Raw genomic sequence first — 127,767 nt, 5'->3', positions numbered from 1 at the left:
ATTTCACAGCACGAGTCCCATTATCACGCTGATCAAAATGTTGTAACACTACCACTAACGCAGTACGTAGTTAAAGTGGGGAGTCTGAGATGACGCAGGTGACGACGCCCTTAGCTTTAATTTAACACAGTATCTAATACTCCTTATAAAACATACGCCTCTGTATTCGTCGAACTGATTTGTTGTCGAATAATCGAAACTGTCATGATGTATAAGACATATACAACTATTACACATCTTCATTGCAACCAACACGACTATCATCCTTAAGACAATCAGCGACTATAATGTAGATGTACACACCCGCCCTCCTGTTATAGGGTACACTAGTCGTGAAGTTACATTTACACTGAGCCTGATTTATCCAAACACACGTCAATTTTATTGACTCAGAAACAAATACAGAATGTACACTATATTATGTGGTAACAGTCATGTTTCGGACCAGTTTAAAACATGAATATTGGTTAAGACTTCAGTACATAAGCGATGTACAACGTCTAATAGGCGTTTATGTGCTCTGGAGATGGAAAATTGGCTTCCAGATTGGTGCTTAATTTTGCCAGCCAAGATTTGTTTGTTTTGTTATCTCACCACTACACCATGGCATATTCTAACATATATTTAAGTGCGCCCTCTTTGGCAATACCAGATGTATTTTCTTCAATGCATTGGCCAAACAAATCGCTCGTAACAGCTGTATCAAGCACCAAATAGATACTTCTAGAGCTTATTTATTCAATAACATTCACGTACACCCGCTGAGAAGAAGGAAAAAAGACAAGTAACATGCAAAATGAAGATAAAAACACAAAACAGAGACGCAATGACACTAACAAAACCGTGTGATTCAGACAATGGCTGGTGCGTCCATAAAGCTTAAAAGTCCACGACGCGTCTCAGATCAGATGCGATCGGCAGACGCAGTGCGATGAAGAGCGCCACCATAGTCGAACAATGATGTAGCAAAGCCTAGCGGACACGTATATACCCCACTGCAAATATCTAAGAACAGGCGTGTTCAACAATCGGAGCCAAGTATACCAAATATGTAAAATAATCTATAATCTGCATGAACATTTTTATTTCTCATATTCGTGGACACGATATACACATCTTGTCATTATTACTGTGTTTTATTGGGTACAATGCAGTATTTTGCGATAATCACACAACGTCATATGTTTCTGTTCTGACAACTACAAGATACAGATCAGTAATACGAATATGATCTTAGAGACGTCCCACTTACATAAGGTATGTCTTTCAATGCTTGACAAAATGCGCCGATCGTATATGGACGTTTTCAATAAAATGTCACGACGTCAGATTTAATGAGTGAAACGTGCTGAATGTAATAAGTAGATTCAATAGTAGATTACAAAAAAGCTGCGTTAACTACATAACAACTTTTTTATTCCTCAAAACAAAATGTAGATAATCAATGATAATTTCGAACTGAATAAATTCATAGAGGATAACTCGGGATTTTTTAGTATGAGTGACTCCTACACTATTTATTAAACGAATAATTTTAGAAGCTGATTTAAATTACTGCATTGTTTAATAAATCTACTGTAGCGTCACGACTTGCTGTTTATAGATGTTCATCATCTTTTAAATTCAAACAAATAACACAGGAATCGTAATTTGTAAAGCGCATATGCAAGACATCGTAAAACGTCACTCATAAATAGATGAATGATCACCATTCATGGAATACCCGGCGAATGTGTTTATTTTGAAGCAATTAATATACTGAAGGTTACAGGGATGTATGAGCAATTATTAATTTTGCAGTGAATTCAATCCATAGCCGTTACACTGTCCACGACACAGCAAGTAATAAATGGATACTAGATACTTGCAATAAACGTTGCCTCGTGTATGTGCGAATTTATAAGAAACACATAGTTTAGTTGCTAAGTGAAGCTGCCAGCCAATAATTCCTAACAATCAATCTATGGTGTGCTCTGAGATGGCGAGCTTGCCAGTAGTCAACTTGTATGAACCAAACAGACTACTAGTATTTTGATTGTTACACTGCTTTATTACACGAAACTTTCATGGTGTATATGACATATACGACTATTACATAGCTTTATTTCACGGGTACTGTCATGGTGTATAGGACATATACAACTATTACGCAGCTTTATTGCACGAAACTGTCATGGTGTATATGACATATACAATTATTACACAGCTTTATTGCACGGGCACTGTCATGGTGTATAGGACATATACAACTATTACACAGCTTTATTACACGAAACTATCATGGTGTATATGACATATACAACTATTACACAGCTTTATTACACGGGAACTGACATGATGTATAAGGACATATACAACTATTACACATCTTCATTGCACGGGTACTGTCACGGTGTATAGGACATATACAACTATTACGCAGCTTCATTGCACGGGAAATGTCATGATGTATAGGACATACGTATATAACTATTACACAGCTTTATTACACGGGAACTGACATGATGTATAAGACATATAAAACTATTACACATCTTCATTGCACGGGTACTGTCATGATGTATAGGACATATACAACTATTACACAGCTTTATTACACGGGAACTGACATGATGTATAAGACATATAAAACTATTACACATCTTCATTGCACGGGTACTGTCATGATGTATAGGACATATACAACTATTACATAACTTTTTTGCACGGAAACTGACATGATGTATAAGACACATACAACTATTACACAGCTTCATTGCACGGGTACTGTCATGATATATAGTACATATACAACTATTACACATCTTCATTGCACGGAAAATGTCATGATGTATAGGACATACGTATAAAACTATTAAACAGCTTTATTACACGGGAACTGACATGATATATAGGACATATACAACTATTACGCAGCTTCATTGCACGGGTACTGTCATGGTGTATAGGACATATACAACTATTACATAACTTTTTTGCACGGAAACTGACATGATGTAAAGACATATACAACTATTACACAGCTTCATTGCACGAGAAATGTCATGATGTATAGGACATACGTATATATCTATTACACAGCTTTATTACACGGGAACTGACATGATGTATAAGACATACGTATATAACTATTACACAGTTTTATTACACGGGAACTGACATGATGTATAGGACATGTACAACTATTACACATCTTCATTGCACGGGAACTGACATGATGTATAGGACATCTACAACTATTATACAGCTTCATTGCACGGGAACTGACATGATGTATAGGACATATACAACTATTACACATATTCATTGCACGGGAAATGTCATGATGTATAGGACATACGTATATAACTATTACACAGCTTTCTTACACGGAAACTGACATGATATATAGGACATATACAACTATTACGCAGCTTCATTGCACGGGTACTGTCATGGTGTATAGGACATATACAACTGATACATAACTTTTTTGCACGGAAACTGACATGATGTATAAGATATATACAACTATTACACAGCTTCATTGCACGGGTACTGTCATAATGTATAGGACATATACAACTATTACACAGCTTTATTACACGGGAACTGACATGATGTATAGGACATATACAACTATTACACAGCTTTATTACACGGAAACTTTCATGATGTATAGAACATATATAACTATTACACAGCTTTATTACACGGGAACTGACATTATGTATAGGACATACACGACTATTACACAGCTTTATTACACGGGAATTGTAGTGATGTAAAGGACATATACAACTATTACACAGCTTTATTACACGGAAACTGTCATGATGTATAGAACATATATAACTATTACACAGCTTTATTACACGGGAACTGACATTATGTATAGGACATATACAACTATTACGCAGCTTTATTACACGGAAACTGTTATGATGTATAGGACATATATAACTATTACACAGCTTTATTACACGAGAACTGACATTATGTATAGGACATACACAGCTATTACACAGCTTTATTACACGGGTACTGTCATGATGTATATGATATATACAACTATTACACAACTTTATTACACATGATGTATGGTGTATATGACATATACAACTATTACACTACTTTATTGCACGAGAAATGTCATGATATATTTGATAAATACAATTATTACACTCTCTTCGTGGTATGTGAGATAAATCCATATTTTAATATAGTAGAATAAAGCGATGACATCAAAAGCAAAATGTTGATCACACCCGGACGATACGAACATGAGAATAAATTTAAACACACAGCAGAACTAATTTATATATTCTAATACGTACTGCAAAAACATTTAAGTAAAACTGTTTCAGGAAAGGTTATACTTACTAAAAAAAAGTTTTATAGGAATTAAAAATGGTTAGAAACTCTCTTCAGGAGGAATAATATAAACACTACAAAAATATATTCCCTTATTAATCTGCAATCCAGTTATTTCTCTGCCGACTTGTGGCAACTCGTTATCGGATTAGTTATGAAGTACCATAGGAACTAACTTGCAGGGGTATTTATAAACGGCTGTGGACTCTGCAATAATTCATGTGCATCTGTGAATGTCTGTAAAACTCGTAGTTGCAAGGCAAATCATAGTGAATTATTTAGTAAATCAACGAGTGCACAATCATATTTGTCGATTTCTTCGGGATTATGAACACCTCGAATGGTTTATTCCCACTGCCCTGAAAAACTAAGCGTGCTTGATTTTAAGTTGCGTGATTGAATAATGGATAATCTACAGGTTAGCTTGAATTAAATAGTGGCTGACAAATCCTTGCTGTATTTTATATTAAGCGGTGACTCGTTTGTTCATTATCGGGGTCATGGTGATCCAGCACAACCACTAAGCCAATTTTTACTGTGTTGGTGAAACTAAGGCAAGACTTTTTTTATTCCTTGTTTCTCGAGTTTTTATAAGGCAATTTTTGTAAGGAGGGCGGAAAAAAATAAAATTAATACTTTTTTCAAAGAATTGTAAGTGAGATCATTGATCGGAGAGAAGAAATGAAATAAAATTGTATTCCATGTATCACCTTGTTTCTCATCTGCGCGAGACTTCGGTACTTTGATCATGATACTCCCTCGAAAATGCAACTTGGATTTCGTATGAGGCGGGAGGTAAAAATATTAAGATAAAAATAATATTTTTTAGCAATTGTTTGCGCTTACAAGTCGGCGGGTGCGAGAAATTACGCTGAAATAAAATTTTGTTTTTATTTCATTTTCTGCTCCTGTTCATTCGGCGGGTTCGCGAAACAAGTGATAATAACAGTATGGCCTAAGTTTCTTTAAGCTCTTTCTATTCAGTTCGCGAAATTAATTCCTTAATATATATATATATATATATATATATATATATATATATATATATATATATATATATATAATTACTGTACTTCATTAATGTTCCTACTAACGATTAGATTTGCCTCCATATAACACTAGCCTTAGAATGATGTCAGCAACAAGGAAGAAACGTGTACCTGTGAATCACTACAAGTATGTGTGGGTTTACTGATAGATAAAGTACGTCTACGTGGACGCCAATGGTAGTTTGGGGCCGAGGTTCTAGTAAACGTCCAAGGCCCGAGAACATTCGTGCCTGACCTGCAATTTGAACGACTCATTCTTACCCACATTTGCACAAAACGACTGGAAATTTCCGGGAGTTAACGTTACTAAGTCGTATGATTGCCAGCAAACACTTCGTGTTAAATCAAATGGATATTTTATGAACTATTTATTAACGACAACATGGCGGTCAATTATGACGTATTCCGAAAATATACATCACGTGGTACAGAAACCCGCAGATAGTAGATTGTAGGTCAAAATAATTATTTTATTTAACCACTCTATTACTAGTAACGGAAGCTCTGATTTGGTACCTATTTGGAAAGCTGCCACTTCTTCAGATGTTAATGGGACAAGGTCAATGTTATTCAATTCGTTATGATAATGCAAGAAACATCCTATTCAACGATCATGTGCCAGCAGCAATTACGTTACAATTGTTATTAAGTACATTTCCGGGGAACATGGGGATTGAATACTAAACCATTATTTCATTTAAAAAATACAATAATTACAATTATCTACTTACTACTATAATATTGGTACGAGATGTCATGGTAACCACAATGTTATAGAACAGTAACAGTATACACATGGACGCCGTGTTTTGTATGCTGTTCACGTTGGCTTTGACAGACTCCACGAGACAATTGATGATGTGTGACGTATGTTAAATTTATCGGTTAACAAATTGATACTATTTTATTTAATATTACCACGCACGTAAGGTCATATTATTTTTCATATACGACAAAATTACATCGTTAAAAAAATGATATCGCGACGCTATGTAGAGTCAGTGGCTGTTTTAACAATTTGAAAAAGATGATATAGGGAAGGTTACTAATTAAGTTAACACAACCTTTAATAGTCTCATTTTTAGTAATTATTATCCAAATACGGAATTTATTTATAAGTCAAATTATATCTTGCATCCATTCCAGATTTTCGTCTTACGTGTATGTTCAATAACGTGTTCCTGTGTTCTTGAGTACATTTGAAATATGTTATTAAAAACAATTAAAATATTAACAAACTGTAGCCAGTCTATGTTTGTTGTTACGCAGGTACTCGGGAACCGAAACGGTTTCGTCTTATCTTGTATCTGCCTCGTGGATAAAGCTCGCACACGTCAGTAACTACGACAACACGTTAGATCCATTTAAATGTCTTGATTGATTGTAACAGTAAAAGCATAGAACTCACATCAATGGCTTCAATAGTTAAACTCCTGACTGAAAATGGATTTCCTTCAAACGTACTGCCAACACGTGGCTTCAAAATCATAAAAAAAGCTGCCTATACGTGAAATGTAATATTTTCCCCTTTCCCGATGTTACCCACTGTCGATTTCAATAACCTCGATAGTTACACGCTCACTCGACGCAACATGGCATTTTCACAGAAAAAGTGTATAAACATGAATAATTAAACAAAATGATCGATGGAGTAAGAGTGGTGATTACAATAATCAAGATGCACTGAGAGCATATTTCGTACAGATGTTTGTTAAATTGTATTATTATGATGCCTAACATTACATCAGACGACACACAATTATCATTATTATTGGACAAAACCATATTACAGAAAGAGGAATATTTTAAATCTCAAAGGCGAATTACCTATGAATGGAAACCTCAATCTCAAAGAGAGTAGATAACGAACAGGACCTTGTATTCAGAAGGAAAAAATGTCACTGCTTGGCTGTTGTCATTCACCGAGCATCATTAATTCTGTCTGTACTAACCTTTTGTCATGCGCTGCATGGACTGGAGGAAATATGACGTATTATAACCCCTCACGCAGAGTGAACTTAACTACCTAACTATATTATATTGCAAAACACAATACTCCATACTCACAGAGAGCGATTTGGGCACAAATTAGAAGTACGACTACTACCTATGAGAGCGGGTATGGTAAGAATTGTTATGTATATAAACTTATACGACGTGGTTTGATTTTATTGGTGGGAATACCACGCGTACGTCAAACTCAACTTTGTTAACTTTGACAAAATAAACTGAACGTGTTGTTTTCAAGATTTGTTTCACACAATTGGAGCAAGGAAATTATAGATAATGTCTACTAATTAGCAGAATATGTGATGAGGAGAATGTGTTATGTGACCAAGGATGAACAGGAACTTGAATGCATATAAGAGCAATTTCCTTACTTATAAACTCGATCGTTGATAATTGTTCAATTTCTATTAATTGGTAAAATCTTTTTAACAATATATATAGTCAACTAGCATACAATCACGCAATTCATCTTCTAAATTTTGATACTTGGTGCTATCCGCATACATTAAGCCTAATTTGTATGACGTCCATGATCACGCGTACTAGAAAGGTACAAGAAATAAGCAATGACTTCCAAAGATTAATATTCTCAGTGTTGTCTGCCCACGCTATTTCATGCGGTGTGCCTTGTCATTTTCCGTGTAATCAAATAACAGTTATTATAAATGAATGAATGATGTTTTCATCACCATAACACTAATTACATCCGGTATGATTTAACAAGGGTGTCCTGTCAATTTCGCAGTGTCAACAACGCGCTCATTTATTAGCTGAAAGTAACACATTTCGACATGTACTTCTATGGGTATTGTTGTAAACTATGACGTCGGATCAGAAATCAGTTCGTACAAACACAGCTTAGAAATCTGTTCTGACATTCTGATCACAAGAAGTTATAAATATCGAGTGTTAATTGTAATGTAATCCCCTTACGTTATATATTAATCACCTGTTATTGTATAACGTGGTTTGCCTCAACGTGAATCTATATCATATTTCTTTGATGATGTTTTCTATTGTGTCCGTCGAGGCACAGGTACCATATTGAAGTATCTATATGTATTGCGTTCTAAAATATAATCGGCGTTTCTTGTTCACATTCACGGGGGAATGTTATTTATTACAACGCACATATCTTGGGGTAAAAGAAATTCTACAATGCTAGGTGCATGATCAATAAGGGAATAGTGGTCTTCTCATTGATAATGTTACAACATGAGAAATGTATATACTCTCGTATTATGACAGAAATTTGTTATTACGTAATCTTATTATATTCGTATTGCTATTCCAGGAGATTGAATAATATCTGCAATCATGTGTTGTTAGAGTTGAATAATCAACAGTGATTAAGATTACAAGTTTTCCAAAATTGATAACACTCATAGGATCAGTGATTGTCGGTGTAACATGAAGCACGTGGCCAAATGGTTATCACTACTACTTTGCATAGCGTAAAAGTGATATCGTGCCACGCTGGCATTTTCCAGTTGCTGTCATGCTTGCTGATTGATGTTGGTTACTGATATGTAAGACATCCTCACAGACAACCAGCATAATACTAGTATATATTCATACCAGTATAATATACTAGTAGTATATATTAAATGTGCGACAAATGTCAATATCATAATCAGCTTGACTTAAATCAACTACCACGCCCCACGTAGGCATTAATTATTAAAGCTACCACATCAGGCTTAAAATAAAAACTTATAAATCGACTACCCATGGGAAAGATCAAGTTTTCCTATGACTATTACGATGAATAAAATAACACGAAACTAATAAGTAACATTTCATAATCCCTATATTAATTCTAGTTCAATACAACGTCAGAGAGACTTATCGCTATGTTCATAGAATAACCCATAATCCTTCGTTTCAGATAAATACATCGACAGAGATATTAGACGTTAAGGGAGAGACCACCTATGGTCATATCCATTCCGGATAAATGCATTGACAGAACGTCTACTCGCTATTATTTACCAAATTGGCGAGGTTGCTCTGACAAATCTGTAAACCGACAATGGTAAATCTGTGTTTCAATAGAACGCATGGAACGTCTCCGCCATGATTCGTTGTGGGAAGTTCCCTCCCTGCTGGAGACTAAATAATAGACGGGTCTACACAGACTGTACAAAAACAATCATATTCATTATATGCATCGTGATGATATGTCATGAACATTCTAGCGTTAAACTTTATTAGTCATGTAGAATATGATTTCAAAACCAAATATATGTTTAAATGTGTAAACTACACGCATGTAAAACATATCACAACTGCAATATAAGAAGGAGGTAAATCTTCAGCTGTTTTACCACTACAGCATCCCAACTTTGCAATATTCTTACTACCACATTTTAATTTTATGTATACATTAGTTCACAGACGGCCAATATTGAAATTGAACAGCGTCCAATCACGTATTGTTAACCATCTCCGATCTCAGACTGTAAGGTGCCTGGGTGTATTTAAATAATTCTTAAGACAGTGACTAAAACTTGACAATTGGGCAATTTCTTGAATTTATGATAAATAAATAATTCTTTATTGACAGACGCCCAGGGTCGTTTGTATTTGGCTGAGATTATTAGTTTGATAGCATGGTTGCCTTCAGCTTGTATCCTATCTGATCATTAAATCTGCACTTCATTATCGAATCTGTCACTATAGAAAAATGTTTTGTGATTTATATATGTATATATATATATATATATATATATATATATATATATATATATATATATATATATATATATATATATATACACACATTATGGCTAAGGGATATTACACAGTACGCGTGCAGCGTAACCCGAGTGAAAGTACGATATGGACAATCTCATATGGACATATGGACGATATGGACAATGTTTCGCCACTGTATGTTATTGTATTACACTGAATAATCTTGATGTTCGGGTTCATCTGGTGATTAAATGGCATTCGATACAACTGGTATATAGTTTTACCATATGCATGAAGTATGATTTATTTATTTATTTATTTATTTATTTATTTATTTATTTATTTATTTATTTATTTATTTATTTATTTATTTATTTATTTATTTATTTATTTATTTATTTATTTATTTATTTATTTATTTATTTATTTATTTATTTATTTATTTATTTATTTATTTATTTATTTATTTATTTATTTATTTATTTATTTATTTATTTATTTATTTATTTATTTATTTGTTGTCTGCAGTATCTGCATCGAAAATCAATTTAATAACAATGTTACAAATGCTAACTATTTCTCGAACAAAAAAGAATAAAGGCACAAATCTCGAAAATCTTGACAATATAACAAAAATTTAAGTTGGTATATGAGCTATTAGTTGCTATTAGTTGCTAAAAGTGTCATCCTATGGTAAAACACCATAATTTCTATAGACCTAATTAACCGCTTTCAAAATAACACAGTTGTAAAGATTTAAATGAAAAATAATCTTCCAGCGTTCAGGCGAGATTCTACATCCGTCGTAGTTTATCTAGACCAAAGAACTGAATGCATCTTCGTCCTCGACTTGTAAACTATCCTCCGTATCATGCGCGCTCGTTATCGTTCGGGCTTGGTATCACGTTTTAGTCAAACATGATTTTGATTGGATTTTGAAATGGTTGACCAAAATCATTAAGACATCAGCTGTGCTGCCTGCCTGTGTGTATAGTGGTTTCTTTGGTTGATTCAAAATGTTAAAGGGTAAATAATTCGACTATTAAAATGCTGACATTTTCGTAGTTTAAGCCAACGTTCGTCTATGTACTGTCTTTATGAAGGGGATAACGTGAGTTTTCTCTGTCAATAAGCTGGTATTATTCGGCATATATCAACAAATCCACTTATAGAGTAATTCTGAGCACGCTTAATTACAACCCCATTAGTAGAGTGCTTGAGTCAATCAATCATCCCTTGCCTCCTAAAATATACATAATCCTAATTATTTGCTATAATTGTGATATTCTATGAAACTCTTATCGATGAGAAATCTTCAATTGAAAAAATAAGATTTAATATTCACGCCATGACGTCCTTCATTTAGTATTAATGACACTTATAAAGAGTCTTTTAATATTTCAATAATTAAAAGTGAAACAATAAAATATATGAGTGCATTAATATTTAATCATACATTGTACGTTGTTTCATTTTGCATCGCCCCATCGCTCTCACATACACGAATAGACACGTATAGACGCAACGATTCATAAATGTATAGTTAGCCTTCACAGCGCACGTTTCTGTATTTGGAACAGCAGACGCAGTGACGTAAAGAATGAAACCCTCTTCAGGTGGCAAAATCAGGTCGCGTTGCTCACTCGCTCACAACGAGATTTCGGTGGCCATTTGTAAATAAAGTCCATTGAATGTTTTGCACCTTGAAGCGATGATTCGTGAGCAATAACAGTCTTTATGTTGGGTTGTTTTGACCTACAAGATTTCACAAACGCTACTAACGCCACTATTCAGTGTACTGCATAGCGTAAACACTGACAACATGATGGCTTGGTTTATATCTACACCATTTTCTTCCAACATGCTATTGTTTATATTAAATTCTATCGTCGAAACACAGCAAATAGGCACAGACCCGTACATAGCTGTCAGAACAACGGAAGAGTTACATAGTGCGACAAAATACACTGTTCCCTGACATTGCACCGAGGCGAATAGACTACTTGCGGTTTAGTACCATTACCAGTACCAAGTGCGCGTGATAGGTTGTTCGATTAGTCAGTGATCCTGTAGGCTCGTTCGAGGTTCGAGCAGGACGCACACCGAATGGTATTAAATCGATGCTTGGAATTTTTCTTAGTAGTTTTATTTTGGTAGTTTTATAACACCCAACTATGAACAAGGGAGTTTAGTCAGAAAATGTCGGGGGTGACGTGTTCACATACGCTTGCAGACGACAAAAGCGTATGACGTCAGAGCCGGAATTTAATTATTAAATAGTTTTTTTTTTCACGCTTCAGTTGGAAGCTCGCACAAGAGGCGAGATTTAACGATAGAATATGCATCTACGGATATGTGTCTAATTGAGCAATTGCACATTTCGTCTAATTATCGCACCTAGTTCCGAAGAAAAGAATGACTGCTGCGAAATCATCTCTGTTTGCTTCAGAAGATATCTAGAGCGATGAAGCGACAGTTTTGTGTGATATGGTATATCCAAATGTCAGTTTGCATCCAATTTGAAATTACGAGGCGATATTACGTCAAAGAATAGTACCCAGCAGCGAGGCCCGCTCCCGTTCTTGTCTTCTCAAAATGACCAATCTACACGAATGCCGGTGATTGTTACCCAAATTGAACCTTAATTACTTTTCGAGTAGAATACTCTCATTTTAAACTTCAGTGCAAAAGAAGTGGCGATGTTAAGCATTTCACTAACGCAGCGTTCATAGCACCAGTACTATTACTGATTCAGTGTTCATAGTACCAGTACCAATACTCACGTAGTGTTCATAGCATCAGTACCATTACTCATGTAGTGTACATAGCACCAGTACTATTACCTACATAGTGTTCATAGCATCAGTACCATTACTCACGCAGTGTTCATAGTACCAGTACCAATACTCACGCAGTGTTCATAGCACCAGTACTATTACTCATTCAGTGTACGTAGCACCAGTACCACTACTCACTCAGTGTTCGTAGCATCAGTACCATTTCTCATGCAGTGTTCATAGCACCCCAGTACCAATACTCACGCAGTGTTCATAGCACCAGTACTATTACTCATGCAGTGTTCATGCACCAGTACCACTACTCATGCAGTGTACATAGCACCAGTACCATTACTCACTCAGTGTTCATAGCACCAGTACCATTGCTCATGTAGTGTACATAGCACCAGTACCATTACTCACTCAGTGTTCATAGCACCAGTACCATTACTCACGTAGTGTTCATAGCACCAGTACCATTACTCACGTAGTGTTCATAGCACCAGTACTATTACTCATTCAGTGTTCATAGCACCAGTACCACCACTACTCATGCAGTATTTATAGCACCAGTACCATTACTCATGCAGTGTTTATAGCACCAGTACCATTACTCATGCAGTGTACATAGCACCAGTACAATTACTCATGCAGTGTTCATAGCACCGGTAATATTACTCATTCAGTGTTCATAGCACCAGTACCACTACTCATGCAGTATTTATAGCACCAGTACCATTACTCATGCAGTGTACATAGCACCTGTACCACTACTCATGCAGTGTCGATAGCACCAGTAATATTACTCACGCAGTGTTCATAGCACCAGTACCATTACTCATGCAGTGTACATAGCACCAGTACCATTACTCACGTAGTGTTCATAGCACCAGTACCATTACTCACGTAGTGTTCATAGCATCAGTACCACTACTCATGTAGTGTACATAACACCACTAATATTACTCACGTAGTGTTCATAGCACCAGTACATTACTCACGTAGTGTTCATAGCACCAGTACCATTACTCACGTAGTGTTCATAGCATCAGTACCACTACTCATGTAGTGTACATAGCACCACTAATATTACTCACGTAGTGTTCATAGCACCAGTACCATTACTCACGTAGTGTTCATAGCACCAGTACCATTACTCACGTAGTGTTCATAGCACCAGTACCACTACTCATGTAGTGTACATAGCACCACTAATATTACTCACGTAGTGTTCATAGCACCAGTACCATTACTCACGTAGTGTTCATAGCACCAGTACCATTACTCACGTAGTGTTCATAGCACCAGTACCACTACTCATGTAGTGTACATAGCACCACTAATATTACTCACGTAGTGTTCATAGCATCAGTACCATAACTCATGTAGTGTACATAGCACCAGTACTATTACCTACATAGTGTTCATAGCATCAGTACCATTACTCACGCAGTGTTCATAGTACCAGTACCAATACTCACGCAGTGTTCATAGTACCAGTACCAATACTCACGCAGTGTTCATAGCACCAGTACTATTACTCATTCAGTGTACGTAGCACCAGTACCACTACTCACTCAGTGTTCGTAGCATCAGTACCATTTCTCATGCAGTGTTCATAGCACCCTAGTACCAATACTCACGCAATGTTCATAGCACCAGTACTATTACTCATGCAGTGTTCATAGCACCAGTACCACTACTCATGCAGTGTACATAGCACCAGTACCATTACTCACTCAGTGTTCATAGCACCAGTACCATTGCTCATGTAGTGTACATAGCACCAGTACCATTACTCACTCAGTGTTCATAGCACCAGTACCATTACTCACGTAGTGTTCATAGCACCAGTACCATTACTCACGTAGTGTTCATAGCACCAGTACTATTACTCACGTAGTGTTCATAGCACCAGTACCATTACTCATGCAGTGTACATAGCACCAGTACCATTACTCACTCAGTGTTCATAGCACCAGTACCATTGCTCATGTAGTGTACATAGCACCAGTACCATTACTCACTCAGTGTTCATAGCACCAGTACCATTACTCACGTAGTGTTCATAGCACCAGTACCATTACTCACGTAGTGTTCATAGCACCAGTACTATTACTCATTCATTGTTCATAGCACCAGTACCACCACTACTCATGCAGTATTTATAGCACCAGTACCATTACTCATGCAGTGTTTATAGCACCAGTACCATTACTCATGCAGTGTACATAGCACCAGTACAATTACTCATGCAGTGTTCATAACACCGGTAATATTACTCATTCAGTGTTCATAGCACCAGTACCACTACTCATGCAGTATTTATAGCACCAGTACCATTACTCATGCAGTGTACATAGCACCAGTACCACTACTCATGCAGTGTCGATAGCACCAGTAATATTACTCACGCAGTGTTCATAGCACCAGTACCATTACTCATGCAGTGTACATAGCACCAGTACCATTACTCACGTAGTGTTCATAGCACCAGTACCATTACTCACGTAGTGTTCATAGCATCAGTACCACTACTCATGTAGTGTACATAGCACCACTAATATTATTCACGTAGTGTTCATAGCACCAGTACATTACTCACGTAGTGTTCATAGCACCAGTACCATTACTCACGTAGTGTTCATAGCATCAGTACCACTACTCATGTAGTGTACATAGCACCACTAATATTACTCACGTAGTGTTCATAGCACCAGTACCATTACTCACGTAGTGTTCATAGCACCAGTACCATTACTCACGTAGTGTTCATAGCACCAGTACCACTACTCATGTAGTGTACATAGCACCACTAATATTACTCACGTAGTGTTCATAGCACCAGTACCACTACTCATGCAGTGTACATAGCACCAGTACCACTACTCATGCAGTGTTCATAGCACCAGTACCACTACTCATGCAGTGTACATAGCACCAGTAATATTACTCACGTAGTGTTCATAGCATCAGTACTATTACTCATGCAGTGTTCATAGCACCAGTACCACTACTCATGCAGTGTACATAGCACCAGAACCACTACTCATGCAGTGTACATAGCACCAGTACCACTACTCATGCAGTGTTCATAGCACCAGTACCAATACCCACGCAGTGTACATAGCACTAGTACCACTACTCATGCAGTGTACATAGCACCAGAACCACTACTCATGCAGTGTACATAGCACCAGTACCACTACTCATGCAGTGTCCATAGCACCAGTACCAATACCCACGCAGTGTACATAGCACTAGTACCACTAATCATGCAGTATTTATAGCACCAGTACCACTACTCATGCAGTGTACATAGCACCAGTACCACTACTCATGCAGTGTACATAGCACCAGTACCAATACCCACGCAGTGTACATAGCACTAGTACCACTACTCATGCAGTATTTATAGCACCAGTACCACTACTCATGCAGTGTCATAGCACCAGTACCACTACTCATGCAGTGTACATAGCACCAGTACCAATACCCACGCAGTGTACATAGCACTAGTACCACTACTCATGCAGTATTTATAGCACCAGTACCACTACTCATGCAGTGTACATAGCACCAGTACCACTACTCATGCAGTGTATATAGCACTAGTACCACTACTCATGCAGTGTCCATAGCACCAGTAATATTACTCACTCAGTGTTCATAGCACCAGTCCCACTACTCATGTAGTGTACATAGCACCAGTACCACTACTCATGCAGTGTACATAGCACCAGTACCACTACTCATGCAGTGTACATAGCACTAGTACCACTAATCATGCAGTATTTATAGCACCAGTACCACTACTCATGCAGTGTACATAGCACCAGTACCACTACTCATGCAGTGTTCATAGCACCAGTACCACTACTCATGCAGTGTACATAGCACCAGTAATATTACTCACGTAGTGTTCATAGCATCAGTACTATTACTCATGCAGTGTTCATAGCACCAGTACCACTACTCATGCAGTGTACATAGCACCAGAACCACTACTCATGCAGTGTACATAGCACCAGTACCACTACTCATGCAGTGTTCATAGCACCAGTACCAATACCCACGCAGTGTACATAGCACTAGTACCACTACTCATGCAGTGTACATAGCACCAGAACCACTACTCATGCAGTGTACATAGCACCAGTACCACTACTCATGCAGTGTCCATAGCACCAGTACCAATACCCACGCAGTGTACATAGCACTAGTACCACTAATCATGCAGTATTTATAGCACCAGTACCACTACTCATGCAGTGTACATAGCACCAGTACCACTACTCATGCAGTGTACATAGCACCAGTACCAATACCCACGCAGTGTACATAGCACTAGTACCACTACTCATGCAGTATTTATAGCACCAGTACCACTACTCATGCAGTGTCATAGCACCAGTACCACTACTCATGCAGTGTACATAGCACCAGTACCAATACCCACGCAGTGTACATAGCACTAGTACCACTACTCATGCAGTATTTATAGCACCAGTACCACTACTCATGCAGTGTACATAGCACCAGTACCACTACTCATGCAGTGTATATAGCACTAGTACCACTACTCATGCAGTGTCCATAGCACCAGTAATATTACTCACTCAGTGTTCATAGCACCAGTCCCACTACTCATGTAGTGTACATAGCACCAGTACCACTACTCATGCAGTGTACATAGCACCAGTACCACTACTCATGCAGTGTACATAGCACTAGTACCACTAATCATGCAGTATTTATAGCACCAGTACCACTACTCATGCAGTGTACATAGCACCAGTACCACTACTCATGCAGTGTACATAGCACCAGTACCAATACCCACGCAGTGTACATAGCACTAGTACCACTACTCATGCAGTATTTATAGCACCAGTACCACTACTCATGCAGTGTCATAGCACCAGTACCACTACTCATGCAGTGTACATAGCACCAGTACCAATACCCACGCAGTGTACATAGCACTAGTACCACTACTCATGCAGTATTTATAGCTCCAGCACCACTACTCATGCAGTGTACATAGCACCAGTACCACTACTCATGCAGTGTATATAGCAATAGTACCACTACTCATGCAGTGTCCATAGCACCAGTAATATTACTCACTCAGTGTTCATAGCACCAGTCCCACTACTCATGTAGTGTACATAGCACCAGTACCACTACTCATGCAGTGTACATAGCACCAGTACCACTACTCATGCAGTGTACATAGCACCAGTACCACTACTCATGCAGTGTACATAGTACTAGTACCACTACTCATGCAGTGTCCATAGCACCAGTAATATTACTCACTCAGTGTTCATAGCACCAGTCCCACTACTCATGTAGTGTACATAGCACCAGTACCACTACTCATGCAGTGTACATAGCACCAGTACCACTACTCATGCAGTGTTCATAGCACCAGTACCACTACTCATGCAGTGTACATAGCACCAGAACCACTACTCATGCAGTGTACATAGCACCAGTACCACTACTCATGCAGTGTTCATAGCACCAGTACCAATACCCACGCAGTGTACATAGCACTAGTACCACTACTCATGCAGTGTACATAGCACCAGAACCACTACTCATGCAGTGTACATAGCACCAGTACCACTACTCGTGCAGTGTACATAGCACCAGTACCAATACCCACGCAGTGTACATAGCACTAGTACCACTACTCATGCAGTGTACATAGCACCAGTACCACTACTCATGCAGTGTACATAGTACCAGTACCACTACTCATGCAGTGTACATAGCACCAGTACCAATACCCACGCAGTGTACATAGCACTAGTACCACTACTCATGCAGTGTACATAGCACCAGTACCACTACTCATGCAGTGTACATAGCACCAGTACCAATACCCACGCAGTGTACATAGCACTAGTACCACTACTCATGCAGTATTTATAGCACCAGTACCACTACTCATGCAGTGTACATAGCACTAGTACCACTACTCATGCAGTGTACATAGCACCAGTACCACTACTCATGCAGTGTACATAGCACTAGTACCACTACTCATGCAGTGTCCATAGCACCAGTAATATTACTCACTCAGTGTTCATAGCACCAGTCCCACTACTTATGTAGTGTACATAGCACCAGTACCACTACTCATGCAGTGTACATAGCACTAGTACCACTACTCATGCAGTGTACATAGCACCAGTAATATTACTCGTGCAGTGTTCATAGCACCAGTACCACTACTCATGCAGTGTACATAGCACCAGTACCATTACTCATGCAGTGTACATAGCACCAGTACCACTCCTCATGCAGTGTCCATAGCACCAGTAATATTACTCATGCAGTGTTCATAGCACCAGTACATTACTCACGTAGTGTTCATAGCACCAGTACCAATACTCACTCAGTGTTCATAGCACCAGTACCATTACTCACGTAGTGTTCATAGTACCAGTGCCACTACTCACGCAGTGTCCATAGCACCAGTACCACTACTCATGCAGTGTTCATAGCACCAGTACCATTACTCACACAGTGTTCATAGCACCAGTACCATTACTCACACAGTGTTCATAGCACCAGTACCATTACTCACTCAGTGTTCATAGCACCAGTACCATTACTCACGTAATGTTCATAGCACCAGTACCATTACTCACGTAGTGTTCATAGCACCAGTGCCATTACTCACGTAGTGTTCATAGCACCAGTACCATTACTCACCATTACTCATTACTGCTTGAATTGATTCTTCGCTCAAATTATGAATTCCTTAGTGATATTGCACATTTATTCATTATCTGCTAATTAGATCAAATGTTGAAATCGATATTACATCAACAATTATCGAAAGCTTTTGATCGATGATAGATCGATATTAGACAGGCTGGGACTTAGGCCATAGTTAAGATTTCTGAGATGGTGAACTATCCGATAATATTGGATAACTAGCGAGTTTTTTTATGGATATTAGAACTAGATTATATTCCTGATGTTGTGAATTCTCCGATAATTATTGGATATTTATCGGGTTTTTGGATCGTTATTAGACAAGCTGGGTTCTTGGAGGATTTTCAAATAATTATACCCGTCCACTGATCAACTTGGAGCTTGCATATATAATTTTGTATTTATCGTTATTAGTAAAATATACTTTTTTGTACACTTCATCTATTCAAATTAATTTAAATGCAGTATTGACGTTTGAGGTAGAATTGAACTATTCAAAAATCACAGACCGTACGCGTGGGGCACGAGGAGTTTAAGCTGTTGGTGAACTGTAGACGGGGATGTAATGTGGAAAAGCGATGGAAAGCAACATGGGAAACCTTGCTTATGCGCTTAGAAATGTCATACAAATGTCTTTAACAATTGAAGACGTCATTCATTACATAACGTGCGTAATGTATTTTGTGGCTATACCGGATGTGGCGAGTAATAAAAATATTAGTGCGACACTTGTATATCAACAAGTTATAATATAAATTTAAAAGTCAACAATACATCAAGTCCAACTTCTATGAGTATTAAAAGCACGTGAAACGAGGTGTCACAGTTAAATTTATAGAAGCGAACACAGTCTTCAGGGAACTGGTATCGCTGACAACACATCTAAGACTAATAGCATCGCAGTACGAACACTATGATTTGGTAACCTTGGTCACGAACAATATACTCATCATATCTCAAAATCATATTCCACGATCATTTATGTCCATCAAAAATGAGTGTTGAATAGAATCCTTTGACTTTAGGGACTTGGCTGACCCAGATGCATTATATAAAGATCCGATCATTTAAATCTCGTGTTTGGTCGTTCGCTTAACAACATAATAATAATAACGTACCTATGTCTGCCCTGAGTATTGAATAAATGAGTAATTCCCTTATTACGGCGGCTATCGTTATGTAAAGCTATATTTATTTCTTCTATTAGACCAAACCATTTCTTTACAAATTGTATTTGTAAAATTAATGAAGAAGCTTTCAGTAGACGTAAAAGCGAAAGTCTACGAGTGTGATTTACTGATGAATAACTGCAACGTGGCCTGGAAATATGAATTATGCAGAGTACCCAGAGAAATGTCCTAAAAACTAAATAAACACGATTTTTATAAGATGACGTTGATTTGAAATTGTGATACAGAACATTTCTTGAATGCACTATGCGTTTTCGTTTTGAGTCGCATCAGACCATGTTCCTATTACTGCGAGATCCCGCGTTATGCGTGAAATAGAACGTAAAAACAAGACAAACGAAGGTCATAGCGGCGCAGTGACGTCAGTCAAAACAACGCGTGGGATACAACAAACGAGATATTGTTCCGAGAGTCTTCCCACGCTTGATAATGATGATGATGGTCAATTTTGATGATACCCCCTCTCAAATATCAACATTTCAGCATCGAGCAATGAACAAAGAAATTGAAAATTGAATCGTTCGATTTGTGCAGCAAGCGTTCGGTCCGCGTCTTTTACGCTATACGCGAGATCTCGCAATCAGCTAAATTACACTAGCAATGTACGGGATTCGTTTTCTGTTGCCGCACCAGTGGCGCATCCAGCAAAATGTATTGGGGGGGGGGGGGGCAAGCTTCGCTTAAGATATACGGAGCGAAAATCGCAGAGAAGCTATGCGTAATCCAGATTATATGAATCGTCATGCGTTTGGGGGGCATGGCCCCCCTGCCCCTCCCTCCCAGAAGACCAATAATAGAACTAGAACACAATTTAGTTTAAATGTTGCTAATGTGTCTCTATAAATGTAAATAAATTGATGGTTCCAAAAACAACTATTTGTTTAATCGGAGTCACAACGCACGTTCAAGAAACAGCGTTGCTGTTTGCAATAAGTTGAACGCACTAAAGCGTTTAGGGCGCTCGCACACAAATACATGTTAGTTTCTGGTGGCGGAACAGTTAGTTGGAAATGCATACATGTGACAAATAGAATATCAACAATCGTAACAGCGTAATATCGTATTTATTAAACCCGTGTGGTATTTTTTAAATATTCCTCGCCATAGCTCGCAACATATGAATAATGCTGTACTCGTTTGCAAAAAAAATGGATAAAACACGATCCCTCATTGAATATCACTTATTATGTTGTTTGCTTTGTTTTGTTTTTATTTCATACCAGTAATTCAGAATCACGCTCTTCTAAAACAATAAATCGAATATTTATTAAACAATATCCGGACAACTGGGACGTTAGAGTAGACAGAAATATTAATTTGGATGAAAAAGTGCCATTATTAATTATATGACTAGTGGGACGGAGGGAGGTTCACCGGATATACACAGATGATGATGATGATGATGATGATCAAATACACTGTTTCGTTTTGAATTATTATCTTACATGAATAAAATTTTTCATATTTAAAGTTTATACAAGTATATATTTTCAGATTAACAATTTTATTTTGGTTTTTAGTTATCCGGATATATGCGATTGTTATAATGTGTTGTATTTATAACTGTAGGGCTAGATCGCCTGATAATTATGCTTTTATATTTCACTTCAAGGTTTTGAATATTGAATATAATTAGATTAACAAATTGTAAGATGCTTTCATTGCTATTGGTAATATCATTTGGTTTTATCGTTGCCCTGGATACAAATAAAAAGTTTCCATGCTACTTCACGGGGACAATTGTAGCAATCTGAGTCTATCTGCAGTTTTTGTGAATCTACGTCATTTCCGGTGCAATCCTCATTTGTTCGAACTCCCACCGTGTGTATTTCACTGTCATTTCACGTATCTAGTGGGAGGATTCTTCACCGCATCAAACCAGTCGGCAATATAAGAGAGGGTTACCAAATAACGTGACATTTCTACAGATACTCGCACCTTGAACAGGTGATAAGCATATTTCCTAATTCGGATCAGTATTTGACCTCTTTGGTGAGTAATTTTCAATTGTTACTATTCGTGTTAACATAAAAACACAGATTACTTGTAACATTATTGTTGACGTGCAAACATGAAACATTCACTTGCTCGTGCTTTTTTTTTGCTCACGTGATTGCTACCGGTGTTCTACTTCCATATAGGTATCTTTGCACCGAGTCCGTGTATTACGCTGTCAAGATGAGAACCCAGCTTCTCGTTGAGATCACAGTCATTATAACTGTTGCCAGTATTTGTAATTTGACTTCTTCTTTGTCATCGCAGGTAAGAACTTTCATACACTGATATATAAATGAGATAAATGATTTTCTGATGTCCAATGGATTGAGCTTTTGGAAGCAAACTGAAACAAAACAAAACGTCAGTCACCCGGTAGTTACGGCGCATGATCCGCGAGGGTAACATGTCCGGATGTCGCTATTTGGGAATATTGCATTTTTGTTGTTACCATGTGTATTTTCATATTTGTAGTTAATTTTTCACATATTCTGTGATCTAGTGTACCATCACGTAACAGCCAAGGTACAATGACCGGTATGTTAAATGTAGCATACGATTGAAACAAAGTAACTCAGAACGACATTCTTAATTTTCATTTGAAAACGAAACATTTGTATTTTCAGAAAAAAAATCTATAGAGCGTTAATAGTAATGTTGTAATCGACTATATTGAGCATTGTTTTCATTATTATATTGGCATGACAATAAAGCAAAAAATGAGTGAAATTAGTTATTTTTTCATTGATAATGATAATCTATTTTTGTATCACTTCTATCGATTTGTGACGATGTACTTTAGTGCAAGCCATGACGCATCTTAAAGTCTGTAAAAGACGAAATATGTCTTCTGTATAGTCCTATTCAGTGATCTAAGATTAAACGAATTACGTAAATTACACAGACAGAAGCAACAAGATTGCCAGGACAAGAACCACCAATAATAAACGGTTGATTTTTTTCTTTGAATAAAAACGTCTCCATAGAGACGAAATATTTTTCAATTGGGAAATGATGTTAGATTTATGTTTTTATTATTTACAAAGCTGCCTTCTGAATCCCGTTGTGGCTGCAGGTAGTTCACTTTTGTATACTTGCCAAAACTTTAAGTGTCATGCCCCGCATTTAACCCGTATTCAATCCATACTTTGTTCTAGAAGGCCTCAACTACTAAAGATTTAAATGTTTTTAGCATTGAATTAAAAGACGATGGTCGTCGCGCCACGCATGCGCGAGACATGGTTTCCATATTAACAAAGAAATCGACTTTCGTTGTTGCTCAAACGTACGCGTACGGATATTAGACACTATCAAGGTTTAGCTAGGTAATTTCTGTGATGATTAAAACGAGTCGGAGAACTTTGAAGAGTTGAAGTCGGTATTTAGTGTACGTCACACCCACGTTCAACTCACGCTCATGCTTGCCGCTGAGACAGTGCGCTGGGTGACGACAAATCACTGTTTATCGACTAAAATCTAGAACATGCGTGACAGGACGACCACCTTCATTCATTCTCGTCGCCACGCTTGACCGTATATTTTCTGTTTATTTATTGTAACGTTTGGCTTATTTATGAGAAAATAGCATAACTATCTATTTCCACAACAGGGCTTGGTCAATTTTGAAAATGAAACAAAAAATATTCAGGTTTATTTTGTGAATTCCGAAATTCGATAAAAATATGTCATTGTTTATAGTCATTTGTGCCAAACTATTCGCAAAATGGTTTTAAAAGTTTGGGTAAATAAAAAAGATCATCATGAAAATATGGATTTCGAGTTTGATATTTGAGAAACAGCACGTGTATGGGATTGTATTATTACACAAAATAATGTTCACTTTAAAATGGTTATCGCAGTGTTACATCACGAATGAATCATCAAAACGATCATCAACAAGCACGATTTATTGTCCATATGATTATATTTATCACATATCTCACAACAGGATAAACAGTATAATCTAACAACTCGTGTTACAGGCGCGTTCGAATGTTTTACGAACGTCATCCACATTTTGAATATGTGCGTGAAATATCATGGAACATTTCTTAGTTGAATGAGCAATGTAGCCAGTGGCGCATATTCTCGTCACTGAAAAAAAAAACAGTCGCGCCTGCATGAATATCGTAGCATGTTTTATAAGAAATTATAGTTTCGTGTATTCCACTAAAAGTAGCATTACCAAGAGAAACCCGCACATTCAGCACGGCAGAGCGTCGATCCTGCTCAGCCTGATAACACTCCACTCGTTTCGTGAGTCATTCGTTCCTCTTCACGAAATGGGAGGGAGGTAACCAGGGTAGCCCCGCTACTCTGTGACTATATTTCCTTCGTCCTTCCATGTAAAACGCAACAGTCGCCAAACTATGCGGCGTTGGAATTTCTCACCCGCTGCATGCGTCACAAGGGACACACATCAACCACGACGCCGCGCAAAGACTCCGTTGGTTCAACTAGTACCAATAGTTTTAACGTGATTTATATTGACCATTGCCGGGCGTCCCTATAGCAACGTTACAATTGTTCAAGGTAGCAACCAGGGAATCTTCGTAATCAATTTTGTTTTTATTGAAACTACCCATGTACATTACAAGATTAGTTTTAGGAGAGCACAGGTAAACGTGTTTTTAAAACATTGTTTGCTGAACGAATTATATTATGAAGAATGGAAACGGAACAGATTACAACGATATGATGAAAAACGGGTTGTGTGATGCGAAACGCGGGGCTGTGCGGTGGGAAACGGGTTGTATGTTGGGATATCACGTCAGTCCTGTGGTTAACACTCACTCCCAAATAACTATGTTCATATGTTCACATGCCTAATTATGCCTCAGACTGTTTTCCAGTATTTGTTTCAAATTCGGTGTTTTTCTTTTAACATTCATATTTTCATTTCTAAAACAAATTCAAACGTAATTTGGATTCCTTTTGTTATATAGCGAAAGCATTGTGCTGGAATACTGTGTGTTTCACCGCTGTGCAGGAGATTCCCCGTCGTGTAATCCGCTGCTTATACAATGTCTTTTATTTGTAGAAGGGGCATAACAAAGTAATGAATTGCCTCAAATCTAATCTTATAAGCAGTATAAGAGTATTACGAAATTATGTAGTCGCTAAATCTCATAGACACTGTATATATCTGTCTTATATCCGTGAATTCGGCTTGGGGACATGCTGTTATTAATTGCACTGAGATGTAATTCAAGATCCTGTGTATCGTCAATTTGTATGCATATTCTCACGTCTTTATTTACACAGATAATGTGAAGTTAATGATTTACAGAGATCACTGGATGGTGTGAAATTGTTGACTTATTGAGTTGCACAGTTTGAGACAACATTTCGAGTAATAATAGTTATCCGATTGCGGATAAATGTTCATATGTCACCGTGTCAAGTCTCTTTTATTAACAGCATGCTCACCAATTACCGCCATGCGTGGATTATCAGTTTATGTTACTGACTGGAAATACACTCTGACTGCATATTACATTTGAGGTGCCTCTCAGAACACATTGTGACATTTACAGTTAAGAAGGTCTTCAATAAATATTGTATGTCCTGTCTAGAAGCAAGTTTGGAAACATTGCATACGTTTCAATTATTGAGCATATTATAGTGATAGTCAAATAGGTGTAGCCTACAAGTCTGTGTCAGTAGATGCGGATAACGAATCCAGCTGACCAGCTGAGCTATGCATGGTCAAAGGTCATAGTTTGAGTAAAAGCAAACAACGTAGTGTTATGTAAAAAACGTTTATTTTACGTGTCATACTGAGGAGCTAGAAAAAGCTCCATGGTTGATCTGTGCTGGTACAGATATTTGATCTGCTCCACATTTTGTCACGCAGCGATGGCACGGATCATTGCTCTGTAACGTCTTATGTCACAATTTGGTGGTAGGGATTGATGATTTGTCTGCATTTCGTCACACTGTAGTAGTACAGTTTTTGGTTTGGTACAGATAGTTGATTTGTCACCTTTCTTTACACTCTGATGGTACGGATTGTTGGTCTGTTTCACCTTTCATTACACTCTGCAAGTACGGATTGTTGGTCTGTTTCACCTTTCATTACACTCTGGTGGTACGGATTGTTGGTCTGTTTCACTTTTCATTACACTCTGGTAGTACGGATTGTTGATTTGTCACCTTTCATTACACTCTGGTTGTACGGATCGTTGATCTGCCACCTTTCATTATACTCTGGTGGTACGGATTGTTGGTCAGTTTTACTTTTAATTACACTCTGGTGATACGGATTGTTGGTCTGCCACCTATCATTACACTCTGGTGGTACGGATCGTTGATCTGCCACCTTTAATTACACTCTGGTGGTACGAATTGTTGGTCTGCCACCTTTCATTACACTCTATTGGTACGGATTGTTGATCTGTTTCACCTTTCATTACACTCGGGTGATACGGATTGTTGGTCTGCCACCTTTCATTACACTCTGGTGATACGGATTGTTGGTCTGCCACCTTTCATTACACTTGGGTAGTACGGATTGTTGGTCTGTTTCACCTTACATTACACTCTGGTGATACGAATTGTTGGTCTGTTTCACCTTTCATTACACTCTGGTGATACGGATTGTTGGTCTACCACCTTTCATTACACTCTGGTGATACGGATTGTTGGTCAGTTTTACCTTTAATTACACTCTGGTGATACGGATTGCTGGTCTGCCACTTTTCATTACACTCTGGTGGTACGGATCGTTGATCTGCCACCTTTCATTACACTCTGGTGGTACGGATTGTTGATCTGTTTCACCTTTCATTACACTCGGGTGATACGGATTGTTGGTCTGTTTCACCTTTCATTACACTCTGGTGATACGGATTGTTGGTCTGTTTCACCTTTCATTACACTCTGGTGATACGGATTGTTGGTCTGCCACCTTTCATTACACGTGGGTGGTACGGATTGTTGGTCTGTCTCACCTTTCATTACACTTGGGTGGTACGGATTGTTGGTCTGCCACCTTTCACTACACTCTGGTGATACGGATTGTTGGTCTGTTTCACCTTTCATTACACTCTGGTGATACGGATTGTTGGTCAGCCACCTTTCATTACACTCTGGTGATACGGATTGTTGATCTGTTTCACCTTTCATTACACTCTGGTGATACGAATTGTTGATCTGTTTCACCTTTCATCACACTCTGGTGATACGGATTGTTGGTCAGCCACCTTTCATTACACTCTGGTGGTACGGATTGTTGGTCTGTTTCACCTTTCATTACACTCTGGTGATACGGATTGTTGATCTGTTTCACCTTTCATTACACTCTGGTGATACGGATTGTTGATCTGTTTCACCTTTCATTACACTCTGGTGATACGGATTGTTGATCTGTTTCACCTTTCATTACACTCTGGTGGTACGGATTGTTGGTCTGTTTCACCTCATATTACACTCTGGTGATACGGATTGTTGGTCTGCCACCTTTCATTACACTCTGGTGATACGGATTGTTGGTCTGTTTCACCTTTCATTACACTCTGGTGGTACGGATTGTTGGTCTGTTTCACCTTTCATTACACTCTGGTGATACGGATTGTTGATCTGTTTCACCTTTCATTACACTCGGGTGATACGGATTGTTGGTCTGTCTCACCTTTCATTACACTCGGGTGATACGGATTGTTGGTCTGTCTCACCTTTCATTACACTCGGGTGATACGGATTGTTGGTCAGTTTCACCTTTAATTACACTCTGGTGATACGGATTGTTGGTCTGCCACCTTTCATTACACTCTGGTGGTACGGATCGTTGATCTGCCACCTTTAATTACACTCTGGTGATACGGGTTGTTGGTCTGTTTCACCTTTCATTACACTCGGGTGATACGGATTGTTGGTCTGCCACCTTTCATTACACTCGGGTGATACGGATTGTTGGTCTGCCACCTTTCATTACACTCTGGTGATACGGATTGTTGGTCTGCCACCTTTCATTACACTTGGGTGGTACGGATTGTTGGTCTGTTTCACCTTACATTACACTCTGGTGATACGAATTGTTGGTCTGTTTCACCTTTCATTACACTCTGGTGATACGGATTGTTGGTCTACCACCTTTCATTACACTCTGGTGATACGGATTGTTGGTCAGTTTTACCTTTAATTACACTCTGGTGATACGGATTGTTGGTCTGCCACTTTTCATTACACTCTGGTGGTACGGATCGTTGATCTGCCACCTTTCATTACACTCTGGTGGTACGGATTGTTGATCTGTTTCACCTTTCATTACACTCGGGTGATACGGATTGTTGATCTGTTTCACTTTTCATTACACTCGGGTGATACGGATTGTTGGTCTGTTTCACCTTTCATTACACTCTGGTGATACGGATTGTTGGTCAGTTTCACCTTTAATTACACTCTGGTGATACGGATTGTTGGTCTGCCACCTTTCATTACACTCTGGTGGTACGGATCGTTGATCTGCCACCTTTAATTACACTCTGGTGATACGGGTTGTTGGTCTGTTTCACCTTTCATTACACTCTGGTGATACGGATTGTTGATCTGTTTCACCTTTCATTACACTCTGGTGGTACGGATTGTTTCACCTTTCATTACACTCTGGTGGTACGGATTGTTGGTCTGCCACCTTTCATTACACTCTGGTGATACGGATTGTTGGTCTGTTCCACCTTTCATTACACTCTGGTGGTACGGATTGTTGGTTTGTTTCACCTTTCATTACACTCTGGTGGTACGGATTGTTGGTCTGTTTCACCTTTCATTACACTCTGGTGGTACGGATTGTTGGTTTGTTTCATCTTTCATTACACTCTGGTGATACGGATTGTTGGTTTGTTTCACCTTTCATTACACTCTGGTGGTACGGATTGTTGGTCTGCCACCTTTCATTACACTCTGGTGGTACGGATTGTTGGTCTGTTTCACCTTTCATTACACTTTGGTGGTACGGATTGTTGGTCTGTTTCACCTTTCATTACACTTTGGTGGTACGGATTGTTGGTTTGTTTCACCTTTCATTACACTCTGGTGATACGGATTGTTGGTCTGCCACCTTTCATTACACTCTGGTGGTACGGATTGTTGTTCTGCCACCATTCATTACACTCTGGTGGTACGGATTGTTGGTCTGCCACCTTTCATTACACTCTGGTGATACGGATTGTTGGTCTATTTCACCTTTCATTACACTCGGGTGATACGGATTGTTGGTCTGTTTCACCTTTCATTACACTCTGGTGATACGGATTGTTGGTCTGTTCCACCTTTCATTACACTCTGCTGGTACGGATTGTTGGTCTGTTTCACCTTTCATTACACTCTGGTGATACGAATTGTTGGTCTGTTTCACCTTTCATTACACTCTGGTGATACGAATTGTTGGTCTGTTTCACCTTTCATTACACTCTGGTGATACGGATTGTTGGTCTGTTCCACCTTTCATTACACTCTGGTTGTACGGATTGTTGGTCTGTTTCACCTTTCATTACACTCTGGTGATACGGATTGTTGGTCTGCCACCTTTCATTACACTCTGGTGGTACGGATCTTTGGTCTGTTTCACCTTTCATTACACTCTGGTGGTACGGATTGTTGGTCTGTTTCACCTTTCATTACACTCTGGTGTTACGGATTGTTGGTCTGCCACCTTATATTACACTCTGGTGGTACGGATTGTTGGTCTGTTTCACCTTTCATCACACTCTGGTGATACGGATTGTTGGTCTGCCACCTTATATTACACTCTGGTGGTACGGATTGTTGGTCTGTTTCACCTTTCATTACACTCTGGTGGTACGGATTGATGGTCTGTTTCACCTTTCATTACACTCTGGTGGTACGGATTGTTGGTCTGTTTCACCTTTCATTACACTCTGGTGGTACGGATTGTTGGTCTGTTTCACCTTTCATTACACTCTTGTGGTACGGATTGTTGGTCTGTTTCACCTTTCATTACACTCTGGTGATACGGATTGTTGGTCTGCCACCTTTCATTACACTCTGGTGGTACGGATTGTTGGTCTGTTTCACCTTTCATTACACTCTGGTGATACGGATTGTTGGTCTGCCACCTTTCATTACACTCTGGTGATACGGATTGTTGGTCTGTTTCACCTTTCATTACACTCTGGTGGTACGGATTGTTGGTCTGTTTCACCTTTCATTACACTCTGGTGATACGGATTGTTGATCTGTTTCACCTTTCATTACACTCTGGTGGTACGGATTGTTGGTCTGTCTCACCTTTCATTACACTCGGGTGATACGGATTGTTGGTCTGTCTCACCTTTCATTATACTCGTGTGATACGGATTGTTGGTCTGTTTCACCTTTCATTACACTCTGGTGGTACGGATTGTTGGTCTGTTTCACCTTTCATTACACTCGGGTGATACGGATTGTTGGTCTGTTTCACCTTTCATTACACTCGGGTGATACGGATTGTTGGTCTGTCTCACCTTTCATTACACTCGGGTGATACGGATTGTTGGTCTGTTTCACCTTTCATTACACTCGGGTGATACGGATTGTTGGTCTGTTTCACCTTTCATTACACTCGGGTGATACGGATTGTTGGTGTGTTTCACCTTTCATTACACTCGGGTGATACGGATTGTTGGTCTGTCTCACCTTTCATTACACTCGGGTGATACGGATTGTTGGTCTGTTTCACCTTTCATTACACTCTGGTGGTACGGATTGTTGGTCTGTTTCACCTTTCATTACTCTCGGGTGATACGGATTGTTGGTCTGTTTCACCTTTCATTACACTCGGGTGATACGGATTGTTGGTCTGTCTCACCTTTCATTACACTCGGGTGATACGAATTGTTGGTCTGTTTCACCTTTCATTACACTCTGGTGGTACGGATTGTTGGTCTGTTTCACCTTTCATTACACTCTGGTGGTACGGATTGTTGATCTGTTTCACCTTTCATTACACTCTGGTGATACGGATTGTTGATCTGTTTCACCTTTCATTACACTCTGTTGATACGGATTGTTGGTCTGTTTCACCTTTCATTACACTCTGGTGGTACGGATTGTTGGTCTGTTTCACCTTTCATTACACTCTGGTGGTACGGATTGTTGGTCTATTTCACCTTTCATTACACTCTGGTGATACGGATCGTTGATCTGCCACCTTTCATTACACTCTGGTGGTTCGGATTGTTGGTCAGTTTCACCTTTAATTACACTCTGGTGATACGGATTGTTGGTCTGCCACCTTTCATTACACTCTGGTGGTACGGATCGTTGATCTGCCACCTTTAATTACACTCTGGTGGTACGAATTGTTGGTCTGCCACCTTTCATTACACTCTGGTGGTACGGATTGTTGATCTGTTTCACCTTTCATTACACTCGGGTGATACGGATTGTTGGTCTGCCACCTTTCATTACACTCTGGTGATACGGATTGTTGGTCTGCCACCTTTCATTACACTTGGGTGGTACGGATTGTTGGTCTGTTTCACCTTACATTACACACTGGTGATACGAATTGTTGGTCTGTTTCACCTTTCATTACACTCTGGTGATACGGTTTGTTGGTCTACCACCTTTCATTACACTCTGGTGATACGGATTGTTGGTCAGTTTTACCTTTAATTACACTCTGGTGATACGGATTGTTGGTCTGCCACTTTTCATTACACTGGTGGTACGGATCGTTGATCTGCCACCTTTCATAACACTCTGGTGGTACGGATCGTTGATCTGCCACCTTTCATTACATTCTGGTGGTACGGATTGTTGGTCTGTTCCATCTTTCATAACATTCTTGTGGTACGGATCGTTGATCTGCCACCTTTCATTACATTCTGTTGGTACGGATTGTTGGTCTGTTCCACCTTTCATAACACTCTGGTGGTACGGATCGTTGATCTGCCACCTTTCATTACATTCTGGTGGTACAAATTGTTGGTCTGTTCCACCTTTCATAATACTCTGGTGGTACGGATCGTTCATCTGCCACCTTTCATTACATTCTGGTGGTACGGATTGTTGGTCTGTTCCACCTTTCATAATACTCTGGTGGTACGGATCGTTCATCTGCCACCTTTCATTACATTCTGGTGGTATGGATTGTTGGTCTGTTCCACCTTTCATTACGCTCTGGTGGTACGGATCGTTCATCTGCCACCTTTCATTACACTCTGGTGGTACGGATCGTTGATCTGCCACCTTTCATTACACTCTGGTGGTATGGATTGTTGGTCTGTTTCACCTTTCATTACACTCTGGTGGTACGGATCGTTGATCTGCCACCTTTCATTACACTCTGGTGGTACGGATCGTTCATCTGCCACCTTTCATTACACTCTGGTGGTACGGATCGTTGATCTGCCACCATTCATTACACTCTGGTGGTACGGATTGTTGATCTGCCACCTTTCATTACACTCTGGTGGTACGGATCGTTGATCAGCCACCTTTCATTACACCCTGGTGGTACGAATCGTTGAACTGTTATGCGTTTCGCCACACTGTGATGGTAAGTATTGACATGCGTTTCGTCTCATTGTCGTAGTTCGCATTGTCGCTCTCACACGTTAATGCATTTCAAATGCAACTCATTCGCTGTTTTAAATTATATATTCTCACACCATATTATAAGTTTTTGAAAAATGTCCTAATAAGTGTCAAGATGTTCATTATTCGCACACCTTTCTTTTAAGCCAGTGACCACGAATATGCATTTCTGTATTTGCATAAATTCATGAGCAATATGAGAAGCGCTATGTTTCTTTCATTTCCAAGGTATGAAAGGCGTATAACAGAGAATTTGGGGCGGCGACATCTGATAATTTATAGTTGACATTTCTTGTATCGTGCAAGGGCGGTAAAGTTACAATATGGTAGTTTAAAAGTACAGATTATATGTCTTCCTAATGTTGTTGACAAATGCAATCCTGGCTCCAGGTTATTCAGTTGTTGGGTTTTGACATTTAAGTAAACGTTTCTCATATTGTGTTGCTTTGTACTAATGGGATCGAGAATAAATTAGAAAATCCACCCCCTGTACACAAATCAGCGTTTGAATTTGTTTGTATGAAACTAATAAAAGATAATGTGAAACATGCATACATGTTAGTATTGTTATAAATATGTTTTGGCAATAACTCAGTACCAGTTTTGTGCTTTTTGACCAATTTTCAATAATTCAAAATGGCCGCCAGTGTATGGTTGAAGAAATCATTAATTCATTGTTTCCATGGAAATCAGATATTAGCGATTATCATGAATGTAAAACCCTTTTAAATTTCACGCACTAATTACCTTTGTCCTACCATCCAATAACTGAAACCACTAACAAGTTACAACCTTGCAAAATTACCCCCACACTTGCATCGATTAAGACATTCCGAATATAGCGATTCACATTTATCATCTTATTGACTCAAAGATATGATTCGATATTTATATCTGCTATACACGTAGAAAAATGAAAAGTCCAATTATTCGTTAAATAGGATGAAAGGAAGAGCCAAATATCCATGGAAACTACGTGTTATATACCCATACTCGTCCTTTTTTGTATTCCAAGATATTTAGTTTGTGAACAATGTTTAATCCTTATTAACTGTGTTTTCAATTTTCATTTCAAATAGAATAAACTTAAAGATAAAACAATATTTATTATTTAACATAAGGTTTAATTGATTCTATTTATTTTTTCATGCATCTTTGAACACAGGAAACTACCATCGATGCTGACACATATCTAAGAAGAACTGAGCAGAATCTCAATATGTGTTTATCTTCCCGAAACCCTGTCCAGTCGCGTCTGTGTAAGAACTTACTCAACTTATTCCGCCAGCGTTCGTTATTACTGGATGATCAAAGTTCATTAGACGGTAGAAGGTTCAGTGAGAATGCGTACGAGGTGGATGATTGGGGAACGTTTCTTCGTAATCGACTAACAGCCAAGCTATTCAAACACCGACTAGTAAGTGGCAATCGAAGCGAATACGTATATATAGATGGTAGTGATTCGCGTGTTAAAGATGGCGATATGGATGAGGATGAGAATTCTGCTATTGACCATAAACCGTCTAATACATTAGAAGGTCAGCGCGCCTCGATCGTGAACATCTTACATGCACTGCAAATGAAGGGAGATGGTTTAGAAAAGCGCACTGGCACAATGCTCTTGAGACCCCGTGGTGAAGCTGGCACTAATCCAACATCAGCGGGTAGACGTATCTTCATCGGGTTCCCAATGTTTGATAATGTTCTGTATCGAAAAGGAAACTAATATATAAACTCAATTATAATCAATTATTGCCGGTATTGAATTTCTTATTCACGAGCGACAGTATAAGCGGAACAACTTCCAAGATCTACATACCACACGATGTGCGTTTCTATAATATATAATTTTAATGATAACATTTTACTATCTTTATTTGATAGACAACATTAATAAAACTAAAGTGTGCCTTTACACGCACTTATATTATTGACGTATTCAGCGTTGTAAGCTTGTTATTTGAGTAATATTTAGTAGTGTTTGTCTGTTCGATTTGGTGATTCTCTGACATATACGGAGTTTATCGGTGCCATTCAGCGATTCTCGGTCACGATTAAGAGAGTGTACGGTGGAATAAGGCGTATTCTTATCCGCATAAAACGTACTGATGACATCCTCGGTCTTGTTATATTTGTTATTTTCGACAAAAACATCATATATATATATTTCAGTATCAAAGAACTTTGATTAATGTATGTTTCAATAAATCAAAACCAATTTCGGTTCTATATGTATTGCTAATTGTATTGTACCGATGATTTGAGCGTTCATGGTAGTCCAACATTTCCACCAATCACCAACCATAGCCCTTTTGATGATTCGACAATTTAATTCATAAAGACACCCTTTCGTTTCAACGTAGTATTTACAGACTCCGCTGTTTTATAAATCTCCCAAACTTATACTTATACTTCAAAAAGTAGACATTTTATTTAATAATCAGAGACAAATTATTTGTAATTATTTGCATATACTATTGGATACGCGTTTTCAAATTGGTATACATTTTGTTAGTGTGAACTCTCAAAAAAACAATTAGACGTTCCGCATACATATAAGCAAAGCTCGGAATATTACTACACTCATTAATAAACAGTGCTAACTAATTTTAGATTTGATAAATATCTCAGATTAGTTATTATTCGACTATATCGAGGAATATCAACGTAGCATTATACCGTATCAGGGTAGGCTGTGGAATCAAATTACGTCCTATAAACGCACAACGCACCTGAAATGGCGCGGTTTCAAGTGGCACAATAATGAGTCCAATTTCTCAAGTTTCTAGTTTATTCCATTTGTATTGCATCTAGGAGAAGTGTGATATTACAGTTAAACACGGTCTCATACTCACATCAAACATGACACACCACGCAATGAATGACATTGTAAATCACGACGGCGTATCGAAAGGGAATTCGAAAGTAATTTATGCCTCATCCATGATAAAAACAACACTTGCTACGATCTTTCGCTCGGTTTTTTTTTTGTTGAATGGGAGGGGGTTATTAAGAAGTACTACTTGTTCATACGAAATGGTATTAATTCCTGCATACGCGTTCACTCTTTGTTTGTTTTGTTTTTCATTTCATTATCAGGGTAATAATTCGTGTTTTGATTTTAGGTCACAATGTGTCATCTTTATTATTCGGTCTCAAATAAAGTAATTATATGTTTATAGTCAACAATATTTCATTATATTCAGATAAATTAATAAACTCGGGATGTTGAAACCCCTGATATTCAGTCACCACTACCTCTCTGGAATTAAAAATTCATCGATAACACGTTCTTATGCACATGCTACACAGACGACATGTAATCAGTGAGCATATACAATACCAGTATATTTACAAATTTACTTTTTGTCCTGTATACAGGAAACAAAAAGGGACCAATTAGAAAACGACATCATCTAATTGTCAATGCATTTATTTGTCGTTGTTTGTTTTCAAATCTATGACGTAACTTGGATTTGTGGTACAACATCTTTGTCAAAGTTGATTGAGATTTCAGTTAGACTTTCACCTTGAACCGATGTTGTTAATATAAGTTTAAGAATGAGCATTTGTGATCTGAACTGCAAATACACATTTTCACTCTGATTAGCAAAAATGTCAGTTATAAAATCATATATATATAGATATATTGAATATATAGCAAAACGATAATTAACGTCGATGGCTTAGTGGGTTGACTGCTTGGTCTTGCGTTCACGATTTGTTTGCTTCGTTTTGCATGTGTTATATATATGTATGATTGGAGTGAATGATTTGCGTTTTCAATTGTCACAAAAACTCAAATATCAGTTTCTAAAAAAGTAGTATTTTAGTACAATCCAACAAATTACTGAGATAGTCAAAGCTAGACCACATGACAATACAGCCATCTAATTTCATTCATATTTAATTGTGGTATGAATTGAGGACTCACTGACAACTGATACGATATCTTAACAAAAGATTCACAACTAATTCATGTTTCGCGCTGTTAACGTGCCATGTCTCACACATTGACAAATTCTAGTATTTAGTTATGTTTTAGAGAGAGAGAGAGAGAGAGAGAGAGAGAGAGAGAGATGTCTTTGCCCCCCATACAGTGCTTTATTCCCTCCTTCCATCGCGTTCACTTTTGTAATAGTGAAAGTTATTGAATAGAAAAAAACAACTTTCATAGATCTTTCATTCCAAATGATATCTTGGTGTCTATTTGCATCTACGGTTTATTGGAGACGTACTTCGTCGTCGTTACATGACACGGCAACAAAGCGCAAGGTTTACTTCAAACACATTTAAAGGTCAATACGCAACATATTCAACATGTGCTGTTATTCATAAAATCAAGAATATATTTTCGAAATTACTTTTTTTTTTGTCGTTAATTGTTAAATTGGAATAGATAGCTGCAATGTGGTATGCTTGGAACAAATTGACTTTGAGTTGAATCAACAACACTGAGTGTGTAGTATAGGGAACTAAAATGATATTCAAACTGAACGAAGTATGCTCAATCAGAATAATACGAAATCGTAAATAACAATAAAACATTGTCCATCATCCCCTAATATATAGTGCAATTGTAATTTGAAATGCGCCCAAATGAATAGACAGAATAAGTGAGTGAATAATTGAATCAATCAATCAATCAATCAATCAGCGAAGGAATGAATAAATAGACGATGTCAAATTGGATAGTGTTTAACTGCCACACAATCATAAATTACCGAGCCACTTATGAAATATACACAGGGCCTACCAATAAATCATTGTTAGTTATTTATTAAATATTAACCACCACGTGTAATAAAACAAATTATTATTATGTTAGATATTCAATAAATCAGATACTCGAAAATAACACATTTAGATATTACACATGTATTTAAATCGATCTTGCCAATTTTCCATATTATTGCTTGTGGTTAATATCGTGTTAAACGTCCGATAATCTTATTCAGCTGCTTTATCTTACAATTTACATACGTCGATGTAATCACTCGTCTTCGTGACAAAAATGGTATGCGTTTTTCTTGCTCCCCCGTCCCTATGAAATCCGGTGTCACAACAAAGCAACGTCGTCACAATGCCCACCAGGGGAAGTGAATATTTTGTCTGTGATTATATTAGATCGACTAGAACTGTATTGATTAATTGTATATAATCAGCGAGCATGGCGCGTAATTGGATCTAGTTACGCACGGAAACATACTGATTTGACGAATAGTCCAAGGCTACGTTTAGTTTAAATATGCTGTATTGTTAGGTACCAGAATTAATAGCTTACATACGAAATGGATAACAACTTATAATCACGTGACTAGGTACCGTGGTTAATGGAACAAGTGTCTACAAGGGCTAGGTTTACAAACCACTTCCGAGCATCATTGTCCCACATCTGTATTCCTTGGGCGATGGGGGTGACTCTGTAATATTACTATTAACATTCTAACTACAAACATATGACATTTACTTCTTTTTTGCGGACAATATATTAAACGCCGGTGGTTGTCACGTGGTGTTCGATATGGTTATTATAGCAACATATACATATATGGAAATTGTGTAACTTTATTGCTATACTATTATCATTATATATCATTGTTCATATATGGGCCGTGCGTAACTACATCGCAATAATTTTCCATGTTACACATTTCAATATTATACGCTATTATATCTGGACAGTGCGTACTTTCATTGTTATAATATAGTATTGTGCACATTTGGAAATTGCGTGACTTCAATGCTATACATTTCAATATTGCTTGAATTCAGACAATGTATTATTCCATAATTGTTCTATTTGACATTATATAATACAACTAATCATACTCTCATATATTTTGATTATGTATAATATCTTCACAGGGGAATATATATTTTATGAGACTTTATGGCCATTGTGATCCCACACTTTATCATAATTTTAATAATTGATTGTAAAATAATTTAAACTGTATATATTGTTGGCAGAGAGGGACTATATATCTGAATCTGACTCGTATTATTTGTTGTTCGTCTTTGGTAAAATAACACAGTGTTCCCGTTATATCGAGATGAGTGCTGTCGATCAATGCCCTTATATTAAATGCATGAGTGGGCCATAGGTAACAGATAATTAACTGCTTTTGGCGAATCAATGGTTATGTGTGCGCAATGGACAGATATACTACTGTTCGTATATATATATACGAACACTATGCATAGTATTACCACACATGGTCAGTATGTACGACAACGTTGTTAGATCTATATTTGACAATAAGTCGGCACCGGACCTGATTTCAAGTCCACAGCCTGCTTCGTATAGAATGGTACAAGACCCGCAATCGTATTGGCGGGACAAACATTGGACTTGTAGAGTTACAGGGACACGGAAGATATATACTACATGTGTGGTATATTTCAAACCTTGATTAAGAAAAATCTAGTACAAATAATAGCTTATAAGACTAAGACATATAAAAAGAAAAACAATGTATAAAAATGGTATCAATGATACCACTTGTACAGTTGGTAATATATATATATTTACAAGCTAAAATTAAGTCTGATATTTATTCTGCTAACAAATCATACTAAACAATTTATCATGGTAGCATTTAATGGTGAATTGTGCCATTGGGGTTTCTTATGAATTTGCTCATTCAATTATGAGAGAATATTCAATCGGAAATGCATGCTACACTACTGTCAATGTAACATTAGTAGTACCATAGTCAATACGGAAAGTTACACTATCATCCTGTTGTTCAATATTCGTAAACATTCCACTCCTCGAGCCACTAAATTCAAGGATTACAAAATTGTCTCCTGAACGAGGCTGATAGCCACTTGTTGCCCAAAAAACGCGAAGTATGCCATTCAGGCTCAAATCCTCGTTCACTGTTATTTCACTAGCCACATCCTCACTCGCGATATCTATGCCTAGAACGCTGCCATCATAAAGGATTAAATCACGTGTTATTGTAACACTTTTCACAACGCGGAATAATCCATTAATAATGTTCACATGTCCAGTGACTGTACCGTCACAAACAAACTGGCCTGTATTGACATTCACCGTTGGCACTTGCAAGGTTGTATCCTTTCTTAATTCCAAAACGGCGTCTCCGTGTTCCTGCTCAAATGAGCTTAACACCAATAAACTATCCTCAACTAGGACCATCCTACCGATGTTATTCAATTGACACGATTGAAGGTCTGCATGAGTGTTGTTCACGATAACTAATCCCTGGTTAATAAGCGCGTAACTTGTATACCTATCCGATGCTACACTGTTTGAATTTGGTCCCAGAATATGTATTTCACCATTTGGTAAATTGATGATTGGTCCTTGAATTTTAATACTCCCTCCTAGCCAGTAAATACGTCCCTGGTTAACAAATTCGAGATATTGTCCCAAGTATCGAGTTCCAGTGACATCAGACATAATAAAGGTTCCTTTGTTCAGTAAATATTGTTCAGGACATGGTGGAATCATTATGGAGTTTGACGACGGATTGTAATAACGATTCTGACACTCGTCCTCGCCATATATGGAGCCAGCTAACCACGTGACCGTGGCATCTATAATCAAGGCATGCGTAATGATAAGATTGCAATTCATTTCAATTTCACCCTGGATCATGCCGTTTGTCTTTATTGTTCCCACGAGGGAGACAGCCTGTCCGAGCAAACGTGAATTGATGTTCATATGTTGAACGGCACCAGATGACTGTGAAAACTGCAGCTTTGATTGGTTACCATCAATTATCCATATATTCTGTAAGCTGCACGTGATTTCAGCAATACGCTCAGTGTGCATGTCACCAGCAGTTATTAATCCAGCATTAGTGAGAAGACCTTTCCCTGTTATAAGACCAGCGTTAGTTATAATCATCAGCCCAGTTTCTTCGTTTCTGATCTCACCTGATTCTAAGCTCCATGACGATGTGATTTGAATTGTTCCAAAGTTTTGAAAAGACGAAATTGACATGACTCTGGTACTTGACGATTGTCTATTCACAAACGATGCATTTGTAGTTATCTTTAATATTCCAGTTCCTTCTATACGCCCACTATTAAAATGAATGATGCCTGTCACGTCCAGAATGCCATTGACACGTAGTGTACCACCCTCAATGGTTATCATTCCACTTGTAGTAACATAAGAGTTGTTGCTGAGCAGAACAATTGAACCACTTTGTACAATCATTTGATGGGTCAAAACTCCATTACCGTAATCAAGGACGCCACCAGTTGATCGAATCATCCCAGGGCCTATGACGTCATCTGGCGATGTAACAAATATACCACCACTGATTTCCATAGTTGATAAAGGCGATAAAAAGGTTTGAGATGAAGAGCCCCCTTTACTCAGTTTGAGTATTCCACCTTCTACACTCATGGTTCCAAGGTTCTGCAAAGGGATATCGTATGGAATAATGACATTGTTTCTATATTTACCAAATGTAATATTTCCGTTGTTGATTATTTGTGAATTTGAAGTCCCATCGATTTCCCCCACATAATGAAGAAAATGACTATTTTCATCTACGCTGATCCTTGATAAACCTTGGATTTGAAGTGGCCTCCCAGCAGCCATTGATGCCTTTCTTCTGACTGTTAGAATGACATTATCATTCATGATTTTCTCGCTGTTGCCTAGAATCCACAAATTCCTCTCAACGTAAATGTTCAAGACGTTATTGAAACCTGCATTTATCTGGCCACTACTCCAAACCATGCTATCAGTTGTTATTTGTGGCTTCATACCTTCTCCAATTAAACTACCACTCCTAAGCATCAGCTTGTCGACCTTTATTTTTTTTTTTGTGCTGACCTCGGCACTTGAAGACACTTCCATGACGTTTACAGTAGCATCTTCATAAAACCTCAAATGACCAGCGGATATCGTCACTACACCAATTCGAGCGCTCATACAACCAATCTGAAGGCTTGTGGATCTGTACGTCATCTGCAAACTGTTAATATAGACAGGCGTGCTTGTTTTTCCAATACTAACAGTTGTAGAGTATCGCGATTGTGATAGAAGTGCTGACCCATCCACTGTCAGCATCGATGTATTTCTAAAGTAATGATCACCATAACCAAAAGAAAGTGTTGCTAGAAGGCCTACTGTAAGGTTGCCTAAGTAATATGATTGTAAATTGTTCCCTGGTGAGATGTAGAAATTTCCACTAATTACTGATATTTTCCCAGTGTTTATAAAAGGTATAGTCAGACTTAAACCCTGAGACAAAACACCAGAGTTGATTTGTACATTTCCCTTGTTGATGAGGAGACTATTTGTGTCACCAGTAACAGTGAAGTCACTAAACACATCAATAGAACCTTCTATTAATAAGAATGCTTCATTTTGCAGAGTGATGTGATTGTCTTGATTTTGTTTCACTCTTCCATTAATAATTACATATCCGTTGTCAATTATGCCATCTCCGCTCATTTCGAGTAGTTCCTCAACAGATAAGAAAGCCTGCTTTTGTTCAAACGGGAGGTTGACATAAGAGTTGTCATAATCTGGAGACTGGATACCATCGCTGTAATCACTATAATAATCCATGTCTGTTCCATACATAGGGTGTATTATGGATTTTACCCACTCAAATATTTGTGAATCAGTATAGGGTGTTCCGAGTTGAATTGTTCCACCGATCCAGTGTAGAACATCAACCTTCAGTGAACCTCCACCTTCAATCCTACCAGAACGTAAATATATTTCAGCAATGTTGAAGTCATCGCTAACTGTCAAAGTTCCGCCATCAACAGTCAGAGTGTCTATTTTCAAGTTTGATGAATTTGATAAAATCATAGTCCCAGAGCCAAGGTACAGGTGATGTATATCTGCAATGACACCATCAATATTGACGTTGCTAGAAGACATTACAGTCACTGTAGAGTTTGGGAACGCTAACATGACTGACTCATCTAGAGTTATATCCACACCAAACAAGGACATAGTAGTGGCAGAAAGCCCATTAATGTTCCCCAGGAAACCGATGGAGTAGATTTTTAATGTTCCATGTTGAATTGTAAATGTACCATAATTGTACAACCTGACACCATTTTTTATGGACAACGCATGCAAGGAACCACGTATCTGCACGTGAATACTCCCATAATTGAGCAGAACACCTTCTGTTGTACCATATTGTTGAAATTCAAAATTGTTTAGGAAGTACCAGTAACCAGTCACATTTACCGTGGAGCCATGTAGAGATAACACAACACTATCTAATGCTGTGGCTTTTCCAGCGATTGCAAGAACTGAATTTTCAAGACGTTTGAAATTATTGGTCATAAAATACAAATCTGCAGTCGGTGAAATAACTATGTTCCCTTGAATCCTTCCACTATTCCATGTCATTTTTATTCCAACATTCATCACTCCAGAAATGTTCAGGAAGGTATTCGATCGATCGCGGTAAGATCTGATATCAAAATTTCCCACTTTGGTTTCCTCTTTTGAGCTGATATGTAATTTTGTTTCATAGCTGTATTCTGGTATGAATGAAATCGCTCCTATTTCTATTTGATTTTCGCTTTGCAAAACCAGTGAACCAGCATTTGTTACAATGACATTGTCAATTAGTTTGTGATTACTCCCATATAACACATTACAATTTCCTCCAGTTATTCGAAGGGTTATTTTTGCACCATTGCTAGGCGTATTATCTATTTTTTGCCCAGTAATACGCAGCACGCCACCGGCTATATATATATTACCTCTTCCTGAAAAGCTCACATTGGTCAAATTAAAAGAGCCTGATTTTAATTCAAACCAGCTATCTGGTTGTACGAAATACATTTGAGCATCGGAAATCTGACCACTCTCCCATACCCGAAATCCTCCTTGAATAATAATATCAGACACACTCTCGTAACGTGGGTACATATTGATGGTATTTCCGTCGGGGATGATATATTTCCTTGCATTACGTACCATGCCGGATCCCTGTATCGTGAGGGAATTTGAGTACCAGGTCATAGGTTCACCTTTCTCAATAATTAGCTCGCCGTTGATGACTATATATCTTGTAGAGCTCCCTGGCTGGCCAATGAATTCGTGTATGGACAAACTCCCTTTGAGAGTGACAGATCCACTCTGGAGAACAGATTTATAACTCGAACTTCCCCAAAATGTTTCTACAAATCCAACATTCATTCGTTCGCCATTCAAGTCGATAGTTCCTACAATAAACAAGAAATTAGGTAAATATTTATCAAAGATAATCAAAGAAAACTTCTTATTTATATTGAATTGGTCATGTGACTAATGATTCACTGCGATAGTTCATATTTTACCGATCATAGTACATAAAATTAAAGTACAGTTGCATGGCTGAAACATGGATACGTTCATACATTCCAATATGGTAGAGACAATGTGCATATATTGAGTCACATTTCCCGCCAATCGTTTACTAATATCAGTAAAATGGGACTGAGAAAAATTTATGTAATGATATTTTGAAAATATTTTGTCAAAATTGAATTATAAATTGCACAAAGGCTCAGGTGTGTATTATTATTGGCATAACAGTTAATAGATGTAATATTTATATTACTGTGCACTATATCAATCCCACGACCTTTTGTAGAATAATAAATTTAATTCCATGGCCCCATGAATGTATATGAATACATCATATCAAGGCAAAAGTTTGTCGGAAAAAATATGCAAACGAGGATTGCGGGGATACTTTATACTACATAGCAAAAACTGGTTTTCAAAATCAGCACTGCAAATGTCATATTTTTTGTTTCAGCCCAACAGTAACAACAACAACTAGGAACAGGACGAATATTTCAAAAATAAAAGATAAAATTAAAATGACTTATTATTTACATTTCCAGTATAGGTTTCTTTTTACTTGACTTGAACTTACAAGTTAAGCTTTGTTAATCATATGAATGTCATTGCATTTATTACATTCTACAATCACAAAAATCCTAAGCTGATAGGACACATTTTATAAATATCGGCCAGCCTTACCAAATCTGTCACAAGAAAGTGTTATCATCGATGGCATTGTAACCCATATATCGCCATTGTGTCACGTGATATCTTTACACTCACCTTCATTCCAATACAGTCTCCCAAGTTCAACCAAGTTTCTTACATGAAAATTAACAGTGGCTCGACTGCCTACACGAAGATAGTCTAACTTCATTACATCACTAGTCGAATACATGTCAATGTTACCATACGTGGCATCAATAGTGGTAGTTTCATATTCATATTGTGTCATATTCAGGCGTGTATTAGCATCTCTTACGTAGACAATACCGCCGTCTTTCACTAGAAAACGACATGATTCCTGAATCAGGTGGTAGAAACCATTCCTGAAATTCAAAAATCCCTTAGATGCTATCTCGACTTGTCCTGTCAACAGTGATGACACATTATCAAATGCTAATCCGACATCTTCATTGAGTTGCATATAGCCATAATTAATAAAAGGTACAGCAAACGTATTAGATTTAAACACAACAATTGTTCCGTAGTTTGTCGCCTGTGTCCTTCCAGCGCCATTGTTTCTCCAATATGCACCATGTAAACTCACAGATGCCAATTTGTTGAAAGTTACTGTACTATTTCCATCGAGTGTCATATCACCAGTTCCAGCGAGCATAAAAGTATTAAATATGTCTATGTTTACAGATCGAATAACTGTGGCATAATTTCCATTTCTATGTACAACTCCTGTTATCGTTAGTGTTGGCGTGTCAGTAATAGAAGACGCGATGATTTCACCACGACCATAGCTCCATACTACCCATTGCTCAATTAGGTAGGTATTTTCATGGGAACCAAGATATAAATATCCAGTGTAATAACGCTCACTAAACAACAGTCGATTGATTTTGGTTGAGGTTAGTAGATACAAGCGACCATTTTTCCGTAATGTAATAGAATCGATGCTCAGATCATCGGCAAAGGAGGATCGTAAAAACAATTCTGAAGTATACAAGTTTATTGACGTGATTGACTGAAGGTTTGTATCAACACTGACGTATATCTGTCCTGCAGTGGCGCTGATCACACCTATGTGGTTACATACAGTTGCATTTATCACTACATTGTTTGCCTGCGTTGATATTTGTCCATCAAGAAACAATCTGACGTTTTCAAGAAACAAATGGTTGGTCCCTCGTAGTTCAATCACACCTTGGTGCAACGAAGCCACGTTACCACCAAAAAAGGAACTTTCATCGGACAGTATTAATCTACCAAGTTGAATTGAAATATTTCCATAATTTTGAAAACCGACTGCAAGTGTCAGAGTCCCATCCACAACAATGTCACCGTAATTAGTCACTCGAGATAATGACTGATCCGACTGTATAGTGTACGGTTTAGAGTGACTCACATATATCAAAGCTGTATTGGCAAATTCAACACTCGCGTTGCTTGACAACTCTAGTACAATGTCGTTTTCGTTAACAAGCACCTCTCCATACATTATCAAATGTGCAGATTGTAAGGATTTTGTTCGTCTGGAGCTATATCTTTCCGGGTAAATGAACCTTGTGTCACCACTTACAGTAATGGTCTTCTGTCCCTCAACACTTCCGCCTTTCCACTCTAGAAGATTGTCAATAATGATGTCTCCGGTTCCACTTAATACCACGCGATCAAAATATGCCCGTCCCACGCGTAATGTCTGGTTTGTGTTAAATACGGTATTTCCCGTCATTGATATCGCGCCTATAGTGTACGATAATGGATTAAAATCCACAGTAGAAGCTGAAATGGATACTTTGCCATATTCAGCATCCACGCTGCATGAATTTGACACTTCATATATGCCGTTACTTAGTATCAGCTCACTCCTTTCTTTTATATCAAATCTACCATTGCAGTTCATGTCGTTATTAAGGTTGAATCGACCAGAATTAACTTCGACATCACCATTTTGATAGAGTCGAATTCCGAACAGTAAAATTCCATTGATGGAAACAATAATAGTTCCAGAGTTAAACAAACTACCGCCAGTCATAGTCAATGTGCTTTCTATCAGGAATTCTCCATTTTCGGTGTTTGTGATGCTATTATCGTCATTGATCTGTAATTCATTTCGAGTATTCCGATAATAAATATTCCCATTATTTATAACACTGAGTGCCAATATGTTGTGCTTGGTATACCTCCAGTGGTAATAGTCATTAAAGATGTCTAATATTCCGTTAATAACAATAGATCCTGTTCCAGACAGTGTTCCCCATCGCCATGCGAGTTCACCGTACACTGTCAGAGTACCTCCGATGGATAAAGTTTCTTTCAGTGTAATCCGACTATGTTTGTGAATTACAACGTTCTCTAATACGTTCAATGTGCTTTCAATTATAACCTCCTGTATATGGCCACACATCAGGACACGAGTGTCATCGCAAGATATTCCAATTACCAGTGATTTTACTGTGGTTTCAGAACTAACTATAGTTGTAAAATCACTTAATCTTTGCCCAATAAAAACATTACTGTCTTCCGTGGGTATAGTGCTATTGAGCCAATTTTCGTTTACTCCCCAGTCACCACCATTATCGTTTATCCAAAACGCGACATTCTCCGATTGGTTGCACGAGTTAACATCGACACAGTGATTCGACCAATCGCACCACACACATTCATTGTTCGCTTCACACATGGTACTCGAATTGTGAGCAAAACAATTAACTTCTGCAAGGAAGGACAAAGAGAAGTTTTATTGAAATTTTAATGAGATGAAATACATCGCATTCATGTTAATCTCGGTATTAAGGATGTCGTGTTAGAGCTGTAAAAGCTGCAAAGATCTGACCCACTTTCTTCTCATACTCAGTTACGTCAAGAAGTCGCTTCACCGCTTAAGACATACCAGTAGTTATTAAAGGAGTTAGAATAATGTAAGTGATATTTTGATAAAACGAATATAAACTTGTCACTCCCTAATTCTTATAATGGAGTGCCTTGCTGCAATGTAACTACATATCGTTATTAACAATTTATTTTAGGGATTACATCTATCGATTTTATGTAAATTTGAATCATCAATTATCAGATTTTTTTATTATAACTCAAAAGGTTATTGATAGACTCGCATAAAATTTACAGGCGTGGTGTCCTTGATACACTCCAACCGAATAGTTAATAATAATCAATAATCAACGAAGTTAATGAAAACATTTTGAATTCATCAGCTTTTAAGTTGGGGTGTCCTAGCATATACCAAGCGATAATGTTTTAGGAGAGAGTTGGATCCAGTTGCTTTTGAGATCATTTTTCAAAGGGATTTTATACCCTTGTCATATCTTTAATGATTTGGTACTCACCAGACCCACACGTATCTTGATAACACTGACGAGACCCAGACCGACTTTGTGGTACACACAAATTAGTGTTTGGATTCCACGCACAATCATTCACGCACGAATTACAATCTGCAATGTCCGTACAATCACTCGCTGTCAAAAAACACATAAGAATATTGATTAGCGTGCGCAAACATGGCATACTGATTGTTTGTTTGGGTCTGTCTGTCTGTCTGTCTGTCTGTCTGTCTGTCTGTCTGTCTGTTTGTTTGTTTGTTTGTTTGTTCGATCGATCGATCGATCGATTGATATATCGATTTAAACAGTTGCATCATGCGCTTACCATCAGGTGGCAGGATATCACCAACTGTTGTAACATCATCAGAAATGTATAAATATCCATTGGCGTATAGTGTACCAGTTACAAACACTTGTCCTGAGTGCAGTAATATGGGACCATTGACAGCGGCTAGTCCGGGACATTGTACCGTACCACTGTATAACTCCAGTGATGCTACAAGATAAAATAAACAATAGTCATTATCTCACATGTCATAAAGTGTGATATTTATATATAGATCACGTTACTATGGTATATATCATTATTATATCGGTCGATTATTTTATCTCAAGCTCATTATTATCTCAAGCTCATGATTATGTGATTACAGAACTCAGACGGGAATGTTTTATCAAATAAAAGACTAGACTCCGCCCATTATTGCAAATATCCCCGTTCTTGCCCTGTTATTAGAGTTACATACATTCTCTTGTTTGTTTTTGGTGATTAAATATCATGTTCCCGAAAAGCAAAAACTTGTGTTCCCTTGTAGACGCCCTCTCGCGACACCGGTGATGATTGTCACCAGTCTAGGGTTCAGTGCGTGATGCTCAATAATATTCCACCAATCACCACCAAGTTCAAATTTGGAGTTAATGGAGTGAAATTTTCAATAAAACACATTCATCTCGATAGTTTTGTGAAATTTCGCACGCTTGCATTTCACATTTCTTGTTTGTTTCGCGGTAATCAAGCTGTCGCTATTTATATACTCACATAATATTTTATTTTATTGAAGAAAAAACACAGTTAAAAAAACAAGAAATTGTATGCAAGTATATCTTGTTATTTAAACAATAATGAATCCCCATAGCGACACATTTGAAGAGGGGGACAGAGGTATGCCCCATCTACAATATGACGTTGTGGGGGATTCATTATAACAAAATAATTGTTGTTATAAATCATAAATATATCATTTTTTTGTTTTATGAAATTACTTGGTTTACGTTATCGTGTGATAATGTAAAGCTATAACGTCATACGAATCTCTAATTTTGATAGTGACGATTTATAATACGCATTAATGGGCAATACGTCATCTTTTATTCCCTAATTAACTGTTGTAATATTTCATGTCGTATGGTGTAGTAAACGTCACAATGTTCGAAATTATATGTAAATAGGTATATTTTACAAAACTCGGCAAAATCGAGATTATATACTGTTATTAATATAGGGTAAAAGATGTTCGAGTTCAGCTGGTCAACGAAAACCACCAGATCAATCGTGACTACAGGTCCATCAACACGGTCACGTGTATTTGCCATGAAATACACGATTCATAGGAGCATTAAGTCAGTTATATAAACCACATATACGAAATAATGTTATCTGGTTCGATAACTTCATAAATATCATTTTTCATGATGTTCGATAAGATAACATCTTATTTCGTCTGTCAGATCACGAAACAGAAGAAAGGGCGTTAATATATGCTACATTATATATCATTACTTACATATGCTAATAACTTCATTATCATGCAGTCCGCTTTTCAACTCTACTGAGCCATCGTATACCTTCAGTATGGATATGCATGAAGCCCCTACAGAAACAAACATGGAGAGAGTTACACAGAGATAAGACTCAATAATACTGTGTACACAAGTGTCTCTGAATATCACTGCTTACGATTTGCTGATAACATGTAATAGTCATTCCAATTAATTATTACTCGCGAAATCTAGCTATTTGAATTATTACAATATACAATAAACATTTAGTATTTACCATTCAAGAACACATGACCATGTGTAACCAACTTATCAACAGTGAAATTGGTGGTAGATGATGTAACAATCGCTCCAGTATCTATGTACATAAATCCATTTCCCACAAGAGCTGATGCCTCTGTCAAATCATGTCGACCATTCTCAAGATGTAATCTCGTCCTGGCACTTGATTTAACTGTACATGATATCGTCGTGTCTTTATTAAATTGAAGGGTGCCACTCTCGATCTCAATGTCTCCTGTACTATTGAAAGGAACGTTAAACACAACATGGTGCGTAGATCGTACGGCAATAAAGAGACTGCCAAAGTTTTCAAAGAGGGCGCCGTTAACTTCATTGGTTGTTACGGACCGACTCGGTCGGGAGTCTTCATTGTTGTCACTGGTATCAAAGGTCAAAGAGGAACGTATGGTGAAATTACAAGACTGAGCGTTTGTAATAACAGAGTTTCCTGTCAATGTAATTGTATTTTCTGCAACATTACGAAGCTGTTTATTAATGTCCAAGTTAGCATTTACTAGTATTTTATAACCACTTTCAGGGAGACTTAGTTTGTCCGCTTCAATGGCGCCATCTTGGATTACACCACTTATCCAGGTAAATTTCCGTATACTCCCATCTCCATTAATAGTACCGCTAAAGAAGTCAAGGTTGAATATTGTTGCCAAGGACTGGACTAAAATAACTTCTCCAGAAATGACTGACAATAAATTTATCTTGAGTGATTCGTTTGCCACACTATCCACGGACTCATTGAAGTATAAATGTCCTCCATCTACGGTAATTGATAAGCCACTGTTGATATTGCTATACATGTTTGACTGTGAAAACATATGAACTGTGCCACCATTAACTTTTAATTCTGAGCCATCATTAAAGTATGAATTTTCATCAATAACGGTAATTCCTGTGTCACCAGAAAAAAACAATGTTATTTTTTCTCCAGTCAGTTCGTACTTTGTCCTGATAAACACGCTTGAATCTGGTATGCGTACGTTCACTACTGCATTATCTTTTATGACTGAAACACTGCCACTACTGTAGAAGTCGGCCAGGCAAGAGAAACTGCGACTATTGACAACAATTGACCCGTCATTTATCAAGGCACAATTCTTATCACCGGTACAACTTTGTAACACTGTTCGACCATTCACTTGCATGACAGCACCCTCAGTGTTTACCAGTATGGCACCAAGACTGAAAATAACATTCAGGTATGTAGTAATAGTAGCCATTTCAGTAATTACAACATTACTAGATTCTATTGTCATGGACTGACCATACAAGATGACTTCTCTCATAGCTAGTCTGTCTATGTGTTTCAGGACAGGGGAACGCATCTCAGCTTTATCAATGGAAGCCCAAATGGTGTCTTCTGACAGAACATGTGCAGTTAAAGTCCCTCCGTACATATTTAAGTAACCAACTGTCAAGTTAGCTCGCAGATCAAGAGTTCCATCGGTTATTTCAATATCTCTTAAACTATAACTGGAGTGTTCTGAATCCTGGCGATTGCTGAGAATGACAGTTGCATCAGTGTTCACAATTGTCAACGATTGCAGTTCCAATGGTTGTACCAAAATGACTTTTGAGCTCTTCACAATTAAATTATTACAGCTGATATTCAGTCCATTCGAGCTTTGGTGATTATCAAATTCAAGAGATGTATTACTGTCCGACATGAAAGGCCCTTTCAGTGTTGCAGTAGTGTGAAAAGCGATTATGCCATCTGACCCTAAATATGTGGTACCAACACTGAGGTACTCGGCATATGTCTGTAAGTGTGATGCAAATTTTCTGGATACTAACTCAGGCACACGTACTTCCAATGTACCAAGATTTAATACCGTGCCTATACCACTATCGTGACAGCGATAGATATAGCGATCACCCGATATTGAAAGTGTTGCAGGCTGCAGTATGACAAGTTTCCCTCCCTTGTCAATACAGAGAGTGTCTCTTATCCTAGGTATTTCCTCCCAGAAGCCTTTGCCGGAAATTTGAACATTTGCATGGTCGATGATCTTTTCTACCTGCATATGATGATGAAAGTATAATTCACTAGCGTTTAGATCGTAAACTGCTGTAGAAGGTGACGATATTGTCCCACCATAAAAATTGAACAAGTTAGCATCAATGTTGTTTCTTAGATTTACTACCCCATTGGTCAATGTTAGGTTTGTGAGAGAACTTCTGAGGTATAATCTGAGAATACCACCTTTTATTTCAGCATTGTCAATTGCAACACTGATGTCATCAACAGCACGAATACTTAAACTTCCTGCAGTAATTCCGATATAATCAAATGACGTTGTTGCACCTTCACTGATGTGTATATCGATGCTACCATCATGCACAGAAATCCTCCTCATGTTGAGCTGTGCTGGTGATATTCTGGACACACCACTGATAATTGTTAGAGAACCGCCACCTGTTATGACTGATTCACTATCAGACACCAGTGATCCTGTTTTCAGTTCTGTTTCCTCGGATACTTCAATTATTCCTAAATTTATGATATTGTAGTCAAATTCCAAGATTCTTCCCTTTGCAACTATTGACCCTTCATTTGTCACTTTCACATTAAACTTGATTGATTTATGAAAAGTGATTTTGCCTCGATTTATGAACTCATTGACAGCGGGTGATGATGATCCAATTTCAGTTTCGTGAAATATCTCTAATACAACGCCCTCACTGACAATGATAGTTCCGCCATCGTTAATATTCAATGATTGTCTGAATTCAGACTCAAAAATCAAACTGTTTTTGAAGATAACAGTTGCTCTGTTGATGTTTAGAGACGACAGTTCACGTAAAGAGGATATTTCAGCTGAAAATGACCCTTTGCCAGTTATCAAACCACCTTTCCAATCAAGTACATCACACGCTACATGAACACCAATATCTACCACTCCATTATCAAAAACCAGATTATGAAATGTAGCATTTTTGGTGATGACCACGTTGCTCTCTATAACTTCCAGAATTTCTACTACGGCGTTTTCATCAATAAACTTTAGAACACCATCGTTGGTTATCTTAACATTCAAGAGGAATGTGTTAACAGCATTTATCACCATAGTAACCTGGTCCGTTATTTCAATGGCCCCTACATTAAGTTCTTTTGTATCTACAAACACTGTACTTGGAGATTTGGCCACTTTTAGTGTACCTGGACCACTTATTGAAGCTGACATATCGATAGCATGTTCACCATTCTGAAACTCCAAGTTACAGTCTTCAACGAGTTCTATATTACCACTAATCTCAGATGATAATGAAATCTCAATGTTAGCTCTGTTCAGGCAGGTGATATTCCCTTTATTCACAAATTTTCCTGCGAAGTGCACATCATCGTTGGGTCCATAGAACTTCAAATTAACAGCAACCGTGCCTTTGTTTTCTATTCTCCCTTTCTCTGAGTATAAATCAAGTGGCGACAAAATCTGTAAAATCGCTTGATCATCAATCACAAATGAGGAATCGCCATATAAAGAAAGCCTTCCAGGACCATAAACCTTGCCGTTCTGTTTCAAAACGAAGCGTTTTTGCTCCACAATCTTCTCGTTAGTTCCATAAACATCCAAGTGTTGTGTTTCAAACTCGCTATCCTTGTCACCAGCAATACGCCCACCTGACCATCTAAGAGCATCCACCCACGTTTTTCCTGCAACACTGATGTAACTCTCTGGGTCATCCATAATGACTTTATTAACTATCAATTGAGTGTTGATATTAATTTGTCCTGTTTTAAGGTTTATGGAATTTATATTATATGGTGACATGTTATTTAAATTAGTTAAAGTAATAGATGATCTGCCAGATACTCTCAAAGAATTGGTTGATGGGGTTATAAGATTACTGACAACGGACAGCATACCACCCTCTCTTGAAACTAGGTCACCGGATATATTATAGTTAAATATCTGTACTTCAGCAGAACTTGCATTCAGGGTTCCTGCAACTAAAGGAATTCGATTACATTAATCACTGTAACGGTTTATACTATGTGTCTGGGACTTTGTAATCGATTCGAATTATCCTGTTCAAAGCTGTACTGGGATATTTATTTGAGAATGTTACGAAGATAATAAATTTCAAACCTGTGCCCGTGTTTGTATTTCCATACCATCGATGTGTTCCACTACGAAACTGAACTTCACCATCCTGATAAACAGTAACCTGGCCACTAGACCTGCTATCATCTATCATATACAAAAAACACTTCGGTTGTAATATTATCGTACTTGATGTTCGGTATCAAAATGGATTATGATTATGAACTAAAATGTTGGCAGCACACTGAATAAAAGCACTTCCGATGACAAATTACATCAAATAGCATCAATAGGCAGGTGTGGAATCATTGTTATTGTATGTACCAGAATAATTAGCGCATATGTGGATCCATACAATAACAATCAGTCAGCGTACGTGCAGTTGAAGAAAATATTTATTTATACGCTAAAAGAACTATGTTTTAGTTGATGTTACATAATAACCCACCAACGTGCAGCATCAAACAGTTGTAATAACATTGCATGCTCTCATCAATATTGCATCTTTCGGGGGCAAAGTAAACATTTAAATATCATTCGTATGCATGTTGTTGTTTATCTTACCTGTGAGAGCAAGCACGGCGCTGTTTCTGACCAGAAGCACTCCTTCATTCTCAACTCTCACGTGGTTCGTTATAAATGCGCCACTTTCTACGATAAGTGTACCACGTATTCTGATAACATTGGTACCATCATTGTCGTGGAAAGACCCTAGAAAATAATATTCATAGTATGATGCATTGCTACTCAAGCGCGTTGCGCCACGATTATCCTTTGACTCGACCTGATGTATTAAAGCTGCATTTACAGGTAATTGATTGATATAAGTATAATCAGTTGGTAATGACAGTCATACGAGTTCTGAATATAATGTAGCGCGGGGTTGTGATCTCCCCATTGCCTATGATCGAAATTATTAAATCAAAACCTTATTACAGACGGCCGCCAGGTACTTATATCTTATATCTTTACAAACATATTCTATGGGGTACGTTTCATTATACTTTTTTTCATGAAAGCGGCACTCTAAGATTTGTGTACAGACCCAAACGTCTTTATTGAATGTATACATCTAGTTTATTGTGAAGTGCAGTATTTGTGCCAGTCATCCGTGAAATGGCGAAGCATATAGACTGACTTTGAATATACCTACTAAACAGAAATGTAACTTATCAAGATCTATGTCATGACATACACGCTTCATCAATCTTTTTGAAACGTTTCACAATTGGGAGATTTGTTTTCCCTTTTCGCAATTTCATTGCCGCCTCTGCATTTTGTAAAACTACTCTACTCAAGAAATAGATCCACAATGTTGTCGAAATTGTTAAATTGTTTGTCCCAAATTTTCACTATGATTAGTTCGCATCGCTTGTTAAGAATAATTATGCATACATTGTGCTGACAATCAATACAATTGTATGTGTATGACCTGTAACAATTGTTAAGTATACCTTCTAAGATAGAAATGACCCGAAATGTCGATGACCGCATGGTTGCAAATTAATGTACTCGCAGCCTGATTATTTCAAATATCAGTGACATTTATGCAAACGTAGAGAAATTATTTAAATATTTAACGTTTGGCCGTTATTGGAAGCTCCATGCCCAGCTCAACTTATCATATGCAAATTAATTAAATGTCAGTTAATTGGATTTATAGAACTTCCATGAATAATGTAACACAGAATGTGAAAAAATACGAAAATTATATATTGTTAAAATCAAAAACTTGTACACTCTTTCTAGAATACTCTGGGCTGTCATGTATCAGAATTGGATAGCAAAATAAATACGTCCACTAAATGAAATTTATTGCCATTCAAAATTCGAAAATAAACCCAAATATCGATTATAATGAATTTTATAAAAATGGTTTCTGAACTCGTTTGGCAGTCATTTACCACGGAATAACTATCATCTGCAAACACAATCGTCATTATTACCCTGCTCAGTATTAATTATTATTTCATTAAACCTGTTACTTTTAGTCATACTGATATAAAAATTAATTCATGTAATTGGACAAGAGGAATGGACATAAGATATATAATATTATAGATATTTGTACTTACCTTTGCCTTTCAAAGAAAACACACCACCCTGTATAACGGACAAAGTTGTAGATCGTTTCATGATGATATCTGCAGAACCAATCCATTCACATTCGTTACGCACTTCAAGCAACTGTTCTTCCAATGTTTTATCATCATCGCCTAGTACTGTCATCTTACCAAAAATACTCAACTTGGCCTGCAATGAGTAAATCACAAATACAGTTTAATTCATGCAAATAAATAAATAAAAATATAAATATATATATATAAATATACATATAAATAAATATTAATATAATTATAAATAAAAATTTTAATTACAAAATTAAAAAATTAAAAAAAAAAAAAAAAAATAAATAAATAAATAAATAAATAAATAAATAAATAAATTATCGTTATCATTGTCCACTTAATATATTTCAACTACTTTCCATGATTATGTCAGTTTTATATCAACCCATCTTTGCCGCAATAGGTAGTGATGACTGCGGACATGTGGCGTACAACTGATTGCACCTTGTTTCTTCAATGCACAGAAATAGGTGTTATATTTTCTCGTTCCCTCTACAAGTGGGTTACCCCACTAGAAGAATCTACCTGGAAATCTCTGTCGAGAACACTTCGCTAGGATATCAAAATTTAGTTACAGCTTTAGCGAACGTTTTAATTTTACCACTGAGGCGTCGGGGAATAAATGAACATGTTCAGGCTGGGCTAAACATACATTTGCCCACGTTTGATCAGTGGTTAGGGCTTCCCTACCGTCTTCTAAATATTAGTTTGAGTGACGTTTTGAAGATGCATGCACCGTGACTGAGATTAAACACAATTAGATTAAACACAAAGCACGCGATACCAACTTGCGGAAAGAATATCATAAATTAATAGTTTTCCCTAAGTAGATATACTTATGATTGATATTTACCTGACCAAACTGACTTCCAATTATGGTTCCTGCCATCCACGTGAGTTTTCCAATAACCTCAAGTTTATCTTGGTTCTCAATAATTCCACCTCTAATCACGATGTTTGTAACAATGACGTCACCATAAAATGTAACCTTTCCACCGTCGCTAATAATATCTTTCACTCTCAGGTTTCCCCCTGTGAGGGCGTTGATGGAAGCACTTCCACCAATTGAAATGACTTTCTCCATCACAGGTTGAATTATTGAGATAAAAGTGATATTGACTAAAGCGTCGTTGAGTATGGTCATTTCTGACCACATGCAATCCGTGACTTCCATGCCCCCATTCATTACCTGTAGACCAACAACACACAACGATAACTAAATGAATGGATGGATAAATGAACAGAAAGTTGGTGCTCCTTGTAGTGGTAGTATTGAGTTTACGCTACTAGTATATATACTTGGAAGCTTGTCCTTAATTGCATGGCACCGATGTGCAACAAAATTCCCATATTCCCCGTTACGACGAGAATACTGTGATTTTTTGTATTTGGTGGACTGAAGCAGACGGCGGGAACGTTTGATATGTTCCCTCTAAATTGGCGTCATTCTCCAAACTAGGGATGCCGTAAGTCTCAAAAGTGGGCAGCATTTACTATTTTCGCACTACTGAGAAGGCAGCTATAGAAATCGAACCCCGAATCTCACTGATACATGATGCAAGTGTGCATGCATGGATTAAATAAGTGACTTACCACAAGTCTTCCAAGACCACCATCGGAGATCGATTCTGGAGAAACTCTGTGTTCTCCACCATTGATTCTCAGTGAACTTGTCAGATCTGAAAATCTCACTGATCCCTCAATGGTAGATTGCTTTGACATTTCAATGTCCCCTGATATCAAATCTAAAATGCCGAAATTATTAAATTTAACAGCTACTAGAAATGTTCCATATGGGATTTCTATCTCTATTCGACCATAATTCTCCAGCAAACCTTGTTGTCCAGAACTTTCAGTGAGAAATCTGAAATTATCTCCAAGAATGTTAAGCGTTGCTGCTTCGGCGATGGTTAATTTCCCTTCTAGTTTGACTGTAATGTCGGTGGACACCCATGTTACATTATTTTCTAATGTTATATCGCGTTGAATAACTTTAACTATGTCTGTTGATACTTGCATATCTTGCTGAATGACGAGTGTCTCACCGGCTCTGCCTTCAATAGTACCGCCTTCATACATGAAAAGCTCAGTGACGACGATCTCCCCACTTCCTTTGAGAATTCCAGCAGACATAGTCAATCTTTTGATGTTTGTTGGTCTATTAGTTATTACCTCCGAACCACCGCGCGTACCTCTAACAGACAGGCTGTCTATATCTATGTGATCCGTGGAAGGTGGTAAGGTCAGCTTTCCACCATCCACCAAGACATTTGCAATAACCTGGTAATTACCAGGCAAAACACTTTGAATAGTTAAAGATCCACTAATCACATTGACATCTCTGATATCTAGAGATTTGAACTCGCAATTATCGCCCTGTATTTGCAGTGTGCCTGTGCCTTCGATAATACCCTCTGAAGTTGACCTGCACTCACCGGACAAATCTAGGATATTCTCATCGCCAATAAAGAAAGAACCAAAAGTTTCCAAAATTCCAGATATCACTAGATCAGAACCAGGTGGGGATACTACTTTCACTGAGCCATGGTTTATGAAGGATTGCAGGAAAACGTTAAAGGTGCTGGATTCATAATAATTCAGAATAAGTTCCCCGTGATTCTGAAACGATCCACCCCCTGTAACTGTACCACCAGGTGATGTTACTAAAAAAGTACTATTTATCGCATTGATGAATTCAGCGTCCTCTTTTACTGTGATTGTTGCTGAACTCCGCACGATTACACTGTTCATAAACACCATTCTGGCATGACGAGCTTCTTTTGTTCTGGCACCTTCGATTGAAACTGCACCCACTAGGAGAGCTTCCCCCGTACATTGAAATAATCCACCTAACCACGTCCATTGCTCAGTAATAGTCACGTGTCCGATGACGTCAAATACTGTTGAATCGCCATATCGATATCTATCGATCCTCAATCTGTTGAAATAATAGGATTACAGAATGATTAGGGTGACACTTATTTTAGTTGGGTGGCTAGACCGGAATAAAAAAAATGAGATAAATAAGCGTGGTCACGATTTTTACACCAGCCATAATAAAAGAACAATATATAAAATTATTATACCCCACAGCCCTATCATCAGATTCGCGCATTTGGCGGTCGATATATTTACATATTGACTTCTAGCGATCAAAAACGTAATATTAGGCTGCTGCGCTTGCGCAGACGGTATGATCAGTCCATGGAAGGTACTAAGTACTTTCTATAATCAATCGAAAAAAATGCTGATTCACCGTTTGTCGGTATTTTATCGAAGAATCACCTTTAATTTCTGAACAGGTCGAACAACTGTGACATTATCTGCTGAACAAGGTATCTTGCAATACTTAGAACAAGTTATATTCCGTGTATTACAGATAATAATCAAGCAATGCGACTATATGTACATAAAGGGGAACCTCCCAAGCCCATGGATCGCACCAAAGAATCATGGGACACTATTGTTTACAAAGTTAATCTATCTTTTGTTATCCATTGTAATTTTAATCCAGAAAGTAAATTTGTTGTGAGATTAGGCTTAACTAGAAGTGCCCCTTTAATTAGCGCTTTCTTGATCTTGAATGTAACAGTAATTATGGAAGGGGTTGTGGAATATACCATTGGAAGTGTGATGAAGCTACTTGTAAATGGTGAACATTTTGGATGCTGGCAGTAGAAACTTGCACAGGATCTTGCATTTCAACCGTTCACAAAATATTTGTTTGATTTGGTATAATGATACAAATATTGACCCCGGCCTCGGTCGATATATATATTTGTCGGCCCTCACAGAGTATTGTTTACCAATGCCCCCTTCAGGTCGACTAATCTGTATATCGACCTTGGACCGGGTTTAGTATCAACTACAAAGCAGTTGCCCACAAGTACGACCCATTATAATGATTGGTACAACCCTTTGATTTTGTAATATTTTGCTAAAGTCGTCGAATTTTGTGTATTTTACACGGGTTGTAAACTTCGCATGGAACCCGCTTTAAACACAATGTGAGACGACAACCGTGGCGTTTCAATAAGGATATGTAAATACTTATGCTTCCATTCGGAATGAGGCCATATATGCAAGTAAGACATCGTACACAATTGCAAACTATACAATATCAGAGTTTATAATTTACGAATCGTGGATAATTACAATTGCAGCTCAGATTCGCTTGAAATCCAATACACACTGAATTACCAGGATATAGATTGCTCTTGACCTTGACATTGTGTGCGTCAATAAACGAACTATGCGTCATGTAACGTTCTTCTGTAGAAGTTTGAATAAGAAAGTCTGCTATACCTTTTTACACTGACAATTCCAACCACGCGAACAGTAGAATGATCCGAGATGATGACGTCATCAATGGCCAGCATCCGTGCGTCACTGTCCGTCTGGAGGTAAACCTCAATATGACCGTTATTCCAAGTTACTATTTTTTTCATGTGCGTCAGTGTGGTAGGATGATTCAGTTGAATTGTCCCAGAGTCTGCTTCAAACTGACTGACTTCAACTTGCTCGCTTAAAATTGAAATGAACGCATTAGACGACGCTTTGAGAGTCTCCACGCCAATAATACTACTACTGCTTTGGAAGTTGTGATGCCCTCCGGAAAAGACAACCGTATTGTCATCTCGGTAGCTCATTTCCAGATTTCCGTCCCATGTAGTCTGTCCATGTAAGGTTAAACTGCCCGTTTCAACAGTGACAGTACCCATATTGTGGAGATTTGTATGTATTGTAGCTGATGTCTTTATGTTGAGTGTACCTCTGTTTAGAAGAGTGCCGCCATTTTGGTTGCCAATCACAGGTGAGTTAGTCATGTTAAAAGTAGCGCCCTCAGTAATCGTAAAGTATCCGCTGTTTGTAAAATACATGGTATAGCCATCCAATACTATCACGTGATTGACTATTAGCTGCAGTTTCACCAATTCCACGCGAGGGGAATTATAGTAATATCGACTAGGCGGTGTGATATGCAGTATGCCGTTCGTTGCGACATAGCCGTTGCCTTTCGTCTGGAGGTGGCCGTCACGCCAGTTGAAATCACCGTTAAATATGGCGGTGTTTTCTACATAAAGTCCGCTATTTTGATTGGCTGTTGCGTCCAATATGAATGCGCCATCAATGTTCATGTTACCGTGCACAGTAAGTGAATTTGTCACACGTAATGTAGGCCCGGTAACCAGCATTGATATCGAAGTCACAATAATCTCATCGGTCACATCAACCTGGTAAGATCCGTCTGAAAGCAGGAAAATAAATAAAATACGTGTAATAATTGTAGAATGACAAACACATGCACATAGCAATAAAGATGAAACGCCTGGCCTTTTTTTTCTAAACCTAGATTGTCGCATATGACTTGTTTACCACTTCCGTGTCACTGAGAATGTTCTAGAACCGTACTGTGTCTGGGTGGAATTTTTAGAAGTTGGTTGAATAGGTAATAGGACATTGTAGAAGGCAATAGAAGGTAATGGAACATTCTAGAAATTTGTAGTAAATTCCAGACTCATTATGTATGCTGATGTAATGGTCTATTTATAGACAGTATGGGTATATATAGGGGAGTTGTTCAGCACTGAGATCAGATCGGAGATCTCGTTGAATTGTATTGGAGTTTAAGTATCTAGTTATTGGAGTAGTGGAGTTTTACCGCGTTATTGTACTTGATGTTTGCAGAGTATAATAATACCAGTACCAGTTGAAACCTCATCTGTTGGCTCCGTGTTCGTATTTTATCATCGCCGCCAGGGAAGTCTTTTTGTTACTGTTGCCATTTTGGTATTTGAACCATCACACCTGTACTATACCAATTACGGTAATTTTACGTTGCGTGTGACATAGATCCAAATAATGATGTCGTTAAACACGGCCCTGATTCATGATTTAAGTTAAACATTATCAGAACATAGGCTATAATAAAAAAAATAAACGTGGACCCAAACTATAATAAATAAGTAATTATAAATGTCTTTTGATATTATATTATATTAACTTTCATAGTAGACGGTCTTGCCATCTTTAATCACATCTCAAAGAACTTAAAACGTGCACCTGTAACCCAATATGTGTTGCCAACATAATAATAAGTTTGATGAAATTGACTTCCGAGTAATCTCGCGAACACGTTCAGGTATTGGACTTATGCACGCAAAATGGCCGCGAAAAATGACAGTTCACTGTGTGATAATGGCATGTCCGAGGAATAAGTCTGGAAGCACTAACATAACTCGATAATTCTTCCGAACGAGGAACTAAAAATGTCCCTTAACAATTGTACGGTTAAATTTAGTTATAACAAAATTTCAAGTTTCTCTAAAAGTTCATGATTGAGTGCAGACCATCATCACAGTCGGAACCAGGATGTTGGCGCAAATCACACACCGCCCCCTGGCTTCATGTCTTATGTGACCATATTAAACAAATTGACTCACCGAACGTAAACCAATGTTATCTCGACAACCTAAGTAAAAGAAGGTATATATTGTGTATAGGTAGAAGAGTAATGGGAAAAAAACTACATAGCCTGAGATCTTGAAAAACGGTGCACTTCCGGTGAATGGGCGGCGCCATTTTGTTTGTTTAAGAAATTACAAGTATAAAAATCATCATTAGAATGCTGTTCACTGTTAATGCAATGGTGTTTGGACAACAGACCGAAAATAGTTCAACTTTGAATAGTGTTTTGCGACATTTTGGTCACGGGCACTCGAATCGTGCGTGGTGACATCTTGAATTCCGCGTAATAACTCAGTACTACAGGTACTGTGGTCAATTCTATTTAACATTAGTTTGTTCTATCTGAGAATATATGCGATATTCGGTATTTCACAGTCAGCTGGCATACACGTGGTAATACAATTTTATTTTATATACAGTAGTTTAGAAGGTCACGGGGTTCTCCGAAAAGGCATACTAGTTTATAGTATGGTTCTTAGTAATACTACAGGGCGTCACGGTCAATAAGGTGTATGTTAAAGTTTGTACAATAAACTCGCCTAGATCAAAAATAACGTCATCTTCCGGTGAGGGCAGTCTTCCTATACTCCATTTCGATAGATCGTTCCAGTTACCACCCACGGGTTCTTTCCATCTTACAACGTCGGCCGTAGAGGGCGACACATATATAAGGAAGAAGACTATCCACTGACACAATCTCCCAGTTTTGTCCACCTTCAAGAAATGAGATAATTTTCAATTGCGTTATATTCAAGGAAACAATACTCTGAAGCAAACTTTTTCAAATAATCACCAGAATATTTCATACATTTTTATTCTCGAAGCGGACATTCATGTTGGCCGCCTGGCAACCAACACAGTGAAAACAAAGACCGAAAACTTTCAGTTATTTCTTTGTTTGCTCTTTACACTACTGAATAAGATGCACGTGACTTTATGAACATAAATGACGATGGTTCGACTTGAATCCCATCTGCCCATAGCAACGCAAGTGGGTAAAATCACAGTCCCTCTGGTCAAATGCATTGTTTATTTATACAAACTTCGAACGCATGCGCTCACAGCCACAATGATTGGTCCATTCTTCAAGAATCGAATGAGTGCGCGCGGCCTGCTCGTATTTATCGCGAATACGCCATCAACGGCAAACTCGATACTTTGAGAATGGCACATTTTTTCGAATTTGTACACCATTTACCTTCAGCTCTGCCCGCACCTCATGCCACTACACCACATCCAATTCATTAAAAAATTTCACCTAATATAAATATATACAAACAGGACTGTGATACAAATAACGTAATTAAAGGGCGGTGGTCGTCGCGCTGCCCATGTGCGACATAGATTTTCCCACAATCCAAAGCGCTCTTCTGATGGAAATCACAAGTATGAAGTTTCACTCAGGTGCGACTTGCACTAATTACCGCCGGTGACTCATTCGATACCTTCGAATCACCTAAAAACGCCTAATTAAAGGTTGGTAACGTCTCAGTTTGTACTCGTTTATCTGCGCAACAGTCAAAGTCGCCATCTTTGTTTATATGAGACCCATATATCTTACGCATGCGTAGCGCGACCACTACCGCCCTTTAACCTACAGCCAATGCAGAGGATATTTGTTTTAGTTTAGTATGACAATTGCATACGGGATTTGGTTTCTGGTAATTGCGAACGTCCGCTTCATGCCAGTCAAAACTAATTTCGGGAAATATGTTATATTCAAAAGAAGTAATTAATATATAATTATAATAATTAAATTGGCCGTCGGGCAGCGTGTTCGTATGTTGTGTGAACAAACATTGTATTTCACATGCTAGACACGCCGCATCGGGCCCACGTCGCCAACTGAATTGATGCTATCCTAGTATGTACAGATGAGATGAAATAATCTTTACTCTTTTACGCGATATAGGTTTAAGGTAGCAACAACAAAAACTTGTTTTCTGTCTTTTTCTTAAGCCCGTGAAAAACGTTTCTTCAAACTTATATAAATCATTTTGACTAGGCTATAGCTAATTAACAATTCATTTAATTAGAATGCTACACAAATGAGTGTTTGAAACACTAAAATATTGTAATCAGTAAGTGCATTATTAGGAGTAACCCATTTGAAATTTGGGAGAGATGAATTTTTGGCAAAAAAATATGTGGGCTGAAATCGCTGAAAAAAATCAACAGGCTCAATAATAAGACAAGAAATTCCCTCTAAACAGAAGTTCGTTACTAGTCCTCTTGTTTTATAAAAATATGGTTCAGACATGCTCTTTGAAACAAATCTCTGCCACAGTAACCTAAGTGTGAAAACAAAATTGACTAATTTTCTCCAACTCCCTCTCAGATATTAAAAGGCGGTAGTCGTCGCGCCGCGTCCCGTTCGATATGAGACTCATAGCGACGTATACAACGCGTGTAAAATACATTGTTTATTTACATGAAATTCGAGCACGCGCTGCGCGACGACCACCGCGCTTTAAATGGGTCACCCCTTGACGAAAGACATGCGACATCATCGAACTACTTATCATTGAATAGAGAACCTTTTGTTTACACATTAAATTGTACTTGTAGAATAGTAGTTGTGATATACATGTTTTAGTCGCCACGGTGCGGATATGACTGATAGGTTGCCCTTTGCCTAGGGTCACCTCTAGACAAATCTTACTTAATGGGTTCGGCGATCAATCACGCCGTGCCCCTATAAAGATTACGTCCTGGTTGCAACACACCTTAATTCGTAGAATTCGGGTAAGTGAAAGGAATAGGTGACAGCATAAATGCAGCTTCTGCACTGAAATTACCTAGGATTTATTTGCGCCATTAGTCCTGCTGTTTCGAAAAAAAAAACTGCGGGAGCTCAGATTACGGTGTCCATTTCACTCACAAAAACACGAGGAAGTGTAGGTCATTGACACGGATATCTACAAGGCGGCCATTATCCGCAAACTAGTGAAAAACACGTGTTACTCTGTTAGCTCAATGTACACCTCAGCATATCACGTGACAATTACATAACGTTAGTCTTATACATACGTAGCTTATCACGATTCTACGTTACTGAAGGACTGACCATTGGACACTCTAGGAGGGGATTATATAGACAAACTGTGCAAATTATGTTTTTATTATTACTTACTTTTCCCGCTTTATCAAACGTGTGTGTATTATGGAGGCAGTTCTTGTTTAGTTTTTTTTTAAATATTTTCTGTGCAGACTGTTTTTCCTCTCTGAATCACCACCCCGAGTTTCTGATGGTCGATCCCTTACAACAAATATCCATAGACTACGCATCAGCTATATATTTATAATATTGTGTTGAGAAATAATATCGTAATTATTCTTTAGATTGTACTTTTAACGATATCTACTATATTCTATATTTCAACCACTGTGCGTGCAGGCGTAACCGTTCCCACGACTGTCCGGACATTAGTCACTATAAATCTCAGTGTACCCTGAATGTATTTACTGAGACAGTTATTTTACGGTACATCTATCATTCATAAAGTTCAAAGTGAAATGACCCGTATCTCACTGCCTCTTGTTAGAATGCGTTCAGTGAAACAGAAAACACTGTTGTTTTTGTAATGTAATGTAATGTAATGTAATGATTCTTTTGGAGAAAGCACAGCTATTCCGAGAATGGTTCCTGCTATAATTACCAGTCGTATTACCTGGAACACTGTATTGTGTGATGAGGTATGTCCATTGCAAATATGCAAACACAGGCCACTCAGTACTCTCCATATTTTTAAATGTTGATTTCGAATAGGGGGAACTTAAGGTAAATAAGATATTGTAAATCTAACTACAGATAACTAATCTAACTTTGATATTGGAAGTAAAATTGTGCAAGTCTGCAGAATTTTGCTCGGTAAATCATATAAGGAACCGTTGTGGTACAGGGTGAGCTAGACGTGCATACAATCTCTTGTTCATTTTCATTGATTTTTGATCTGGCTACATGTGGACGTTGAGAGATTTCCCCTCCGCTTCAAATGGTCAACCCTGCATTTGTTTATAAAAATTGTTTACCGTATCTGATTTGGTGAGCAAAATGTTGCTGACTTACAAAATGTGGTTCATTGAATGTTGCTCACCAATTACCCGCTGGTTAGGGGCCCATGGTAATTGATACAAGGCAAGAACAAGTATGTTTCCGGGTCCCTCGTCAAATTGAGGCCACGCGGTTATCGGCCATGCCACTTTTTGGTCAGACTTATGGTATTGATACTGCGATGGAACATATTTTTTCATCGCTGTGTCTTCGATGCAATGACATGAATTGTGTTGAAAATCTCACCTTTCTCGCCATTATCCGTAGCAAGGTTATCGTAGTGGAATCTTAAACAGTCAGTAAACTCTTGACTCAATCTTCGATGCGTATGGATAATGCATCCTTCGCTGGACATCAACAAAATGGAAGTTCAGCTAAACACAATAATAGTGACAGACTTGAATTAAAACTGGGTGTGTTAATTAAAGCACTGCATATTCATCAACATTCTGTCTACACGTACCCCCTAACGCAGTAAGCAAACACACAGAAAAACGTAATTGGATAAGATATGTGGTATCTACTGTCACTTCTTGGGGCATGGCATGGTTAGCTTAGGTGGACTGGAGCTCAGTCGATTTATGTTTAGAACGAACACAGTCCATCGGTCAGAGAAACTGTGAAACGAGGTATAGTTTTAGAACGACTGTGTCAGTGATTGAACGACACTACTGTACTGTGAGTGAAACAAAAAAAAGTCGTCTGTACTACCAGAAGATTGGAGGAGATTGGGCCGGCTGGTAAGTTAACAATAAATCGGACAGGTTTTATATCACCCGTGTCATATACATCATATATACGCTATCTTGGTGACCATTACTCGGTCATTGACTCTATTATTTGCAGACGATATGTAAGCATGATGACTTTCATCGGGCATTCCTTCCATGGGCCTGTTGAAACAAACATACGAGTCGTGGTGTAGTCACGAGATTTATTGCTGGGATAGTTGGTGGTTTCGTGTGCAAACCTTTGAATGGAGCACGCCACGAGGGGCGGGGGGGGGGCTGGAAATCGTGCTTGCAAATGTTACGTGATGGCTGAATTACCTAACAGAATAGCTGCGGGTCCAATACACTTGAGTCGATCTTTGTGACGGTAGTTTAGTCATCTCTGATTACTGTGACGTTTGATGTTAATTTTGGATATCGACACGTGACGGAAGGTCCGTTATTGTTGTCACTAACCACAGGGAGTTGGCATAACCATGGCATAACTTGAGTGAAAGCCCCTGTTCCTATGCAACCAATGATCAACAGTTTATTTGGCGTTTGTGTTACAACGCTTTACATTATGCAAAATTTAATCCGTGATTACACATCGAAAATGACCCCTCATAGCCAAAGAGGTCAAGTACGATGTGTCGAGAGCTGTAAATCTGTAGCGTAAACAATAAATAAACCGATAACGAGCATTGGTTACATAGAAACAGTAGACTTTGTATTACAATTTCACTTAGGTTGCGACGCTGAAGTGTATCAAAAATAAAAGTACACTATTTTATGACGCAATCGAAACTATGACTGATCGATACGATGTTTACTAAGCACCTACCAGAGCGAAAACTTGAACAAAATCGATTGTTTTGATGTTGTTTTTGTGCGTGTATGTTAATTACCTAATCCATGCATATTAATTACTTATTTTGCCGAATGATTAGTCAATTTTCGGCCTTTCCACTGATATATTAAGTACTAATACTCACATTTCAAAGAAACTTGGTACGCTTGGTATGCTCAGACCTGATTAGCATAATACTTGATAATTTTCCGAGTCGATATCTCAAGTTCAAATCTCATTTCAGTGATACATAGATGGTCTGTGACATTGCGCAAACCATATCAGTTTTACATTAAAATATGTGCATATTAATCACCTGATATGCATAAGCTATTATAATGCCATTATAATAGCTTTTCCATCAATAGCACTTATCGTCTTATTTCAATGAATCTTGGTACAAAAATGCGACGATCTAGTTAGTAAAAATGTATTTTCTGTAAGTATAATAAACTTCAATAATGTGAATCACATTATCAAATAGTAGATAAATATTTTGAATTAATTAATACTCTCGACACTCGGGAGTTCTTTCTTTGATTTGGGAGGTAGGGGGTAGGCACAAGTAATAATGGCTTAGCGCCTTCTTGCGAGGCATGACCATACATATAAAAACGAGGATATGTGTTTCTTTTTAGCACTTTTAATAAAATTTATCAACGCTGACATGGATTTACATGTGACCTGTAACTAGATTTACATATGACCTATAACTAGATTTACATATGACCTGAAACTAAATTTACATATGACCTGTAATTAGATTTACATATGAACTATAATTAGATTTACATATGACCTGTATCTAGATTTACATGTGACCTGTAACTAGATTTACATGTGACCTGTAACTAGATTCACATGTGGCCTGTAACTAGTTTTACGTACGACCTGTAACTAGATTTACGTACAACCCGTAACAAGATATACATACGACCTAATACTAGATTTACATATGACCTTAAACTATATTTACATATGACCTGAAACTATATTTACATATGGCCTGAAACTAGATTTACATATGACCTGAAACTAGATTTACATATGACCTGAAACTAGATTTTCATATGACTTGTAGCTAGATTTACATATGGTCTGTAACTAGATTTACATGTGATCTGTATCTAGATTTACATATGACCTGTAACTACATTTACATATGACCTGTTACTAGATTTACATACGACCTGAAACTAGATTTACATACGACCTGAAACTAGATTTACATATGACCTGTAACTACATTTACATATGACCTGTTACTAGATTTACATACGACCTGAAACTAGATTTACATACGACCTGAAACTAGATTTACATATGACCTGTAACTACATTTACATATGACCTGTTACTAGATTTACATACGACCTGAAACTAGATTTACATACGACCTGAAACTAGATTTACATATGGTCTGAAACTAGATTTACATATGACCTGAAACTAGATTTACATATGACCTGAAACTAGATTTTCATATGACCTGTAGCTAGATTTACATATGTTCTGTAACTAGATTTACATGTGATCTGTATCTAGATTTACATATGACCTGTAACTACATTTACATATGACCTGTTACTAGATTTACATACGACCTGAAACTAAATTTACATATGACCTGTAAATGGATAGCTAGATTTTATTATTTTGTTTTTTGACAGGTTTACCACTGATATATGACAAAATGGCCGATGAAGAGGAGATTTCAATGAAAGATATACCAGTTGTTGTCCCTGCAGGTAGGCCCACAATTAACAAATGTTATCCAGTGTCAGCATACTATGTTAGGGCCCTGTCACATGACATGCATCTCACCCCAGTGACACCATTGTGTTTCCACAAAAATACAACTTTTGAACATATTCAAACATTCTGTAATCAAAATGAATAATGAATTATCTTCGGGTAAAAAGATTTCGAGTTGTAGCCACGACCGTTACTGACACAGTCGTAAGTTTCCGGGTCTCCGACTTCTCCCGATGTGTTACTGCGCTACCAAACGTCAAATAAACGGAGGAAGCCGCGCAACTCGTAGCTGTAAAACTATTCTCTTTAAAGCGGGAGGGTCGTCACCTGCGCACGCGCGGGAATTGAGTCCCAAGCGATGGTAACAACACACGCTAAAAACGCAAAGGCTCATGGGTTTGTTGTTTGTAAACAATGGCACGCTATGGTCATCTGACGCATGCGCAGGTGACGACTCCCTCGCTTTAAAAAATGTGTGAATAACAAGTATCCTAAATAAAAATCGTGATTTTGCCACACATTTGTAGTTGCGTTTATGTCATGGGTAAATTTAAATTAACGTGTTGGTGGAATCCTTACGAGGCAAATTCAGGGTCTAAATACATGCATGTGTAGTGCCTCTACGGAGAAACCCTGCGATTATTGAGTGATAGTAACCAGACAATTAAAACTGTACAACATGTATCAAATATTTATTTGTGCGACTCGCTTTCTCTTCGCCCTGGATGATTTTCTCTGGTTGATTTAGACACAGAGCGAACTAATTATACCAGTGTAGGATAAAATGGTAGGTCGCTAAATTAATATACGAGAAATAGGTCCGGACTTGCGTAAATGTATACAGTTTTTATACGGTATATATTTGTCGTCCAAAATTAAAGGGGAACTAAATAGAGCCTAATTTGGTGTTTGTATTTATCACGTTATGTATATTGATTATAAATTTGGAAAAAAAATGAAAAAAAAATGATTATCTTCAGAGTTATGATGATTTAAATATGAGAAACCATAAACTTGTGAAGGACTTCCGTTTGCGCCATCTTGCCATAAAACGCCCTCATGAGGTATAAACAGGAAAGGTAACAAAGCATGATGACGAAATAGTATCTGATTAAATATAAACAACTTAGGGAGCCATAGTTGGCTGTACTAGTGAATTGACTTCTAGTCTAGGTTGTTACGACTTTTAGTACGTTAATGTTATTTACAAGCGTATCAACATACAAATATTATGGATGTGCGATTGATCGAGGCAGGCATTTTGTTTTGTCTAACTGTCTAATAAATGCTGTTTCCAGTTTTGCACTGTACGTGCAAATTATTTAAAAGTATGGATGCTGGAGTATGCAATCTTGGGTTCGTAGGATGGTGGTGGAAACATTTTCATCCATGTATTCACGGGGCTGCACTGGCAAATCATGGGACAAGTGTCACAGGAACACCAAGCAGATTGTTCACAGACTTCCGTGTAATTTGAAATAAAACTATCATCCGAACAAGGGGCATCGTCGACGATATACTCTCATCACTCACACTGGACTGATTGAATCTTCATAGTATACCGTACTTCCCTGATCATAAGCCCGGGGCATGAACAAGTAAGGGAAAAGTAAGGGATGAGCTTATACTCGAGGACCAACTCAGAAAAGATGATTTTGTTTTGGGGTTAAACACTGTAACCATTTTGTCAATACTTATTTTTGAAGAAAAAAAATGCATCATTGATTTCCACGACACTTACAATGAAGAACCAAACACGTTCATAAAACAAACACACATTTTATTACAATACGATTTACATACCGTCTGAATTCACGGTGAAATAATGGGTAGGGTCTGTGAGAAAACAGTGGACGAAGGCATTTATCATTATCTTCGTTTTGGTATGTTTTCGTACGCAAACTCTCGATGCAAAGCAATTTTTCACCATGAGGTTTTTCAGCACGATTTGACCTGTAACAACTTCCTTTGACCTAACAGGTCATGTCTTTCATTACCAATCAAAATGATGTGTCGTAATGATGAAATTTTCCGATTATTGACGATGATTTTTTAACGCAATGCGGAAGTGAATTATCGCAATGTTAAAATGCGATCTGTAGCACTGATTGCAACAACAAAAAACGATGATTTTTTCCCCTAAAGCCTGGCGATTCGCAATTTCCGAAAAGTAAACGACGGTTGATAGTAACCATGGGTAAACTGAGTGTGGAGAAAGAATTTAAACACCTTTCTCGGTCGCCAACATGTCACATCGTTCAAACCCTAGGTCTTTCATGATAGTCTCAAAGTAAGCCGTGCCCAATACCAGGTACACGACTTAACGATCACATTTTTGGCTTTTCGAAAGCTACTACTCAAAGAAATATGGATTACTCCAGTATTGCAACATCGGGGTTCATCCTGAGTAAATGACAGAATAGAAAAGATGCGAACCACGTTGTGTACTTTCGCCATGCACTCTGAAATTAATGCGAGTTTTCTCATAAACTACCAAACTACCATGCCAATCACGATTATTATGACTGTTATGAAATGAAACACACTTTTTACACGCATATATATAAGAATATCGTTGACGCCCAGTAAAAACACTCCGGGCTTATAATTGTGAACGCCCTCAATTCGATAAATACCTAGTAAAAATAGAGGGATGGGCTTCATACTCGGGAGGGGCTTACGATCGGGGTAGTACGGTATTTGTGCATATAAAAGTTGAGTTTATACTAGTAGTATACAATGCTTGGCAGCATGAACGGCGATGTACAATGGTGTATACGAATGCGATCAGATACTAAAACGTCATAGCTTTTAAAAGTACCCGGATGTTAAATATGTTCGTTCGTTATTTAGTCCCCTCCATGAATGGCCTCCATGGTGTTTAATTGCAAGCACTTCAAATGCCTATCCAAGCTACAGTTATAATTAAAACAAAATAAAATCACTGCAATATTATTTCGAATACAGTTTAGAATATACACAACTATAAATTAAGGCCGCATTTAGGTTCGCTTTAAGTGTAATTTACATTGTTTATGCAGTGTTTATAAACACAGTATAGCTTTGTGATACATTGTATAGTTCATGCTACTTTTACTGGAATATCATGTGTCAGGGTCATAGGTCAGATACAAGTAGTTCGACGACTTGCCATTCATAACGTCTGGTTGTATCATTTTATACTCCAATATTACAATTTAACGGTCAATAGACAATAAATTGCAACCAGAGAACAGTGCCACTGTCATGTCTACGCTGTGCAGCATTGCCCCCCCCCCCCCCCCAGTGACGTCTCAGGGAAGTACTTGTTCGAAATTGAGGACTATTAAAGAGCTACGTTATGAGATGTAATAAATAGCAGATAGTAGACAGCAACTCAGTATTCACATACAAATAAGTGATTTTAAAAACTTTTCTTTGCTAGAGAACATTCCAACCATTAACCCAATAACACATCCCATTTCCGGTGCATACATATATAAAGTATCACAGAATTCATTGCTACTTTATGAATCTGTTCACCTCTGCTGTTTTGGTCTTTAACGAATTCAGTTGGTCTTGCAGATACTAGGTTGCAGACTCCACTACGTTCCTATAAAAGAGAACCTGTTTCTCCTGATAAACAGGATAAATCCAAACGTGGAACTGTGATAGCATTGGCGGTGATGGGTGTAGTGATATTTATTCTGCTGGTAGCTCTCATTGTAGTAGTGGGTAAGATACTTTGTGAATTGTATTTGGATACATGTTCATTGTTCACATCCATCCATTGATTGAAGGTCCTTGATAATGGGAGATAAACTTAAAGGGCGGTGGTCGTCGCGCGGCGCATGTTCGACATTTGTGTTGATAAACATTAATTTCCCCACAATGCAATGCGTTCTTCTAATGAAAATCACAAATGCGAGTTTTGACCTGGGCGCGACTTCATTCACATAAAAAAAATATCTAATTAAAGCTTGATAACATTTCAGTTTGTACTCGTTGATCTGCGCAACAGTCAAAGTCGCCATCTTTGTTTATATGAGACCCATATATCTTGCGCATGCATGGCGCGACGACTACCACCCTTTAATCCTTCATCCAGGTACCCAGGCAATAAATCGTAAATCACTTGACTTTAAACATGGCCCCGTGATTGGATTCTCGTTTACGATTGGTCATTAATTGCTTATTGAATCATTATTATTATTCTTTTGTATTTTAATTAGCATTCTCTTTAGTACTGTATATGGACTCAAAACAAGCACCAGTTGAAGTTCCAACACCAACAACTGACTTTTTAACAACGCCAGGATCAGCAGGATATGCGACGAAACAAACAATATCAGAAACAGAAACAATATCCACAACACAACAATCAACAACTAGTCGATTAGTCCCAGGTAGTGTGTTCATCTAATAATGTTTGTCCGTACATTGTATATAATTTCAGACAACTAATAAACAGACTGGCAACAAGGCGTTTTCTATTAAAGTAATGCGTGCTACGTTTATTGGTTGTCTGCGATGTATTGGGCTTCATTCTAATGACCATATCGCATTGATTATATCATAATCATCACAGTGATTTTGTTACCATGAACCAATGATTATTTTGATAATCACCATGTCATAGTGATTCTGGCAGAATCAACATGTCACAATGATTATTTCACATTGATTTTGATAATCACCATGTCACAGCATAGACCCTCCAGTACTGGAAGGTCTATGGTCACAGTGATTATTGCGCAGTCCAAAGCGGCTTAAAATGGACAAATCAACGATTATGTTGAACAAATCCAAAAATGTAAACATGTGGGTGTTATAGGGAGTAACACTACATGACCTTGGTGCAAACGGTCACTAAGAATGAAAAGCGTAAGAACTACGACACTTGCCATTCAAATATAATTGTGAACAGTTGTAGTGTCTTCTATCATCACGCCCACTGTTCAATGTATCCCATGGTTGCATAGTTAAAGCGCGGTGGTCGTCGCGCAGCGCGTGTTCGAATTTCATGTAAATAAACAATGTATTTTACACGCGTTGTATACGTCGCTATGAGTCCTATATCAAAGAGGACGCGGCACGGCGACTGTCGCCCTTTAAGGGGATCAGTAGACGGCAGGGAATCGAACACTGTTTGAAAATCAAAACGAGTTTCGTGGTTCTCCCGCTCTACGCGTGATCTCTTCTACCCTCTGCGGTCTGCAAACTTTCATGTTGTGTACTTATCCAATGTTAGATATATCAATTGGAGAACCAGTTCCAATATTAGTACCAGCTGGAAGTTTTCAATATTTCACTGACAATCTAGACGAGACTTCAGATGTTACATTTTCACTAAGGGATACCGGAAGTGACGTCATTGTCGCGGTGTACGGTCGACGAGATTTGGCTCCCACGCATGTGCAGTACGACGTTGTGGAGACATTGATATCGAAAAGGTATTTACCCCTCCTAGTGAGAGTCGTCATTCCCCAAAATGGCGTTTTACTAATTTCACAGAAAGGCATATAACAACTATGTTAAAATTGTATTTTCTGCTCACGTGTTTTGAAAGTCTTTAATTAATAAAATAAGTCAAGTACAACAGTACTTACAGCGTTTGTGGGTTATGGTGTTATCTTATCAGCCTAAAATCCCGATATGCAACGCGGTTTTAAATTTTGCATGTGGTATATATTACATCATACATCAATGGCTACGCACAAAATATATCCGAAAATACAACTTTAAATGGGAAGTCAATGTCATAATGGTGGTAGCTCACGTGTGTAAGGTAAACACAGAAACACAAATTGGAGGAAACATTTAACAACTATTTGTAGATTTGTGGCTATTATGATATGATATTATTATTATATAATATTATATATTCATACATACGCATATTATTGATATGTGTCACGCAGAACGTGATTAGATTTTGTGTAAACAAATAATAAACAAGCTCCCGGGCGACTGAATTGGGTCTTTAACCAATTATGTCATATGAAATACACACCTCTCACTAATGTTCACCTGAGAAAAAGGAGTAATTCACTAATATTTTGTTTTCTTGTTTGAAGTAGACCAAGTACATGGAAACGCGAGACCAGTGACGCCACTACTCAAATCTCGTTCTATAATTTAACCCCCGGTAAATGGGTGTTTGGTATATTCAATGGCGCTGACGAGGATTTAGAATCGGTTATAGTAATGGAACAATCAGGTCAGTGAATTATCTGTTCCGGCGAAGAAATCGTATTTATATAGACGATTTAGTTCATTTATTTGTTTGTGATTATTGATTTATTTGTTATTATCGTTATATTAATGTTATTTACATCTATTAAAGCGATCTATTAAATTTTTAAAGAGATATTCGATCGCGCAGACGCAAAAAAGACGCCTGTTTCGGTGTAGGTTACATTTTACTAACAACTAGCTTTCATTGATATTCTTGTCACATGGTATTCAATTATGTGGTCATATTAACACTGTACACTTAGGCCAGGATAACTATTTTTACTATATCACACTTTTACCTCAAACAACATCAATTTAACATAATTTATGTTTGAGATTGATGTTTCACATATTTGCAATAGGTGGAAATGCAACTTGTATTTATTAAATCTCTGTAATTGTTTTCTATGCAACTACAGATAGTCAGTTACCGTGTCCAATGGATTGTCTAGGTCGTGGGGATTGTATTAGCGGTGTGTGTCGATGCGTAGATGGGTGGAGAGGAGACGATTGCTCAGAAGGTAGATACAATGATTTATTAACCATTCCTTATTATAAAGACTTGTTACACTGTCGCAACTAAGCAATGTGTATATGTACTCGTAAACATCGAGTGTAACACATTTACTAACAATCCTCAATCTATAATATGCACCAAGCATGCCCCCATCCAACGTGTTTCACAGTTACAACTCTTATACGACTAATCAATATATATATATATATTAAAAACTTATATTGCCAGTTCCTGAGGTTTCACACATCGTTTTATGACCGTAATGTGTGTTTGTTTTCAGCGGAGCCAATTATCTGTTCACCCGAAGACTGTAGTGGGCATGGTTATTTTAGAGATGGCGCATGTCAGTGTTATGATGGTTGGACAGGAGACAAATGTCAAATTGGTAAATAAATTCACTGTTTTGTTTTTTTAGCTCCGCTGTCGACTTTGTCGAGCGGAGCTTATCATATGAGTGATTGTCCGTCGTCGTCCGTCGTCCGTCGTCGTCGTCCGTCGTCGTCCGTCGTCCGTGTCAATGTTTTACTTTTTCGACTTCTTCTTGAAAACTACAAGCCTGAATGCTTTGATACTTGGTGTATATGTACCTTGGGTAGACCTCTCTCAGATTTGTTCATTTCATGATGATATCTTCAATTCTCTAATTTTGGTGAATATTTTTGTCATTTTTAGTAAAAAGTGATATTTTCGACTTCTTGTTGAAAACCGCAAGTGCAATTGCTTTGATATTACATATATAGGTACTACATGTGGACCTCTCTCAGATTTGTTTATTTTGTAATGATATCGTCAATTCTCTAATTTTGGTGAATATTTTTGTCATTTTTGGTAAAAAGTGATATTTTCGACTTCTTGTTGAAAACCGCAAGTCCAATTGCTTTGATATTTACATATATAGGTACTACATATCGACCTCTCTCAGATTTGTTCATTTTGTAATGATATCTTAAATTCTCTAATTTTGGTGAATATTTTTGTAATTTTTGGTAAAAAGTGATATTTTCGACTTCTTATTGAAAACTGCAAGTCCAATTGCTTTGATATTACATATATAGGTACTACATGTGGACCTCTCTCAGATTTGTTCATTTTGTAATGATATCTTTAATTCTCTAATTTCGGTGAATATTTTTGTAATTTTTGGTAAAAAGTGATATTTTCGACTTCTTGTTGAAAACCGCAAGTCCAATTGCTTTGATATTACATATATAGGTACTACATGTGGACCTCTCTCAGATTTGTTCATTTCATGATGATATCTTTAATTCTCTAATTTTGATGAATATTTTTGTAATTTTTGGTAAAAAGTGATATTTTCGACTTCTTGTTGAAAACCGCAAGTCCAATTGCTTTGATATATTATACATATAGGTACTACATGTGGACCTCTCTCAGATTTGTTCATTTTCTAATGATATTTTCTGTTCTTTAATTGCCATGTGCATTGCTAACAGCGGAGCTATCTCAGCCGACAGGCTGCTTGTTTATTTTTCTTATGCTGTTCTGCTTGAGTCATATAATACATGGAGGGTCATGTACCATCGGGTTTGTTCCAAACATACTGGCTGGAATACATTTGCTTCTATTACATGACACGTACATTGTACATAACTGTCGTGTAGGCTATAATGGATGAATTAATTAAACGTTTAATCATATAATTATCTTCCATTCACTACGTGGAAACAAAACAGTGGGAATTAGTAATTGCAAACAGATGGGAAATGTGGTCATTTATATACGCAGCGCCCTTTGCATGGGCGTACGTGACGTGCGTTCAACGCGTTCGCAGTCATCAGTGGGTCGTTTTCATGATTTTCATCCAAAACTACCTCTCCCAACACCGTTGAGACAACAACTGAGCATGCTCAGAATAAATAATTAGCTTAGATTGTAATGCTAGGGTTTTTAGTGATGTCATGACCTGGTCGTGACCTTGATTTGAATCAGTGACAGATGGGTCGTACCATTACTAATCTGAATGGAAACTGTAGAGAAGTGTCAGGGAATTATAGTGGCTGAAACAAACGCAGGTACTCTGAGATTTTGGACCCAGGTGAATGAAAGTTTTCAGGTATCAGATTATGAGAAATCATATTAATTCAATTGTTTGTAGATGTTCCATGTATTATTTTAAAATGAGTATTTTATAATTAAATAATGGGGACTGTGACATTCATGTCTTGTTTAACTTTCTTTCGATCTGTCGAGTGGAATATATGTGTATCAGAACAATCTAAAAGATTCTTTTAAACGTTATTATGTAATGCTCATAATATTCTACTAACGTTCCAGCTGACTGTATACCGAGTGATTGCAGTAACCATGGAGACTGTGTTGAAGCTGTATGTGAATGTTACCAGGGATGGACAGGGCCGGCATGCGGTAAACGTAAGTTGAATGATCGCATGGGCGTGTTCGTTTAGAAGATTAGTACAATTCTTAGGTATCTGCGGGGAGGCTATGGGTTTGATTCCATCGACTGTTCAAATATCATTGGTAGGCAGCTGTATGATAAGTCTTCTCAGGCCACTAACTTTTGGAGTTTGGGAAAGGCATTCGTCATTCTGCCCATTTGAAAAAAAGGTCCGGGGGATTGTGTGAAAACAAATATTGTTTTGAAAGATGCAGACAAGTCAAACAAATTTATGAGCTACCGTAGAATGAACAAAAAATGTTTTTGAAGAAAATGGAGAAAATAAAATTACTGGTATTTTGCCATGTTATTGTTAGAAGGAAAAAATATCATATTCTCCCAGACCCCCCCCCTATTTTAAATACTATTAGTCATCGGCTGAGAGTGTTTCAGTCTGCTGATATTGAGTATGGTGCCCATCCCCAGTGTCTGAATCAAAATAATCTTATCATGAAGTGCAATGTATTTCCGTCTGTCGGTTGACTCATTTCCTACTTGGCTTCTCTGTAAGAAATTGTAGATACAAGTTATAGAATTCAAATGAACTGTAAATTAGAAGTGTTTTATAATTAAGCATATGAAGTGTTTTACTTCAAACCACAAATAGTTTAGATTACTGGCTTGAAATAAAACATCTTTACTCACTTTAGGTAAAACATTTAAAGTGTTTATAAGTTTGTCCCTACTTTGAAAACACTTGTAGTATGTATTATCTGTATAATTAGGAGAAGTATATATCGCGAACGAGGACATACTTTAAAGCAGTGTTTGCGTCACCTTTCGTTGGTTATCAGGTTAGATCAATGGCATCCCATAATGTTTTCCCGCGAGTTTCTAGTTCCAGCCCAGGACTATACTAGTAGTTTAAAGCGGGGGAGTCGTCACCTGCGCATGCGTCATATGGCCATAGCTTATCATTGTTTACAAACAAGCGTCTAACCATGAGCCTTTGCGTTTTTAGCTTGCGTTGTTATCGTCGCTTGGGACTCAATTCCCGCGCGTGCGCAGGTGACGACCCTCCCACTTTAAGCAATATCTTTTCACTTGATTGTGTTAGTATTGCTGGTAACATGGTGCACTTATTGCAGAAATCTTTAAATGTCGTATAACTTAAACAATTTAATGAATCATTCATGTTCCTAGTAATCATTCATGTTTTATTTTGAAAACAAGGTTATTTGTGGGTATTTAAGATGTGCTTAATTGTCATCAAAAATTGTTTTAAATTTGCTGACAAACATTTTTTTTTTCAAAAATACTAGAGATCCTTTGGGTTATGTGTTTTAATATATGACAGAAATGTTGTTGTTTTTTTTATTTGAATAGTGAATTTTATCCCTGATTTTTAATATTATCATCTTTTAACGGTTAGTTCAGAATCGCGCCTCAGTGTAAATACAAGCACGTTCACTGACTGAAAGTAAATGTATGTTATCTTGTTAGTTGACTGTATACCGCCAAACTGTAACAGTAATGGTAATTGTGTGGATGGGGTGTGTAGATGCTATCAAGGATGGCAGGGAAGTGTCTGCACAACAGGTAAGTGAGTTTATGTTTGTCAGCTAGCACGATCTCTGTCATGAATGAAAGGAATGGATTATAAATTACCCAATACAGGCGTCAAAGATCCGGTGATCGTTAGTCGAAAATATCATTCCACATTTACAAAGTGTGCCATCTGTGGTGAAAATGACAGGTCTTGTTAAGGTCACTGTGTACGTCAGCAACTTGCAGCCTCGTTCGAGGTTGATTCTCGTCACCGACTCAAATATGCACCAAATGACTGAACATTTTTCCAGCAGTTCACTCGAGCATTTACCTGCATATTTATTCACTTAATGGATTATTTTAGTGTTTATATTACAACTTGATGACGTGTTTGAAGAACATTGTCACACGACAAAGAATCCGTCAAATGGTTTATTGTAACGTTTCATTAACATTAGCTTACAGGGCATGTCCACAAGACTGTTCCGGGCACGGAAGTTGCGACAATGTCACTGGTATATGTAGTTGCTATGGAAACTGGGAAGGAACCGACTGTTCAGAACGTAAGAATATTTGTTTGTCCAAGTTCAATAATATATGATACATACACAACAAATCGTTGTCGCTGTTATATATTCAGAGTTTTGGCTTTACACTGTAAACATTTATGGGCCCGTTTACCGTACAAGCCGTCTTGAGGGCGTAAGAGCCTGCAATTATTTTATACCTGAATACATATTGGTTCTTAAAGCGCGGTAGTCGTCACCTGCGCATGTGGCAAACGGCCATAGCATGTCGTTGTTCACAAACTAGCGTCTGCCCATGAGCCTTCGCGTGCGTTTTTATCATCGCTTGGGACTTAATTCCCGCGCGTGCGCAGGTGACGATCCCTTCGCTTTAACCAAACGTTCAAAATTTAGAAAATACAAGCATGAATACTATTTTATAAAATTATATTTTTTACTGCCAGTCTCTTGTGAAGATTATTGTTCCGGTCTTGGTATTTGTAACAATGGTACATGTGAATGCTTTAGTGGATGGACTGGACCAGTGTGTATAGATCGTGAGTAAATTACGAATATTTACCTGAAATACGCCTAAAATAGAATATAATATATATAATGCACGTATGAAATATATTCTATAACAGTATGGGGGTCTATGGAATAATACATATGAGATGTGGGGCCATTATTCATGTATGGGTGTTTCCATACCATATTATAGTATCGTTCAGTAGTATGTTTCAACGTCACTTAATATAATATTTTACATTGTAGGTGATTGTGTAAAGGCTTGTGACCACGGTGTATGTCGTAATGGAACATGTGACTGTGCCATGGGGTGGACTGGAGACACGTGTCATATTGGTGAGTGATATTAGGACTATGTTACTAAACGGTAATGACGTCAAAACTGGGCATGCGCATACGGAACGAACATACACCAATGAACGTTGACATGATAGCGTCCCGTGTGCAGAGGCCGAGTTACACATTTACAAACATGTAATGCAAATGTTTCGTGCTGTAAAATAATTACAGATTTGGGGGGCGATTTCTGATCTTGGAATGCAAATTTACAAAATCAATGAGCCAGGGAAAGGACAATCTCCTACAACATTTTCTGATTCTTCCTCTATTTTTCTATAAAATGTATATAAAGAAAAGATAATAGTTTCTATTCATAAAATATCGATAGATTATAATGTAATATTGTTCGCGAAAAACAAAATATCTGTGGCTCGTGTAGTCTGTGTGAAGTATTTAGGAGGAGTGACGTCACTTTTGTTTGCGCAATGCATCACGGAAAAATGTCAGACGACGAGGGGGGGTCACTATTATTAACACATGCAAGGATTATTTATTCTGTTTGACTCGATAGAGTAACTTGATATTGTTTGTTGATTCTAGATGCGTGCCATAGCGATTGTGGTGGTAAAGGTGACTGTATAATGGTTGATGGCGTATGGAAATGTCGTTGCTATGACGACTATAAAGGAGAGTTCTGCAGTATTGGTATGAATACACCTTTTACGATTGTCGTGTATGCTGTTTATGTGCTTCATGGTCACTAGTTTATCGTCATGCGATACAGTTAAGACAAATGAATTCCAGTTTAGGGACATAGAAAACCTGATTTAGCCTGTCAATGAAAAACTATTTGTTAAAACATATCCTACACTATTAGGGTATGAAAACCTAACAACGTACATACACATCACCCACCATTCACCGTTGTATTTGTCTCCAATAGGTATTGAAACGTCATGTGATGACGAAATAGACAACGATAAAGGTATGTTTACAAAACATGCTGTTGTTTAGACATAGACATATATCGTGTGCACGTGGTTGCAATGCACCCCGGCTTCGTGGGTACTATGCTGGTTATTCTCAATATGTATTATAACACTGATAATAATAATGCATGTGGAACTATTGATACTAACGACGAGGAGTCGTTTTCTCAATTTCTGACAACAGATTATATGATGTCATACTTTACCCATAATCCTTTGCTCAAGAATCAAAATGGCGGACTACATAAATTGATGAAAAGTTGAATATATAGAGAATGAAAAGTGAAATAAAAAAATGTAAATTGCATGTTCTTACATTTGCCGAGTTTTTTATCGAGGAGTATTATGTTGTTAGCTTCGACATTTTCTTTAATGGACATGACATCACTGCAATATATATATTTATCTACAGATACCCTGATTGACTGTGACGATCCTGACTGCTGTAATACTACTATATGCATACATGACATGTCTTGTATGCATGCACCGTCCCCAGAAGATTTCGTTACACTCAATGTCAGTGCTACTCAAGATTTCTACGATCAGGTGGATTTCTTGTTCCTGGATAGTGGAATACAGTTAGATGCTGACGTTGATGTTTTCAGCGCAGAGTAAGTAATGCTGATGAGATGAGACAAAGAAAATGGGTGGGTGATGAAGATATGGCGATAATTGGTTTATTTGTAGAAGGTACTACATTGGTGTTGTGAATACTAATCGTCGTGAAATATAGGAAGCAGTGACACGGGGTGTTAATGTGCTATTGTAATTAGTGTCACGGGCAGCAACTGATTGGCAAGCCTATTGATTTTGTTCGAATTATTATTATAGAATAATTATATTTTATATTCTTTTTGGCATTCGTAGTCGTATTAGTGTACTTCGTGGGTCTGTAACAAGTCGAGATACAAGTCCCCTGCAAGGTGTAACAGTATCGGTGCAGGGCGCGCCACAGTTTGGTTACACCACGACTCGGATTGATGGCGGGTAAGTCTTCTTTTCACTCATATGTGATACAGAATGTTGTAATTCTCATTATGGTTATGTTTCTATTCTGATGGTTGTACGTGGCGAGTCGATTGATTGTTTTCAACCATTTTCAGATACGAGCTTGCTGTAAATGGTGGTGGTGTTTTGACCTTGAATTATTACCGCAACAACTTCATCGGTTCCCAGCGTAGCATTCAGTCAGGTGTCAATCAATACGTCATAGTAGACCCGGTGGTGCTATTGCCAGTAGATCAAAAGGTCTGTTCAAATTTAAATATAATACATCTGATAATAAATCATCAATGGATCTGAGATATGGTCGCCGAGATCTCGTTGAAAGCGAGAAAGCCAATCGATAGGTTTTTGTCCCTTCTCATTGCCATGGTTACCCAAACCAGGGGAACAGTAGACGCGATGACGGCAATGAATTGAGTATACACGTAACAGTTCAGTAACTCTGTTTCTATCAAAATGTAGTATAACCACTCTGCTTAATTTTCTGTTTACCGTACCAGTTTTTTCGTGCTGAAAGAGAAGTATCTGTATCTCTTAAAGCGGCAGGATCGTCATCTGCGCACGCGCGGGAATTGAGTCCTGAGAGACGATAACAACACACGCTAAAAACGCAAAGGCTCATGGCTAGACGCTTGTTTGTAAACAATGACACGCTATGGCCATCTGACGCATGCGTAGGTGACGACTCCCGCGCTTTAATTACAATTCTATTCTACATTCAGACATGTATCAACAAACCCCAAAGTTTACCCATAGAGGGTCTATGGTTTACCTCATTCAGACTACACTATATTCGTATGAATTCCTGCAAAGGTTTATGATCGTGTTGTAAATGGTTGTATTTACCATATTCTTTGATGATGTAAAATATGAATTTTACATAATCGTTGATGCCCCAGAACAGTCATAAAATATCCAGTTTCAAGAACGGGATACACGTGACTAAATAGAGCAATCAGATCACGCAAACCATTGAATATGAGCCGATTCTTGAAAATAGGTCACGTGACGCTTGGATATGCAAATCTTTTAATTAATATTCATCCCATTCTGGCAGGTTACTGTAGTAGATCTGGAATCTGATGAGATTCAGGTAGCAGAAGGTAGTGAAGTAGAAGACGATGCTGGTAAACGAAAAGGTGTCATTATGTTTCATCCTGGCACTGAAGCAACCATTGTATCCAATAATGGTACAGACAATGAGGTAACAGTTACTATATTATGGAGCAAGCCGGGCGGGGACAATGTTTAAGGGATGGTAGTCGTCGCGCCACACATGCGTGAGATATATGGGTCTCATATAAACAAAGATGGCGACTTTGACTCCTCCGGTCCACTCCCAGTGCTCTTGGTTGAGTGTCGGGCGGCCGGAACGTTTACTTTGAAAAAATCCGCAGTCTAACATGGGTCAGTCGATCCTAAAAGACGGGAGTTGTGCAGATCAATAAGTACAATCTGAGACGTTACTAAGCTTAATTAGGTATTTTTAGGTTATTGGAAGCACGGTTACTAAAAACCGTGTTGGAAAGTATCGAAGGAGTCACCAGCTGTAATTAGTGGAAGTTGTACCCAGGTCAAACCTCATACTTGTGATTTCCATTAGAAAGAGTGCATTGGATTATGGGAAAATCCATGTTTATCAACACAATTGTCGCACATGCGCAGCTCGACGACAACCGCCATTTAACAAACGAAATGGTGTAATAATGTATAAGTAAGCAATTGAGCGTTTGTAAAGTGGGAAAAGAGTTGCTTACTTATGTAGAAAAAAATATTTTCAGAAAGATAATTCACCAATAAAGAAAGCTAAGATGGTACAATGCCGCTGATTCGTAGATGTTTCGGTTGATTATATAATTTTGTTTTTCTTGTGTACTGTTTCAATCGAGCAATAATTCTGGTATATGTAAAACGTTACAATAATATGCACACATATTATCGTTTTGGAATATTTATCTAAATGATATTTATCTAATCTGCATATTACCTTTAGACCATAACTCAACCACATATTCGAGTGACTGAATACACAGTCGGTGACAATGGTGAAGAGGCTATGCCAGCAGTTTTACCACCTTTTACAGGTTATACCTACGCCATGGAACTCAGGTAACAAGAAATATTTGTCTAATATTGTTAGTTGGCCGTGATGCAACTAGTTTTAAATCATTAGTATGAACAATATAATATGTTATTAGCAGATTAAAGTAGTGGATTAGCCCTGGATCTTCTATTGTCATGTATATTTGTTGTGTCTCAATATTGACATACACGTATATGCTGATATGTTATATCTCGTCTTCAATTTTAAATTCATTGAATTGCTGTTTTTAGTATGGATGAAGCTACTGTCAATGGTACAACTGATATATTTTTCAATCAAACTGTCTATTACTATGTAGAAAATTATCTTGGATTTCCAGTTGGCTCAGCCGTCCCCACAGGTAATTAAAAATCGCCAAATCTATCTATGTGTCGGATTTGATTGTTTGCTTGATTCTTTCCTTTTTTTTTTTTTGCATTACCACTGTGCTGGGTTCGAGCATAATATGCTGATACATGACACATTACAGCCTAGAAAATAATATGCAAATGCAATGTAATCACATGAACTTAGACGCAAACGGACGTCGAGATCTCGTAGAGAGCGAGAATGGAACAATGTTCGAGTAGGCAATCACAAGTCTTGTGGCTCTCTCGCGCTCAACGAGGTTTCGCGGCTATTTTCATCTATGGTATATAGTGAACCAATAAAACGTCAGTGTGCACTGCACGATAGATGTTGTAACATTCAAGGGTATCTGTCCTGGCATTATTAAATATTAATTATTTACTGAAAACAGAGAATAACAAATTTATTATTTAATAGAAAGTGAAAAAGCAATGCACGTGTGCTGTGATATACATGTTGTTGTTCGTAGCAGTCAGGTAGTCTTGAAATTCAAATTAATGTATGCAAAATACAATAGGGTTTTTACTAAGTAAATTGTGATGAATTATATTAAGTTACGCGAATTGCGAGATGATCGCAAGAACTGGTGAGTGCTCGTCTTAGGCTATTTTTGCTAGTGTCCCTGCTTATTCGCAAAGCGTGTGTCCGTGCGTTTCTCGTGTTTGTCCGCGGAAGTAAACTTACTTATCCAACGTTCTTCAAGCGACCTTTGCGTTCTGTGGTGCTATTGTTTAGAATAGGTTCGATTGACACATAGGAAACTTGTTAGATCTACTACGCTGGTTGACGATTTTAGGGGAAAGAGCAGTAGGTCCAATTTTGAAGAGGAATAAAAGTGGAAGGGTATTTACTTTTTGTATTTCTTAATCAACAGGGTTTTATAATCGTACATTGGGTGAATGGGTTGCGTCGGAAAACGGAATCGTCATTGAAGTTCTTCCGTCTACTGACGCGAACAAAGCAGATGTTGACGTCTCAGGAAATGGCATTGCAGCATCAGAGGAGGAACTCAACGCACTTGGTTAGTCATTCATTTATTTCAACCTACCCAGTCAGATCAATGGATATTAGTTGTACTTGCTATTTTATGTTATGCATTATTGAGTGTGTCTTGTAGTAGTTCACTGTATAACAATATTTTGAAGATCTTTCTCCTTCTCTCTGAGGTTCTAAGGTCATTTTAAATCGCTGTTGAATAAATCAGTAAATCATTACAACAATTGAGAAATTTATACTGTAATTACATTTATATTGCAAGTGTAATTTTGAAAGTTGCAGCTTATGTGGTGTTAACGTACAGTAGGTATATATGTACTGTCGCTAAAATAATTAGTGCTAAGGAAATGCCCATTTATTATTCCTGAGGGGAGTCGGGCAAAACAGAGGGGGGTGGATCAGCATATTTTCAGAAGCCACAAAGGGGAGGCAGTGACTTTTTATCAAGGCTGAAGGCGGCGAATATTTTCTCTTAAAAATTGAGACACAATCGTTTTTTACTTTATGCCTTTTTTACCAATTATCAACTAATAACCAGCACTTAGTCCAGTATTGTCAAATCAGTCAGATTACACAAAACATTTATTAAAATGACTCATGCTGAAAAAAGATGGTGGCCATGTAGCAAAAGATCAATAAAATACATGAAGATAGATTTGTTGGCTTTTGGTGCATAACCTTGTTCAGTTAAAAGACTGTTCTAATTTATAACATGGACTTTCTTCAGGCAAGTCAGTAGAACTGTTAATATAAATTTCAAAATATTGTGTCAATTTGTATATTTTTACTTCACAGAAATGAAATCTGCCGAAAAAGTAGTGCGCAGTGGATTGCTTGTAATAGTGTTTATTTATTGAAATTCTTTTTCGAGACGACAGTTTCATCTCTACTATTGATAGTAAAACATGTTATCTGATATATATAAGGGGGTTACATATTTTTCATTTTTTCTAAAAGGGGCACCCTCTTTTACAGAATGAATAGAGGGAGGGTCCATTGATTTTTTTTGAAAAAAGCACCGAGAATTGCCCCCCCCCCTAGGAATAATACATGGTCATTCCCTAACTTGTGTAAATAATATACTATTGCATTAGAAAGAGGTAGAATATCGTATGATTATTGTATGTACTTTCAAAAACAGGTTTCAATGACCAGGAACTCCTAAAGCTTAAAGCCATGTATTCTCCTGGCCAGGCTCTATGGCGTGTACCAGTTCCACATTTCACTCCTTGGGATTGCAACTGGCCGTATGGACCCCCAGACTGTGGGTGTACACCGAGCGAATGTGATCCTCAAAAACCACCACCCAAAGATGACTGTGAAGAAGGCTCGTCTACTCCACCATCAGAGCCACCACCTCCACCCCAACCATGTCCAGAGGGTGGTTCAGGTAGTGGCCCAGGTAGTGGTGGTCCAGGTAGTGGTGGTCCAGGTACCGGCACAGGTCCAGGTACTGGAACAGGTCCCGGAACAAGTACTGGTCCAGGAACTGGATCAGGCACAGGAAGTGGTCCCGGAACTGGTCCGGGTACTGACAACCCACCACAGGTTCCACGCATACCCGAGATACCATCCACTCCAAATGTTCCACCAGTGCCCGGTATCCCTCCCTCCCCAGGACTACCACCATCACCAGGGGTTCCCCTTCCAGGTATTCCACTGACAGTACCAAACAGTTGGATAATCCACTATCCAAGCATACCTATTACAGCGAATCCCGGAAACTACGGTCCAGAAATCCCGTGGACAAATGATACAGATACTAACTCTGTATATAGATTTAAGAGAGAGACGCCAGAAAGCGTTTGGGAACCAGAAGGAAGTGTAGACATACCAAACCTTAGTCAGGTATATAATCATATTGTGTGCATATCAATAATATAGATCATTCTTATAGGTTAAAGGGCGGCAGTCGTCGTGCTGCGTCCTGTTTGATATGGGACTCATAGCGACATATACAACGCGTGTAAAATACATTGTTTATTTACATGAAATTCGAACACGCGCTGCGCGACGACCACCGCGTTTTAAGAATACACTATTCACACACTTTTTTTATAAATCGCGCCATCTAGTGACAAAGTGGTCCGGTGACATAAATAAGTGACACGAAACCCGTTAAAAACGTCACTATCGTTTAAGTCTGTAGTCGTCATTCAATGAAGATTACATTTTTTAGAGATGTTACTATATTCTATACAACAAACGAATACACAACCACACACATTAGTCGTTTAGAACGACATTGCTTTCACCTATTTACGTCATTTTGACGTCACAGAAGCGCTCCGTCAATAGAGGGCGCGATTTATGGGAATAGTGTATGCATTAAGAATAACACAATTTTTGTAACAACCACACACAATGGTCGTTTAGAACGACATTGCCTTCACCCATTTACGTCATTTTGACGTCACAGAAGCGCTCCGGCAATAGAGGGCGCGATTTATGGGAATGGTGTATGCATTAAGAATAACACAATTCTTGTAATCAGATTATTTCAATGTCAGTGCATTATGTTGGTTAATAAAATGTATGGTACATCATTTTTTAAGATCAACTCAGGTTATGATTACTTCTACTTACTTACTAGAATCCAGGCACAATGTCTATCACGATACCTGGAACATCACTGCAGTTGGTTTATAATCACAACAGACAACGAGGTTATTCCTCCGTTATCAAAGTACCACTTACAGGAAACAATGTACCTGATATAATGAAACAAGTTAAATTAGAAGTATCGGTAAGTCCATATACAGTTCGTTTCATTTAAATGAACCAACGTGTTGGCGTCTTCTCTTAGGCCAATGTCAATGTCAGATAACACACATCAGCGACATGCGCCCTCGCCGATAGATTCACTTGGACTCAAACTAGTCGGTGAGGGCGTAAAAACTATCGCTGGCTATTACGAAGATCTTAGCCTTTCAATTGTTGTATCCTCTGGAGCGGAAATTCGGGCATTTTCGACGCCTGGCAACCCTCACAGTGAAAAAAAGGCCAAAAACTCGTAGAAAACAGTACTTTGGGATGATTGTTGAGACTCCCCTGAACAGTGTAACAAGATTAGCCCTGCGTGTATAACATATATAGATTTGGTTGTTCAGGATTACTTCAAAATTGAGTTTGTGTTGTTTTCTCGAATTTTCACCGGCTCGACCGGCGTTCCACAGCAGCGCACACAGAGCCCATAGAAATACATGTACAGTGATGCGCGTCTTAGCAACGTGAAACGTCTGTGATGTAGCTCCGCCCCGAGGATTTCACTTACCTGTGTTCAGTAAATCCTGGTTTAAATTTAAATATGTGTTTTAAATATATTTGTTTAAGCTTGTGATACATTAATCAGTAATTTCTCATGTATATATTGAGCAGTGATTTATAGTGACTGCAAAAGAATGTATTCAGAAACAAGATTTGACACCTGACTTGTCATTGTATCATACATAAAAATGTTATTACAAAATGTATAATTGATGTCCTTCTAACTAGATTGCTGGTAAATCATACACACGTACAGTGGATCCAGCTCAGTATGTGACCGAGTCTATCCAGTGGGATGGCACTGATGGGTATAACAGAGATGTAAAGGGTACAACAAAGGCGAAAGGTGGGATTATGAATATGTGATATTTATGCACTTTTTAATTATAATCACAAGCATGTAGTCTGGTACCACATCCTTGTATGACCACTTTGAGTTGTATATCGATAATTGATTTTTCAGGGGTGTGTCAGGCATCACATTTTTTCTGGGGAATTTGGGAAGGGTCACTTTATTGGCACAAATTCAGGTGGGTCACATTGTTAAGGTCATAAGGGGGTGCTCATGTATTTTTGGGACACCCACTGTTATTTTAGATGTGAAAAATATAATCGTTTAAAAGCCCAATACAATCAAAGAATTTCCCTTATCTTTATAGTTCTCTGTTGGTATCAGTAGCATTATGGATGAACCATCTATATTTAAAGCGGGAGGGTCATCACCTGCGCACGCGTGGGAATTGAGTTCCAAGCGACGATAACAATACGCGCTAACACGCAAATGCTCATGGGTAGACGCTTGTTTATAAACAATGACCATCTGACGCCTGCTTTAACTCGTTGATTCGCCTTACTACAGGTTCCATAGTCAGCTCATATGTGAAGCAGACTGTTCTCAAGTACTAAGTATTGTGAAATACCTGCTTAATCACTTCCATGTTTTGCAATGTACTGTTTATGTATGATGGCTGGAGTTTCATTGCGTTCATGAACTTGTATTTCCCTATGCGATTGTCGTTCTATTATCTAAGATTGTGTGTGTGATTACTGTATACCATTATAAGTGTAATTATTAATCTAATGTACCAGAAACTATATCAACTTCTTCACATTGACATTGGCTACACTCCATTATTATCTTAATATGAAATACTCAAGATACGATTATTTCATCACGTTACACTTATTGCGTCGAAATGAAGTACACAATGATGTTCTATTGGAATGTGGAATATGAAAACATCTTGAGAATGAACCGGATGCAAGCCGTCTTTCGGAAATGTTAAAGTAAAATGCCTCACTAAACCTCACATGAACGCAGTAGGCACAAATGTTTAGCCCAAATTATTACTTCATTTATATATTGTAATTTGACTGATAAATATATTTATTCAGAAAAATCAACTCCGTAAGACATATGCCTATTAACCTTGAAGCTGATACACACATTTTGTCAATATTTTCCAATGACTGACTGACCAATCTTTCACTTTTCAGTGAGAATCGGTTACAAGTACGAGATGGTCTATTATCCTGTGTCAACAGAGTTTCGTCAAAGTTTCAATCGATTTAGTCAAGCAAACACGAGAGCTGCCGTTCGACGCGGGGACAGATCAGTGACGTATTGGGAAGACCATGAAATAAACGTTGTTAGAGGCATTGTAGGGGGAGAGATTGGTGGATGGTCTTTGGGAATTCATCATAGTTATGACGCCGTTTCAGGTGAGTTTTCTAAGGCAATATGCGGATGAAATGTAGTAAAACTTACGATAGTGATGACGGTTCTGATTCTGGTTCTTTGAACCAATGAACGGTGTGTGGACCAATAAATTGTATGTGAAAGTTCTTGTAGTGTGAACCAATGAATTTTGTGTGGAAATTCGTAAATGGTGTTTGTACCAATAAATGATCTACAGAAATTCTCATGTTACTGACAAATGAATTTTGTGAGGACGTTCTCATGGGATTGATAAATAAACGGTGTGTGTGTCAATAAAAGTTGCTCAAACGTTTTTTGTGGCGTTGATCAATAAACGACGTCTAGAAGTACTTATGGTATGAATGGCGTGTGGTCCAAAGAATGGTGTGTAAACGTTCTCATAGTGCGTTAGTTAGTTATTAATAGTTCTCATTATTTCCAGGTTGTCTGGGTTGAATTCAAAATAGTGCAATGGTTTGTTTTGTCCTTGTGGCAGATTGCAGCCAGTGTCATGCTGTGACTAACATTCTAGAGTTTACTGACTCATATCACCCACATGACATTGTGATTATGTAAACATTTATATTTTCCACAACATGATGACACTGTCACAAAAGGGCGTATATATGTGGGAACATAACTCGCTAGACAGATAGCTCTTATAAAATAAAGATGCCATATTTGTATGACATGTGTGCATATAATTTGTAGGTACACTACACATGGGTACTGGCGAGACTCTGAGCTATACCGATCAAAGTAAGATACTAGAAACCGTTGCTGGGAGCAATTCAAGGGCCCCACTGGATTGTAAGGTAATGCGATATTCTAGTGTCACAGCGTAACTAGAAACAGCAAATCTACCATCCAGAAACACTCAGAATGTGAACCATGCACACATCTTACCATTGAACTATGAAACAAGGTGCTTTACATATAGGGGCTCAACACAAATGTCGCACATGCGCGACACTACGACCACCGCCCTTTAATTCGAACCTACCAAACAGGTGGCCAGTGTCGCCGCTTCAATATACTAGTACTTACCATACTTACGTCACATGAGCGCTTTGTCGCCAGAGGGCGCGATTTATAAGCAAGATGTATTCCTATCGTATAAATTATATAATTATGAAGGCTGAAAATAAAATCGTAATAAAACATTGCCTCACACCTGAAATGATTTGCAGGAATGCGGAGAAGGTGACACTACATCCACGCAATTCAGACTTCCAATAGCTACAGCTACTTCTCCTGACGGCAGTGTTTACATAGGTGACTATAACTTCATCAGAAAAATATGGATGAATGGTACAGTGACAACGATTATGCAGTTACCGTAAGTGATGTTAGTTGTTTGGTTGCTACAGTGATGGATTATCATCTTTATTGAACGGAATTATTCAGGAAAACTAAAATTAGAACTGACTGAACCATAGAACATTGCTTAAAGCGGAAGTGGAAGGGTCGTCACCTGCGCACGCGCGGGAATTGAGTCCGAAGCGATGATTACAACACATGCTAAGAACGCAAAGGCTCATGGGTAGACGCTTGTTTGTAAACAATGACACGGTATGGCCACCTGACGCATGCGTAGGTCACGACTCCCCTGCTTTAACACCACGAGGAATGCTACGCCGTTCGTATCAATTTTTCACCTCTTTCACTGTAATCTGGGTGTAGGTAATTTTTTGGGACTCGAAATGCAGTATGGAAGAAGAAATGTGACAATACAAAGTAAAAATATATGCCCGATCTATGCCTTTCATATAACCATGCCTTGTTCGCCATTATGACACTAGAGAAATTGATTTACTAGTATAACATTCCCTGCGTGTTGTTTACAGGAATAATCGTCCAGCATATCGGTATTATTTGGCCGCTAGTCGTCGTGATGGCACCCTCTATTTATCAGACAGTGCAAGACGACAAGTTTTCCGCATAGATCCCGAGACTGGCGAGGAGAGTGTGTTTGCCGGCACCGGTGAGCGTTGCCCTCCGTGGGAGAATGGGTGTGGTGATGGCGGCTTAGCAGTTAATGCCAAACTCACAACTCCAAAAGGTAACTCATTAAATGTGAATCACCAATCATTTTGCTCTGTGGTCGTCATATAAATGAACATACTTTATCCCAGTCTTATTTGGAGGTTTTGTGTGGTATAAGTTACAATTTAACAATAATGTGTTCATCTTATGACACCGTTGAAAATGTGAATATAAAAATATGTAAGTGGTGAATGTTGGTGGAGTTTCCTAATTTCTCAACATACGTTACATCAACATCCTTACGAAGCCTCAAATTAAAATATATCTGCATTTTAGAGTGGCCATTTTTGGCATAGCTCAATTATAGTACTGTTGATAGAAATTGACTGAATACAGTGTGTAAATACCGATACGTTTACGTTGATGCGTTACAGGGATCGCTGTTGGTAAAGATGGCGACGTCTTTCTGGTAGATAATCGACGAATACGTCAAATAGGAAATGATGGAATTATTGAGGCACATATTGGGACGAACCTGATTGGTCAAGTTGAACCGCTGCGGTCACGTGATATATATGACGCGCCAATGAAAGAGATCAGCTTCACCTGGCCAACTTACATAGCAGTACATCCCGTAGATGATACACTGTATATCGTTGATGGCGATGTTGTATTCAAACAGAACAGACAGGGACAAGTAAAACCGGTTGCTGGTCGTACTCCTGTTACACCTCCTCTTTACCCAATAAGTGACGACCCAGAATCGGATAGTGCTTTAGACACGAAGCTCATTTCGCCACAGGTATGCGTTATTTGATCCATGGAAATACTGACCTTGTTCAAAGTTGCATTACCACTTTGCATATGTTAGGTACCACCTCTTTATCAATAATATGTTGTGATTGTGCAAGGATACCAAAATGAACCACCAAATATGAATTTGGGCGGGCCTACAAAATAAGGTTAGATCTGTAAAAAAAATATCACATTTGTTGAGTTAGGAGGCTTTGCATGTCTTTGAAGGGCAGTGTAGATATGTTTGTGTAGATATGTCGCCCGATTTCCCAAAATGAAATGAGCGCTAAGTGGGCCAGATTTCTATTTTGATCACAATATTAAAGGGCGGCAGTCGTCGCGCCGCGTCCTGTTTGATATGGGACTCATAGCGACGTATACAACGCGTGTAAAATACATTGTTTATTTTCATGAAATTCGAACACGCGCTGCGCGACGACCACCGCGCTTTACCTATTTTATGTTTTAGCTTGTTCTTGGAGATGTATTTCAGATATTTGCAAAGTTGGAATTTAACTTCAAGCTTTCTAATTTAAAAAGAAACAGATTATGGTGAAATCAGTCAAGTTTAATTTTCCATTCCACATGCATAGGAATCAATAAATTTGCAGTGTGTTTGCCGGAACGAGTAGGTCGCGAGACTTGCCCCTACGATAGTGTTTCATTTCTCCCGTTGTCGCGTCCACTGTCCCCCTGGCGACGGCGGTATTTCGAACGGTTGACGCGTTAACAGGATAAAATGTAGCACTATTTGAATGGCAAATACAAGTCTCGTGTCTCTCTCTCGTTCACAACGATATCTCCTCAGCGGCCATTTTCGTCTGCGGTATATGGCCGGCCCTGTATGAATGATTGAGGCTCAATAAAAGCCTTTAACGGGTTATAAAATGAACGGTGTGTATCTACGAATCATTTATATGACTAATGCATTGAGTAACAAAATGTTCAAATCAGCAACATTATGAAAGGCATACTAGTAATTCAAATGCCTAAAAAATAATATATTTACAGGCCATCGCTGTATCTCCGTCTGGTGGAATATTCATTAGTGAAACAGACTATCATTATATAAACAGAATACGATTGGTTGGCCAACGCGGTGGTATTAATACATTTGCAGGCAGGCGTCCCGATTGTGACTGCGCACAAAGTAGTTGTTCTTGCCTTCACGACGGCCTTGCCCCTGCAAGCTTAATGAATGCTCCGACTGATATCGCATTGACGCCAAAAGGCGTCTTATACATCGCTGATCAAGGTTGGTATCAAGTAGTACCTCTGGTAGTACCTATGTTAGTGCTTGCTAGAGGTCGAAAGGATTATATTTTCAAATTATGGTAAAGAACCAACAAGTTACCGTATTGATGCATTTATTATGACTTACACTGGTATTTGATGTAAAGTTATTGAAACTTAGAGTGATCACCTGCAGCTGCTCTGTATATGGTACATATAATAGTGTACAAACAAAGTATAATTACAAAATGTTGGCAAAAGACGATGATCATTTTAATAACCCATTTTGTCCACTATTTGTCACGTGACATGAGCATTAGTGGATATTATGCAAATGTGTTGTTCTTTAGGGGACGTCTATTGTACCCTTACACAGTGTGGATTAAATAAATTAAATAAAATTTCATATTATGATATTCAATTTATTTTGAATTTAGGTAATTACCGAGTGCGAAGCGTGAAAACAAAGGCTCCTTCGAGCGTAGGGAGCGGAAGTTACGTCATTCCAGGCCCGAATCCGAGGTTAATATCTAAATTTCCATCTCTTTATACATTCCAATATGTTGTTCCTCAAGTCTGCAATTTAAAATAATTCTATCTGTAATTTGTAGTGCCGTCCATCACTTGGAGTTACTAGTATTTTGAGTGACAATAATACTTTTAAATAATAACACATGCTTGTGAGGGCAATATCATGACTAGTTGCCTGCCCAGAAGATGGTGGTCATAGCCATAATATTAGAGAAACTTTGTTAATATTGACAAATTATTGGCGATTTGATAAATTGTTTCTGAAACAAAGCAGTGGAGTCCCACAAATACCGTAATGAATTAATTTGCATAATAATATATCAGTATCGTTGCGCAGTAGTCTCAGTGACGTCACCCATGTGATAAACCATGTAATATTCACTTGGCGGGCAAAATACCAACCAATCACAGCGTGCGTAACAACAGTGAGATGTGATAAAATTACATACTGAACAATTTTGTTTCGTACGTCACACTAGAGTACTGACAATATTGTTTCAAATGATACACCTTATTATAATATTTACGTTCTCTAATTATGTGTGGTTTATAATGAATATGTTTTGTCGTTTTCAGCGAGGTATTCATATTTAATCGTCGAGGTCAACATCTCAGAACCTTTGATCTCAAAAGAAACCGAATACTGTACGAATTCCACTATAATGACGACGACTCTATAAAGGTTTGTGGTTGAATATCATATCCTAGTAGTAAATTATTATTAACTGAGAACAGACTTCTCAAGGCAGAGTGAACCAAGTGAGTATTGGTCACCAAATCCGGGAAGAGAATAACGCACTGGAGAGGAGCACTTGTAGCCAAGGTGTTTATTGCTCAACTGCTAGGTCTGGAACTGAGTCCAGGCCCGTAGCCAGCTCTTTTGAATAGGGGGTTCGAAAACAACAATTATATATTTGACGTGAAATATGTGAATTTTATAATATTCAAAAAGTGTTTTTGAGCTTTGTTACAGACATTTTTATATTATCGATTCTAAATTCAATTGGTTTACTTTGCGTTACATTGGTAAGATATTTCACATAACATCTTTGGACTATTTTACCATTTTAGAGAAGGGGTCCTGAGCCATTCCCCACCTACAGACAAAAATATCCACACCATTGATCCACTACGGCAAAATGTTGTACACAAAAAAGACAAGACTGTACGTATCTTAGCATTATTGTCCAAGTATTTTAAGGTAGAAGGCTACTTACGAGTTTTTTCACACTTCGCAGATGTTAGCGCACATAAAAGTGACACGATTTCATGTCAAAATGTAATGGGTAGAAAAGTGCATAGCACGTTTTAAACACAATACAACATCCATGTAAACATATGGTACTAAGTTAAGCTGAATTCATATTCATCTCGTCGCTTGAAAACTTTTAAAAAATATAGAGCTATTTGATATATGGTGTGGCAGTTTGCGTAGCGACGAAGTAAGCCCAGACTGTCAGTATTTGCATAATTGCATAGTGTTATTGACAAAAGATCAGCCCTTAGATCATTATAAAATGGACATATAAACACAAAGTGAATTTCATTTTCTATCATGCTAAATTCGAACGTATCATTGCAAAAACTAAAAAATTATTGATCTAACTGTATCTTTTTGTGTCTGCCTAATTCTACATTATGTTTATGGCCAAAACAGCGAAAACTCATCAGTATATATTTTAGTCTAAAATTGCTTGCCAATATATCTCCCAGGTTATAATACTACTTTGATTTTTCCAAAAGTACACAGCTTGAATGATTGTGAAATCGAGGCATGCCACTATTTTTTATTCTTTGAGTAAATATACCTAAGAAATTTGCAGTATCTCCAACTTGTTTTTCAAACCAGACAATGCAGAAACCATATTTGAACAGGAGATTTCTATGTGGGTTTCCCAAGCAAGTCTGCCGGTCTTGTCTAATCGTTTAAGCATGATATAATATGTTTTGGGGTTTCAGTAATTTTAACCAATATGAGATACAACGCTTGAAATAACCACAGCACAATGGCAGCCTTCCACATTCGTCTAACATCGCTACATTGTTTTTACAACTATTAATGCTAAGTACCGGGTAGATATCTGCAAAATGTTATCTGTACCATCTCGATTTCCGAATTTACGTACTCCAATATCGCTACCATAAGAAATAGTTGGCACAATGCTTGCATCAAACAAATTAAATGCACTAACCAATGGCATACTACCAAGTTTCTTACAGTATGTAAATATATTTGGTTCACTGTAAATCTGTTTTTAGAGGGCGGTAATATAATATGCATACAGTGGCAGTTTGGCAGCGATGTCAATAGACTTCAATGACTACAACTCCTTTTATGAACCCATTAAAAATATAGTAAATTTTCTGAGACATAAAAAAAACGTGTAAAAAAAATATGTTTGCAATTTATGATTCATCGCATAGTTTCTGTGCTGAAGCAAAACTGTAGGGTAAATTGTTGGCTACAAGAAGCTCTTCGACCTATACAACTCGTGATGATAAATCTTTGGCATTTTTTTAATGATATGTCTAACCCGTAGCTGTACACTATTGTCCAGTAACAGAGGCTACACATACTAATACAATAAGTTGACTACATTTGGCTGATACACTTGGAACAAAACAGTATATATGCCATCATTAACTTGAAGAATACAAAACTAATTAACCGAACTAGGAAAGTACAGTGTCGTGATGTCGTGTCAATCCCGTTCGATCCCCACACTTTACTAACTGAGCGAACATTAGCACAAGACAAACTGCCCTATTCAGGACCACCACATCATTCAGATAGTGACCACCATTACATTATTGTTTCAACGTTGTTTTAATATTTAACATCAGGTGCTTGAACGCGATCTCCATTACACCATCGCGGAAAAAACGAATAAAAGATGCCTATTTATAACAACCTGTTTTGGTTGGCTGCTGTTGAGCTGAGACGGCATAACTTCAAGATTGACATTTAAAGCTCGTTGCCACCTAAATGCTCATTACTATGCATTACTCATTACATTACTCTGATAGTTACATCACGGAGTCGAGTGATTTAAACAACGATAATTATTTTAATTAATACTGTTTGTTTTATTATGTTCTAATCTACGATCATAAATCTATTCACTTCCAAAATTTAGGGGGTTCGACCGAACCCCCCGGACCCCCCCCCCCCAAAAAAAAAACTACGGGCCTGGAGTCTAAATACTCACGAGATGTTCCATGACAATGTAGCAATAGCATTATGCAAATAACTAAACTAAACGTCATAGCCTCAAATCATTACAATTATATTCAGAAAGGAATGTTGCATAATAATCTGACGTATATGCTCAATATGGAAGCGAATTCAACTCGGCCACCGGTACTTGTCAAGCATGTGTCAGAGAATCCAGTATCTCCATTTGTAACGTTAGTCCCTTTGAGTGTCGCATCTAATTTGTGGTATATTTCATGGGATATACGCGTTGAACATTGCGTTATATTATGAGGTTATTACGAGGATACCTCAAAGTATATGCACGAAGAAAGTACAGCTGGAGTATCGACCTACGAGTAGCGGAGGTCGATGCGCGCCGTACTGTCTGAGTGCATACTTTGAGGTATTCTCTCAGTAACCTTATTAGTATACATCTTTTGCATACAAGGATACACCATGGGAATGCCGAAATTCAAAATGTTTAGAACAGAATCAGCGAACTTCTTTGTATGGAGTCCAGTCAAACTCTGGTGGCAGCCATGTTATTATTATTAGAGGACGCTCACGCGAGTAATCATTCCATATTTGGAATTCGCATTTTCTAATATGGTAGCATAAAAATACCCCGTAAAATACCGCAAAATTACAGCACGCTGTAATTTATGGCATTACGGTGACAAATGTAAAATAATGTGTATTATCACATTACCTAAGTTTCCAACCCAGTCCTACTATTTTCACTGTTTCACCATACAATAGGCTGTGTCTGATAGCTTCAACAACACTCTGGATATAGAAAGATCCTCGGACGGTAAAGTACACGCCATTATAGCAGCTAATGGAGAAAGGACCGTAATTGGAAAGAACGAAGAAGGCATGATGAATTACTTATCTGATCCAAGTAATGGAGCAACTAGGTTTGAATATCAAAATGGCGGACTGCTTCGGGGAACATTTACTCCACAAGGATACAATCAGTACTTAGCGTATGTTAATCTATATATTATTTATGTGTGTGTTTGTATGATTTTACATTTTAATTACCGAACCAACTTCAATTCAATATAATTAAGGAATTCAGTATTTGACATGATTGGATTCTTGTATGTGCCTTTAAAGGGCGGCAGTCGTCGTGTCGCGTCCTGTTCGATATGGGACTCATAGCGACGTATACAACGCGTGTTTATTTACATGAAATTCGAACACGCGCTGCGCGACAACCACCGCGCTTTAAATTATTATACCATAAATCATGTAAGTGATTTAATTGCACATACTATGTATTACACATATTACATATAAGTGATCAATTTCGATTCCTAGGTATGATGAAAGTGGACGTGTGTTTGCTCAGTACGACAATCTGGGTCGACGTGAACTTTATGGTAACTTTCAAGGTACTACTTCGTCAACAAAAACGACTTACAGTTCTATGAATCGAAAGCAAAGTATTGAGACAGAGGTTTTATCCGGACAAGTGAGACAGATATTTAAGACAGTCAACGGCATTGCCAAGGAAATTCTCAGTAACTTGCAGGATGGTTCTTCTGTAACTACATCTGCTGATGGAACAAAGGTGAAAGTTGTACATTCATTTGTTCATTCTTATAAACGTTCATTCATTATTTGTATTATCCATGTTTGTTTCTTCGTTCATTCGTTGGTTTGTTTGTCCGTTGCTCCAAATACGTGGATGGACTTGCTTTATGCCTTGAATAATGTGTTGCAGGTCACTAAAATCAAATCACCTCATCCAGTATGGGGTACACAGATATCTCAAGTGGCATCAACTAAGACAACATTACCATCGGGCCTTGAGAAGCGTTTGGATGTCGATCACTTTGCCTCACAGCTAGATCCAGATGACCCGCTGTCTGTGATGACAATGGGCAAACACATTAAGGTAACTGTTCTCATTCATAGATTCACAGAACAAGTTCTATCGTATTATGCAGAAAGGGTAATGTTCCGGGAAAACAAAGTTACGCAATATATATATATATATCAAACCAAGGATCCTGACATGATATTTCTTTTTTTATGTGTTACAGATAAATGGGGAGGAAATTTCGACATCTGAATACAGGCGAGCCGACAGAACGTCGACCATTACTGTGGGAAACGATGTGTAAGTCTTTATATAGAATACTTGTATACGATGTGACAATGATAATAACCACAAATAAACAGTGCTGTAATTGTATGTGAGGCACAAACTTTTGATGAAAATCCCGATTCGGGAGACCGGATCTCTCAAAACCCTCACCCTTCGAAATAGATTTACAAGAAAAACGCATCCCTTATATATAATGTATATGTAAATTCAAAATCATGGTAAAATAGATCTAGCATTGCCAAGTATCGCACATAATATCAACACAGCAAAAGTACGATCGATTAGATTCCTTAAAATGTCAAAAAGTTAACCCTTGCCCGTTTAATTTAATAAACATAATTTATAGACCCCTTAGTTTCCACCAGTGACCCCCCCCCCCCGGTATAGTATGAGCTTAAACTAATAATGGAATTATCTACACAGAATACGGAGATCTGTAAACGACGTGTATGGTAGGGAGATAATAATACAGAGACCGTCTATGGGCCTAGCTGATATAGTATTGCAATATAATGGAACTTCGTCTGAAGTGAAAGTAAAAGTGGTGGATGATCTATGGCAAACCTATGAATATGTATCCTTTTATCGCGTAGTTATCTTTTTAGTTCATATTGATTGTCCGTCGTCATCCATCACTAGCAGGATATCTCTAATTGCTAGTTTTAGCGAATATTGTTGTCATTTTTGGTAAAAAAAAATATATTGTTGACTTCCTCTTGAAAACTACGTGCTCAATTGTTTTGACACTTGGTATGTATTTGTAAGCCGGCGATACCAACTGCATTTGCCATGGCAACAATCATATAAACTGTTATAGTGTGATATGTCAAGAAATTGTGATATCAATTACCATGACAAATAGCTAAAATCTCATTGTACGCCACATTGTCAACTTTGGTTTGAGGAAGACAGACTACTAAGACAGCAAAGGTTTTTCTAGAAAAACTGGTATTATTACGACTCAATGGTTGTTTATTAAAACATCCTGAACCAATATATTTCCAGTGAATTGGATTGACTTTTGTGCGACTGTGTGAGAAAAAATATATATAAACTAAGAAACAGAGTTTGCATGATACTTGTATATAACTTTGTTTTCCGTAACTAACTGTATATTAGGATATTTTCGGGAATATCCTAAGTGAAGCTAGAAGTTCAGGATTTGAAACAAGATATGAGTACGCAGGACGAGATAAGGTGTGATTGAAAATGTTAACAAATGTTTGACATGAAGTTACGCAATGCTGGGTTATATTACAGTGCTTTCAGAAAGCCATTTCCAGCCTGAGTATTGACGGTTTATAAGTATAAAATGTTAATAAATGTGAAAACTGTCGTAGACCAATCAGACCGGTCATCGTGGCGGATGAATGCGCACCCTCAAATAGACGACAAAGTCTGCGCGTGCGCAGATGGCAATTTGGAACGCCGTGGAAGATCGTATTATTATAGCAAATGGTGCTGTTTCATTTGAATTTGAATGAAACGTTCGATACATTTTTCATAAACTACTTATAAAATATGGAAACGGCTTTTCTGAAAGCACTATATCAATAAATAGTATATAATCAGAGGTACATTACTTGGGGTTTGCAACTCGCATAGTACTGTATGGTGACATCATGTCAAGATCCCATTCAAGTCTCTTCTCGTAGATAGCGAGACTGAGGCTACGACCTTCTGACATGACGCATATCAATGTTCAAGGTTTGTAATGAAAAAAATAAACTTTTCTTGTCACTATCATAGTGAAAAATGTAATACATCGAAAATGTACAGAAAATATAGTTCTCGTAATCCGTCATATCGTGGGCAGCTATTTTGATCCACCTGGACATCCCAGTATCCTAGTTACCTCGGGCATGCGCATTCGCATTTTTTCTGAGTTGGAACGCTTATGCGAGAGCGAGATTGTGACGGGATCTTGGTATCATGTCACCGTAGTTACAAACCCCAAGTAATGTACCTCTGATATAATATACTAGTAATTTTAAACTGAGTTATTCTGGAAATAACAAGAATTATTGTTTATTTCATTCATAGCTTTCAAAGCTGGTTTTACCAAGTGGTCGGACCTATGAACTTCGATATGACGACCAGGGTAATCTGGCCAGCATCGCAATGCCGAGTGGATCTGAACATTTTCTGCGCACGCGCATACGTCCAAGAGCGCGAGACGAAATTTACCGATCACCGTTGTCATTACATTCAAGTTTCATGTCGACTTATAATTTGGACGGTGATTTGATACAAACACTTTACCCAACAACTGGTGACGTGTCACACTGGTATGATGACGCGTACAGACCAACAGCGGTATATTTTAATGACGTATACATTGAATTTGAATACAAGGACAACAGCGACCGTGTGACGTCAATGAACAGATACGACAAGTCAATCAAACAGACAGTGGTGAAATACGAGTATGATGGATTTCTACCAACGAGTGACACGATGATTGATTCCGATGAGGTCATCAGTAAATTTCAGTATACTTACAACAGTGAATTTTTATTGGAAAAAATTGATGCCTTTGTTTATGGTAGAACAACGACTCTGCAAATTCAATATGATCGATTTGGTGACTATACCAAGTACGGGTCATTTAATGTAGCAAAGGTATCACCAATGACCGAACAGATTACTGATTCGACGATTTCGTGTGACTATTCGCATGACCAACATGGCCGGCCAGCAGAGTTCAAGTGCCAGTTTGCGGAAAATGCAAATTTTGACGTTTTCCGATATAAGTTGCATTACAACAATGACTCCTTAATCACTGAAAGAATATACACGATTTTTATCAAAGGTGAACATGTAGAGAACAGGAATACGTACGTATATGATGTTGACGGCCAGCTATCCGCTGTCAAACAAAATGGCATGCTACTGGAAAGCTACGAGTATGACATAAATGGTAATCGGGTAGAATGGGGTGGAATTGGCGATGAACCACAACACAGCGCCATCTACGATGAAGCTGACATCATTAAACAACATGATACTATCGCTTACGTTTTTAGTGATGATGGGTTTCTAAATCGTAAAGGATCTACCGTTTTCACGTACAATGCAAGAGGTGAACTTGAAAGAGCATTCACACCTGGTTCATTTGATAGAAGATACAAGTACGATGCACTCAGTCGACGAATTCAAATGACGGATGTGGAAAGTGGGGACAGCGCCCGCTACGTTTATGGGAATCCTGGCAACGTTTTACAGGTTACTCATGTTATACACGGAGAGGATGACACACTTGTTACTCTATATTATAACCAACTGGGTCACTTATTTTCCATGGTAACAGATGATGTAACATATTACGTCATGTGTGATCACTTAGGTACTCCTTTAGTTGTGGTTGACTCAAGCGGAAGACTACACAAGTTAATTCGGCGCGATGCGTATGGTGCAATTCTGTTTGATTCTAACCCGGACTTCTTTCTTCCCATTGGCTATGCAGGGGGTATTTATGATCACATGACGCAGCTGACTAGGTTCCATTATCGTGATTACGACGCTACCATTGGTAGATGGACTGCACGTGACCCTAGTTTCTACAGCAGCCAACAACCTAATCTGTATCAGTATGTGTTTAATGACCCAATAAATCTACGCGATCCACTTGGTTTGGCATGCATTGGAGCAAGTTTTTATAATGGTTGGGGTGGCGGAGCCGAATTCTGTTTCGACCACACTGGTGCCTCAGTGTGTGTTGAAGGGGGTGCCGGTGTCGGTGGCTTCTCGCATGAGCTGAATTCTGGAGGACCGAAGAAGGGCCTGAGTGTTGGAGTGTTTGCCGAAGGAGGTATCAGTATCCCTGGGGTGATGAGTCATTCATTTGGTGGCAGTTATGATTTAATCAACCCGATCGACTGGGATGAAGGAAAGATTAACCCGTGCATGAAGACAGACTGGGATGTCAATTATAAACGGAGCTACGGCCCAACAAGTGTTAAATGTGGCACCGGTGGGTGCGATGTGGGCACAGCCCTTAAACCCGAAGGGGTTTCTAAAAACCCCAAATTACAAAAAGGGTTCAAAGCGGGAGCAAAAGTGTGTTATGGCCGATAAAGTGTTATTGTTTTAACAGATATATCCTATATTATATTGGCAAATCCGTGCGATTAAACCGCGTTTATCCTCTATATCTTCGTAAACAACAAAATAGTGTGATAATTGCTTATGTTGCCACACTATTCAATAAGTACCCCCCCCCCCATAATCTGATCGGTATATATAAGCAGATCGAGCTAAGGACATGGCTCTTGTAGGGTTATTGGGATTTTTTCTGGTAGCAAACGCCCTCACTGATTATTATTAGTTTAGAATCCGTGATCTTACAGTTCTAGGTCATATACCAGTTAGTAACAAGGCATATATTAAATAAATGTAATAAATGCATTCATCATACATCTTCTATTGTTCGAATTATGTTTTGTTAACACTCGTACATTCACTTAAGATAGAAGCCTACTTATAAATGATAACACCAAGAATTTATTCATCTTGCAATAAATTGTACTCCAGGTCAATGAAGGATATTGACTTGTTCACTGAGTGGTCACCAGCGTAATTTTCGAGAAGTTACTTTTGATAGTATTATAACGCCTTTACCACATGTTCCTATGTTATGTCATATCTCAAATTGTAGGCTGGTGACATGGGCTGAAAAAAAACCATATATTGTTAATGATGGGGTAATTGTTATTGTTGTGAATTATTTCAAAATTCTGGGTTTTAAAAAGTGTAAAAAAATGCATGTTTTCTTTAATATTGTGTTCTTTATGGAATTGGTCTAAAAATCGAAATTTTTGAAAATGTTAGGGCAAGTTTCCCACACAAAAAATGCCACTGTGAGCACATGAAAGAATACTATTTTATTGTGCTATGGGACATGAGCTTCATGATTGTACATAATAGACCAATGAACATTGTCCTGCGATTTATGACCAATTTCTCAACAATTATGAGTAGGCTTCTACCTTAAAAAGAATATGCAAACTACCTTGTCAGGAATCAGACCATCGAGAGGCAAATCGCTGAGGAACTGATTTTGACCGCAGATTAAAACATTGTCGATTCTGTGAACGGTGTCGATAGAATCGCTAGAATTCATTGGCCAAGAAGGTTTGTAGCATTTGCTTAGTGACAATACAGATCTCGTGTCAAATGATGATATGGGATACACATGTTTACCCACCCTTCAAGGCATCAAGTCTTTCTGCTCACTCCATCGATAGAATATGTGACATGTTGGACTTGACATCCCTGTCCTACATATCTTTGTAAAACAGTGGGATAGTGTTAACATCAGAGGGTCTCTCGTCTTGAAGAGTTGGGTTGATCAGGTTGTTATGAAAGATACATTATACATAACAATGGGTAAAGGGAGCATCATAAGGGAGATGAAATCATTTTCTCAATTGCTGACAACAGATTCTATGATGTCATACTTTACCCATAATCCTTTGCTTTAAAATCAAGATGGCTGATTACATAATACTGATGAAAAGTTGAATATCTAGGGAATGAAAAGTGATATAAAAAAACTGTAAATTGCATTATCTTACATTTGTGAAGCTTTTTCTTGAGGGATGTTGTTTGGCTTGATGTTTCCTTTAAATTTAGTAGCATGTTTTATTTGTTTGATGTTCATAGGCCACATGGCCCTGGGGCATGTAGATAATGTCAGGGTGTGGAAGCTACTGTGGATAGGTACTCTACTTGCATAACATGTTCTCTCTACAATCACAGATCATTTTCGAGACATCATCGTAGACTTGGAACTCTTATAGTTGTTTTAACGTAGATGGTGTCAGTTGCCACCCTAACAGCTTCCATTGAAATTGATAAGGTGTAGACAAGCAATGTAGAATTAGATACATAATAAAATGTAAGGTTGTTGCCAAGGAGCACCAGTCACGTGTGCTGACGTAAACCAGACCCTGAATTTTCTCCAAACAGAAAGTTGTAACATGTTGTTTTTATTAAACTTTAATGTTATGAGAATGTATTTTTGTGTGTCAGTATATGACAGTATATGACAGGTAATGTAACTGGGGGTGGCAGATGTTAACAATGATTTTCGTGTAGCATTGTTTGTGTAGACCACCTTTCTGTATAACGGCGAGGTTGTAGAGGCATCGTTTGATAACAAAATTATAAATTGTAGTCCAAAGTCCAAAGGTAGATTGATCTCAAAGCAGACGCTCTCCAATTGCAATCAAATTAGTACAGACAGGATTTCATATAGGCTCTTTATTTTTTTTTAAGTCTGCAAAATGTCATTTTTTGTAACAAAATAAGGTCAAATCGACAGTTGTGCTTATTCTTGAACATGCACTTATACCTGAGATTCCATATAGACTAACTTATTGGCGATATATATATATATATATATATATATATATATATATATATATATATATATATATATATATATATATATATATATATATATATATATATATATATATATATATATATATATATATATATATATATATATCGCACATAAGAGTATGGTCAAAAGAAAAACGTTTGGCTTTCTTAAATATGCATGCTCTAAATTAATTCACAAAATACGCACTCATAAATTGTTCAGCATTTGTCAACAACCAATCACAAGACTGGTTACGAACCACATCGAGGTCACGACTCGGTTAGCCTTGCTCAACTGGTTCGTAACCAGTCTTGTGATTGGTAAATAATTATACTCATGAGGAATTTGTCAGATCTTGAATGACGAATGATGTCAACATGTCTGAGTTTGAGAATATTACGTTCGACGAGATATCGGATGCAATTGACAATCTCTTCCATTGGAAAAGCAGCAGGGTTTTATCCGGAGGGGGGGGGGCATTACATAGAACTTGCCTAATGGGGACGTGCCCCTGAAATGGATTTCGTTTTTTTGGATTTTAGGTATAAGTACTACAGTATCGATCCTATTTCTGGTCAAAATAGCTATAAATATCGGTAATATTATTCCGATTTGGTATACTTATTTAAGTGACAGAGGTGTTTCTATGGCCAAAATACATATTTTAATACATCAATGTACAATGCAACTGTTGGCTTACATGTGCTTCTATTGGAGATGCTCTTCTAATAGAGCAAATACGGTAACTGTTTTATTTGGAATAAACAGTTATGTCAGAAATGGTACTTTGGTATAAATATGGGTGTAGATTTTGCCACTATCCAAGTATAAAAATTGTCACACTTTTGAGCACTCGGGGCGCCTCCATACCCAGCTATGTGTCAACTGCCTCCCCTGGGGGCTTGATCTGCTGAACATTTCAAATATGCCGGTGAAGCACTACACATATTGATAGTACTTCTGATGTCTTCAATGTTAACTTCATCACAAATTTACGTAGTTTCACCGGGGAAATAACAAATTTGTTATACTGTCATGTCATGTCTGAAATTCTTGAGTATATAATGCGAGAACGATGTGATGAACGTGTGTTATCTAGGCGTTAGCAAAGCTTTCGATGGAGTAAATCGTTTGAGCTTATTCAAGATAATCAATTTTCTGTAAATAACGGAGTTATCCCCACTGCTTTCCACTATATATAATGGATGACTTGAGCAAATGTCGCGAGAAGTGCAACAAATGTCGTATTATTGTAGCTTCCATGGTTAACCACCTTATGATTTGGCATATATGAGCCCGCCTATACCTGCGTAGCATGCGGTATCTGTATGTGAGGCGTACGGATTAGATTATGACACTATGTATAAACAGAAGAAATCAGGTTGCATGTACATTTCACGTAAATCTCACCTCACTGTTGATAAAATTCTACCAGTATATATAAGTGGTAAATGGTGGTTATGTATTGAGTGATATCTTCACAGATCACATTATTCGTCAAATTCTCAAACTGTTTATTCGATGTGAAATGACTCTTATTGCGCATATTCTGTTGCAACATGTATTGGTCTCACCTCGTGTTTTGTATTTTGTCTACGGGAGAATGTAGTGTTCGCGAGATGTGTGTAAATAATGACACTCTCGAGACTCTCAATCGTAACCAAACGTACATATTTTACGGGAGACTTCAGAACAGTGACAAACAGATTTTGAAAATTGAGTTTGGTTCAGATGTACATCTTATATGAAAGTTTCACATATTGTAGAGAAATGATATGTACATTTATCTCTACACTTTAGTTCCATCAATTCTATAATAGTAGTTTAAATATAAGTCACATCAAACGCTGGTTTTGGCATTCTTGTGCGGGGGAATCGTTACTTTTACATTACAGAAATGAAATACAAACATAATAATTGCATGTAAATGACAATATCCGAAAACAAAACAAAATATGACGATTTGTGAAATGGGGGAGGGGGCATGGCTCGTTCGTCCCCCTTAATCCGACCATCTTCGTGTTAAGTCAATATGTATATTATTTACATTGCTTTCAGCGTTTCACCATCAATGATTTGCATTCTGCGTGTGGCCGCACATTATCGGTACTTTTGGTATGTACTCAAGGACAACTATGAACAATAGTATTTTAATTTGTACATTTATTAATAATATTAAATGACTCGAATTGATGTGTTTTGCTTTGCTCAAGATCATGATCACCAATAATTACACGCTCGAAAAATCAATGACAATGCATTGATTGTGAATGAAAGCGTACACAGAATTAACAATCAGTGCAGAATAATAAACGATATTGGGCACGTGACACGATATACCAACATATTGTAAATCGACTTTGTTTACATTATGACAAACATCGAAAGGCGAATAAACTAATAATAAATTAGGCAAAGGGTGCTTTCAAGGCATGTTATCCAAGTAAGGTATCATCGATAATGCTTCACGCGTAGAATGTAGGTAAATTAATAGTTATTGTAAATGGGTTACTTCACTGTGTTGATTGTTGATTTTGTTTAAAGGGGCACTTCCATTTAAGCATAATCTCACAACAAACAAGAAATTTACGTTCTATATTAAAATAACGATGGATAACAAAAGATAGATTAACTTTGTAAACAACATGAACAATAGTGTCCCATGATTCTTTGGTGCAATCCAAGGGATTGAGCGAACGTCAATGAGGTGGAAAGACGTATTAAAGCGTTGATCTGTTCCACAAACAATATAAAACACATAATTCGAACACACGATCACTTTACTGATCGCCACTACAAACAGATTCGCTACCTGTCACATAAATTCGTAGTTCGAAATAACATGCTGTAAATACCACCCACCACGACTAGATGGTAATTCACATGTCGAATCTCGGACATCACAAACAAAGTATATAGCTATATGGCCAAAGCTTAAATGTCCACCATGCAGAAACAAGAAATAAGTCGAATTAATCAATTTTACATGCAAACAAATAGATAGAAAAATATTTCATCATGAGACACATGATCATTGAAATCGCCCCGCCACTGCAAACTAGTTAATCCGGCAAAAAAACCAAAATGACTAAAAACTCTGATATCTTGCTTGCTCAATGACGCGCATTCCTATCCTAATTATTTGCGTGACATATACACAGGTATGATTTGCCGCATTAAACATTTGTATTGTTAATAAAATACAAACTTGAAGGACACCAATCATAATAATGTTCTACTCTATCACGCATCTGTAGCATATAAATACATGGCCACATTTGTAGCGTGTTGTTCAGTATCTTAACTGGTATTTTGAAGTAATTGGCGATAACCCCCACAGGTAAGCATAATCTACATTGGCTTCTACAGAATATTAGCGAGTTTTGGCATATTCTCATTCTTCTTAAAAATCGATATCATTTCTTATCTACAGTTATGAATTAGGTAATGTTACCGTCATGTTTTACTTTGATTCGAATATGCATTAGACATTTGTTTCGAACTGGAGACATTGTATTTATATCGGAGATAACACTAGAAAGATTGTTTTCTTAAATTACATTACACATTCCGTCTTCTGGGGTGTCCGTACAATTTGTTTTTCTCACACAAATGTTTTTAGTATTACAAATAACTAAAATTTCGAATTTCGAGAAGTAGAATGTGATTATAACATCACTAATGTGTGGACAGTAGATTCAATGCACGTAGAATATTCATGCCTCTAAATAGCTTATAATCAATTTCCCTATTACATTAACACCCGGCATTCTTTTCAGCAATTTACAACTTACTATTAATACCTTAGTACTGATTGCAGAAAACAAACTAGCCCGATTCGAAGGCAGAGAAGATACTGTAAAGGGTTAATTATTTACTGGGTTTTAATTTTGCTTATTTCGCTGAATGGAAAATGCGTTAAAAATTAAAACCCAGTGAATATGTGAAATTTAGCATAAGACACGTTATCTTAATTTTAAAACCGTGAATTTAAAACCCATTTAATATGCGTGAAATGGTAAATCAGCGAAAGTTAAACGCAGTAAAAATTACTCCGTTGTGGGGAAATTGTTTTAATCTGTTTAGAAGCAGGCTTTTTCTATTCACAGTGTTGATACTCTGGTAGACAGTCAGGTTGTATATTAAATTAGAATAGCCTCACATCACCTCATAACTCAGTTTAAATAAAAATTATCAAGTGCAAAATATATGTTTAATCATGTTTTCATCAAAAAGTTTATAATATTTAATATGGAGATGTGTCTACAATATTTTATGATTATGAAGCAGATGAGCGTTATACTTTTAACCAGCTACTTAAAAACTGATCTATTTCATGTTTAGAATTGAGAAATTGAATTCTATTTATTCAATCATGTATAATCTTTTCATGCGGAAACCAACGACTATTTACTGTCACTTAATCATGAATTCATTGATAAAATTGTTGCTTCACAGTGAACTCACTTTCCGGTTTCCAACTAAACAGAGAGAATATATTTGCCATGTACAATTTTTAATGATAAGTTGCTTCTTACGTTTTTCGAGATGCAATGGTTTTATGTATACATGTAATGTACCTCGTATTATGAATATTCAGATGATGGTTGTGTCACGTGATATGTTTGCTCATGCGCGTTATAAAATGCGCCATTAACTTCGTTTTAATCGAAGTTAGTATTCTTCAAATATATGTAACAAATACGTCATTGCGCGTAAATATGTGCAATTATTTGAAAATACTGAAAATTCAGAAAATACTGTAGTCGATTGGTGAATGTTTTGTATGTGAAACAACTTAGAAGGAGAAGTTGCTGACATAATCGATTAGAAAGTCACGTGCACCAGGAATCCACTGAATGGTCTAGTTTTTTTTTTTCAGAGGTCGGTCATAGGAATAAAGTGAAGTCTTCTTTTGTTTTGTTCTCATTCAGCGTCATGAAGTTTCTGTGTCTGTTGTTGATGGTATGTGTTCTCGAAGAACGTGTCAACGGTGAGTAAATAATGCGTGCCTATACTAAGACTACACGAATCGCCAAACAAATGCCGCTGAAATGAGTGCATTGGTATTTCGGTAGAATACAACCTTTGAGACGGATGTAGGGGCCGTTATCAACAACATTTTAAAAGGCGGTAGTCGTTGCGCTGCGCATGTGCGACATTTGTGTTGATAATTTCCCATTAATTTTCCCATAAACCATTGCGCTCTTCTAATATAAATCACAAGTATGAGGTTTGACCTGGGCGCGACTTGCACTATTTACCGCCGGTGACTTTTTCGACACCTTCCAGTCACCTGAAAATTCCTAATTAAAGTTTGGTAACGTCTCAGTTTGTACTCGTTGATCTGCCTAACAGTCAAAGTTGCCATCCTATGTTTATATGAGACCAATATATCTTGCGCATGCGTAGCGCGACGACTACCGCCCTTTAAATACGGGAATGAACTAGCGCTGACATTTACGTAAACTCTGCAATAACCTAGTTCTAACATTCACGTTAACTCGGGCTCCTTAAGTTTAGGGCCGGGGAGGGGTAACTCCATGGCATGGGAGAATTTCTCATCCTAAACAAAATCATACATTTTTAAAACTGTTGTAAAATTAATTGTAACATGTTTATGTACATTTATCTGGTATTATTACTCACATTATTGCACCTCGCACCATATTCCGAAATATATGAAGGTGTCCACTTTACTATATTCGACCAAAAGGGGTATGAGGTTTGCTGTTTGAACACTATTCATATATTTTACCTCTTCAAAAATACATTTGCCAAGCAATTATTAAACACGCTGCTAAGCCTAGTTCATTCACGGATCCAAGTAAAAACATAAAGTTGATAAATTAGGGTCACATGATTTCATTTAGCATTTTATAAAATACTCAAATTATCGATAATTTGATTGAAAAAAAGCAAACATATAAACCATATAAGCCAACCGATAACAAAATTCGGCTGAATTCGTCGTTTTTGTGTGGAAAAATCTCTCAAATACGAACACCTAATTACACGAAGAACATAGAACACTTTCCCGGGGTATTTGAAACCGAAATTGTCATTTAACTGTAAGGCCGTCGCTGATTGGCTGCTGAGCTGGAATAACAATTTTTTGGTTATTATATTAATATATATTATTACGCCCAACGGATCGTATTTCTGTGAAAGATTGGCATTTTGTCCTAATTTGTAGGAATCTGAAAAACGCGTTTCACAACTTGTCTCTTGTTTAGTTTTATGCCGCATTCAAGATGGCGGCCCCCATATAGTAAATATAAATTATTTTATTATCATGCGTTCGCCAGCTGACTGTGATGGCGACGTACATAACGCGTGTAAAATACATTATTGTTTGTTTGTTTACACGTAATTTGAACACGAATCCGAAGGACGCATACCACTCAATTTCCATGAACAATAATAGCTTTAGTTGAATTTCCAATATATTGTATGGAGTGAATGTAACAGTATTGTTAGAAACGATGAAAAATCTTTGTTATATAATCTATCTTAATTTATTAATTAATTGTAATTTTATTCACAGGTGATATTCAGTATAAAATGAATGTAAACCTTGATTTAGACAGTGGTGACTGTGATGGAGCCTTGCAAATCATCAGTGGGATCACAGTACCCTCGCCTGCTGGATGTGTATGCGATTGGCAGTCTTGTACTGTGGGACAAGGAAGTTGTCCGCCTTGCTGTCAACTTTGTACGTATTATTTGACTTGTAAACAGTATATCGATATTTGCCAGTATTTATTAAAATACCAATATTTCGTGTTATGTGCTTGCTTAATGTTCGCGTTTGAAATTGCATTTCTATGCGATTGTTTACACGTGCCAAGAGTGTATAGAGTCGAATACTTTAGATAATTACTAGTAGAGTTACGACACGAACGTTCGGTGATGTCTTGTTGTATTTACGAATGATCATTGTATTATTGCGGCGCAATATATTGGATTTGCTGTGTAACAGCATCTTAATCTGATACGGCTCCATCTAATACGCTTTGCTGTGAAGGGAATAACATCAAAGAATAAATGTCTTAGATTCCATAACAAATTAGCCACGTACAAACATGAAGTAATCTTGTTAAAAGACATTACAATCTGATATTATATTATATATTTTATTCCAGGTGGCACCTGTTAGGAACAGACATTGAAGTGAATATATCTGCGTATCAGGGTATTTGGTGTCGTCAATGTACATAATCGATCATGGATAATCAGAGTCTAGTAGCAATTATAGTAAAATTATATATTGAATAAAGTAAAGAGGGGAAGTGGTTGTGGTTGAAAATATGATACTTGTGTAGTCATTCTCAATATCTTATGTCGAATAAGCTTAACGTATAACGTATAGGGTTTATTGAACAACAAATCGCAGTATTTATAACTTTACGAATATTAATAGTATTAGTCCTAGTGTGGGTTCAGAATACATCGGTGGATTATATTATGCCTGATGATTCCTTGGTATCACTATTTCATTTAGTGAGAATTGCTACACTCTTCAAGAGTGAGAACAGTTTCATAACATTATATTTCTCAATATAAACCGGCTTATACTCGATATCGCTCATTGTCGAAAATGGAGGAATACGGACAAGTACAACGGTTGTCTGTATTTGTATAAGAAGCATAATCATTCGAGTTCATATCTTTGGGGCCTTACCCATCTAATGATGTAGTTGGTATGTGTTTAGATTAGGCTGTCATTTCACCATGAAGCCTCCGTGCCAATAAAGCATATAATCTGTATAGAGTCAATGATTTAGTTCCAACTATAGAACCAACGACGCTCCGTATGTACACGTATGCGTAACCACTAGTGGTAAATCATATGCTGCGAATAATAACCTCGATATTACAAAAGTTTTCTCAGATGTTGTAGTTATTATTGGCAACACTTCTGGTCATTTAGAATTCTATAAAACATTGAAAACCAGCAAAATCGATGTGTATCCTTAGCCATACATTAGTATGGCTGGACTGTGAGTTATTTCGTACCATTTGACAAAGAGAACAGTTTTGCCTTTAACTTTCTAATCGATACCAGGCCACCAAGTATGTACTCCTGTGAGGAATTTCATTTTTACTACAGTAACTCTAAAGTGATCAAGACGGAATTCATTCTTCACTTTCTGTTGCAACTTTAATGAACAATCGCTCGGATACCCCAGTTAGCCCTTGTCTACTTCTTATGTGTGGTTACAATTCTCCAATCACTTTTCTGGCCAAACCAATCAGCGTGAAATGTGACAACATTATATTGATAGTTTTTCGAGCTCGCTGATAATAATTATGGTTGTTGAATGTTGAACACTTGTTATGGTTTCTTATTTTAATCACTTCTGGTACATTCAGCATCAAAAAACCTTGAAAGCATCCGTTTATATATCAATTAACTAACCAGCTGAAAATAAGACATCTTTCAACGATTGAATCTCGTGGTCCGCTCAACAGTTTGTTCAGGGGTTGAACTAACATCGCTAGATTTGGAATTAACCATAGTTAGTCAATAATCCGAGAAGCAATCTTAACTGTTGTACATTCTGTGATATTGGTGCTTTAGCAATAGCTGTTATCTCTTTCGATGTGGTATGGACTCCTAGAGCATCAATCACAGATCCCATCTATTCGTCATTTGGTTTCATAAACTTGCACTTCATTTTATTCAGCTGCAAACCACGGTCTTGCATTAAATTTGTAGTACGTTTAGATTAACCGTGTGTTCATGCTTACCAGTTATCGGACTTGTATACCTATGAAGACGTATATGTTTATTACTTGTCATGTATTGTCTTTATTTTTCACCAAGAGTATCTGTTGATACGCATGAGTGAGATCTAATTGTATGACCATTGAGTGTTACGAACATATCTTTAGGACTTGGTAAATAATTGATCAACCTGTAAGACTGAATCAACAGTCATGTTATAATCGCCATATATTCTAATATTTGACACATTCATTATTTGAACTGCCAAATAATTATAGATAACCTTTTCTCAAATATTCAATCTCGGTACATGCCTCGGCTTGAAAACCTTAGGTACCGCATCGCTAATTTTATATGACATTCTATTGTTGGTACACTTGGTACTGCTCTTAATAAACCATCAATAACATAAAATACTTTATAGAAGGCCAGTCTACTCTTTTTACTGTAGACAATCAATCTCTATCAAACAAGATCGGAACAGACCCATGGATTACTACAGGTGCCTGACGTTCTGACTGTTTATTGTACTGTACAATTACAATTGTTTCACCTGAAAGTTTAATGCCTTTCCTGTTTATGCTGTCCAACTGCACTCAACTTTTCGTCCCGCGTAATTGAAATAGACGTACCAGTATCCAATTCAATTCAAGAATTGCCTCATTTACTTTTGAATATACTAACATTTGAGATTGAGGATTTATTCTGGTGGACCAATATAAAATTCTGAAAACGAATCGTTTTTTTTTTTTTTTTTTTTTTTTTTTGGTTCACTGTCAGAATGTTCCAGGTTTTCATGCGAAACACATCTCATATGAGATTTACGTTTATTTACCAGACTTGGATTATGTGGAATAAATAGTACGTGGGTTAGAGTAATGACACATTACTGCAAATAACGAGATATTACAGCGAAAGCATGGCCTAGTATCAGACTTCGGTGTATACAATGTATTTACATCAGAGGGTGGTTGGGCGATTTTCAACTCGCAGGCGTATTTACTAGTATTATCAGTTTCATAACTTTGAGCCACTTCAAAAAGTTTCCTTTGAGTGACCGAGTTCCGCAGTTCCACAGACATAAATCACATAAAGCTTCATCCAGAGAAATGCCACAATGTTCAGCATAACGACTCAGTTCAGATAAAAATTTGACCACAGTCTCAAGCTGGATTCGACCATGGAATTCAATCTATCCAAAGCTTCATTAATGCGCTATAGCTTTTTGTAGCAGGCTTCACGGAGGAAAACAAATTTTGCAAAATTGTATACGTCTTTTCTCCAATAAAAATATAGCAACTGGCCTACCGTTATCTCCAACTTAAATTGTTCTTTCAGAGTAGGACAGCCACTTAATCTCTTCATTATAATATTATATTTTTTTCAGTTGATTTATGGTGTTACTTCACACGTTGGTCTTTGTCCAGCTTGCTACGCTAATTAAATGTATGAAGCCAGGGAAGAGAGCACCCCTCAAACTAACCATGTGATCAGACCTGTTGTTTATTCGGAACGGCTAATCTAGGGAAAGTTCGAGCTACTCATTACTATATAATATACAAGCTTATTGTAAACTCAATAATACTACTCCGTATATATGTTAATATTAGCATTGACAACTATTTAAGGTTAGTGCGCCCTCGCTGATTGGTCTCAAACGACGCCGCTAAATTGCATCGGTGATGGCGCAGTAAGAATCGCAGGTACTAGCATAGCGGTGGTTATGCCGGTAGGTACTAGTATACCCGAGTTCAAAATTCTACCTGGGTGAGCTTGAGTACCAAACAAAAAATGATCGACCCCTACCCGGAGTACGTCACAGACACTATGGGTGGTCAAGGTCTATGTCCAGTTACTATTCAGCGTCAAACAGATATCGCGAGATTTTGGGGACCGCATTATGTTGTGACGGAATAGAATATTAAATTGTCGTCATGCCATTATGAATAGAATGTATTACAGGCACGCAGGTTGGTGTACTACACTTCTTCAAATCTGTCATTAAATTTGTATATAATGTATGTATATGCCATGCAGCTTATGCTCACTACTGTTACCATAGTGACACTGCAGTATCAAGCAACATATGTTTCCCGCAAACTCATTGAACAAGGTTATCCTGTCGACAGCTGCGATTTGCGGAGTGCATAATTTAACTTTCAAACGGCACGTATGTTTGTGTCAGGTAGCGAGATAACAATTTTCAGAGAAAAAGGGCGTCACCCAAAATTTACGTCGCCATCCTTAAACGAAGATTGTCGGCGTAGTTATTCCCTGTGATAAAAGATGCCGAGAATGCGTTCCAAGACAACTGTGTAAACCATAGAAACGCGTTCGGCTCAAGCCGAGTTCGGCTCCAACAAACCTCCGGGGTTACACTTGGACTGTTATTTGGCGAGAGAAGCAATAGTTCAGCTCCAATAAAATGCTACCGTGTAAACCTCAGACCACAATCTAGCAGAACGAATCAATGATCAACAAACTTGCTGCCAGCGCATTGTGTACATATTGGATTACACAGCGACGCGTTCTCGCTCAACCTGCCGATGATACATATAGGGTCGTGTAGACTTTATCACAGGTTTTATTGTTTTTATAAACAAAATTAAAAAAAAAAAAAAAAAAAATACATAAAATACGAAATATTCACATCATTATTCACATAGTCTATGTTAATGTCACAAACAAAACATGACCCAGAAAAATAGAATTGCTCAGGGAAAAGAAAAAAAAAAATCTTTATATATTGTTCATACTTTCCATCCGCGGTCACCCGTTTCTTTCGCAATATAATTGGATTAACATCTCAGGAAACAAAAGACTGTATGCATGTCTAGGGATCAGTGTGGTGTGCACATAATTTAATTACTGTTATTTTTCGTAACAGGCGACTGAGATATTAATATTGTTTGCCATGGACGACAACGCAAGCTGTGACTTTGTGCAATCCAAATTGTACATACGTTGACAGTTAGTTTGTTAACAATCTATATTTGGCGATGAGATTGAAATGGATCTTATTTCTATAAAACATCTGCCACAATAAAAAATAATCAATTTTGTAACTGCTTTTTCCGCTGTAAATTGAGTCTGATTGTTACTTCTCGGTATACGATCATTAATGACATGAAAATCCGTATCAAAAACACAATATACATGTATTAGTACAAATCAACACGGATTCAACGGATATTTTATTAAAATTTCAATTTGAAGGCAACTGTCCATAAACAAAATGATCATCCTCGTATATTTGTGGATAGTTAACCGATTTAAAGGGCGGCAGTGGTCGCGCCGCGTCCTGTTCGATATGGGACTCAAAGCGTGGTATACAACCACAGGGAGCCCAGGAACTATAATCAACTGTAATACGCAGTCTCTATGAGCGCGGGGGGGGGGGGTATCGGCTGGTATCTAATGTAAGAAATAGACAAGGGATGAAGGCTCCAGCCAGCTCACATTTTTTAAACTCGAAAAAACTGATGAAAAAAATAAAAAATAAAATCTAAAAAAAATACCAGGCTGAAGAACATTAGTTGCTCCTTCGAATTTCGCCAAAGCCTTACCTACATTTTACCGATATCTGCAGAATAAATCAAGAAAACTACACAAATTGACTCCATTTAGGAATTCCTAACGGTTAGTCCGAACGCACGACACCGTTGGAGGCGTGGCCTGTTCAGCATTTGTCAACAACCAATCACAAGACTGGTTACGAACCAGTTGAGCAAGGCTAACCGAGTCGTGACCTCGATATGGTTCGTAACCAGTCTTGTGATGGGTTGTTGACAAATGCTGAACAGGCCACGCCTCCAACTGTGCCGTGCGTTCGGGCAAACCGTTAGGAATTCCTAAATGGAGTAAATTTGTGTAGTTTTCTTGATTTATTCTGCAGATATCGGCAAAATGTAGGTAGGGCTTTGGCGAAATTTTAAGAAGCAACTAATATTCTTCAACCTGGTATTTTTTTTATATTTTATTTTTCATTCTTTTCGTCTGTTTTTTCGAGTTTAAAAAATGTGAGCTGGCTGGAGCCTTCATCCCTTGTCTATTTCTTACATTAGATACCAGCCGATACCCCCCCCCCCCCCCCGCTCATAGAGACTGCGTATTACAGTTGATTATAGTTCCTGGGCTCCCTGTGTTAGTATACGCTGGAATGTAGGGAAGAATCGGGGAAACCCAGAAATTCCATTTTTTTAGTTAATATGTCACGAATAATTAGTGAGTGCTACCAAGAAACCGTGACGTGACGTCATTTCCTTTATTTTATTTTTTTTGACTTATCAACAAATATGTTGCTACAAATATTCCCCCGTAATATACAAATATGAGGATATACAACTGTTGTCAAATAATTCTTTCATTTCCGTGTGGTCAGAACTGTTAAATTAACTTTAAAATTAATACTGCATACAATTATTTTAAGAGTTGAAACGAATCATTTTGACAACAACGATGTTAGAGTAGAACCCACTCTTATATGGATAAATCTTGACGTCCGCTCTGATATGCATACGTTTTCCTGCTATATTATCATCACAATACTACATTATCACACATTTCGTGCATAAATGAAATAAACATGGACAAAATAATTCCATTTTGAAAAAATAAAGTGTTGTCTCGTGATATTCTTAATATTGTATATTTAGCATCAAAGGAGACTCGGAGCCGTTTCATTTTCTGAACATAAAGATATTTTAGAGTGGTGCATAGGAGTAGTGATATAGGATAAGCTTAAATACCAAACGGAAGAAGAAATCCGCCATTTAAGACTGCATATTGAGATAACCATGACACGTGTAACACTATACGAGTGAAACAGATAGTAAGGTCTGACCGTGGAAACGATAAATACTAGTACTACATACAACATCCTAATACATGTATGTAAGATAAGATAAGATAAGATATAAGAAGAAAACACTGCATATAGAGTAACATTTCCAAGTCAAAAAACAGGAAGGTCAAAATATAAAAACCAAAAAAAATAATGATCGGTGACATTCGTTGTAAACTGCATAACAATGTTGAGTTAACATTTCGTACAAAAGAAGAAGTAGGACCACAATATGAAACTATAAATACAACAATTGTGCCAAGTACACAAAACGAGAAGTGTACCATACAAATGCCTGACAGTTTATATTACTCGTAATATCCGCATAAGTGACCTACTCTGGGCGACTCGTTCTATGCTGACATTCGCTTTGAAGTTATACCCCGAATTTAAAAAGCCAACATTCTTTTTTGAAGGGGTTCTTGAAAATATCTTCGATCCTCTCCCGAATCTTGACAGTTTTCATTCATCATACTAATCACACAAATAACATTCGGTACGTACCATAAAATAACACATCGCTATACACTGTACTTTTCTTGAATTTTATTTCTAACATTGTAACAATACAAAGACGATTGCAATGTCTTGTGTGTATTTTTGAAATGATCCTCATTGAGCCAGGGTAACGTCTGAACAAAAAACATATTTGCACCATTTACTAGTAATACAATAATAAAATACGTCTTGATACATGGGCCTCGTCCTATATAGGGAAATATCGGGTCCGAAATCATTGGGGCTTTACATTGCCCAGTGTCACGTCCCTTATTCGTAGGTACCGTCATACCCCTATATAAGCAGTCATAAAATCAGCACGCATTTTCTATTTATTGTTATATTAATTATGTATTCCCTCCAGTATACATTATATTATTAATCTAGATCCGAACTTCAAAGGACAAAAACAAGTAATTACAAATAGCAAAATAACCGATTTACAAATATCAGTTTGTAAACAATCTGAGAATAATCGTATGTTTTCGACTGCGTTTCGAGATTCACTGTTACTTGGCCACAGTTACGCACGGCATTATGGGCGACGTGCTACAAAATGTAGGGTCAGAAATAAATTTCCTGCGAATTTACAAAAGAAAATCAAAACAGAATAGCAGTCATAGAACGTACAACTTATTTTAGTATTCAGTCCAAAACATCTTCGTCATAGAGATATCTATGAAGAGTATTTTATTATTGATTTTCTGAAAGTGGGTTTAACAAAGAGGTAGTACTTTTCTCCAAATATAGTCTTATTTTGTGTTCAACGGAAGAGTGCACACCCGGACAACGGGACGTTTAGTATAACAAAACCTTAAATTTAGGGCGTGGTGATATTGTGTACTGTTAAACTGCTTCATATTTGCAAAAGACAATTTTTCGCAAATCAGTGGAAATCACGAAATTTTTTAGCAGTGAAAATTTCTTCGATGTCTCACGACGCGAAGCTTCAATGACTTTCGCGAAATTTTGTCTTCAGGAATGCCATAAGTTTCACAAATCGCAAACATTTCTGGCAGTGAAAATTAAACGGTTTACAATATATTTTGAGGAAATACTTTAGGGTGTGAGAAGAAAAAAAGAAGAATCTAGTAAGTAAATGTCTTCATTCAAAGTCGCTGTAGTTTGTACTTGCAAGATTCTTTGGTTTCACGCTGGCAGTAGATCATCTTTACACAGATCATTTTCTAGCTGCTGGACACTGTAATATAAAGAGTCAAGTAAATTATTAAGTATCAATTAAAACTATTTGTAACAAAGGACTACACGACTGTGAATCAATATTTCACGTTTTTTATATGATATTGCCCCGCCTCGCTTACCTTATGGAAGAAGTGTTAACAGTGATAAAATGACGAGTGGTAACGCAACGTAGTGGCTCCCGGCAGAACCTGAATGGCAATGTGATAAAAAAAATTAGTATACATACAGTGAATTTCATGAAGACACGAATGTGTTTATATGAAATATTTATGAATGCTTTAAAAATTTCAAATGGTGGCTGGTTGGGAAAAAAATGACTAATTACAACGCATCCACGTGTGCTTAGTGCAATGAAAGCGTGTTCTTTGACGCGGAGGTCTTCCAGAGTTAATATTAATAAATTTCCATGAAAAAAACACACTGAAACAGTGATATTCATTGTGATATAAAGTTAGTTATATATGACATTGTATTTTTTTTTTAATTTTTCGCTGTAATATATGAATGGAAATGTATTTATTGTTCTCATCACTGATCAAAAATGTTTAACCCTGGACTGAGGCAATTTGTCACAACCGAAATACAAATTAAATTTCACAGTACCTTCGGTTGAATTCCCGCTCGCCATTGTCGTCTGCACTACCACCGTGTCATTATTTTGCTCTGTGGTACCTGGTTCAACGGTGGTAGTATTATTCTGTGCATCTGGAAAAAGATATAAGTACATGTATTAAATATGAGTCACACACTGTGCTGTGGTTGTTATGCTGTACATTCATTCCACGGATGTGTTCATCGCGGAAATATGACGACAGTATTTACGGCGCAACAGAATGTGGAAATGAAACTCTCCGATGTATGTAAGGGCCTCGGTCGCTTTTACTGTTGTCCCTTCTGTAATTTTGGTCGGACGCCAGTCGGTGTACGGATATTTCAACCAGATTGGTCTCAGACTCAATGTCGGTTTACTCTTGCACGGGACAACGACCAACGCCATTCCCCGAAAAAGAGATGCCCAAACTTAACAGAGGGACTGTGCCCAAATTTAACGGAACTTACTAGTGTTGCCGATTAGACATAATACCGTGAACACCATCAACATACAAAATAAAGTCTCTTTCCTGAAAAAAAAACAGCAAAGAGTGCCATATTATTGAATGAGAATTTAAGGGATTAATATTAAACTGTAGCGATCAAACTACTCCCACCCGCTGATTTTATATTTCTAATACGTGTGTTCGTTCGTTCAAAGGGCAACTATCAGCAAATAACTACTTGAAACAAAGGACAACTCATAATAAATTGATAAAACTGTATTGATCAACCCAACTATCGACGATTTGTCAGTTTTTAAAGAAATGGCGAGCAATGTTAGATACGGTGGTTTTGTGTTTTCCCACGGCGCCGAGCTTACCTCATCGTGTATTCTGCTCACGGATTGTGCTTCAGAAATGACTTTTGGTGCCAAATGAGGGCGTTTTTTATACACACGATTGTTACATCCTATTGGCTACTAGTTCCTGACGTATGCTTCCGATCTCAAATTGGTCATACTTTGACATGACGTCATTTTAAAACGCTTAATTCCGTTAAGTTGCAATGTTATTGTGATAAATATTATTTTGTTCATTTGGTTGTTTTGATTTCTGCAAGTTACTTGTTATGATATTGGTTCTGAATGCCTTGCGAGTCAAACCACTCGTTTGACGATGTTGAAGAGCGCCACATGTGGTGACATGTTTTGTCATTCTCGACACATCCACTGAACACGCGAATGGTGTCATTGGGGGCGTAACACATTGAAATATAAGATTTTAAATTTAAAATAGGAGTAGCAGATGTTAAAATATTATCATTTAAATTTAAAATATGAGAGGTAACTTTAAAATATGAGAAATGGACGATAAATATTTGTTATCATTCAGTGTACACTGTAAGTTTGAACATAACGAATTTGAGCATAACGCTCTTGTGAACATGATATGCAAATGCATTATAAACACTCCATATCAACCACTGTCTCCATTTTCTGCCCACCTAAATTTTCCGTGAACAACTGCAGCACATATTCATTTGTCTTCTTCTCTTTCCATCACGAAATATCCAGCAACCGTCTGTAACACTTCATCTCAAATGCTGGCAATTTCTTCGTGTACGGCACGCAATATGCCACCGAAAGGCCCGGGGGGGGGGGGGGGAATACATACACCTTGCCTAATGGGGACTTGCCCCTGAAATGGATCTCGTTTTTTGGATTTTAGGTATAAATATCGGTCTTATTTCTGGTCAAGATATACATATTCGTTCCTGCAGGGTTCCCCCACAGTATATGTTTCCCACATCGAAGGACCCTGCGGTTTTGAATCGCGAGTCACCATCATGTTGAACCATTTTATATGGCGGGTGACAATGCGTTGACACAATTTTCCAGTCCGGCTAGCAACAATAAAAAACGTACATGTTGGTCTGGTAACATTTTAGTGTTACTAACAGTAAGAACTGCTGATATTTTAGATTCTCACTCACTTCTCAGATCTAGATAAAATTCGTGATTAAAGAGACTAGACATTATTCAGACCTTCGTGGTCGTTTCCTTTTATTATACAGATTGATTTGATGTGCATGGAATGGAAATACGTGACTAATCTGTAATGCATGGCTATTTACTTTCTAACAGGCCCCGACAGATTAAGGCATTTTGGGGCGAATAAGGCTTTTTTTTTTTTTTTTCAAAAAGACGCTCTCTGATTCGATCTTTTCTGGCAAAGTTTTTAACTGGCTGCGGGTGAGCATCCCTCCTCCCTCCCGGAAAGGGGGAGGGTAGGAAATTTCAAACAATGACATTGATGAACTATACTCTAACTTCGGTACTAGGCAAGGCAATATCCGGCAGTATTTGCCGAGAGTTTTGGAGATTTGAAATAACAGGATCCTTAGAAACAATATTTGTCTAGTATCGATACATTAGTACCATTCTCTAGTATCGAACTGCATTTGGGAATAATTGGGCTACATGTGACCGTTATAACCATGGTCGTCATGTTCATCATCAAATAAGGGATGGGCCACTAGCAATTACGGGGAAAGCGATGTCAGACTGGAGAAAAACTGCGCAAATTATTGTTTCCTTCACTTCGT

At 37.7% G+C, this 127,767-nt stretch overlaps 5 protein-coding genes and 3 long non-coding RNA genes across 8 annotated transcripts; 4 read left to right on the top strand and 4 right to left on the bottom strand.

The window, feature by feature from the left end:
* Positions 1–22,671: 22,671 nt before the first annotated feature.
* Positions 22,672–35,286, top strand: LOC144351986 (uncharacterized). Its single transcript, XM_078009279.2, has 3 exons — positions 22,672–22,803; positions 22,953–23,073; positions 34,514–35,286. The coding sequence occupies exons 2-3, from the start codon at positions 22,990–22,992 to the stop codon at positions 35,072–35,074; spliced, it is 645 nt and encodes a 214-aa protein (XP_077865405.1). The 5' UTR covers positions 22,672–22,803; positions 22,953–22,989; the 3' UTR covers positions 35,075–35,286.
* A 3,610-nt stretch (positions 35,287–38,896) lies between these two features.
* LOC144351983 (uncharacterized) lies at positions 38,897–54,426 on the bottom strand. The gene is made up of 6 exons (XM_085508471.1): positions 50,720–54,426; positions 50,448–50,534; positions 48,989–49,159; positions 48,667–48,798; positions 45,431–48,034; positions 38,897–44,541 (listed from the first exon to the last, which is right to left on the bottom strand). Exons 1-6 carry the CDS (start codon positions 54,423–54,425, stop codon positions 40,031–40,033), a joined length of 11,211 nt encoding a protein of 3,736 aa, XP_085364597.1. The 5' UTR covers position 54,426; the 3' UTR covers positions 38,897–40,030.
* Positions 54,427–54,729: 303 nt separating this feature from the next.
* LOC144351984 (uncharacterized) lies at positions 54,730–60,026 on the bottom strand. The gene is made up of 6 exons (XM_085508470.1): positions 59,998–60,026; positions 58,505–59,849; positions 57,765–58,100; positions 56,858–57,035; positions 55,347–55,493; positions 54,730–54,929 (listed from the first exon to the last, which is right to left on the bottom strand). The coding sequence occupies exons 1-6, from the start codon at positions 60,024–60,026 to the stop codon at positions 54,730–54,732; spliced, it is 2,235 nt and encodes a 744-aa protein (XP_085364596.1).
* Positions 60,027–61,019: 993 nt separating this feature from the next.
* Positions 61,020–67,691, bottom strand: LOC146734013 (uncharacterized). Its single transcript, XM_085508469.1, has 3 exons — positions 67,680–67,691; positions 63,919–64,093; positions 61,020–62,159 (listed from the first exon to the last, which is right to left on the bottom strand). Exons 1-3 carry the CDS (start codon positions 67,689–67,691, stop codon positions 61,162–61,164), a joined length of 1,185 nt encoding a protein of 394 aa, XP_085364595.1. The 3' UTR covers positions 61,020–61,161.
* A 243-nt stretch (positions 67,692–67,934) lies between these two features.
* Positions 67,935–74,375, top strand: LOC146734012 (uncharacterized). Its single transcript, XR_014926572.1, has 3 exons — positions 67,935–68,173; positions 70,664–70,741; positions 74,313–74,375. It is a non-coding gene; the product is annotated as an uncharacterized LOC146734012 (long non-coding RNA).
* Positions 74,376–74,380: 5 nt separating this feature from the next.
* Positions 74,381–107,382, top strand: LOC102806004 (teneurin-4-like; the record flags this gene model as incomplete). Its single annotated transcript, XM_085508468.1, has 38 exons — positions 74,381–74,462; positions 74,960–75,133; positions 75,979–76,180; positions 76,808–76,947; positions 77,384–77,485; positions 77,762–77,866; positions 79,777–79,872; positions 81,341–81,436; positions 81,844–81,948; positions 82,356–82,448; positions 82,666–82,755; positions 83,299–83,403; positions 83,642–83,683; positions 84,100–84,301; positions 84,558–84,677; positions 84,794–84,938; positions 85,753–85,899; positions 86,689–86,804; positions 87,030–87,139; positions 88,022–88,168; positions 89,285–89,991; positions 90,737–90,889; positions 91,639–91,756; positions 92,908–93,132; positions 93,821–93,924; positions 94,300–94,448; positions 94,957–95,171; positions 95,530–95,897; positions 96,902–97,145; positions 97,561–97,645; positions 98,231–98,336; positions 101,610–101,836; positions 102,174–102,426; positions 102,580–102,753; positions 102,902–102,978; positions 103,390–103,540; positions 104,086–104,163; positions 105,010–107,382. Coding segments are annotated over 38 exons (7,887 nt in total), but the record flags the coding sequence as incomplete, so codon positions are not given.
* A 6,853-nt stretch (positions 107,383–114,235) lies between these two features.
* On the top strand, positions 114,236–116,671 carry LOC102804664 (uncharacterized). Its single transcript, XR_013420513.2, has 3 exons — positions 114,236–114,347; positions 115,902–116,069; positions 116,500–116,671. It is a non-coding gene; the product is annotated as an uncharacterized LOC102804664 (long non-coding RNA).
* Positions 116,672–124,160: 7,489 nt separating this feature from the next.
* On the bottom strand, positions 124,161–126,081 carry LOC102804776 (uncharacterized). The gene is made up of 5 exons (XR_438295.2): positions 126,044–126,081; positions 125,689–125,750; positions 125,233–125,334; positions 124,749–124,817; positions 124,161–124,627 (listed from the first exon to the last, which is right to left on the bottom strand). It is a non-coding gene; the product is annotated as an uncharacterized LOC102804776 (long non-coding RNA).
* Positions 126,082–127,767: the final 1,686 nt, after the last annotated feature.

The sequence above is a fragment of the Saccoglossus kowalevskii genome, chromosome 15 (assembly GCF_978046115.1).
Source record: "Saccoglossus kowalevskii chromosome 15, keSacKowa6.1, whole genome shotgun sequence".
In the NCBI taxonomy this organism is placed as follows: domain Eukaryota; kingdom Metazoa; phylum Hemichordata; class Enteropneusta; family Harrimaniidae; genus Saccoglossus; species Saccoglossus kowalevskii.
Note: the sequence above shows the minus strand (reverse complement) of the source record. Positions and strands in the feature narration are given on the sequence as shown.

Excerpts from the sequence above, each read along its gene's own strand:
- LOC144351986 (XM_078009279.2), top strand. The coding sequence starts at position 22,990 with ATGAGAACCCAGCTTCTCGTTGAGATCACAGTCATTATAACTGTTGCC. Across the intron at positions 23,074-34,513 it reads CTTCTTCTTTGTCATCGCAG|GAAACTACCATCGATGCTGA; the intron begins GTAAGAACTTTC and ends CTTTGAACACAG.
- LOC144351983 (XM_085508471.1), bottom strand. The coding sequence starts at position 54,425 with ATGGATGACCCAGAGAGTTACATCAGTGTTGCAGGAAAAACGTGGGTG. Across the intron at positions 49,160-50,447 it reads TAATGAAGTTATTAGCATAT|CATCACTGGAGTTATACAGT; the intron begins GTAAGTAATGAT and ends TTTATCTTGTAG. Across the intron at positions 48,035-48,666 it reads TCAAGATACGTGTGGGTCTG|AAGTTAATTGTTTTGCTCAC; the intron begins GTGAGTACCAAA and ends CCTTCCTTGCAG.
- LOC144351984 (XM_085508470.1), bottom strand. The coding sequence starts at position 60,026 with ATGCGCGAATCTGATGATAGGGCTGTGGG. Across the intron at positions 59,850-59,997 it reads TCTGATGATAGGGCTGTGGG|ATTGAGGATCGATAGATATC; the intron begins GTATAATAATTT and ends TTATTTCAACAG. Across the intron at positions 55,494-56,857 it reads GTTTTCTTTGAAAGGCAAAG|GGTCTTTCCACGACAATGAT; the intron begins GTAAGTACAAAT and ends ATTATTTTCTAG.
- LOC146734013 (XM_085508469.1), bottom strand. Across the intron at positions 62,160-63,918 it reads TGACGTTATTTTTGATCTAG|ACGGATCTTACCAGGTTGAT; the intron begins GCGAGTTTATTG and ends TCCTGCTTTCAG.